General features: G+C 41.8%; 4 protein-coding genes, 1 long non-coding RNA gene and 51 other non-coding genes across 90 annotated transcripts; 54 read left to right on the top strand and 2 right to left on the bottom strand.

Annotated features, from left to right (window-relative positions):
* Positions 1 to 10,268: 10,268 nt before the first annotated feature.
* On the bottom strand, positions 10,269 to 18,703 carry LOC129817589 (mitotic checkpoint serine/threonine-protein kinase BUB1-like). The gene is made up of 24 exons (XM_055872994.1): positions 18,532 to 18,703; positions 18,262 to 18,321; positions 17,484 to 17,822; positions 17,368 to 17,411; positions 17,171 to 17,259; positions 17,011 to 17,057; positions 16,732 to 16,916; positions 16,363 to 16,499; positions 15,734 to 16,263; positions 15,493 to 15,539; positions 15,260 to 15,379; positions 14,922 to 15,038; positions 14,600 to 14,681; positions 14,416 to 14,491; positions 14,100 to 14,268; positions 13,771 to 13,840; positions 13,390 to 13,606; positions 12,628 to 13,300; positions 12,417 to 12,517; positions 12,047 to 12,208; positions 11,572 to 11,729; positions 11,171 to 11,348; positions 10,973 to 11,079; positions 10,269 to 10,802 (listed from the first exon to the last, which is right to left on the bottom strand). Exons 1-24 carry the CDS (start codon positions 18,552 to 18,554, stop codon positions 10,607 to 10,609), a joined length of 3,927 nt encoding a protein of 1,308 aa, XP_055728969.1. The 5' UTR covers positions 18,555 to 18,703; the 3' UTR covers positions 10,269 to 10,606.
* Positions 18,704 to 23,427: 4,724 nt separating this feature from the next.
* On the top strand, positions 23,428 to 23,499 carry LOC129817969 (small nucleolar RNA SNORD50). Its single transcript, XR_008753840.1, has one exon. It is a non-coding gene; the product is annotated as a small nucleolar RNA SNORD50 (small nucleolar RNA).
* Positions 23,500 to 23,679: 180 nt separating this feature from the next.
* LOC129817970 (small nucleolar RNA SNORD50) lies at positions 23,680 to 23,751 on the top strand. Its single transcript, XR_008753841.1, has one exon. It is a non-coding gene; the product is annotated as a small nucleolar RNA SNORD50 (small nucleolar RNA).
* A 171-nt stretch (positions 23,752 to 23,922) lies between these two features.
* Positions 23,923 to 23,994, top strand: LOC129817960 (small nucleolar RNA SNORD50). The gene has a single exon (XR_008753831.1). It is a non-coding gene; the product is annotated as a small nucleolar RNA SNORD50 (small nucleolar RNA).
* A 178-nt stretch (positions 23,995 to 24,172) lies between these two features.
* LOC129817971 (small nucleolar RNA SNORD50) lies at positions 24,173 to 24,244 on the top strand. The gene has a single exon (XR_008753842.1). It is a non-coding gene; the product is annotated as a small nucleolar RNA SNORD50 (small nucleolar RNA).
* Positions 24,245 to 24,423: 179 nt separating this feature from the next.
* On the top strand, positions 24,424 to 24,495 carry LOC129817955 (small nucleolar RNA SNORD50). Its single transcript, XR_008753828.1, has one exon. It is a non-coding gene; the product is annotated as a small nucleolar RNA SNORD50 (small nucleolar RNA).
* Positions 24,496 to 24,673: 178 nt separating this feature from the next.
* On the top strand, positions 24,674 to 24,745 carry LOC129817972 (small nucleolar RNA SNORD50). The gene has a single exon (XR_008753843.1). It is a non-coding gene; the product is annotated as a small nucleolar RNA SNORD50 (small nucleolar RNA).
* A 171-nt stretch (positions 24,746 to 24,916) lies between these two features.
* On the top strand, positions 24,917 to 24,988 carry LOC129817973 (small nucleolar RNA SNORD50). The gene has a single exon (XR_008753844.1). It is a non-coding gene; the product is annotated as a small nucleolar RNA SNORD50 (small nucleolar RNA).
* A 178-nt stretch (positions 24,989 to 25,166) lies between these two features.
* LOC129817975 (small nucleolar RNA SNORD50) lies at positions 25,167 to 25,238 on the top strand. The gene has a single exon (XR_008753846.1). It is a non-coding gene; the product is annotated as a small nucleolar RNA SNORD50 (small nucleolar RNA).
* A 171-nt stretch (positions 25,239 to 25,409) lies between these two features.
* Positions 25,410 to 25,481, top strand: LOC129817976 (small nucleolar RNA SNORD50). The gene has a single exon (XR_008753847.1). It is a non-coding gene; the product is annotated as a small nucleolar RNA SNORD50 (small nucleolar RNA).
* A 179-nt stretch (positions 25,482 to 25,660) lies between these two features.
* LOC129817977 (small nucleolar RNA SNORD50) lies at positions 25,661 to 25,732 on the top strand. Its single transcript, XR_008753848.1, has one exon. It is a non-coding gene; the product is annotated as a small nucleolar RNA SNORD50 (small nucleolar RNA).
* Positions 25,733 to 25,910: 178 nt separating this feature from the next.
* Positions 25,911 to 25,982, top strand: LOC129817978 (small nucleolar RNA SNORD50). The gene has a single exon (XR_008753849.1). It is a non-coding gene; the product is annotated as a small nucleolar RNA SNORD50 (small nucleolar RNA).
* A 171-nt stretch (positions 25,983 to 26,153) lies between these two features.
* Positions 26,154 to 26,225, top strand: LOC129817979 (small nucleolar RNA SNORD50). Its single transcript, XR_008753850.1, has one exon. It is a non-coding gene; the product is annotated as a small nucleolar RNA SNORD50 (small nucleolar RNA).
* A 180-nt stretch (positions 26,226 to 26,405) lies between these two features.
* LOC129817980 (small nucleolar RNA SNORD50) lies at positions 26,406 to 26,477 on the top strand. Its single transcript, XR_008753851.1, has one exon. It is a non-coding gene; the product is annotated as a small nucleolar RNA SNORD50 (small nucleolar RNA).
* Positions 26,478 to 26,655: 178 nt separating this feature from the next.
* LOC129817981 (small nucleolar RNA SNORD50) lies at positions 26,656 to 26,727 on the top strand. The gene has a single exon (XR_008753852.1). It is a non-coding gene; the product is annotated as a small nucleolar RNA SNORD50 (small nucleolar RNA).
* A 171-nt stretch (positions 26,728 to 26,898) lies between these two features.
* LOC129817982 (small nucleolar RNA SNORD50) lies at positions 26,899 to 26,970 on the top strand. Its single transcript, XR_008753853.1, has one exon. It is a non-coding gene; the product is annotated as a small nucleolar RNA SNORD50 (small nucleolar RNA).
* A 178-nt stretch (positions 26,971 to 27,148) lies between these two features.
* Positions 27,149 to 27,220, top strand: LOC129817983 (small nucleolar RNA SNORD50). Its single transcript, XR_008753854.1, has one exon. It is a non-coding gene; the product is annotated as a small nucleolar RNA SNORD50 (small nucleolar RNA).
* Positions 27,221 to 27,391: 171 nt separating this feature from the next.
* On the top strand, positions 27,392 to 27,463 carry LOC129817984 (small nucleolar RNA SNORD50). Its single transcript, XR_008753855.1, has one exon. It is a non-coding gene; the product is annotated as a small nucleolar RNA SNORD50 (small nucleolar RNA).
* A 178-nt stretch (positions 27,464 to 27,641) lies between these two features.
* On the top strand, positions 27,642 to 27,713 carry LOC129817986 (small nucleolar RNA SNORD50). The gene has a single exon (XR_008753857.1). It is a non-coding gene; the product is annotated as a small nucleolar RNA SNORD50 (small nucleolar RNA).
* A 171-nt stretch (positions 27,714 to 27,884) lies between these two features.
* Positions 27,885 to 27,956, top strand: LOC129817987 (small nucleolar RNA SNORD50). Its single transcript, XR_008753858.1, has one exon. It is a non-coding gene; the product is annotated as a small nucleolar RNA SNORD50 (small nucleolar RNA).
* Positions 27,957 to 28,136: 180 nt separating this feature from the next.
* Positions 28,137 to 28,208, top strand: LOC129817988 (small nucleolar RNA SNORD50). The gene has a single exon (XR_008753859.1). It is a non-coding gene; the product is annotated as a small nucleolar RNA SNORD50 (small nucleolar RNA).
* Positions 28,209 to 28,386: 178 nt separating this feature from the next.
* On the top strand, positions 28,387 to 28,458 carry LOC129817958 (small nucleolar RNA SNORD50). Its single transcript, XR_008753829.1, has one exon. It is a non-coding gene; the product is annotated as a small nucleolar RNA SNORD50 (small nucleolar RNA).
* A 171-nt stretch (positions 28,459 to 28,629) lies between these two features.
* LOC129817989 (small nucleolar RNA SNORD50) lies at positions 28,630 to 28,701 on the top strand. Its single transcript, XR_008753860.1, has one exon. It is a non-coding gene; the product is annotated as a small nucleolar RNA SNORD50 (small nucleolar RNA).
* Positions 28,702 to 28,879: 178 nt separating this feature from the next.
* On the top strand, positions 28,880 to 28,951 carry LOC129817990 (small nucleolar RNA SNORD50). Its single transcript, XR_008753861.1, has one exon. It is a non-coding gene; the product is annotated as a small nucleolar RNA SNORD50 (small nucleolar RNA).
* Positions 28,952 to 29,122: 171 nt separating this feature from the next.
* On the top strand, positions 29,123 to 29,194 carry LOC129817991 (small nucleolar RNA SNORD50). The gene has a single exon (XR_008753862.1). It is a non-coding gene; the product is annotated as a small nucleolar RNA SNORD50 (small nucleolar RNA).
* Positions 29,195 to 29,374: 180 nt separating this feature from the next.
* Positions 29,375 to 29,446, top strand: LOC129817992 (small nucleolar RNA SNORD50). The gene has a single exon (XR_008753863.1). It is a non-coding gene; the product is annotated as a small nucleolar RNA SNORD50 (small nucleolar RNA).
* Positions 29,447 to 29,624: 178 nt separating this feature from the next.
* Positions 29,625 to 29,696, top strand: LOC129817993 (small nucleolar RNA SNORD50). Its single transcript, XR_008753864.1, has one exon. It is a non-coding gene; the product is annotated as a small nucleolar RNA SNORD50 (small nucleolar RNA).
* A 171-nt stretch (positions 29,697 to 29,867) lies between these two features.
* Positions 29,868 to 29,939, top strand: LOC129817994 (small nucleolar RNA SNORD50). The gene has a single exon (XR_008753865.1). It is a non-coding gene; the product is annotated as a small nucleolar RNA SNORD50 (small nucleolar RNA).
* Positions 29,940 to 30,119: 180 nt separating this feature from the next.
* Positions 30,120 to 30,191, top strand: LOC129817995 (small nucleolar RNA SNORD50). Its single transcript, XR_008753866.1, has one exon. It is a non-coding gene; the product is annotated as a small nucleolar RNA SNORD50 (small nucleolar RNA).
* Positions 30,192 to 30,369: 178 nt separating this feature from the next.
* LOC129817959 (small nucleolar RNA SNORD50) lies at positions 30,370 to 30,441 on the top strand. The gene has a single exon (XR_008753830.1). It is a non-coding gene; the product is annotated as a small nucleolar RNA SNORD50 (small nucleolar RNA).
* Positions 30,442 to 30,612: 171 nt separating this feature from the next.
* Positions 30,613 to 30,684, top strand: LOC129817997 (small nucleolar RNA SNORD50). The gene has a single exon (XR_008753868.1). It is a non-coding gene; the product is annotated as a small nucleolar RNA SNORD50 (small nucleolar RNA).
* A 178-nt stretch (positions 30,685 to 30,862) lies between these two features.
* Positions 30,863 to 30,934, top strand: LOC129817998 (small nucleolar RNA SNORD50). Its single transcript, XR_008753869.1, has one exon. It is a non-coding gene; the product is annotated as a small nucleolar RNA SNORD50 (small nucleolar RNA).
* A 171-nt stretch (positions 30,935 to 31,105) lies between these two features.
* Positions 31,106 to 31,177, top strand: LOC129817968 (small nucleolar RNA SNORD50). Its single transcript, XR_008753839.1, has one exon. It is a non-coding gene; the product is annotated as a small nucleolar RNA SNORD50 (small nucleolar RNA).
* Positions 31,178 to 31,251: 74 nt separating this feature from the next.
* On the top strand, positions 31,252 to 38,544 carry LOC129817590 (uncharacterized). 22 transcript variants are annotated; one of them, XR_008753719.1, is made up of 21 exons: positions 31,252 to 31,312; positions 31,510 to 31,557; positions 31,758 to 31,809; positions 32,002 to 32,057; positions 32,256 to 32,302; positions 32,495 to 32,550; positions 32,753 to 32,804; positions 32,996 to 33,051; positions 33,249 to 33,296; positions 33,497 to 33,548; positions 33,741 to 33,796; positions 33,994 to 34,041; positions 34,241 to 34,292; positions 34,493 to 34,544; positions 34,740 to 34,787; positions 34,988 to 35,039; positions 35,239 to 35,290; positions 35,483 to 35,538; positions 35,736 to 35,783; positions 35,984 to 36,040; positions 38,042 to 38,544. It is a non-coding gene; the product is annotated as an uncharacterized LOC129817590 (long non-coding RNA). The 22 variants fall into 22 exon arrangements; XR_008753725.1 differs by lacking the exon at positions 33,249 to 33,296 and having other exon boundaries at positions 38,042 to 38,150; positions 38,341 to 38,544; XR_008753731.1 differs by lacking the exon at positions 33,497 to 33,548.
* On the top strand, positions 31,356 to 31,427 carry LOC129817999 (small nucleolar RNA SNORD50). The gene has a single exon (XR_008753870.1). It is a non-coding gene; the product is annotated as a small nucleolar RNA SNORD50 (small nucleolar RNA).
* On the top strand, positions 31,599 to 31,670 carry LOC129818000 (small nucleolar RNA SNORD50). The gene has a single exon (XR_008753871.1). It is a non-coding gene; the product is annotated as a small nucleolar RNA SNORD50 (small nucleolar RNA).
* Positions 31,851 to 31,922, top strand: LOC129817967 (small nucleolar RNA SNORD50). The gene has a single exon (XR_008753838.1). It is a non-coding gene; the product is annotated as a small nucleolar RNA SNORD50 (small nucleolar RNA).
* On the top strand, positions 32,101 to 32,172 carry LOC129818001 (small nucleolar RNA SNORD50). The gene has a single exon (XR_008753872.1). It is a non-coding gene; the product is annotated as a small nucleolar RNA SNORD50 (small nucleolar RNA).
* LOC129818002 (small nucleolar RNA SNORD50) lies at positions 32,344 to 32,415 on the top strand. Its single transcript, XR_008753873.1, has one exon. It is a non-coding gene; the product is annotated as a small nucleolar RNA SNORD50 (small nucleolar RNA).
* LOC129818003 (small nucleolar RNA SNORD50) lies at positions 32,594 to 32,665 on the top strand. Its single transcript, XR_008753874.1, has one exon. It is a non-coding gene; the product is annotated as a small nucleolar RNA SNORD50 (small nucleolar RNA).
* On the top strand, positions 32,845 to 32,916 carry LOC129818004 (small nucleolar RNA SNORD50). The gene has a single exon (XR_008753875.1). It is a non-coding gene; the product is annotated as a small nucleolar RNA SNORD50 (small nucleolar RNA).
* Positions 33,095 to 33,166, top strand: LOC129818005 (small nucleolar RNA SNORD50). The gene has a single exon (XR_008753876.1). It is a non-coding gene; the product is annotated as a small nucleolar RNA SNORD50 (small nucleolar RNA).
* On the top strand, positions 33,338 to 33,409 carry LOC129818006 (small nucleolar RNA SNORD50). Its single transcript, XR_008753877.1, has one exon. It is a non-coding gene; the product is annotated as a small nucleolar RNA SNORD50 (small nucleolar RNA).
* LOC129818008 (small nucleolar RNA SNORD50) lies at positions 33,590 to 33,661 on the top strand. The gene has a single exon (XR_008753879.1). It is a non-coding gene; the product is annotated as a small nucleolar RNA SNORD50 (small nucleolar RNA).
* On the top strand, positions 33,840 to 33,911 carry LOC129818009 (small nucleolar RNA SNORD50). Its single transcript, XR_008753880.1, has one exon. It is a non-coding gene; the product is annotated as a small nucleolar RNA SNORD50 (small nucleolar RNA).
* Positions 34,082 to 34,153, top strand: LOC129818010 (small nucleolar RNA SNORD50). The gene has a single exon (XR_008753881.1). It is a non-coding gene; the product is annotated as a small nucleolar RNA SNORD50 (small nucleolar RNA).
* LOC129818011 (small nucleolar RNA SNORD50) lies at positions 34,334 to 34,405 on the top strand. Its single transcript, XR_008753882.1, has one exon. It is a non-coding gene; the product is annotated as a small nucleolar RNA SNORD50 (small nucleolar RNA).
* Positions 34,586 to 34,657, top strand: LOC129818012 (small nucleolar RNA SNORD50). Its single transcript, XR_008753883.1, has one exon. It is a non-coding gene; the product is annotated as a small nucleolar RNA SNORD50 (small nucleolar RNA).
* LOC129817961 (small nucleolar RNA SNORD50) lies at positions 34,829 to 34,900 on the top strand. The gene has a single exon (XR_008753832.1). It is a non-coding gene; the product is annotated as a small nucleolar RNA SNORD50 (small nucleolar RNA).
* On the top strand, positions 35,080 to 35,151 carry LOC129817951 (small nucleolar RNA SNORD50). The gene has a single exon (XR_008753824.1). It is a non-coding gene; the product is annotated as a small nucleolar RNA SNORD50 (small nucleolar RNA).
* Positions 35,332 to 35,403, top strand: LOC129817952 (small nucleolar RNA SNORD50). Its single transcript, XR_008753825.1, has one exon. It is a non-coding gene; the product is annotated as a small nucleolar RNA SNORD50 (small nucleolar RNA).
* Positions 35,582 to 35,653, top strand: LOC129817953 (small nucleolar RNA SNORD50). Its single transcript, XR_008753826.1, has one exon. It is a non-coding gene; the product is annotated as a small nucleolar RNA SNORD50 (small nucleolar RNA).
* LOC129817954 (small nucleolar RNA SNORD50) lies at positions 35,825 to 35,896 on the top strand. Its single transcript, XR_008753827.1, has one exon. It is a non-coding gene; the product is annotated as a small nucleolar RNA SNORD50 (small nucleolar RNA).
* Positions 38,545 to 43,049: 4,505 nt separating the features above from the next.
* Positions 43,050 to 54,906, top strand: LOC129817594 (heterogeneous nuclear ribonucleoprotein Q). Of its 7 annotated transcripts, none has more exons than XM_055873005.1 (12): positions 43,050 to 43,219; positions 43,950 to 44,127; positions 46,781 to 46,899; positions 46,991 to 47,098; positions 47,392 to 47,505; positions 47,792 to 47,968; positions 49,278 to 49,413; positions 49,582 to 49,787; positions 50,204 to 50,353; positions 50,460 to 50,581; positions 50,758 to 51,296; positions 52,704 to 54,906. In XM_055873005.1, the coding sequence occupies exons 1-12, from the start codon at positions 43,217 to 43,219 to the stop codon at positions 52,730 to 52,732; spliced, it is 1,881 nt and encodes a 626-aa protein (XP_055728980.1). In that variant the 5' UTR covers positions 43,050 to 43,216; the 3' UTR covers positions 52,733 to 54,906. The 7 variants fall into 7 exon arrangements, with proteins under 7 accessions (XP_055728980.1, XP_055728981.1, XP_055728982.1 ...); XM_055873006.1 differs by having other exon boundaries at positions 52,707 to 54,906; XM_055873007.1 differs by having other exon boundaries at positions 50,758 to 51,281.
* A 96-nt stretch (positions 54,907 to 55,002) lies between these two features.
* On the top strand, positions 55,003 to 76,770 carry LOC129817592 (sorting nexin-14-like). 8 transcript variants are annotated; one of them, XM_055872995.1, is made up of 30 exons: positions 55,003 to 55,489; positions 55,666 to 55,816; positions 56,029 to 56,149; positions 56,454 to 56,527; positions 56,761 to 56,839; positions 56,966 to 57,009; positions 57,114 to 57,228; positions 57,394 to 57,478; positions 57,610 to 57,766; positions 58,016 to 58,091; positions 58,378 to 58,422; positions 58,511 to 58,591; positions 58,953 to 59,067; positions 59,344 to 59,499; positions 59,613 to 59,737; positions 61,481 to 61,539; positions 61,920 to 61,946; positions 62,950 to 63,079; positions 63,430 to 63,616; positions 63,864 to 63,947; positions 64,105 to 64,205; positions 64,728 to 64,839; positions 65,131 to 65,171; positions 65,356 to 65,472; positions 70,448 to 70,568; positions 71,624 to 71,788; positions 72,081 to 72,176; positions 72,467 to 72,558; positions 72,671 to 72,727; positions 73,079 to 76,770. In XM_055872995.1, the coding sequence occupies exons 2-30, from the start codon at positions 55,680 to 55,682 to the stop codon at positions 73,208 to 73,210; spliced, it is 2,931 nt and encodes a 976-aa protein (XP_055728970.1). In that variant the 5' UTR covers positions 55,003 to 55,489; positions 55,666 to 55,679; the 3' UTR covers positions 73,211 to 76,770. The 8 variants fall into 8 exon arrangements, with proteins under 8 accessions (XP_055728970.1, XP_055728974.1, XP_055728971.1 ...); XM_055872999.1 differs by having other exon boundaries at positions 76,604 to 76,770; XM_055872996.1 differs by having other exon boundaries at positions 57,114 to 57,201.
* Positions 76,771 to 77,616: 846 nt separating this feature from the next.
* Positions 77,617 to 86,395, bottom strand: LOC129817595 (snake venom 5'-nucleotidase-like). The gene is made up of 9 exons (XM_055873012.1): positions 85,729 to 86,395; positions 84,425 to 84,647; positions 83,990 to 84,178; positions 82,726 to 82,923; positions 81,858 to 82,012; positions 81,657 to 81,765; positions 81,327 to 81,476; positions 79,269 to 79,469; positions 77,617 to 78,935 (listed from the first exon to the last, which is right to left on the bottom strand). Exons 1-9 carry the CDS (start codon positions 86,056 to 86,058, stop codon positions 78,769 to 78,771), a joined length of 1,722 nt encoding a protein of 573 aa, XP_055728987.1. The 5' UTR covers positions 86,059 to 86,395; the 3' UTR covers positions 77,617 to 78,768.
* Between the last annotated feature and the right edge of the window lie 28,597 nt (positions 86,396 to 114,992).

Genomic DNA, 114,992 nt, shown 5'->3' on the forward strand with positions numbered 1-114,992 from the left:
GGGAGGTCATCATGGCGATGTGTGACTGAAGAAGGAAGATGTTAACATGTTTGCCACTGCAGTAAATTACATGGGCCTCTGTATGCCCAGGCTCCTACAAGCATCCGAGGAGGAGTTCGGTTCAGACAAGGTCATCGGGCTCCACCTTTTCCTGATTCTCCTCTCCATTCTCCTGCTCCTGTTCTGGGCCATCCATTTGTGTAAGGACGATGTAAGTGCGCGCCACCAGTAGGGAGACGTTACTTCTTTATATAGTCTAATTGTGTTTGACGCGTGTGTGACAAACTGGCAGGGTGTGACAAACTGCCCACAAACCAGGGCTATATATTTAGAGAATTTTGAATATTCTAGACATTCAGTTACACAGGGTTTTTTAAATATCCCCCATATCATGTTAATGGGGAGCTAACATTGCTGCCATAGAATGTTGAAGTGTTATGTAAATGCACCATAATGCACAAACCGCATTGGCCCAACTCGCTAAATACATGGCCCTGCCACAAACATGAAAACTCTATAGCTGGCTAGACAGTGGCGCTGTCCATTCAGCACTGCAGAGTGACTACCACTATTTATAAAGCGGGTGGTTGGAGCCCTGAATGCTGATTGGCTGAAAGCAGTGGTAGGTATATTAGACCATAAATCACTGGTATGACAAAACGTTTATTTTTACTGCTCTAATTATGTTGGTGACCAGTTTATAATAGTGATGGCACCTTTGGGGTGTGGCGTCATGCCTAAGAGCAGCCCTTAGTCGTGGTATTTTGGCCATATACCACACCCCCTCGGGCCTTATTGCTTAAATACACATTACCAGTCAATAGTTTTGACACACCTACTCATTCAGGTTTTTTTTTTTTTTTTTTCTATTCTACATTGTAGAATAATAGTGAAGACATCAAAACGATGAAATAACACATATGGAATCATGTAGTAACCAAAAACATGTTTAACAAATCAAAATATGTTTTATATTTTAGATTCTTCAAAGTAGCCACCCTTTGCCTTGATGACAGCTTTGCACACTCTAGGCATTCTCTCAACCAGCTTCATGAGGAATAGTTTTCCAACAGTCTTGAAGGAGTTCCTACATATTCTGAGCACTTGTTGGCTGCTTTTCCTTCACTCTGCGGTCCAACTCATCCCAAACCATCTCAATTGGTTTGAGGTCGGGTGATTGTGGAGGCCAGGTCATCTGATGCAACACTCCATCACTCTCCTTGGTCAAATAGCCCTTACACAGCCTGGAGGTGTGTTTTGGGTCATTGTCCGGTGGAAAAACAAATGATAGTCCCACTAAGCTCAACCAGATGGGATGGTGTATCGCTGCTGTGGTGGCCATGCTGGTTAATTGTGCCTTGAATTCTAAATAAATCACAGACAGTGTCACCAGCAAAGCACCCCCACACCATCACACCTCCTCCTCCATGCTTCACGGTGGGAACCACACATGCAGAGATCATCCATTCACCTACTCTGCGTTTCACAAAGACACAGTGGTTGGAACCAAAGATCTGAAATTTGGACTCATCAGACCAAAGGACAGATTTCCACCAGTCTAATGTCCATTGCTCATGTTTCTTGGCCCAAGCAAGTCTCTTCTTATTATTGGTGTCCTTTAGTAGAGGTTTCTTTGCTGCAATTTGACCATGAAGGCCTGATTCACGCTGTCTCCTCTGAACAGTTGATGTTGAGATGTGTCTTACTTGTGAAACATTTATTTGGGCTGCAATCTGAGGTGCAATTAACTCTAATGAAGTTATCCTCTGCAGCAGAGGTAACTCTGGGTCTTCCTTTCCTGTGGCGGTCCACATTCACAGCCAGTTTCATCATAGCGCATGATGGTTTATACGACTGCACTTGAAGAAACTTTCAAAGTTCTTGAAATGTTCCGGATTGACTGACCTTCATGTCTTAAAGTAATGATGGACTGTCATTTTTCTTAGCTTATTTGAGCTGTTCTTGTCATAATATGGACTTGGTATTTTACCAAATAGGGCTATCTTCTGTATACCACCCCTACCTTGTTACAACACAACTGATTAGCTCAAACGCATTAAGAAGGAAAGAAATTCCACAAATTAATGTTTAACAAGGCACACCTGTTAATTGAAATGCATTCCAGGTGACTACCTCATGAAGCTGGTTGAGAGAATTCCAAGAGTGTGCAAAACTGTCATCAAGGCAAAGGGTGGCTACTTAGAAGAATCTGAAATATAAAATAAATGTTGATTTGTTTAACACTTTTTTGGTTACTACATAATTCCATATGTGTTATTTCATCGTTTTGATGTCTTCACTATTATTCTACAATGTAGACTTTAGTAAAAATAAAGGTTAGGTGTGTCCAAACTTTTGACTGGTACTGTATGTACAGTATATACGAGTGCTCTCCATTCAGTGGTGCTGAAGGTCGGCCATCTTAACTTCCTAATTTTGCCATTGTTTGCCATGTGTCACTGTACAGAATTTACAATTTATATATATTTAAAAATCCTTATCGTATACACATTTTTTATATTTTTTAAACAGGATGATGTCTTCGGCGACATTGACCAGTAAGTTTCATCCTTCATAATTCATTGTGATTTCAAAGAGATCTTTCATGTGGTTAAAACATTTGTAAAAATCATGAAAATGAATGGCTCTGAACTTAATTTTAACCCAGTCTTAAATGTTCTCTTGCAGAGTGCTGGTCAATAACTTCACAGAGGGAGTTAATCTCTACTACAGCTACCTCCAACGACTGGAGGAACTAACGTTACATATGGAGGACCTCACCTCTGAGGTGGACCTGGAATCCTGCTCTGACCTCCAATCGTGCTTTGACTCATGCTCATCCAGATCATCTTCTAGATCACATTCTAGATCTTCTAGATCCTCCAGATTTAGTGACTGCAGCACATGCCGAACCTGCAATAAACGGTGGAAACGGCATCTACCTGACAGGTTTAAATTCCTGAAAGGTGGTGGTCCAGATAGTCGCTGTTCTTCAAGTAGTCCCAGCCCACTGGCTAAGCCCTGCCTCAAGCTACCAGGAGGTGGTGGTGTTAAGGACAGTCACCATGGCTCCACACGCGCCTCCTGTAGCCCCTCCTGCAGCTCCTCTAGGTACGTGACTCCTTCTGACTCCCCTCAACCTCTGGAATACCAGCCCTGCCCTCGTAAGCTTACTGCTATTGGTTGGAGGCTAAACTGGACTCTGATGGAGGCCAAACTGGACTCTCCTGTCGCTGTGCCTGTTGCTGCTGCTTCTACTGTCACTGGCTGTAAAGACATAGCTGCCGGCCGCACAGACCGCTCCAGGACTCCGACTGTGAGACATATTCAAACGGTGAGACAGCTGTTTGAGGTCGTGCCGAGGAAAGGAGATCCGGCCGTCCTGTGCCGCTGGCACCGCAGACACTTGGAACTTAACGTGATACAGAAGGTCTGTAAAAAACAAAAACATTTTTACTGATCCTATTTCCTACATAGTGGACTATATAAAATATAGAGTGCCATTTGAGACACCCACTTCTGTTAAATGTCTAGTTGATGAGTTGCTGGTTAGGTGTTTGTCTAACTGTCTAATTTCCTCCTTGGAGTTTAATTAATCTAATTTAATCTATAATCTAAGGTGGCCCGCAAGCGCTGGAGGATTGCCGTGCTGATGATCTCCATTGTTAGGTGGCTGCTCCCCGAGAGACTGAAGAGAGGAGGCACCACCAGCTCAACCTCCACCTCTGCGTCCACCCCGACCACCACCACTACTATCACCACTACCACCCAGTTCAACACCTCAACCACCTCTCAGGCTAAGAAAGGATCAAAGATCACCAGGAAAACTGCCAGTGTTCCAGCTTTCTGCTCTCAGGGTGCCAACCCTCCATCTCCCTCCAAGGCTCCATGCCAGTCTCCAGGGTTAGAGGGTAAACCCAAGTCCATCATGATGTACGCTCAGGGCGCCAGGATCCCCTTCATTTGCCAGGAGGTCCGAGAGAAGCTTGAGTCTCATGTTTGCCGCAAGCAGAGCCAGCGCCTCTGGGGCTTCCCCAAGCTGGTCACCAGGTACGTGGGCGACCTTGCACTCCAGCAGCTCCCTTCCTCCGGCAGCGCAGGCGACGGGAAGATCATGGGCATTGTGACCGACCGTCAGGCGGTGTTCTCTGGACGAGCGCACCGCAACACAGAGTTCAGGTTGAAGAACAAGACTACAAGGCCAGCGGAGGAGCCGCAGGCTGCTGCAGCCGTAGCGAAGGACAGCTCACCAGCCACCAGACCTGTGGAGAAGACTACCACCAGCACCGTGCTCCAACCAGCCGAGACCCACGATACCAAAACCTCCCAGACCAGACACTCTCTGAACCAGACATCCCCTGTGAGGAGCCTGACCCCAGAGAGATACTGGTTAGAGGAGAAGGTGAGGAGTAAGTGTATGGAGGTGAAGCTCAAACACTTTCCCAGCATGGTGGCCCAGTCATACCACTCCGCCCTTGCTTCGGCAACCAGCCAGCCAACTAGGAAACCCACCCAGGTGGCAGAAGCCCCCACTGTTCTGAAACGCACTGCCCCACTCAGACGGCGGGATAAGGTGTTGTTCATGGACCAGGAGGAGCTCAGGCACCTAGAGGACAACCTGATCATGAAACACATGGAGCACCTTCAGAGGCAGGGAGTGACGACTGCCTCGGCCCCCTCGGCCCACACCCAGGGAGTGACCACCGCCTCGGCCCCCTCGGCCCACACCCAGGGAGGGACGACCGCCTCGGCCCCCTCGGCCCACACCCAGGGAGTGACCACCGCCTCGGCCCCCTCGGCCTACACCCAGGGAGTGACCACCGCCTCGGCCAACTCGGCCCACACCCAGGGAGGGACGACCGCCTCGGCCCCCTCGGCCCACACCCAGGGAGTGACCACCGCCTCGGCCCCCTCGGCCCACACCCAGGGAGTGACCACCGCCTCGGCCCCCTCGGCCCACACCCAGGGAGGGACGACCGCCTCGGCCCCCTCGGCCCACACCCAGGGAGTGACCACCGCCTCGGCCCCCTCGGCCCACACCCAGGGAGGGATGACCGCCTCGGCCCCCTCAGTCCACACCCAGGGAGTGACCACCGCCTCGGCCCCCTCGGCCCACACCCAGGGAGTGACCACCGCCTCGGCCCCCTCGGCCCACACCCAGGGAGTGATGACCGCCTCGGCCCCCTCGGCCCACACCCAGGGAGTGAAGACCGCCTCGGCCCACGCGCAAAGCTCACACAGCCTGGCTCTAGAGACCTCGACCCACACAGCCACTGTCTCACATCCCCATCCTGCCCTCATTAAACAGCTGGTGCTGATGAATGGTTTGGAAGGAGGCTTCGGGGAGCTCAAGACCCTGCTGGCTCCACAACAGCACGAGGTGAAACCTAGCTCAGCCACAGCCAAGGTGGTATCCGGACCAGCTGATTCTGCAGTATCATCCAACACTGAGGCCCAAAGGTCCAGCGGGCTCCCTCTGCCTCCTTTGATTAGGCCTCCCTCTCATTTTATTTCTGCATATTTTACTTAAAGATGTATTCTTTCTACCAAATACATTGTTTTGCATTTCACATGATTTGACTCTGTTTGTTCTATGAGTACAGTATGTGTCTGTTCCTAATGAATACATTTGGTATGCCTATTGGTTTGGGCTAATTCATTTTGGTTTGTTTTAAATACAACAAGCATAGTTTAGGCTACAGAAAAAAAGTAAATATCATGGTGCACTGTTTAAAATACACAATGTCAAAACGTGTCTTAGAACAGACACAAGCGAAACACAGCAGAATGGAGGTGAAATGGCAGGGATGTTGATGCTATAATACACTTTACAGTAACAAACTGACATGTTGAGCTATTTTGGTCTGAGGTGGTGCCTCTTGAAGTATTACTGCTGCTTACATTTCCATCGCAGAGCCCTTTTCCCAGTTAGCCTATGGGAATGACACTTGTAGATTCATTTCCCTGTGCTATTTTTCAGTCTATCTATGCTTGCGGATTCCTCCAGATGTCAGAAGAAAGCAAGACTACCTTGGAGACGGTGAGAGCAGAGATACAGAGCTATACTCCCACGCACTGACGCATAGCCCTACATTATACTACATGTCAGGCACATGGAGCAATACAGGAATGAAGAGAGGAGCACGTGCTAAATTATGCCTGAACACTATAATTGGGGTGTTACTATAAATAGTCAGGATGCATCCCAAAATTGCACCCTATTCGTTTTATAGTGCGCTACATTTTAACCAGGGCCCCTGGCTGCATCACCGCTTTTTATGGCAACTGCTTTGCCTCCGACCGCAAGGCGCTACAGGGGGTGGTGCGGGTGGCCCAGTACATCACTGGGGTGGAACACCCTGCCATCTAGGACCTCTATACCAGGCGTGTCAGACTCCAGCCACCCAAGTCATAGACTGTTCTCTGCTACTGCACGGCTAGCGGTACCAAAGTCTGAAATCAACAGGACCCTGAACATCTTTTACCTCCAAGCCATAAGACAGCTAAATAGCTAGTTAAATAGTTAACAAAAAAGCAACCCGGGCTGTATGTATTGACCCTTTTTTGCACTTGACACTGTTAACACTTTGACTTGACACTTGACACTTTTTTGCTGCTACTGTTAACTATCTGGTACCCCGTGTATATAGCCAAGTTATTGTTACTCAATGTAATCTCTCCATTGTTGGGGAGGGTCTGTATGTAAGCATTTTACTGTTAGTCTACACCTGTTGTTTACAAAGTAGGTGACAAATACATTTTTATTTGACCTCCCCAGCCGTGTCACAGTTAGCTTCCTCTCTGGCAGACAACGAGGCTGACACTGTCAGACAGGATGATGCCTGCTGCACTCCACAAGGTGGAGCTCTGAGGGTTAAATGGGTGTTTAGATGGCTGCTGAGAGCCCAACTGGGACTGCTGAAGACCAGTGGTTTCTCTCACCACTGTGCATGGCACCCTATGGATGGGCTGTCACTGCTGCAGTCACAGTAATGGACGTTCAACTAAACTGAATATAAGGGGATAATGGGCTCTAGTCAAAAAGACAGACAACTGACATTGACGCTTGTAGTATGAACAGGTTTGCTGGCTGTTCTCATGGAAGCTTCTTATGGCAAATAATAATCACCTGCAAGCATCAGATTGGATTTGTGAAATAATCAAACTGTTCAGTCTGAATCAGTCACCTCAGAGTTCACCATTTTTTGGATTTATGTGGGAAAGTAATGAAGTGCCCTTAATGTGATGATATACCCCATGGATATCTCACTCAATATACACTGCTCAAAAAAATAAAGGGAACACTTAAACAACACAATGTAACTCCAAGTCAATCACACTTCTGTGAAATCAAACTGTCCACTTAGGAAGCAACACTGATTGACAATAAATTTCACATGCTGTTGTGCAAATGGAATAGACAAAAGGTGGAAATTATAGGCAATTAGCAAGACACCCCCAATAAAGGAGTGGTTCTGCAGGTGGTGACCACAGACCACTTCTCAGTTCCTATGCTTCCTGGCTGATGTTTTGGTCACTTTTGAATGCTGGCGGTGCTTTCACTCTAGTGGTAGCATGAGACGGAGTCTACAACCCATACAAGTGGCTCAGGTAGTGCAGCTCATCCAGGATGGCACATCAATGCGAGCTGTGGCAAGAAGGTTTGCTGTGTCTGTCAGCGTAGTGTCCAGAACATGGAGGCGCTACCAGGAGACAGGCCAGTACATCAGGAGACGTGGAGGAGGCCGTAGGAGGGCAACAACCCAGCAGCAGGACCGCTACCTCCGCCTTTGTGCAAGGAGGAGCAGGTGGAGTACTGCCAGAGCCCTGCAAAATGACCTCCAGCAGGCCACAAATGTGCATGTGTCTGCTCAAACGGTCAGAAACAGACTCCATGAGGGTGGTATGAGGGCCCGACGTCCACAGGTGGGGGTTGTGCTTACAGCCCAACACCGTGCAGGACGTTTGGCATTTGCCAGAGAACACCAAGATTGGCAAATTCGCCACTGGCGCCCTGTGCTCTTCACAGATGAAAGCAGGTTCACACTGAGCACATGAGCACATGTGACAGACGTGACAGAGTCTGGAGACACCGTGGAGAACGTTCTGCTGCCTGTAACATCCTCCAGCATTACCGGTTTGGTGGTGGGTCAGTCATGGTGTGGGGTGGCATTTCTTTTGGGGGCCGCACAGCCCTCCATGTGCTCGCCAGAGGTAGTCTGACTGCCATTAGGTACCAATATGAGATCCTCAGACCCCTTGTGAGACCATATGCTGGTGCGGTTGGCCCTGGGTTCCTCCTAATGCAAGACAATGCTAGACCTCATGTGGCTGGAGTCTGTCAGCAGTTCCTGCAAGAGGAAGGCATTGATGCTATGGACTGGCCCGCCCGTTCCCCAGACCTGAATCCAATTGAGCACATCTGGGACATCATGTCTCGCTCCATCCACCAACGCCACGTTGCACCACAGACTGTCCAGGAGTTGGCGGATGCTTTAGTCCAGGTCTGGGAGGAGATCCCTCAGGAGACCATCCGCCACCTCATCAGGAGCATGCCCAGGCGTTGTAGGGAGGTCATACAGGCACGTGGAGGCCACACACACTACTGAGCCTCATTGTGACTTGTTTTAAGGACATTACATCAAAGTTGGATCAGCCTGTAGTGTGGTTTTCCACTTTAATTTTGAGTGTGACTCCAAATCCAGACCTCCATGATAAATTTGATTTACATTGATAATTTTTGTTTGATTTTGTCGTCAGCACATTCAACTATGTAAAGAAAAAAGTATTTAACAAGAATATTTCATTCATTCAGATCTAGGATGTGTTATTTTAGTGTTCCCTTTATTTTTTTGAGCAGTGTATATATATTTCTTAAAGCAGCTAGCAGATAGTTAGTAAGTTGTGTTATCGTAAACAGTGCATGTTAAGGCCATCACACAACTACAAACTAAATTTTCAGTTTGTGACATTTAATATCTCACACACTGGAATACACCAAATAAAAAAGTAATTGCCTTGATTCGTATTCAATGTTATGAGGTTTGTTCTATGTGTAAATCCTCCTTATTCATTAGGGTGTCTAGGTTCTCATTACAAGGTGTCAGATCAGTGGCCTGAATATAGTGATACATTTTCCTCTCAGAAGCTTTTGGTGGATTTTTAAATGATCAGTCACACATGACCCTTTTCCTTGTCCTAGCATGTATCTATTCAACTATGAAAAACACCCCACTGTGAGCCACAGCATAACAGCCAGATATTTATATTGAGGATTACTTTCAAAGTGTAGTTACTCAGGGGTTGATTGAGGACCACCTGTTTTGTTGTAGTCTGGCTGACACCAGCTCTCGATGTCCTACTGTTGTCACATGGGTCGCGTCAGCCAGGCTAGTATTGATGGTCTCTGATATCACTCTCGCCAGAGGGGATGGTAAAGGAAAAACAGATTGAGGCACACTTCTACCATTAACACCCTTTGAGAGGTTTACTCTAGCGTCCTCCCTAAAAGTCTGGTCTGTTTCTAAATACTGGACAGAAAAACTGTGACCAAACAACAAAGAAGCTCATTAATAATGCTGAGGACATCAGAGGGCAGGGCTGTTAAAGTGGGAGTCAAACAGGCTCCCTAGCAATGGAATAGACAGTGGCAAAACTAGAGGCACCTCTGAGGGAACTGTACTGTAGAGGCACAGATTGTGGTAATTACATATGTAGCCTGGATCCAAACTGAATTGTAAGAAAGCCTTGTCCAAACCAGAACAGATCATAGGACACCTCCTGGGCAGGACACTAGGCTATCACAGGGATTCATCACCCAATCCATGTCCTTAATGCCGAGCGCCAAGCAGAGGCATCGGGTTCCATTTGAAGTCTTTGGTATGACTCGAAACTGAATTGCTCCAACGGGAAAAAATGACATTTGGATCCAGTCAAGTATTTTGTGCTCATTTCGTACATCACTTCCTTAATTTGTTTTGATCCGTTGTTCTGGATAAAAAGTAGTTTTTGATTGCTGTATTCTGCTGGTGCATTAACATAGCTACTATCATCAATCATCTGGCAATAGGTACTGAAACATAAATAATTGCCTTGCCTTCATTTATCTTGCATTGTAGTATCAAGGGAATACACAACTATATACAAATTGCACAATAAATTCAAACTAGAGCGTGTTGCTCAACTTCTTGAACAAGGGTGACACCTAGTGACATATTTCTGCATGAAGTTGGAGCCAAAAGAAATTCAAAGGCCATGATAAACTACACTTGCAAAACAGAAATGTTTTTATTTTTATTCTTTACAAATGAAAATACACCATAACATCTCCAACCTCACAATTTCTGTTATTTAAATAGACAAATTGTTATCACTAAAAAACATAAAAGGTTATCACAATGACCGGACCCGATCTAAGGTCAATCTTTTGTATTTACAAATGGACTAGAAATTCGACATTGCAGTAGTATCCATCCAGGGTCGTGTTCATTAGGGTTGTTCATAAAGTACAGATAGTATCTCCCAAGTTCCACTCAGTTTCAGACCGCTTTCTTTAATTGTATACCTACTGAACAGGACCCAGGAGTAGAAATGTTCTCAGGGAGTTCTATCTCCGTGCCGTCCTGCTCTCTAACAGCTGGATAACCAGGCGGGTCTTCAGCGATGGCAGCTTGTTGCTGTAGTTCTGTTGGAGCACAGTGCTCAGTCTACTGCGCAGGCTCTGCAGGCAGGGCAGGGAGCTGCAGTCAGGTACATTCAGCAGAGTGTGGAAGAACTCTGTCCACAGATCACTGTGGGGATTTCTGGAGGAGAGAGACAGACATGGGGAAAGGTAATATAGTGTGAATTTTAACTATTTACGGTGGAGTGGAGAGATGTTTTCAAAATCAAAACAAATATATTCAACGAGTTTGAGAGCAAAAAATAAGTTGTGGGTTGTGTAAAAAACAACCTCTCCTACTAAAAGGGTTACCTTCTAAATACTGCATTTGTCTTCCACACGCCACCCTCCTGTATCACTTGCATGTATGTTCCAAAAATCATGCAGTACACCGTTCCAGCTATTCCAAAGTAGTCCGTCTAAAACACAAAGAAACTTAATATCCTCAACAGGTATTATCAGACATCCACCATCATTACAGGAGCACGCACACAAACAAGCAATCTTTACCTGGTAGTTCCATGGTCTCCCACTCTGCATCTCTGTACACTGGAAGCCAGAGGTCATACACTTGGTGTTGAAAGCCGTGCCCTCTGGGAACAGAGTCATGTCAATGCTCTGACCCAGGTCAATTAGGGAGAGGCCATGATCCAGATTATCTTGGTCAAAAGACTTGTTCTCCAGGAACCTAAAGAACAACAGGCAAACAATTAAAACAGTTAAGAGGAGACATTGGAAATCCCTGGTAGAGTACTGCATCCACCCACTACTAAATAATTGGAAGGAAAATACTCAAAAATAAAAAAAGATGTTCCTCACTGAAATGACACAGTTGAACATATTGAACATAAGTTTAGCATTTGATACAGGATTCCTATCGGTCTGCTTTACACACTCAGGGACGTCACTACCTCTCTCCCAGCAGGAAGTTGTCTGGTTTGATGTCAGCGTGAACAATGTGGATATTGTGCAGCTGTTCCACCATGTGCAGGATGCAGACAGTGAAGTAGATCACCAGAGGCTGGGGAATCACCTTGCCACCAAGGTTCTTGTACAGGTTTACAGCATTCTAGGGGGGAATAATAAAACATGTTTAACTCCTTTCAGTGCTCTGCTGTGGCCTCTCCTTGGGTGAACCCCAATAATATTTCCTTTCTCCTAGTGTAAACTTGCTCACTACTTCCCACAAATCTAAAAGCATTGGATTGGTACAGGCATGGGCTAGAGGGAGTTTCCACTATATTTTTTATACCAGTCCTTTCAAAATCAGTGAATGGAAGTGAAACATTACACACTTTGGGAAGAAAGGAATATAATTGGGACGTATCCTTGATCTTTAATTGATCGATAAAGTCTGGTGGGTGATGAAGAGGGGTTACTACCCACCAATAGGGTGCCACAGTTGTAGAGCTCGCCCAATAGCACGCTACCATTCTGGAAGAGGTGGGCAGAGTGGATGTTATTAAAGAGGTGGCGCACGCTGGGCTGCAGCCGGGCATTCAGCTGAGAGTTGATGTAAAACTCCCACGGATTGGCTGGTTTCTGCACCTATAGATCAAGAAAGACACATTCAAGCATTGAGAATCAATCATCCAATAGTAGCGCATTAATTGTGAGGGCCAGCTCCATATAAACTCCATATAAGCCATGTTCTCTGGCTTTAGTAATGGCAGAGGCAAAATAATTACTATTAATTTTATTGATGGGTCATGGAGTCAACCGCTTTAAATTAATATAAAGTCAAGATCCATCTTACCTTTAAAATCATCTTCTCTGAGGTGTTGAGGTCAGTTGCCTGGTAGACTGTGGCAAAGGCACCCTGTCCGAGTACACAGTCAACCCGTAAGGAGCCTTCCCCTGTGTGATGACCATCAAAGCCATTTTCAGATGTCATTTTTTGGGGGGGTGATTTTTTTTATTTTTTATGTCACTGCTTGTAAACACACAAAGATAGATGACTTTCTTACCAATCTTGATGGTCATCTTGGGTGCAATGCTGGGGACTTTGCACTGCCAGGTGATGAAGTTAGGCTGTGAGGTGAGTGGCGTGGACAGCTTGGAAAGCAGGGAGGAAATCAGCTCCTCATCCCAGGGGTCGGAGACCAGCTCTACAGCCGCTGCCCCTTGTGCTGCTGGACTCATGGGCACATCCATGTTCACCTTTGAACCTTGGTCTGGGCTCACAAGAATATCCATGCCATACCTCACTTCTGGAGCTGGGCTCATAGGACTATCCATTCTGAACTTTGATGACGACTGGAATGGACTCATGGTCACATCCGAGACAAATTTAGGTGGATCTGGACTCATGCGGATGTCCATGGTCCCCAGAGGGATGCCGACTGTTCTCTGACCCCGACGGGAACTCATGAAGGCATTCAAGTCAGGTTCAACCACAAACTCTGGGCTTTTGACCACTAACCAGTCTGACTTGGGTGCATACTCCGGACTCATGGGGATATCGAAGGCAGGCGTTGTGGCTTTCTCTGGACAAGTTGGAACATCAAAGTTGGATTTGAGGGCATAGATCTGGCTCTTTGAAAGGAATGCTTCTGCCACAGGTGCACGCGGTGGGAGAGGAAAAGCTGGCTTTGAGGACTGCTCTGGGCTCACATTGACATCCCAGTCTGGCTTTGAGGCCTTGGAAGGAGGGCATAGGTTAAGTCCTGAGATTACAGACTAGTACTAAAACACTTGAAGTAGGCATTCTAGAGTTAAATCACTGCCACCTCAGCATGGGTCAGGGGGGCAGTCTGGTCTCTGAAGGACAGTGCGGCCGGGGCATGATGCTGCACTTCAGTCATGGAGCAGGTAGCCAGGCTTCGCTGGGCCAGGGCTAGCCCTTCTCCCACGATGGTGCCCTGCTCAGCAAAGTCCTGAGCTCTCATAGAGCACTCCGTGCCAGTCTCAGGTAACCCATCAGGTGGGCTCTGCTCTATGATAGGGCTGAGGAAAGAGGTCATTATCACCACCATGGAGGCAACTACATTGGTTTGACCCACACACTCTTGACTACACATCCAAAACGTGGACCAACAAACATTCAACGTAAACACATATAGTACACTGCAGTTACCGGTAGTCTACAATAAGGGGTTACTGGTAAGTACCTGAGTTTTGTGGGCTGTCGTAGGAAAGGGACTTCTTCCAGACCCCCAAAGCCTCTGGGTTGATCATGTTCTAGAGGGATGAGAAATAAACAAAAAAAAAGGTAAAGTACTTGCTATAGACAGCATTGTTGTTCTGAACTACAGACACGTTTTGCCAGGCGAGGGCATTTGATTTTTGAACAGCCAAATGGCACCCTATTCCCTATATAGTGCACTACTTTTGACCAGAGTTCTATGGCACACTATTCCCTATATAGTTCACTACTTTTGACCAGAGCCCTATGGTACCAGTTGGGATGCATCCTGTATAAGCTCAGACAGAGGACTACCTTGATCCTGCTCAAAGTCCCAGGAGTAAGGAGCTTTGTTTTGGAAGGGCGTGGAGACCAGGTGAGCCGACAGTGAAAAGTCTCTGGTGCTGTTGGGGCAGGCAGCCAGGGAGTTGTAGCGTGCTTCCCACATAGTGCTCTCATCTGGTATCAATTCCGACGGAGATTTCTGATAAAAATAAATAAAAAACAAGCACACACACACGAAACGATAAAGGTTTGCATTGTGTACTCAACTTAAAATAACCCAACCATCAACAACATTGAGTACTTGTTGAATCAACATGGGTATGTCACCATGTAATTGTGCACTTACATTTTGTTTCTCTGGTTTAGATACAGGGATTTCTGCTAGGGCCCTTGGTGGCTTTGCATTGTCCACCATAGCAGCACTAAATGGAACAGGAGAAGAACAATAATGCATTGTTAATAAATGTCCTTTGAGAATTAAAGAGACGGCAAAGAGAAAGTGATGCAGGGGAATAAATGCAATGCTTCACCTGCATTTCTCCTTTATGTCATTCTCATCTTGAAAGATGGCGAAAGGGACTGCACTGCGGGGCTTGCTGAATGAAGTGGCGCCTCCATTACATAATACAACAAAAACATTTATAGAAAGATCATTTAATGACTATGTAAAATCAAAAAGGGCGACCCGCCATTATGTGTCGCTTTTATTGTCTGTTGGCTTTAACCTCTTATTTTATTTATTTAATTGTTTTACTGTAAAATGTGATGCGATTTTTTACATGCACTTTTGATTTGACCTACAGTCTGAAACAAAGGTTTTGAGACGTTCCAATCAGATGGGAATTGAATTACCCGTTCTCTGGTAGCCAGCATCAAAGCTCTTCTCCGCCTGATGTGGATGCATTGGCATGCTGCGGAACTGGTCCTCCTGCAGGAGGGTTGGAGCCTGGAACATGTCCATGATAGCATCTGGAGGTGAGGGTAAAGAGGAATGAGATACTAAGGACTCCATTGGTTGTACCGTCTTTCCCATACACAGGTATGGTAATAGAATATATCCACCAAAAAAAGGGACTGGGTGTAGTTGATAAACCACTGTGGTTTTTCTGCATTTTAGACATCTAAATCACCAATATGTAAACACAACATGGTTTATGACTGAGTCATCAATAAAAGTATGCATTTATCACCAAGTGCCTCCCGTGTGTTGACTGTGGGGGATGGGAGCACCCTGGACGGAGTGGCTTGCACCAGTCCCAGAGAAGTGTTAGGAGTGATATGGGACACGTTTCCAGTCCCTCCCTGTGACACTGCCAGAGAGAATAGGAGGTGAGTGAGGGACGGTGTGATTAAACAATCTTTTAATTCCCATACGGATTCCAATGAAGGGGATAACGGGCCCAGGTTACGATCCTTTACTCACCATCTAATTTCACCTCCGACTCAGGAGCTTCACTGACAGACACCTCACTGGAAAAAAACAAAGAAGAGATTAGCTTGGAGATGAGCGGCAAATTAATTAAAAACAAATTAATTAGCTTAATCTCTGAGGCGTTTCACTCTGACTAAGCAGTGGCATAAGAGATGTAATTAAGTCTGGTTGGGAACAATTACACATCTGAAAAACCAGACCCAATCTGGAGACATGACTCATTATCACTTACTGATGATCCCTGCCATTGTGCTGCTGGAAAATGCTGCTGAGGTGAGAGTGACCACCCTGATTTGGAACTCCACCAAGCTGCACGTCAGATCTGTAGGCCGCTGGCTTCTGTGGGGCCGACCCAAATGGCTTAGGGTTTTGTTCTGGTTGGGGCTGAACCAGAGAAGCTTGTAGAGAATATGCCTGGGAAGCGACTGCAAATGGTTTTGGAGCTTTTGTACATTCACCCAAGTGACCCATTGTTGTTTCTGGCATGTGGAGGGAGCGTCTAAGGGAGGTGTTTACCTCCTCCAACTGTCCAGATGGGGAAACGGATCTCTGTGAGCGCAGTGTGTCTGTAATGGGAGCCCTGAGATGGTCGCACTGAAGGTGTGTCTCAGATTCCCTAACCATGGCTTGTCTGGGGTCCTGTCCACTGTTCAGTCTAAAGCCTGGAGTGAGTTTGATGCCGAGGTTGCTCGAGAGTATAGGTTGCCTTAAGGAATGTTGGAGGAACTCAGGATTCAGATCTGTTGCAGGTGTGCAGAGTGCCTGAAACAGAAGTGCTCTACCAATGTTAAAAAAAAAAGTGTACTAGGGAAACTATAACAGAAACGACTAAAGATAAAAAGGCAATGTGTTTTCTCTCACCTGCTGCACTGGTAGAGCACTGGCGGTGCTTCCCTGGTCTGTAGAACTCACACGGAGATTACTCTCCAGCTCCTCCAACAGCCGGGTCATCCTCATTACCTCCTCCTCCTGCTCTCTAACCAACCTCTGACGTTCCTCTGGTTACAGAACACAAAGAAAACGTTGGTCAAAACCCACAATTAGCCCTGTGGTAGTGCGTTATGCAACCAGTTGTTAATGCATTTGATTTAGATGAAGGGTGTCTGTAAAGGATATCATGTGGCCTGTTCATATCGATGTCCTTGACTACACTAAAATCCAGCCATGCATTTCTTCTCTTTAGAGGAGTGTGATGGAACAGCGCTGGGTTAAGAAGTCATATGAACCTACCATACTCTCTCCGTTTCTTCTCTTGCTTGCATCTCACAAAGTATTGTCTGGCTCTGACCTCCTCGAAGCATAGTTCAGACCCATCGCAGACGAGGTCTTCCGTACGGTACATCGACACTGTCTGCAGGCTCACAACCGGGCCTTGATTGGGTTTATTTACCACCACATTTTCAGACCGGGAGATTCTGTGGTAGAGTAATTTCATTAGAGGGAATATAATGTAACGTTCCCGAAAATAAGGGACAATAAGAAGTATTGGTATTCTGTCTAGTGACTTACATGAGAACAGTTCTGTCTGTAGAGAGTTGGTACAGAAGTTCAGGGTCCTGTGGCAAAAAAAAAAATCTCATATTGATCACTTTTTATGAACAACACATGAGAAACGGCCATTCACCAATGTATACCAAGTTTGAAGCTACAAAAACTGTTAGTAACTCACCGTGGGCTGGGCACTCTGTGGGTTGGGCACTCTGTGGGTTTGCAGCCGATTTACCAAGTTGGAATTCTGAAGAGGACTCCGTACAGCTTCTGTTTTCATAAACACAGGTTAGATAGTGGATACATTAGTTTCCTTTGTTAATTTCCACAGCCAAAGATCGGGTCCAGAAGGAAGAAATGCACACAAAACAGTCTCACCTGAAGCCCCTGCCCCACTTCCAGAAGTCCTGGTTTGGAACATTCTGTGAATACATTAAAATGTATCAACAATAGAAACTTCAACATGGAAAGGTAAACACAATACTTCAAGTTACCTGTATTGCTGAAGGACAGTGTCAGTTGGCTTAGCTTGGTTTTCCATGGCTCTCTGGTACACGGCATCAGCCTGTTGAAGCAGGCCCTGCTGCTCAAACTGTTGAGCCCACGCCACATAGAGGACTGCATCTCTGGTGCCAATGCCCTTACTGTATATGTGGCTGTATAGTTTGATGGGCTCATTGTAATAACTTGCACATTTAATGCAGTAGTTTACGTATCGGATGTCATTGGTATAACGCTCTTCTTGGAGAAATCTTTGTACTAGACGATCTAGCACAAGAGACATCGCTTTGGAGTCCTCAGCAACCCATCTCTTCTCTAGATATTTTATAAACCTGAAATAATGTAAATGTATGGTAAAGAGTTACACACCAACACATTCAAGCTGGCCAAAAAAACATAGATGACTAATCACAATCACTTGCTTGCTTCATCAGTACTTCGATTTCGTATTTTTTTTACAGAGTTATGTTGCCCTCAAACCAAGTGCGACATGCATGTGAAAATGTCAAATCAATGGCAGATGAATAACCCTTCATTGTCTACTTTTCGTTGGTGGCCCCCTCTGAAGGGCGACGGGTAGCCTAGTGGTTAGAGCGTCGGGACAGTAAAGGTTGCTGGATCGAATCCCCGAGCTGAAAAGTTTAAAATCTGTTGTTCTGCCCCTGAACACTGTTCCCCGGCAGGCCGTCATTGTAAGTAAAAAGTTGTTCTTAACTGACTTGTCTAATTAAATAAAGGTTACACACATTATGCAATGCATCGACAAGTTACCTGTCCCATGGATCGAGTGGGTCGTCTCCAGTATAGTTGATTAAACTTTGCTCAAAACTCCTGTAGAACCAAAACATTTGTTTAAAACCCTGGTATCAAATAAACATCTATAACTATCAAATGTAATATTATTCACACATTTTTGGGAGAAATCATTACTTAGTTAGGTAGTTATCTTATTTGCAATAATTAGCGTTAGTTGGTTGAGGAAAATCAACAGTTAACGCGTAAAGTTAGCTAGCTCGTTAATTAACTAAATTCGGAACTTACTGTAAATGTGAACCAACATCCATGCTGTACTGACCAACCAATTTTATAACAATACAAATACGAGCAATTTACAAGCAAGTTAAATTAATGAATTAACAAAATATCGCTCCGCTAGATTCACAGCTAGCTAGTTAGCTTAGCTGGAACATTTCAAATTGCGCGTTTAGCTGGTACGTCATCAGTAAGCACGGCGACAAATCCGAATGGAGCAAATCAGCGCCCTTGGAGCGAGAAAAACGCGATTTCAATGGCACTTTCGCCAATGTTTGAATCGGCTGTTTTGAATCGTGTGATAATATGAATATAAGTACTTCACGAAACGCTTACAGGATCTCTTTTATCTGCAAAGTCCAACTTGTTAACTCAGTTAGTTTGCTGGCGAAGTTCACTGGAAGTAAGACTATTAGCAATACATCTGCAGTTATAACCTAGCGACAGATAGCTATTGACATTAGTTGTCCGTCCAATCGTCACTTTTAAAAATGATATGTGAAATAATATTAAGCCAAAGTAGAGCACCACGTGTTAGCGAAGTTTGCTTGCTTTCCAAGCACCTTTTGGAACCCAGAAACATTAGCTAGAAGGAAAAACTAACGGCTGTATGAATTAACTGCTGCTATTGACGAATCTGACTTCTGAAATTCGACAACACTCGTATCTGACTACTGAAATACAATTTACATTACATTAGCTAGCTATGTTATATTTGAACATGCACAATAAATGTACATGTTAACAGGCTATTCTTGTCTTAATGTCTTTCAGGGGACTGCAGACATGGGAAAAAATTGCAACAATTGCAACTCCTGTAAGTCAATTTAAATGCTGCTAGTTTTGTGAAATAGTGTGGCATAACATTAAAGTCTGTATGCAAAAACAAGACAACCTGTAAGAATATACTGTATTTTAACAGCTGCTAGTTTTGTTCAAGATTGTATTAAAAAAGAGCGACTGCTCCTAAAAGCAACTTTAAGTTTTGAAAACGGCCTATGTGTGGCATCGATATGAGTCAAACATTTATTTTTGTGCCAAAATGGACTACAAGTGTAAATATAATAATTTGTGGTCAATGGGCATTCCTACCACCCAGTGTCTTTTGGTAAAAATGTATATTTGTTTTATTTTCTTAGTATTCTATCACAAAAAGGACACGTTTGACTTTAAGAAAAACATTGGTCAAGCACATGAATCCTAATATTTATAGGCAGATTGTTCAAACGTGGACCTTGAGGTATTTCCTCCCTATTAGAGACAATACTATCTGCAAATGTCTAAGACCTCAAATTTAGCTAACTCTTATCATATACAGTGTTTTATTTAAGTCAATATAAAACAATGATTATTGAGTGAAATATGTTATTTTCAGAACCAGTGCTTTATTTGCACCCTATTTTTCCAAACAAGAATAACAATAGAATTGACAACATTATTTTTAGTCGAACCCTTCTATCTCTACACGTTAGCCCAAAAATATGCATGACATTTGATGGTGTGATGGTGTTAAATTATGATTTTAAAATACTGACCTAACTGCGTTGAATGAAGCATAAGAGGGTGAAAAGCAATACCACTGTGGAAATAACACTACTAATGAATACAAGATTTAAACAATTAAAGCTATTCCAACTTTGGCATAATTTTGAAATGGTTGAAAAATACTTGTAATAAGAATGAATATTGTACATTAGTTTACTTAACTTTCAATTTATTACATTTTTTATATTTTTTACCTGTCTTTTTAAAAACATTGTCAACCTTCAGTTTGTAAAATATGAAAATAGAGTATTTATATATTGTTGCTAGCAATTATTACTAATTGCATTTATATATGCATTACAATTACGTACAGTGCATTCCCGGAAAGTGTTCAGACCCCTTCCTTTTCCCCCCATTTTGTTACGTTACAGTTATTAAAAAATGGATTTTAAAAAATGAATAAAACTCAATCTACACACAATACCCCATAATGACAAAGCAAGAACAGGTTTTTTGCAAATGTATTAATAATTTTAAAAACTAACTTGTTTACATAAGTATTCAGACCCTTTGCTATGAGACTCGAAATTGAGCTCAGGTGCATCCTGTTTCCATTGATCATCCTTGATGTTTCTACATGATTTGGAAAGGCACACATCTGTATAATGTCCCACAGTTGACAGTGCATGTCAGAGTAAAAACAAGCCATGAGGTTGGAAGAATTGTCTGTGGAGCTCGAAGACAGGATTGTGTCGAGGCACAGATCTGGGGAAGGGTACCAAAACATTTCTGCAGCATTGAAGGTCCCCAAGAACACAGTGGCCTCCATCAATCTTAAATGGAAGCGGTTTGAAACCGCCGAGACTCTTCCTCGAGCTGGCTGCCCGGCCAAACTGAGCAATCGGGGGAGAATGGCCTTGGTCAGGGAGGTGACCAAGAACCTTATGGTCACTCTGACAGAGCTCCAGAGTTCCTCTGGAGATATGGGAGAACCTTCCAGAAGGACAAGCTTAGCTGTAGCACTCCACCAATCAGGCCTTTATGGTAGAGTGGCCAGGCGGAAGCCACTCGTCAATAAAAGGCACATGACAGCCCGCTTGGAGTTTGCCAAAAGGCACCTAAAGGACTATCAGACCATAAGAAACAAGATTCTTTGGTCTGATGAAACCAAGATTGAACTCTTTGGCATGAATGCCAAGCGTCTTGTCTGGAGGAAACCTGGCATCATCCCTGCGGTGAAGCATTGTGGTGGCAGCAACATGCTGTAGGGAAGCTTTTCAGCGGCAGGGACTGGGAGACTAGTCAGGATCAAGGGAAAGATGAACGGAGCAAAGAACAGAGAGATAATAGATGACAACCTGCTTCAGAGCGCTCAGGAGCTAGCTGTGCAACGACGCTCCCCATCCAACCTGACAGAGCTTGAGATGATCTGCAGAGGAGAATGGGAAAACTCTCCAAATACAGGTGCCAAGCTTGTAGCATCATACCCAAGAAGACTCAAGGCTGTAATTTCTGCCAAAGGTACTTCAACAAAGTACAATACTGTGCAGCTGTATTCATCGACCAGGCCAAGGCTTTCGACTCAGTCAATCAACACATTCTTATCGGAAGACTCAACAGCCTTGGTTTCTCAAATGACTGCCTCGTCTGGTTCACCAACTACTTCTCAGACAGAGTTCAGTGTGTCAAATCGGAGGGCCTGTTGTCCGGACCTCTGGCGGTCTCTCTATGGGGGTACCACAGGGTTCAATTCTCGGGCCGACAGTCTTCTCTGTATACATCAATGATGTCGCTCTTGCCGCTGGTGATTCTCTGATCCACCTCTACGCAGACGACACCATTCTGTATACTTCTGGCCCTTCTTTGAACACTGTGTTACCTAACCTCCAGACGAGCTTCAATGCCATACAACTCTCCTTCGGGGCCTCCAACTGTTCTTAATTGCAAGTAAAACTAAATGCATGTTCTTCAACCGATCGCTACCAGCATCTGCCTGCCAGTCCTGCATCACTACTCTGGACAGTTCTGAATTAGAATATGTGGACATCTACAAATACCTAGGTGTCTGGCTAGACTGTAAACTCTCCTTCCAGACTCACATTAAGCATCTTCAATCCAAAATTAAATCTAGAATCGGCTCCCTATTTCGCAACAAAGCATCCTTCACTCATGCTGCCAAACATACCCTCGTAAAACTGACTATCCTACCGATCCTTGACTTTGGCGATGTCATTTACCAATTAGCCCCCAACACTCTACTCAGCAAACTGGATGTAGTCTATCACAATGCCATCTGTTTTGTCACCAAAGCCCCATATACTACCCACCACTGCGACCTGTATGCTCTCGCTGGCTGGCCCTCACTTCATATTCGTCGCCAAACCCACTGGCTCCAGGTCATCTATAAGTCTTTGCTAGCTAAAGCCCCGCCTTATCTCAGCTCACTGGTCACCATAGCAGCACCCACATGTAGTACGTGCTCCAGCAGGTATATTTCACTGGTCATCCCCAAAGCCAATTCCTCCTTTGGCTGCCTTTCCTTCCAGTTCTCTGCTGCCAATGACTGGAATGAAATGCAAAAATCACTGAAGCTGGAGACTCGTATCTCCCTCACTAACTTTAAGCACCAGCTGTCAGAGCAGCTCACAGATCACTCCACCTGTACATAGCCCATCTGTAAATAGCCAATCCAAGCTACCTCATCCCCATAATGTTATTCATTTATTTATTTTGCTCCTTTGCACCCCAGTATCTCTACTTGCACATTCATCTTCTGCACATCTATCCCTCCAGTGTTTAATTGCTATATTGTAATTATTTCGCCACTACGGCCTATTTATTGCCTACCTCCCTTATCCTACCACATTTGCACACACTGTATATAGACTGTTTCTATTGTATTATTGACTGTATGTTTGTTTATTCCATGTGTAATTCTGTGTTGTTGTTTGTGTAGCACTGCTTTGTTTTATCTTGGCCAGGTCGCAGTTGTAAATGAGAACTTGTTCTCAACTAGCCTACCTGGTTGAATAAAGGTGAAATAAAATAAAAATAAAAAACTGAGTAAGGGTTGGATTACTTATGTAAATGTGATATTTCAGGGTGTTTTAATTTTTTACAAAAAAATAAAACCTGTTTTTGCTTTGTCATTATGGGGTATTGTGTGTAGATGAGGATTTGTTTTATTTTATGCATTATAGAATTAGGCTGGAATGTAAACAAATGTAGAAAAGGTCACTGGGTCTGAATACTTAACAATTGCACTATACATTTGAACATGCACGCACAAGAAGGTTAATGTTAATATTTTTACTGTACCGTCTTTCAGGGAACTGCAGACCAGAATGGATGGGGAAAATACAGACTGTAGCTAACAACTGTAATTATCTGCTAGTTTTGTGCAAACTCGTTGCAATATTGTATTAAGGATGAACCTATCCCGAACCTGATTCCTGTAAGATTGACAACCCTGTCGGATCTGACTTCTGAAATACAATTAGCATAATTGATCATGATACATTTGAACATCCAGGCACAATAAAGTTAATGGTAATATTTGTTTACCCTATTGTCTTTCAGGTAACTTCAGATCAGACATGGATGGGAAAAATACAGACTGTAGCTAACAACTGTAAGTATCTGCTAGTTTTGTGCAAACTCGTTGCAAGATTGTATTAAGGATGAACCTATCCCGAACCTGATTCCTGTAAGATTGACAACCCTGTCGGATCTGACTTCTGAAATACAATTAGCATAATTGATCATGATACATTTGAACATGCATGCACAAACTTCACGTCAATATTTTGACTGTACTGTCTTTCAGGGAACTGCAGACCAGAATGCAATGAAAAAGTACATCTTGTAGCTAACTGTAAGTATCTGCTAGTTTTGTGCAAACTCGTTGCAAGATTGTATTAAGGATGAACCTATCCCGAACCTGATTTCTGTAAGATTGACAACCCTGTCGAATCTGACTTCTGAAATACAATTTGCAGATTTCTGATGCCACAGTTGAACATGCACCAGGGTTTAATGTGAAACTGTTCATCTTACCGTTTGTCAGATATGCAGACCAGAAATGGAATCCTCCACACCAGAACATGGCTTCCTGTAACGCCTGTAAGATTCTGTTGTCTACTCCTAGTTTTTTTTGCAAAGATTGTATTAAGGATGAACCTATCCCGAACCTGATTCCTGTAAGATTGACAACCCTGTCGGATCTGACTTCTGAAATACAATTAGCATAATTGATTATGATACATTTGAACATCCAGGCACAATAAAGTTAATGGTAATATTTGTTTACCCTATTGTCTTTCAGGTAACTTCAGACCAGACATGGATGGGAAAAATACAGACTGTAGCTAACAACTGTAAGTATCTGCTAGTTTTGGCAAACTCGTTGCAAGATTGTATTAAGGATGAACCTATCCCGAACCTGATTCATGTAAGATTGACAACCCTGTCGGATCTGACTTCTGAAATACAATTAGCAGATTTCTGATGCCACAGTTGAACATGCACCAGGGTTTAATGTGAAACTGTTCATCTTACCGTTTGTCAGATATGCAGACCAGAAATGGAATCCTCCACACCAGAACATGGCTTCCTGTAACGCCTGTAAGATTCTGTTGTCTACTCCTAGTTTTTTTTGCAAAGATTGTATTAAGGATGAACCTATCCCGAACCTGATTCCTGTAAGATTGACAACCCTGTCGGATCTGACTTCTGAAATACAATTAGCATAATTGATCATGATACATTTGAACATGCATGCACAAACTTCACGTCAATATTTTGACTGTACTGTCTTTCAGGGAACTGCAGACCAGAATGCAATGAAAAAGTACATCTTGTAGCTAACTGTAAGTATCTGCTAGTTTTGTGCAAACTCGTTGCAAGATTGTATTAAGGATGAACCTATCCCGAACCTGATTCCTGTAAGATTGACAACCCTGTCGGATCTGACTTCTGAAATACAATTAGCAGATTTCTGATGCCACAGTTGAACATGCACCAGGGTTTAATGTGAAACTGTTCATCTTACCGTTTGTCAGATATGCAGACCAGAAATGGAATCCTCCACACCAGAACATGGCTTCCTGTAACGCCTGTAAGATTCTGTTGTCTACTCCTAGTTTTTTTTGCAAAGATTGTATTAAGGATGAACCTATCCCGAACCTGATTCCTGTAAGATTGACAACCCTGTCGGATCTGACTTCTGAAATACAATTAGCATAATTGATCATGATACATTTGAACATGCATGCACAAACTTCACGTCAATATTTTGACTGTACTGTCTTTCAGGGAACTGCAGACCAGAATGCAATGAAAAAGTACATCTTGTAGCTAACTGTAAGTATCTGCTAGTTTTGTGCAAACTCGTTGCAAGATTGTATTAAGGATGAACCTATCCCGAACCTGATTCCTGTAAGATTGACAACCCTGTCGGATCTGACTTCTGAAATACAATTAGCATAATTGATCATGATACATTTGAACATCCAGGCACAATAAAGTTAATGGTAATATTTGTTTACCCTATTGTCTTTCAGGTAACTTCAGACCAGACATGGATGGGAAAAATACAGACTGTAGCTAACAACTGTAAGTATCTGCTAGTTTTGGCAAACTCGTTGCAAGATTGTATTAAGGATGAACCTATCCCGAACCTGATTCCTGTAAGATTGACAACCCTGTCGGATCTGACTTCTGAAATACAATAAGCAGATTTCTGATGCCACAGTTGAACATGCACCAGGGTTTAATGTGAAACTGTTCATCTTACCGTTTGTCAGATATGCAGACCAGAAATGGAATCCTCCACACCAGAACATGGCTTCCTGTAACGCCTGTAAGATTCTGTTGTCTACTCCTAGTTTTTTTTGCAAAGATTGTATTAAGGATGAACCTATCCCGAACCTGATTCCTGTAAGATTGACAACCCTGTCGGATCTGACTTCTGAAATACAATTAGCATAATTGATCATGATACATTTGAACATGCATGCACAAACTTCACGTCAATATTTTGACTGTACTGTCTTTCAGGGAACTGCAGACCAGAATGCAATGAAAAAGTACATCTTGTAGCTAACTGTAAGTATCTGCTAGTTTTGTGCAAACTCGTTGCAAGATTGTATTAAGGATGAACCTATCCCGAACCTGATTCCTGTAAGATTGACAACCCTGTCGGATCTGACTTCTGAAATACAATTAGCATAATTGATCATGATACATTTGAACATCCATGCACAATAAAGTTAATGGTAATATTTGTTTACCCTATTGTCTTTCAGGTAACTTCAGACCAGACATGGATGGGAAAAATACAGACTGTAGCTAACAACTGTAAGTATCTGCTAGTTTTGTGCAAACTCGTTGCAAGATTGTATTAAGGATGAACCTATCCCGAACCTGATTCCTGTAAGATTGACAACCCTGTCGGATCTGACTTCTGAAATACAATTAGCAGATTTCTGATGCCACAGTTGAACATGCACCAGGGTTTAATGTGAAACTGTTCATCTTACCGTTTGTCAGATATGCAGACCAGAAATGGAATCCTCCACACCAGAACATGGCTTCCTGTAACGCCTGTAAGAATCTGTTGTCTACTCCTAGTTTTTTTTGCAAAGATTGTATTAAGGATGAACCTATCCCGAACCTGATTCCTGTAAGATTGACAACCCTGTCGGATCTGACTTCTGAAATACAATTAGCATAATTGATCATGATACATTTGAACATGCATGCACAAACTTCACGTCAATATTTTGACTGTACTGTCTTTCAGGGAACTGCAGACCAGAATGCAATGAAAAAGTACATCTTGTAGCTAACTGTAAGTATCTGCTAGTTTTGTGCAAACTCGTTGCAAGATTGTATTAAGGATGAACCTATCCCGAACCTGATTCCTGTAAGATTGACAACCCTGTCGGATCTGACTTCTGAAATACAATTAGCAGATTTCTGATGCCACAGTTGAACATGCACCAGGGTTTAATGTGAAACTGTTCATCTTACCGTTTGTCAGATATGCAGACCAGAAATGGAATCCTCCACACCAGAACATGGCTTCCTGTAACGCCTGTAAGATTCTGTTGTCTACTCCTAGTTTTTTTTGCAAAGATTGTATTAAGGATGAACCTATCCCGAACCTGATTCCTGTAAGATTGACAACCCTGTCGGATCTGACTTCTGAAATACAATTAGCATAATTGATCATGATACATTTGAACATGCATGCACAAACTTCACGTCAATATTTTGACTGTACTGTCTTTCAGGGAACTGCAGACCAGAATGCAATGAAAAAGTACATCTTGTAGCTAACTGTAAGTATCTGCTAGTTTTGTGCAAACTCGTTGCAAGATTGTATTAAGGATGAACCTATCCCGAACCTGATTCCTGTAAGATTGACAACCCTGTCGGATCTGACTTCTGAAATACAATTAGCAGATTTCTGATGCCACAGTTGAACATGCACCAGGGTTTAATGTGAAACTGTTCATCTTACCGTTTGTCAGATATGCAGACCAGAAATGGAATCCTCCACACCAGAACATGGCTTCCTGTAACGCCTGTAAGATTCTGTTGTCTACTCCTAGTTTTTTTTGCAAAGATTGTATTAAGGATGAACCTATCCCGAACCTGATTCCTGTAAGATTGACAACCCTGTCGGATCTGACTTCTGAAATACAATTAGCATAATTGATCATGATACATTTGAACATGCATGCACAAACTTCACGTCAATATTTTGACTGTACTGTCTTTCAGGGAACTGCAGACCAGAATGCAATGAAAAAGTACATCTTGTAGCTAACTGTAAGTATCTGCTAGTTTTGTGCAAACTCGTTGCAAGATTGTATTAAGGATGAACCTATCCCGAACCTGATTCCTGTAAGATTGACAACCCTGTCGGATCTGACTTCTGAAATACAATTAGCATAATTGATCATGATACATTTGAACATCCAGGCACAATAAAGTTAATGGTAATATTTGTTTACCCTATTGTCTTTCAGGTAACTTCAGACCAGACATGGATGGGAAAAATACAGACTGTAGCTAACAACTGTAAGTATCTGCTAGTTTTGTGCAAACTCGTTGCAAGATTGTATTAAGGATGAACCTATCCCGAACCTGATTCCTGTAAGATTGACAACCCTGTCGGATCTGACTTCTGAAATACAATTAGCAGATTTCTGATGCCACAGTTGAACATGCACCAGGGTTTAATGTGAAACTGTTCATCTTACCGTTTGTCAGATATGCAGACCAGAAATGGAATCCTCCACACCAGAACATGGCTTCCTGTAACGCCTGTAAGAATCTGTTGTCTACTCCTAGTTTTTTTTGCAAAGATTGTATTAAGGATGAACCTATCCCGAACCTGATTCGTGTAAGATTGACAACCCTGTCGGATCTGACTTCTGAAATACAATTAGCATAATTGATCATGATACATTTGAACATGCATGCACAAACTTCACGTCAATATTTTGACTGTACTGTCTTTCAGGGAACTGCAGACCAGAATGCAATGAAAAAGTACATCTTGTAGCTAACTGTAAGTATCTGCTAGTTTTGTGCAAACTCGTTGCAAGATTGTATTAAGGATGAACCTATCCCGAACCTGATTCCTGTAAGATTGACAACCCTGTCGGATCTGACTTCTGAAATACAATTAGCAGATTTCTGATGCCACAGTTGAACATGCACCAGGGTTTAATGTGAAACTGTTCATCTTACCGTTTGTCAGATATGCAGACCAGAAATGGAATCCTCCACACCAGAACATGGCTTCCTGTAACGCCTGTAAGATTCTGTTGTCTACTCCTAGTTTTTTTTGCAAAGATTGTATTAAGGATGAACCTATCCCGAACCTGATTCCTGTAAGATTGACAACCCTGTCGGATCTGACTTCTGAAATAGAATTAGCATAATTGATCATGATACATTTGAACATGCATGCACAAACTTCACGTCAATATTTTGACTGTACTGTCTTTCAGGGAACTGCAGACCAGAATGCAATGAAAAAGTACATCTTGTAGCTAACTGTAAGTATCTGCTAGTTTTGTGCAAACTCGTTGCAAGATTGTATTAAGGATGAACCTATCCCGAACCTGATTCCTGTAAGATTGACAACCCTGTCGGATCTGACTTCTGAAATACAATTAGCATAATTGATCATGATACATTTGAACATCCAGGCACAATAAAGTTAATGGTAATATTTGTTTACCCTATTGTCTTTCAGGTAACTTCAGACCAGACATGGATGGGAAAAATACAGACTGTAGCTAACAACTGTAAGTATCTGCTAGTTTTGTGCAAACTCGTTGCAAGATTGTATTAAGGATGAACCTATCCCGAACCTGATTCCTGTAAGATTGACAACCCTGTCGGATCTGACTTCTGAAATACAATTAGCAGATTTCTGATGCCACAGTTGAACATGCACCAGGGTTTAATGTGAAACTGTTCATCTTACCGTTTGTCAGATATGCAGACCAGAAATGGAATCCTCCACACCAGAACATGGCTTCCTGTAACGCCTGTAAGAATCTGTTGTCTACTCCTAGTTTTTTTTGCAAAGATTGTATTAAGGATGAACCTATCCCGAACCTGATTCCTGTAAGATTGACAACCCTGTCGGATCTGACTTCTGAAATACAATTAGCATAATTGATCATGATACATTTGAACATGCATGCACAAACTTCACGTCAATATTTTGACTGTACTGTCTTTCAGGGAACTGCAGACCAGAATGCAATGAAAAAGTACATCTTGTAGCTAACTGTAAGTATCTGCTAGTTTTGTGCAAACTCGTTGCAAGATTGTATTAAGGATGAACCTATCCCGAACCTGATTCCTGTAAGATTGACAACCCTGTCGGATCTGACTTCTGAAATACAATTAGCATAATTGATCATGATACATTTGAACATCCAGGCACAATAAAGTTAATGGTAATATTTGTTTACCCTATTGTCTTTCAGGTAACTTCAGACCAGACATGGATGGGAAAAATACAGACTGTAGCTAACAACTGTAAGTATCTGCTAGTTTTGTGCAAACTCGTTGCAAGATTGTATTAAGGATGAACCTATCCCGAACCTGATTCCTGTAAGATTGACAACCCTGTCGGATCTGACTTCTGAAATACAATTAGCAGATTTCTGATGCCACAGTTGAACATGCACCAGGGTTTAATGTGAAACTGTTCATCTTACCGTTTGTCAGATATGCAGACCAGAAATGGAATCCTCCACACCAGAACATGGCTTCCTGTAACGCCTGTAAGAATCTGTTGTCTACTCCTAGTTTTTTTTGCAAAGATTGTATTAAGGATGAACCTATCCCGAACCTGATTCGTGTAAGATTGACAACCCTGTCGGATCTGACTTCTGAAATACAATTAGCATAATTGATCATGATACATTTGAACATGCATGCACAAACTTCACGTCAATATTTTGACTGTACTGTCTTTCAGGGAACTGCAGACCAGAATGCAATGAAAAAGTACATCTTGTAGCTAACTGTAAGTATCTGCTAGTTTTGTGCAAACTCGTTGCAAGATTGTATTAAGGATGAACCTATCCCGAACCTGATTCCTGTAAGATTGACAACCCTGTCGGATCTGACTTCTGAAATACAATTAGCAGATTTCTGATGCCACAGTTGAACATGCACCAGGGTTTAATGTGAAACTGTTCATCTTACCGTTTGTCAGATATGCAGACCAGAAATGGAATCCTCCACACCAGAACATGGCTTCCTGTAACGCCTGTAAGATTCTGTTGTCTACTCCTAGTTTTTTTTGCAAAGATTGTATTAAGGATGAACCTATCCCGAACCTGATTCCTGTAAGATTGACAACCCTGTCGGATCTGACTTCTGAAATAGAATTAGCATAATTGATCATGATACATTTGAACATGCATGCACAAACTTCACGTCAATATTTTGACTGTACTGTCTTTCAGGGAACTGCAGACCAGAATGCAATGAAAAAGTACATCTTGTAGCTAACTGTAAGTATCTGCTAGTTTTGTGCAAACTCGTTGCAAGATTGTATTAAGGATGAACCTATCCCGAACCTGATTCCTGTAAGATTGACAAACCTGTCGGATCTGACTTCTGAAATACAATTTGCAGATTTCTGATGCCACAGTTGAACATGCACCAGGGTTTAATGTGAAACTGTTCATCTTACCGTTTGTCAGATATGCAGACCAGAAATGGAATCCTCCACACCAGAACATGGCTTCCTGTAACGCCTGTAAGATTCTGTTGTCTACTCCTAGTTTTTTTTGCAAAGATTGTATTAAGGATGAACCTATCCCGAACCTGATTCCTGTAAGATTGACAACCCTGTCGGATCTGACTTCTGAAATACAATTAGCATAATTGATCATGATACATTTGAACATGCATGCACAAACTTCATGTCAATATTTTGACTGTACTGTCTTTCAGGGAACTGCAGACCAGAATGCAATGAAAAAGTACATCTTGTAGCTAACTGTAAGTATCTGCTAGTTTTGTGCAAACTCGTTGCAAGATTGTATTAAGGATGAACCTATCCCGAACCTGATTCCTGTAAGATTGACAACCCTGTCGGATCTGACTTCTGAAATACAATTAGCATAATTGATCATGATACATTTGAACATCCAGGCACAATAAAGTTAATGGTAATATTTGTTTACCCTATTGTCTTTCAGGTAACTTCAGACCAGACATGGATGGGAAAAATACAGACTGTAGCTAACAACTGTAAGTATCTGCTAGTTTTGTGCAAACTCGTTGCAAAATTGTATTAAGGATGAACCTATCCCGAACCTGATTTCTGTAAGATTGACAACCCTGTCGGATCTGACTTCTGAAATACAATTAGCAGATTTCTGATGCCACAGTTGAACATGCACCAGGGTTTAATGTGAAACTGTTCATCTTACCGTTTGTCAGATATGCAGACCAGAAATGGAATCCTCCACACCAGAACATGGCTTCCTGTAACGCCTGTAAGAATCTGTTGTCTACTCCTAGTTTTTTTTGCAAAGATTGTATTAAGGATGAACCTATCCCGAACCTGATTCCTGTAAGATTGACAACCCTGTCGGATCTGACTTCTGAAATACAATTAGCATAATTGATCATGATACATTTGAACATGCATGCACAAACTTCACGTCAATATTTTGACTGTACTGTCTTTCAAGGAACTGCAGACCAGAATGCAATGAAAAAGTACATCTTGTAGCTAACTGTAAGTATCTGCTAGTTTTGTGCAAACTCGTTGCAAGATTGTATTAAGGATGAACCTATCCCGAACCTGATTCCTGTAAGATTGACAACCCTGTCGGATCTGACTTCTGAAATACAATTAGCAGATTTCTGATGCCACAGTTGAACATGCACCAGGGTTTAATGTGAAACTGTTCATCTTACCGTTTGTCAGATATGCAGACCAGAAATGGAATCCTCCACACCAGAACATGGCTTCCTGTAACGCCTGTAAGAATCTGTTGTCTACTCCTAGTTTTTTTTGCAAAGATTGTATTAAGGATGAACCTATCCCGAACCTGATTCCTGTAAGATTGACAACCCTGTCGGATCTGACTTCTGAAATACAATTAGCATAATTGATCATGATACATTTGAACATCCAGGCACAATAAAGTTAATGGTAATATTTTTTTACCCTATTGTCTTTCAGGTAACTTCAGACCAGACATGGATGGGAAAAATACAGACTGTAGCTAACAACTGTAAGTATCTGCTTGTTTTGGCAAACTCGTTGCAAGATTGTATTAAGGATGAACCTATCCCGAACCTGATTCCTGTAAGATTGACAACCCTGTCGGATCTGACTTCTGAAATACAATTAGCAGATTTCTGATGCCACAGTTGAACATGCACCAGGGTTTAATGTGAAACTGTTCATCTTACCGTTTGTCAGATATGCAGACCAGAAATGGAATCCTCCACACCAGAACATGGCTTCCTGTAACGCCTGTAAGAATCTGTTGTCTACTCCTAGTTTTTTTTGCAAAGATTGTATTAAGGATGAACCTATCCCGAACCTGATTCCTGTAAGATTGACAACCCTGTCGGATCTGACTTCTGAAATACAATTAGCATAATTGATCATGATACATTTGAACATGCATGCACAAACTTCACGTCAATATTTTGACTGTACTGTCTTTCAGGGAACTGTAGGCCAGAATGCAATGAAAAAGTACATCTTGTAGCTAACTGTAAGTATCTGCTAGTTTTGTGCAAACTCGTTGCAAGATTGTATTAAGGATGAACCTATCCCGAACCTGATTCCTGTAAGATTGACAACCCTGTCGGATCTGACTTCTGAAATACAATTAGCATAATTGATCATGATACATTTGAACATCCAGGCACAATAAAGTTAATGGTAATATTTTTTTACCCTATTGTCTTTCAGGTAACTTCAGACCAGACATGGATGGGAAAAATACAGACTGTAGCTAACAACTGTAAGTATCTGCTAGTTTTGTGCAAACTCGTTGCAAGATTGTATTAAGGATGAACCTATCCCGAACCTGATTCCTGTAAGATTGACAACCCTGTCGGATCTGACTTCTGAAATACAATTTGCAGATTTCTGATGCCACAGTTGAACATGCACCAGGGTTTAATGTGAAACTGTTCATCTTACCGTTTGTCAGATATGCAGACCAGAAATGGAATCCTCCACACCAGAACATGGCTTCCTGTAACGCCTGTAAGATTCTGTTGTCTACTCCTAGTTTTTTTTGCAAAGATTGTATTAAGGATGAACCTATCCCGAACCTGATTCCTGTAAGATTGACAACCCTGTCGGATCTGACTTCTGAAATACAATTAGCATAATTGATCATGATACATTTGAACATGCATGCACAAACTTCATGTCAATATTTTGACTGTACTGTCTTTCAGGGAACTGCAGACCAGAATGCAATGAAAAAGTACATCTTGTAGCTAACTGTAAGTATCTGCTAGTTTTGGCAAACTCGTTGCAAGATTGTATTAAGGATGAACCTATCCCGAACCTGATTCCTGTAAGATTGACAACCCTGTCGGATCTGACTTCTGAAATACAATTAGCATAATTGATCATGATACATTTGAACATCCATGCACAATAAGGTTAATGGGAATATTTTTTTGCCATATTGTTTTTCAGGTAACTTCAGACCAGACATGGATGGGAAAAATACAGACTGTAGCTAACAACTGTAAGTATCTGCTAGTTTTGTGCAAACTCGTTGCAAGATTGTATTAAGGATGAACCTATCCCGAACCTGATTCCTGTAAGATTGACAACCCTGTCGGATCTGACTTCTGAAATACAATTAGCATAATTGATCATGATACATTTGAACATCCATGCACAATAAGGTTAATGGGAATATTTTTTTGCCATATTGTTTTTCAGGTAACTTCAGACCAGACATGGATGGGAAAAATACAGACTGTAGCTAACAACTGTAAGTATCTGCTAGTTTTTTGCAAACTCGTTGCAAGATTGTATTAAGGATGAACCTATCCCGAACCTGATTCCTGTAAGATTGACAACCCTGTCGGATCTGACTTCTGAAATACAATTAGCATAATTGATCATGATACATTTGAACATGCATGCACAAACTTCATGTCAATATTTTGACTGTACTGTCTTTCAGGGAACTGCAGACCAGAATGCAATGAAAAAGTACATCTTGTAGCTAACTGTAAGTATCTGCTAGTTTTGTGCAAACTCGTTGCAAGATTGTATTAAGGATGAACCTATCCCGAACCTGATTCCTGTAAGATTGACAACCCTGTCTGATCTGACTTCTGAAATACAATTAGCATAATTGATCATGATACATTTGAACATCCATGCACAATAAGGTTAATGGTAATATTTTTTTGCCCTATTGTCTTTCAGGTAACTTCAGACCAGACATGGATGGGAAAAATACAGACTGTAACTAACAACTGTAAGTATCTGCTAGTTTTGGCAAACTCGTTGCAAGATTGTATTAAGGATGAACCTATCCCGAACCTGATTCCTGTAAGATTGACAACCCTGTCGGATCTGACTTCTGAAATACAATTAGCATAATTGATCATGATACATTTGAACATCCAGGCACAATAAAGTTAATGGTAATATTTTTTTACCCTATTGTCTTTCAGGTAACTTCAGATCAGACATGGATTGGAAAAATACAGACTGTAGCTAACAACTGTAAGTATCTGCTAGTTTTGTGCAAACTCGTTGCAAGATTGTATTAAGGATGAACCTATCCCGAACCTGATTCCTGTAAGATTGACAACCCTGTCGGATCTGACTTCTGAAATACAATTTGCAGATTTCTGATGCCACAGTTGAACATGCACCAGGGTTTAATGTGAAACTGTTCATCTTACCGTTTGTCAGATATGCAGACCAGAAATGGAATCCTCCACACCAGAACATGGCTTCCTGTAACGCCTGTAAGATTCTGTTGTCTACTCCTAGTTTTTTTTGCAAAGATTGTATTAAGGATGAACCTATCCCGAACCTGATTCCTGTAAGATTGACAACCCTGTCGGATCTGACTTCTGAAATACAATTAGCATAATTGATCATGATACATTTGAACATGCATGCACAAACTTCATGTCAATATTTTGACTGTACTGTCTTTCAGGGAACTGCAGACCAGAATGCAATGAAAAAGTACATCTTGTAGCTAACTGTAAGTATCTGCTAGTTTTGTGCAAACTCGTTGCAAGATTGTATTAAGGATGAACCTATCCCGAACCTGATTCCTGTAAGATTGACAACCCTGTCGGATCTGACTTCTGAAATACAATTAGCATAATTGATCATGATACATTTGAACATCCATGCACAATAAGGTTAATGGTAATATTTTTTTGCCCTATTGTCTTTCAGGTAACTTCAGACCAGACATGGATGGGAAAAATACAGACTGTAGCTAACAACTGCTAGGTTTGTGTACGAGTGACAACCCTATCGGATCTGACTTACTTTTTTGTCATTTTTATTTATTTTTTACCCCCTTTTCTCCCCAATTTCATGATATACAATTACGCTGCAACTCCCTCGGGAGATTCGAAGGTCGAGTCATGCGTCCTTCCCAAACCGCACTTCTTAACTTCTTGAGAATACAGGGGGTGCTATTTCGCATTAGCATAATTGCCTCTACAGACTAAACTGCCTCTTATTCAATTATTGCTGTTACTATATTCATATAACCATATAGCATTGGATAGAAAACAAGCTATGGTTTCTAAAACCGTTCCAATTGAGTCTCTGAGTCAAACACAGGTCATTTCATAGCACTTTCCCTGAGCCTGAAAAAAATTGCAAGATGTGTATGCTCGCTTCAAAGCTCTGCCTATATATGGTCACGCCACCTATGACCCGAATGACACTTCCTTCTTCTTCCCCTGGGTGTCTGGAAGACGTCAGAGGAGAAATTTTTTGTTTATCTTGTACTGACGTGAAATAAGACTTATTTCTTTAGCGTGACCGACAACTTCCGGTTTCTGAGATGCGCGTTTTCAGAGGTGGCATTGTCTTTTGTTATGCTGACGTTACGGATGAAAACTATCTCCGTGTCGAAGTTTGTTTCATACATGTGACCATATCACCGTAATGTATGTTTTTTCAATATAGTTTAATCAGATTAGATTATTAGAATTTTTTCGGGAGTTTTGCCGTGTTCCGTTCTGTGAGTTTTTTAACTTTGGACAGAGCCGTGCTAGTCGACCAATACCCAGGCTAAATGAAGAGGGAAAGTTGCCATTGTGAATGGATTGAACGACTCATCAGGACTAAGGACACCTTGATCAACATTCTGATGAAAGATCAGCAATAGTAAGACCCAATTTACGATGTTATTTCATATATCTGTCGTGCATGTGAACTGGTCGCGCGCGTCCAGCCGGTTCTGGCTGGCCTGGTTATGCTAATTAGCGATACATTTTGTTTTCGCTATAAAACATTTAAAAAATCTGAAATATTGTTTGGATTCACCAGATGTTGGGCTTTCAATGTCTGTACGCTGTGTATTTTTTCTGAAATGTTTTAAGACAAGTAATTAGTTATATAATGTTGGTCTCTGTAATTGTTCTAGCTGCATCAGCACTATATCAGATTGCAGCTGCAATGTAGAACTGTGATTTATACCTGAAAAATGCACATTTAAAAAAAAAAAACTATGCTATACCATAAATATGTTATCAGACTGTCATCTTAAGAATTTTTTTGTTGGTTAGTGGCTATCAATATCTTAGTTTAGCCGAATTGGTGATAGCACCTGATGGAGTAAGAAACTGTTGGAGTAAGAAAATGGTGTCATTTTGCTAACGTGTTTAGCTAATAGATTTACATATTGTGTCTTCCCTGTAAAACATTTAAAAAATCTGAAATGGTGGTTTTATTCACAAGATCTGTGTCTTTCATTGGGTGTCTTGGACTTGTGATTTAATGATATTTAGATGCTACTATTTAATTGTGACGCTATGCTAGCGATGCTAATCAGTGTGGGGGGTGTGGGGGGTGCTCCCCGATCCGGGTTAGGTACTCTGTAGAGGTTAACACCCGCCTGCTTAACCCGTATGCCAGCCGCACCAATGTGTCAGAGGAAATACCATTCAACTGATGACTCTAGTCAGCCTGCAGGCGCCAGGCCTACCACAAGGAGTCGCTAGAGCGCAACAAGCCAAGTAAAGCTCCCCTGGCCAAACGCTCCCCTAACCCGGACGATGTTGGGCCCTATGTGCACAGCCCTATGGGACTCCCGGTCATGGCCGGTTGTGACACAGCCTGGGATCGAACCCCTGTCTGTAGTGACTCCTCAAGCACTGCGATGCAGTGCCTTAGACTGCTGCGCCACTCAGGAGTCCCCAATTTGCAGATTTCTGATGTCACATTTTAACATGCAAAAGGGTTTATCGTTAAATTATTTTCCTGGTTGTCTTTCAGGGCACTGCTAGTCGTGACTCCATCCTTCTAAATTGTCTCGTTGACTAGCGACGCCTGGGCTTCAGAGGTTGGGGGACAGCAGACCAGAAAAGGACACAGTGTTACACTTGTAAGAATGCATTTTGTGAAGTTGTTGCAAGATTGTATTTAGGATGACACTATCCCGAACATGATTGACAACACTGTCAGACCTGACTTCTGAAATGCAATTTGCAACCAAAGGAGTTAGCAGGATTATGGGAAGAATAGCTTTATAAAGGTTGTAACAACGTGTTTTCTTTCATTTATTTAATTCCTAGTGACTGTCTTCGCAAGGGTCATTGTGATCTTTATCATACAATGGAGCTGGCCATCACTAGCAATGTGGAGACCGCATTATTGCCTTTTCATTTACAAAGCTCTAAATTGGAACTGAGCTACCCTAGGACAAAGTTTGTTATATTGACTGTATTGATTTGTGGAGTAACTGGATGTTTGAATTTAATAAAGATAATTTAAATGCATTCAGTCTTTCGTTTTTGTTTCACTGCATAGGCTCTTGTCCCAACTCATTTGGGTGTGAATGATGGCCTTTGGAATCTAATGCGTCATAATGTCAGATCTCATAATCACAATATCAGTGTGTCATTGTTAAATATTTATTCTTTAAATATCAATTCTCTAAAGATTAGATCTTATTTTCTAAGAAAATCTGCATGTTAATTTTCTTAGTGGTATGAGAGCAGCAATTAAAAATAAATTAAAAATTCACTTGGCTAGTCAGTTAAGAACAAATTCTTGTTTACAATGACGGCCTACCCCGGCCAAACCCTACACGTACGACGCTGGGCCAATTGTGCACCGCCCTAATGAATTTGGCCTAATTTAAGTAAATTTGTCATTGAGAGAACGGAGTAAGACCGTTCTGTCGAGGTAAGGTCTGACTCAACTTTATTTGAGTAACGTTAGGTGTAAAATACTTGGCATATGGCTTTCTCAATATGGACCTTATCAATCAAAGCATGTTAAACGGGTGAAAGATTCCCACAGATGGCTTACTGACCACAACATGGAGATCCACAAGACAGCCTATTATTTGTGATGGGTGCATTTGTCCTATCACCTCCCCAGAGGACCTTACCATTAGTGACTGGAACGAGCTGCAACAAACACTCAAACTGGACAGTTATCTCAATCTCTTCATTCAAAGACTCAATTATGGACATTCTTATTGACAGTTGTGGCTGCTTGGTGTGATGTATATTTGTCTCTACCTTCTTGCCCTTTGTGCTGTTGTCTGTGCTGCTACCATAAAGTGTTGCTGCCATGCTATGTTGTCGTCTTAGGTCTCTCTTTATGTAGTGTTGTGTTGTCTCGTTGTGATGTGTGTTGGCCTATATTTTTATTTAATTTGTTTTTATTTTTAATCCCAGCCCCAGTCCCCGCTGGAGGCCTTTTGCCTTTTGGTTGGCCGTCATTGTAAATAAGAATTTGTTCTTAACTGACTTGCATAGTTAAATAATTAACTTTGGAGGAGATGGTGTTGCACTTGGAGCAAGTGGTCATGAAGTGCAGGAATGACGTGATGGTGGGTTCAAAGAGTTGCCCTGGCCCATGGAGTTAGAGGAGAGATGTAACAAAGGTAATACCTTTGCCCCATTCTCAATTCATCTTTCCTCAATATGTGCAATCCTCAAAAGCCATAGGAAAAGGTCTGAGTGGAGGGACCGTTGAGATGAGACAAATAGAAATGGAGCCTCTGACTCTTTGCAATGTATGTTTTTCCTTGTACTGTAACACAACTGAAGCAATGCAAATGTTGGGCCCTCCCAAATTTCTTGTGGTCGGGCCCAATAACTGAGCAGTGGCATGCAGAAGGTGTGTGACTGAAGTCACCCAGAGGGTGCAAGACCTGCTTCAGGCAGAACCTACTCAGGAACAACCTGTTGATGTTGGTCTGTTTTTCACCACAGCTTCCAATTTAAAATAAATACATCTTTGCTTTATTAGTGTTAGATTAATTCTAATCCCGGACTATAAAACACTCCAACGTGTTTCTCAAATTGTGTACCTTAGGTGCTGGTAAAATGGAATTGATGCCCTGAAGGGGTGAAAGTGGCATAGTGGTAATTTACGAGGTATTTATCTTGAAAGACTGGTGCAAATTGTAGAGCACTTTTATTTGGGTCCATACAAGCATTTCGCTACACTCGCAATAACATCTGCTAAACATATTGTAATGAAACAGCAGGGAGCAGGTCTCAAACCCTCGACTTCCTAGGTCCGGCGCGCTATCGACTGTGCCGCAAAAGCATGCTCGAACCGCAGAGTCGATTTCCGCGCTTATAAACCCAGGGTAGTTACACTACTCCCTCCTTTCAAAGAGCGCGTCCTCGCGCTAGCTTGCGACTCTACGTCGTAGGGGAACGCGCTCACCGGGCAAGCACACGCACTGTCGTGGATGCAAGGTCCGATCACTTCTGACACCAGTGTAATGAAACAGCAGGGAGCAGGTCTCGAACCCTCGACCTTCTAGCCCGAAGTCCGGCGCGCAATCGACAGTGCCGCAAAAGCATGCTCGATTTCCGCGCTTATAAACCCAGAGTCGTTACACTATGTATGTGACCGATAAAATTAGATTTGATAATGCCCTTATAACTTCTCTTGTGAGAACTTATTTATAAGACACGACAAAGGGATGAAGATGGCATATGAAGAAGATAGCTATGATGCCTGAAATATCTAACACCTTTATAAAAATGCCTCCCTGTTTGTTCTGGACAATGTCACTAGGCCACTGCTTCTGTTATGTGCCAAAAGCACTTAGTATCCCTAGCGCTTGATCAGTTCCATTACATTACACATAAATCATTGGACAAGGCGTCTTCTGTATGGGGAGTTGTTAACCTTAAGAGCCCCAACACTTATTTAGAACACACATCACTTGCAGAAAGGTTTTGGAAGGACATATCTTTATCAGCGATAAATAATTGTCAAAAAAACGATGTTAAATGTATACATTTTTTATAGGGTTAGGGTTCCCACGGTGCTTACGGAAAACGTCTCCTAAAACCTGTGTGTAAACGGAAGACGTGTTGTCACTGAAAAATACTGTTGGCTGCAACTGTTAACTGTGTACAGTACGTATATTTGTCATTTGTGAAATTATTTTCATGTGTTATGAAAGTAGAGCGATTGATGGTTCTAGAACCGTACCGCAATTGAGAATCGATTCACGTTTAGGTTGAGTATATGGCTGTTTTGTCCTCCAGAGCCAATTCGCCTTTAAACAGTCAGAACATGTAAGGTCCTTGGACTACAGGAAGTAACGTCAGGCTCATTTGATCCATTATTGGGCTATCAGTAGCCTCAGCCCCATTAATAAACTGTTGGCTATAAAATATTATGGATATACTGACAAGATAGCTCCCGGTCCTAACCGTGTGGGGAGTCGTCCACAAAACAGCACAGCGAGCTATCTAGCTCCCGCCTAACCTTTCTTTGGATTGGTGGATACATCTCATTTAACATAGCCACCTCGCGACAACTCCGATATAACGTGTTTTTTTCTTAAAGTTGCCGGGATGTTACGTATCCTACTGACACTACTTGACCAAAAGTATGTGGACACCTGCTCGTCGAACATTTCATTCCAAAATCATGGGCATTAATAAGCCCTTTTCTGCTATAACAGCATCCACTCGCCTGGGAAGGCTTTCCACTAGATGTTAGAACATTGCTGTGGGGACTTGCTTCCATTCAGCCACAAGAGCATTAGTGAGGTCGGGCACTGATGTTGGGCGATTAGGCCTGGCTCGTAGTCTGTGTTCCAATTCTAAGGTCTATTTGGGGTTGACGTCAGGGCTCTGTGCAGACCAGTCAAGTTCTTCCACACTGACCTCAACTAACCGTTTCTGTATGGACCTCGCTTTGTGCACAGGGGCATTGTCATGCTGAAACAAGAAAGGGCCTTCCCCAAACTGTTGCCATAAAGTTGGAAGCACAGAATTGTCTAGAATGTCATTGTATGCTGTAGCGTTAAAATTTCCCATCACAGGAACAAAGGGGCCTAGCCCAAACCATGAAAAACAGCCACAGACCATTGTTCCTTCTCCAAACTTTACAGTTGGCACTATGTTTGGGGCAGGTAGTGTTCTTCTGGCATCCACCAAACCCAGGTGGTGAAGCATGATTCATCACTCCAGAGAACGTGTTACCAATGCTCCACAGTACAATGGTGGCAAACTATACACCACCCAAGCCTTCGCTTGGCATTGCACATTGTAATCTTAGGCTTGTGCAGCTGTTTGGCCCTGGAAACCCCTTTCATGCATCTCCCTACAAAGAGTTCTTGTGCTGACGTTGCTTCCAGAGGCACTTTGGAACTCTGTAGTGACTGTTGCAAGCGAGGACAGACCATTTTTACACATTACGCCTTCAGCACACGTTCTGTGAGCTTGTGTGGCCTACCACTTTGCGGCTGAGCCGTTGTTGCTCCTAAAGGTGTTCACTTCACAATAACAACACTTACAGTTGTCCAGAGCAGAAATTTGACCAGCTGACTTCTTGAAAAGGTGGCATCCTATGACAGTACCACGTTGAAAGACACTGAGCTCTTTAGTAAGGCCATTCTACTGCCAGTGTTTGTCTATGGAGATTGCATGGCTATGTGCTCGATTTTATATGCCTATCATCAATGGGTGTGATTGAAAAAGCAGAATCCACTAATTTGAAGGGGTGTCCTACTTTTGCATATATAGTGTATATCAGTACACTCGTAAGAACTTAAACATTACAAAACGTATATTCGATCAAGTAAACTTCACGTTACAAATAAGCCATTCATTTGCTTGTTGACCAATTTCGACACTTACTGACCACACAAAAACTCCTCGCTTTGGTTGGCGAAAGAACGACAAATCGCCATCTGCTGGAGGGAGACAGATTTTCCACCGAGTTGGCCCTCTCCCTTTTCGAGTCTACTCTACATCGTCAAAATGCACCAGCCCGTGGTTTGCAGCTGCAGAAACCCCATAGATGTAGAAGCACTCGCGGCGTCAACTAGCCGCCATTTTACATTATCGGGACAGGAGTGAAAACCCGACCTACGCCGGGAATTGTAGATTTTTTTTCTTTTTTTTTGTAACACCCTGAAATCAGACAAAATCAGCACCGTGCACCTTAGTGAACTATCAAATGGTAAATATTTGCATGACGTGCCAACTAGTCAAGCTAGGGATAGGTGAAGATGTTTGTTTTTGCAGTGTTTTCAAACAATGTGTAACGTGGTTAACGTTAGCTAACTAGCTACTCCTACCCGGCATTTTGAAAATGGATTCCAGAGTTAATGTCGTTAGCTAGATAGCTAACTAGCTAGTTATTTGGCGGCTGGACACCAGGCCGGGGCCACGGAGTAGCTAGCTATGGCAGTTTCACTAATGTTACTAGCGAACAGGGGGAAAATATTTCAGACAAATTCCTGAAGAAGGGGTGAACATTAGCTAATGTATTAGCAAATACGTTAATTGTAGAACAATGAGGTTTAGTTATATCTGTGGTATTAGTTTACTAGCTAACGTTACTTCACAATGCATTGCTAAACAAGTCTACAGCAGTGCCGTCAGTGCGCACAAAACACGTGTAACGCTAGTTTTCTGGTTCCTAAATGAGTCCAAAAACGCATCCAAATGTCAGCTACTTACTGTAGCTAACGTTAGTTATATTTAACGGTTATCTTAATTTCCGAAGTTCAGTATAAAGTCTGGTACCTCTGGACTTAATTATTTTTTAAGGCACTGTTTGCTGAAAACAAGACCATCGTAAAATATTTCTCTTCGTTGCAGGAGTTTAATGATTCGCATGATCATAAAAGGGTTGTTGCTATACTACATTTCCCCGTCTAATTTATTTGACTCATTGCATTACACAGATGTCTGGAGACATGGTGACTGATCAAGTAAATGGAAATGGTACAGAAGAACCAATGGACACAACTACAGTGGACACAACTGCAGCAGAAGTTAAACATTCAGACCATTTCCAGACTTTATTAGACGCTGGTTTACCACAGAAAATTGCTGAAAAATTAGATGCAATTTACGTAGCAGGTGAGCGCAACTACCGTAATTGTTTGCCTTTATTTCTATCTATTAACAGTTTGTATTTACCACAGCAACTCTGTCTGATTTCTTTACAAAATGGGTACAAACAAAGCTATCCTCACCATACCAAAAAGCTGTAATTCTGAGTGGGAATTTTAATGAATTGTGTTTGGACAGAGTAGAGAAGCTGTTGCTTAATATGGATGGAAGCCTATTGTGGTTTAGTATACATTTTGAAACTGAGAAACTGGAGTGGATGGGGGAGGGTTGTCTTGATATGGTCTCAGGGGGAATCTGGGGCCATGGCATATGCAGGAACAATGGCACCAGCTGCCTGGACTGGGACAAGTGATGTCCCCCAGAAGCACAATGTGGACATGCTCATTATAATATAAAGAAAAGCTTAACAGGGCTCTTAAGACATCTGTATTTACTTGTACAAGTACAGCTGACTGACCTGGGTTTTACAGTGTGATACTTGCTTGTGGGTGCAGATTAGAGGTCGACCGATTATTGGAGGACCAAAAAAGGCAGATACCGATTAATCTGCAGATTTTTATTTATTTGTAATAATGACAATTACAACAATACTGAATGAATACTTATTTTAACTTAATATAATACATCAATAAAATCATTTTAGCGTCAAATAAATAATTAAACATGTTCTATTTGGTTTAAATAATGCAAAAACAAAGTGTTGGAGAAGAAAGTAAAAGTGCAATATGTGCTATGTAAGAAAGCTAAAGTTTAAGTTCCTTGCTCAGAACATATGAACGCTGGTGGTTCCTTTTAACATGAGTTCAATATTCCCAGGTAATAAGTTTAAGGTTGTAGTTATTATAGGACTATTTCTCTATACGATTTGTATTTCATATACCTTTGACTATTGGATGTTCTTATAGGCTTCGAAGCAGCGTTACCCATGCAGAGCAAGGGGAACAACTACTCCCAAGTCTCAGAGCGAGTGACGTTTGAAACGCTATTAACATGCACCCCACCCCGCTAACTAGCTAGCCATTTCACATCGGTTACACCAGCCTAATCTCAGGAGTTGATAGGCTTGAAGTCATAAACAGCGCAATAGCTGCTGGCAAAATGCACAAAAGTGCTGTTTGAATGAATGCTTACGAGCCTGCTGGTGCCTACCATCGCTCAGTCAGACTGCTCTATCAAATCATAGACTTAATTATAACATAACACACAGAAATACGAGCATTAGGTCATTAATATGGTCGAATCTGGAAACTATCTTCTCGAAAACAAAACGTTTATTCTTTCAGTGAAATACGGAACCGTTCTGTATTTTATCTAACGGGTGGCCTCCATAAGTCTAAATATTCCTGTTACATTGCACAACCTTCAATGTTATGTCATAATTACGTAAAAATCGGGCAAATTAGTTCGCAAAGAGCCAGGCGGCACAAACTGTTGCATATACCCTGACTCTGCTTGCAATGAACGCAAGAGAAGTGACAGAATTTCACCTGGTTAATATTGCCGGCTAACCTGGATTTATTTTAGCTAAACATGCAGGTTTAAAAAAATATATACTTCTGTGTATTGATTTTAAGAAAGGCCTTGATGTTTAAGGTTAGGTACAGTTGTGCAACGATTGTGCTTTTTTCGCGACTGCGCTTTTGTTAAATCATCCCCCGTTTGTCGAAGTTGGCTGTCTTTGTTAGGAAGAAATAGTCTTCGCACGGTTCGCAATGAGCCAGGCGGCCCAAACTGCTGCATATACCCTGACTCTGTTGCAAGAGAAGTGACACAATTTCCCTAGTTAAAATAAATTAATGTTAGCAGGCAATATTAACTAAATATGCAGGTTTAAAAATATTTACTTGTGTATTGATTTTAAAAAGGCATTGATGTTTATGGTTAGGTACACGTTGGAGCAACGACAGCCCTTTTTCGTGAATGCGCACCGCATCGATTATATGCAACGCAGGACACGCTAGAAAAACTAGTAATATCATCAACCATGTGTAGTTAACTAGTGATTATGATTGATAGTTTTTTATAAGGTAAGTTTAATGCTAGCTAGCAACTTACCTTGGCTTCTTACTGCATTTGCGTAACAGGCAGGCTCCTCGTGGAGTGCAATGTAAGGCAGGTGGTTAGAGCGTTGGACTAGTTAACTGTAAGGTTGCAAAATTGAATCCCTGAGCTGACAAGGTAAAAAATCTGTCGTTCTGCCCCTGAACAAGACAGTTAACCCACCGTTCCTAGGCCGTCATTGAAAATAAGAATGTGTTCTTAACTGACTTGCCTAGTTAAATAAAGGTGTTAAAAAATACAGATTTCCGATTGTTATGAAGACTTGAAATCGGCCCTAATTAATCGGCCATTCCGATTAATCGGTCGACCTCTAGTGCAGATAGTGAGATATTCTTCACCTCTTTTGATAAGCTGCATGTTTGTTAATTTCCTTATGTTTCTGTTATCCTTGTTCATGTTTTCACTACTAACCCAACTTTTTCTAGCAATATTGACTACTTTGTGTTGATTGTTCACATGATATCTATTACTCAAATCCTGGAGAAACTCAACATTGCTGTGATGTTTTACCGCTAAGATTTGATTGGACATAATGCCATGTCTTATTGTGATGTCTTTGGTGAACAAAATGGTTATATTTGGAATGTCTCATCTACAGGACTGGTAGCACACAGTGACCTAGATGAAAGGGCTATTGAAGCGTTGAAAGAATTTAATGAAGAAGGTGCTCTGCAAGTCCTGCTTCAGTTTAAGGAAAGTGATCTGTCGCACGTGCAAGTAAGTGGGGCAGCATTACTCTTGGTTGAGGATGATTTTCTGAGTTAGTGAAACGCTGGGAGGACCTAAAAGCAAAAATTTTCCCATGCAGAACAAAAGTGCATTTCTCTGTGGAGTAATGAAGACTTACAGACAGAGGGAGAAGCAAGGGACCAAAGTTTCAGATTCCACAAAGGGACCAGATGAGGCAAAAATAAAGGTATGTCAATACCAGGAAGTTTACTTTCCATGCTCTTTGTAGAAATGAAATATTTCTGTTCCAATCTCTTCCCACTGCCATGGCATATTGTAATAGTTGGGCATTTGTTGGCAGACTTGATCTAGACTCCACTTAGCTTGTCAGAGTATTATACCAAGGTTCATAAAGTCTGTCAATTTAGGCTGTGATCATAGATTTTTTTTTGCATAGCTGAATATTTTGGTTATTTGTGACAATCAAGCATTGTTTTTGTGTAGTTGCAACATTTAATCTATTTATTTTGATTATATCAGGCTCTGCTTGATAGAACCAGCTATACACTTGATGTGACAACGGGTCAGCGCAAGTATGGAGGCCCCCCTCCAGAGTCTGTGTATTCAGGTGCTCAACCCACTATTGGAACAGAGGTATGGTCTTTACCTTTCAGTGAACAAACGCACATGAATGAGACCATCAAACATCTACAAATTGCTGTTTGTCCTAATGATGACATTTGTAGTTCTGGAGAGACTGAGAGCTTACTGCTAAGATCTGACTGGGCTTAAACTTAAAACACTAAAGTGTAATAATAAAAAAAGAACTTATCTCGTGCCTTTTAAGTTCTATAAATATTTTGTTTATTCATTTCCAGAACCGAGCACTTTCGCATCTGCTCGCAGATGTTTCTTCATGACATGTTCCCTCCCTTTCCAGATATTTGTTGGGAAAATTCCTCGAGACTTGTTTGAGGACGAGCTGGTGCCGCTCTTTGAGAAGGCGGGACCTATCTGGGATCTACGTCTAATGATGGATCCCCTTAGTGGCCTGAACAGGGGGTACGCCTTTGTCACTTTCTGCACTAAAGAGGCTGCCTCAGAGGCAGTAAACCTGGTGAGTGTGTCTTCGTGCCTTGACGAGGGTTGCAAAATTCCAGGAACTTTCAATAAATTCCCTGGTTTTCCAGAAATCCTGATTTGTAGGATTCCGCATTTCATAATTATTTGCTCCTGATTCCAGGAATCCTCCAACTGGGATTTCAGGAATACCGGGGAATTTTGCAACCCTAACCTTGACACTCCAGTTATGGCATCCTCTACAGCAGGGATATCCAACAGGTCGATCGCGACCTACCAGTAACTCACAGCCCACATATGAGTAGCTCGCCAAACAATTCTGAAAGTACATGCAATTTCCATATGTTCCACTGCAAACTGATAAACAAATCTCACCAGTATCCACTACGATCTAATCAACCCAACATTGACATTATCTCAACCCCTGGTTAGCCACTATTGGCTTAAAAAGCTAAATCTAACACAATCTGCCAGTTAATTTGCAGCAATATTGCCCCTGTCTGTGTGGTGCACGTATTTCTATCGCTCCGTGTGTAGCTAGTTGATGTGATACGTCTTGTGGGTTGACAGATGCTTTCCCCAAAGCCGTCTCAATTAAATGTTAACTGCAAAGTAGGCTAACCTGGCAGAAGTCTATTATTTGTTACCTGGAAACGTTGCCACGAAATTTGAGCAGCAGCAGTACAGAACCATCGCTAGACCGGCACATCAGATGGCACATTCCTCACCTGCCAGATGCACAATTAAAGGTAGAATTACACAAAAAATCGAAATGGCTTCATTTTCTTCCAGACTTATAAAAATGGTCTTCAGGTGTGATTTAAGCATTGTCATGGACTCAGAACATCCAATTTCGTAGTTTTTCTTTTGAACAATTGCATTTTTTATTTCAAAACAAATCTAAAACCAGGAAAAATTAAATTGAAAACATAATCTAGGGAAATATACAACATAATTTGGAGAGAAAAAAATCCTTTGTTTATTAACCATTATTTTTCCTGGTATATTTACCGAAAACGCAGTGCACTACTTTCTCTTGTACAGTAAGGACCTTGGGTTGCAAGGTCCTTACTTGTACAGTAAGGACCTTGGACCTTGTACAGTAAGGACCTTGGACCTTAAGAGTTGCGGGGGAGGGTGGAAAATGTGCCTATTTAAAAGCCACCATTTTTTTTTTTTAAGTAGCTCATGTTAGAAAAGGTTGGAGAACCTTGCTCTATGGTATTCCTCAAATTTGTTTTCAGGCTTCATCTGTTTAATCAATTTGAAAATATGAACTTTCTGTGCCATGGTGGTTTCATATTTATGTTTGTCACCCTGGTTGACGAGTTCCTCTCTTTCCGTAGTGTAATAATCATGAAATACGCCCCGGCAAGCACATTGGAGTGTGTATATCTGTTGCCAATAACAGGCTGTTCGTCGGCTCCATCCCCAAGAGTAAAACGAAAGAGCAGATGGTTGAGGAGTTTGCTAAAGTCACAGGTAAGAAACATCTTTGCTGATGGGTGAGATTAGGGCTCTTCATTTTATTAAATTAATGACATGTCTTCTGGTTGTAGCTAACTACATCAAGAGCAGATTTGCTTTAGCTATGAGAATGTGATATTTAATGCATTTCAAACCTGAACTGACTTTTTCTTTTTCCAACAGAGGGTCTTAATGATGTCATACTGTACCATCAGCCGGATGACAAAAAGAAGAACAGAGGTTTTTGCTTTTTGGAATACGAGGACCACAAAACTGCTGCTCAGGCCAGACGCAGGCTGATGAGTGGCAAGGTGAAAGTCTGGGGGAACGTGGTTACTGTGGAATGGGCAGACCCCATCGAGGAACCCGATTCGGAGGTCATGGCCAAGGTAGGTGATCTGATTTATTACAAAGTGATGAAACACTGGATAAATGAGGGTGTATCCCCAATGATACCCTATTCCTTATATAGTGCACTACTTTTGACTAGGGGCCATTGGACCTGCGCAGAAGTTGTGCACTATATAGGGTGTCATATGGGACGACGCCAGGGTTTCTGAATGTTGCCTATTTAACTTTATCTCTCGTATAAAAATCCCTCTGTTGAAGGACAGGGGATGTACATTGATTGGTTTCCCACCTGAAGTCTTGCTTCATAGGCTTGCAGTTGAAAATTGATCAACCTCAAGTCTTGCATTTAACAAAATACAACAGCTAGTCTTTAACTGGGTGGAGATCACACTGACGTCTTTGTGGAAACCATGTAATTCATAACACGTTTCCTTTCATGCATTTCAATCCACAGGTCAAAGTTTTGTTTGTTCGAAACCTTGCGAACAGTGTTACGGAAGAAATACTGGAAAAATCCTTTGGCCAGTTTGGTAGACTGGAGCGAGTGAAAAAGCTGAAAGATTACGCGTTCATTCACTTTGATGAGAGAGACAGTGCAGTCAAGGTACTGCCGTTGAGTGATAATATAATGAGAATACACTGCTGTAAGTACATGACGGTGCATAGGTGTGTAATTGTATGATGACTGTAGTTTGCCACCATCTCCACAGGCATTGGCTGAAATGAATGGCAAAGATTTAGAGGGAGAGCACATTGACATAGTCTTTGCAAAGCCCCCTGATCAGAAGAGGAAAGAACGCAAAGCTCAGAGACAAGCAGCCAAAACAAACATGTAAGAAGTCTTCCCAAATGTTACACCTCTTTACAAAAGGCTCCACTTTTCAAAGCCCAAATTGAAATAGTTGCATGACCAATTCTAAGTTCTAATCCCATAAGAACAGTAATGAGTCCATATGTGTATAGTGCCTTGAACATTTTTGCATTGTTCTGCTTGTCTTTCCCACATAGGTATGATGATTATTATTACAACTACGGCCCCCCTCAGTTGCCCCCTCCCACAAGAGGCGGAAGGAGTAGAGGTGGTGGTAGGGGAGGGTATGCTTACCCCCCTGACTATTATGGCTACGAGGATTACTACGATTATTATGGTTATGACTACCACAATTACCGTGACGGATACGAGGACCCCTACTACGGCTATGATGACTATCAGGCTCCCGCTAGAGGAAGAGGGGGCAGAAGTGCCTGGGGGCCATCTCCAGCCAGAGGCCGAGGCGGTGCAGGCGCTTTCAGGGGCAGAGGTGGCTTCTCACCGCGTGGTGGTCCAGGATCAAGCAGAGGAGGTGTACGAGGTGCCAGAGGAGGTGTGCAGCAGAGAGGCCGCGGCGGGGTACGTGGTGCAAGGGGTGGCCGCGGTGGAAATGTAGGAGGAAAGCGCAAAGCTGATGGGTACAACCAGCCAGATTCCAAGCGGCGCCAGACCAATAATCAGAACTGGGGCTCTCAACCCATTGCTCAGCAACCGCTCCAAGGTGGTGATCGTTCTGGTAACTATGGTTACAAATCTGACAACCAGGAGTTTTATCAGGATTCTTTTGGGCAACAGTGGAAGTAGAACTTTAGGGCTATGATTTCAAATCCTTTTTTTTAGAGGCTTGATCTGATTAGTCGTAAATCCATACGGTCACCTCCATTTTTTCCAATTTGGTAACATCTGGCAAGTTTTGTCTTGTATATAATAATCCGCTTGGATTTGAACCGTAGATACAAACCCACCTGCTTCTGGCGAACTGGTACATTTTTTATAAAGTTGATTGTGATTTCCATAATGTTTTGACATTTTAAATTTGCAGTCATGTGCTCCAGCTCTCTATTTGGCTATAGTAGTATTATGTATGTTTTTAGCAATTCTGATCTCCATGTCTTAAGTAGCTAACAGCAACAACGCTTATGTCTCTTAAATATGAAGCCTCGCTTTTTAAAACAAATGAAATTACAATTTGTATGTTACACAAGGTAATTCTAGGAAATAGCTTGTCTTGTGAAAAAAAAAAAAAAAAGGACTAGTCCTATTTTTTGCCTTTACATTTTGGCTTGTATTCTTTGCTGTTTGTCTGCTTTAATAAACATACACACACAAGTGTACAAAACTTCAAATTGTGTTGCAAATTCATGTTTCGGCAAATTCTCTCTTTAAATTGCCTTCAAATTTAAGGCTCCTTGTGGAAGAGAAGGACTAAAGGTTTGCCTATGTTAGCCACATGCTGCAACGTCACTTTTGCATGCCATCAAATTTATCACCTAGTTCAGCAGTCGGCATCTTTCCACAATTTAAGTGTTACTTATGTGTAGAGACATACCCCATTAGAGCATTAAAAAAAATGAAACGCCATATCTCAAACATTGTCAATTTGATTTAACTTTTTTTTGTAGACGAAATTTAAATGGATTTTCATTAAAGACATGCCCTGAAAACAAGTGTGAAATCTTTCTCTGGTGGCCACTTCAAATCTGTACCTTCGGCTATTAAGAAAGCACAATTTGTGAAGCTTTTCGTGTCTTAGGAAGATCTATATAGTCATTGGTAGCCTTAACACTGATCTTGCATGTTTCTCAAATTCCTAATTGAGTAATGGTGGGAAATAATTGTCATGCATGGACTGTCTGTCTGTAGAGCTTGTAGTTTGGCCATAACCCCTAATCTTTCCACATCCCAACTACTTAACTTGTCTCCTTTTAAAGAACACAGCAAAGCCACTGTTCTGCTTGACCTTTTCCTAAAGGCATAGACTTGTTGCATGTGACGTTGAAAGGTGTGGAAGTCGATGAATGCTTACAAGAGTTTTTGTCTTTAATGTGCAGTAGCCCATTTTCTGTAGTTACATGTGTGTAGATGTTATGTGGTCTTCTGTTGTGGTCTATCTTCTAATTGCATCCTTTTGTTACCTGACTAGCAGGGAAAAGAGGTCGAGGCCGATCCTGACCTGTAACTATGAAGACTGACCTGCTACTTACTGTATGTGGGGGTTACACCAGGAAGCTGCCAATGGAGTGATGGTAAGGTCAACTCAATGGTCCAATGATATTCCAGCCTTAAAGCAGCATATCTCCCAGAACTGCTACAGGAGAAGATGATCAAAAGAGAACTCAAATCACTTGCTTGGACTTTTTTTTATTAACCTGTCACCTTCCCCCATATCCCCAAAGAATATGCCATTTTAAATGACTGAAGATGTTGAGATTTCCCAGGGGACTCTTCATCCTGAAATGAAATGTAATTATGTCTTTTGCACTTTGTCTAAGTTTGAAGTGGCTCAGAGGAGCTTGATGCTAATGTACAGTTGTGTGGTTAAAGCAGCTTTATGCTGGAATAGACATGTTTTAATCCTGTTTTGATTTGGATTGGTTTTAAGAGAATGTTTCAGGCGTAACCCCCTGGCATAAATAGTCAGGCATTCCAGGAAGGTGGTTATTTTCAGAATTTATTTTAAAGAGTTGGTTAACTACAGTGGTGAAAAAATGTACTGAATTGTCATACTTGAGTAAAAGTAAAGATATGTTAATTAGAAAATTACTCAAATAAAAGTGAGTCACCCAGTAAAATACTACTTGAGTAAAAGTAAGTATTTGGTTTTAAATATGCTTATTTATCAAAAGTAAATGTAATTTAAGTATCAAAAGTATGCATTTCAAATTCCTTATTAAGCAAGCCACACGGAACCATATTCTTGTATTTTTATTTATTTACGGATAGCCAGGAACACACTCCAACACTGACAATTTACAAATGAAGCATTTGTGTTTAGTGATTCCGCCAAATCAGGGGCAGTAGGGATGACCAGGGATGTTCTCTTGATAAGTGTGAATTGGACCATGTTCCTGTCCTGCTAAGCATTCAAAATGGTTTTGGGTGTCAGGGAAAATGTGTGGAATAAAAATATTTTATTTAGGGAATGTAGTGAAGTAAAAGTTGTCAAAAATAGTAAAGTACAGATAAGCAAAAAATCGACTTAAGTAGTACTTCAAAGTATTTTTACTTAAGTACTTTACACCACTGGTTAACTACCTCCGTACAGAGGATTCAACTGCCCTGTTTGTACTGTAAATAGGAAAACTTCATTGATGAAAGAAGGGCTTGTTCACCCACTAAAAATTAGGACTGTGAAGGTACCAGTATCGCACAATTGTTTTCCATGGCAAAAATGACAACACGAAGCAGACGACTCTTTGTTACTTAAAACATCTACTGTATGTAAAGTATTGTGTGCTATAGCTTGGAAAGTAAATGTACATGTGACTCTGGATGACACCATAATGTTTGTTTCCAACATTAGGGTTTTGTTTTCTTGCCACAATACGAGTATCGTGATACTGGTATCGTCCCGGCCCTACTAAATATGCACAAGGGCAACAGCAGAGCACATGTAGTTTTATTATAGGTGCTGCGTGCTATTTGTCTGACACTGCGAACAGTCAAACTCTGCATGTTAAATAATCTCATGTAATGAGCCTGAATGAACAAGCCTTGCTTTCATCTAGGCTGAACTGAATTTGTGGTGTGCTTCTTCAGATAATGTAGTTACTGGTTGTATTATAGTTTAGGAAAATGTTACTTTTGTAAAAGCTTGAACACCAGAATAGCATCAATGTTTTTCAAGCTTTAAAGTGTCCCTTTGTTCGATGGGATAGGAAGTCTAACTTTTGTATATAATCGCATCCCTTTTGTTAGGTTGCATACACTAATGTTTGAAAGCCATCCATCTACTTTGTGTACAGATATTTGCCTAATCATGTTGTACAACGTGAGCATTGATCAGACATCCAACCAGCTGCCTTTTTGTCACATTTGACAAGTGTCTTCAATCTGCATCATGTTGAACATATGATTAGTAGCGGAGCTTTTTTTTTATTATTATTTTTTTTATTTTATTTTTTTTATTTTTTTGCATAAAGGATACTGAACAACTTGATCAGGTTTTTTACACAGTTGACTCCCTCAGTAAGTCTTATCATTAGACAACCTTTGAAAATACCCGTGTTAAAATATTGTTGGCTGGCTAACAAGTTTTTTTTTTTTTTTGCAGTCTTGCAAATAAATTGTTTTATACTGTAAATTGAGGCGAGTAACTTATTTAAAAAAGAAAGGTCTTGATTTTATTCTAGTGCTCTTGCTACTATATACATGTGTATGACTATATCCATCTAACAAGTGTATAGATGTAATGGAAATTGGTGAAAAGACTGATAATCAGCATGTTTGAGTTGAATTAGTACACTACATTCACTACCCTTTTTCTGGAATTTACAGCAATAGTCACAGATTTTATTTTGTTTACTGATCATGTCACTATCAAAACTACGAGTTTAATTGGAAATGCCAGAATTTCCACTATATCAATAATAAGGGGATTATTAACTAACGTTACAGAAAATATGAACGCTAATACAACTAAAGTCTACTGGTACTAAAGATTTCCCATTCGCATCTCCGATCCCTGCCTGCTGGGAGTTTCTACTAGTGGCGAGGATTAGAGCCGGAAGTGACGACTGTAGGATTAAGGAAACAGTCGATCTGTCAAGGAAATAAAACAACACTTTCTGGCATAGGAAATAACAACGCCAGCTAGCTACAATTAAAATGAAGACATAGTTAGCTATACCTACTTCTATCTGAAACTGACACAAAAGTACAACATGGTTCGCTGTCTGAAGTAGAACTAGCTGCCTGGATTACTCATTTGTAAGTAGCCAGCTAGTTAATGTCGCGTGCCCCTTGATAATTTAAGTAAATTGTAGCTGGGGTGCTGTTACTTTATACTGGTATTACTTCAAATTAGTAGGCTATCCATGTAACTAACTTGCTAGCTACATCTTTCAAGCTAGCGTGAGTAAATAAAATGTTCACATCTTCAACAGACCCCATTTGTAAAATGGAATGTATTCGAGTTTATCTGGAGAGCCTGAAGCAAGGACTGCAAATTGATGTCTTGAGGGAAGTTGGACGTCAATATCCTGTCTTTTGCTTTCTTTTGGTTTTCATGCTGTCATTAACTATACTTCTTAATAGGTAGGTTTTTGTGGACAAACGAGGTGGATGTCTATTTTTGAATAAATGACAAATGTTATACCTTATGCTCATGTAATCTGAAGGTCAATTGAGAACTGTCGCGGGGAAAAGTCAGTATAGCATCCTCTCTATACTCATTCTTTCAGAATATTTCATTTTTTTCAGTTGAGGTATTTAGACCTCTACCTATGTGTCTGACCTGGTTATTCTAGGTATCTTCACATTCTGATGGTGTTTTGGTCCTTCCTGGCTGGAGTGATTACTTTCTATTGCTCCCTCGGTCCAGAATCACTCCTGCCCAACATCCTGTACACCATAAAGCCCAAGAACAAAGTAAGCACATTCCAAAAACTTGAAGTACAAGGGTCATGTTCACTGTGCACCAAATGGAAGAATACGGATGAAACAGGGAGGGACAACCTCCTGAACTAAACACTCGTTTTAGTTTTCTGTTGCAAATGTTTTCCTTCAGTGTGCCCTAATTAATATGACCCAATAGTCAGAGGGCAATGCAGTGTTTTGTAATTGAGTTGCTTATTACGTTTCTGTAAACAGTTGGTAATTTCTCATTAGTCAGTGGGATATCCAAAAGTAAGTTGTTGTAGCTACAAGGTCTCCCTATCTATTCTTCCACCAGCAAGAGCAACAGGAGCTGTTTCCATTGGGACACAGCTGTGCAGTGTGTGGGAAAGTAAAGTGCAAACGTCACAGGTACGTTAGACCACTCAATATAAGCCTAACACAAATGGAGAACCGACCAAATGTCACGCTTACTTGTATGGCGAATGAATGGAAGCTTGTGTTGAGCAGCAATGAACAGCAGTGGCATTGATTGATTAGTAAAAGTCAAAGAAGGATTTGGCATAGTTAATCTGCCACCTAGTGGACACTATGAGTCGGTGCTTCTCATTCACATCACTATTGAAATATGTTGTCCTTCACAGACCAACATTACTCCTAGAAAACTATCAGCCATGGTTGGACTTGAAAGTCTACTCCAAAGTCGATGCTTCCATGTCTGAGGTATTGCAATGGGTCATTTTAAATCGGATTTTAATTAGAAATCACAATTATAACAGATTGTTAATCAGTCAATGTCTTTATTGTCCAAATCAGGAAATCCATTTTGTATTATCGTTTGGCCTGTAGGTGCTCGAGTTGGTTCTGGAGAATTTTGTATATCCCTGGTACCGGTGAGTAGATTCTACCACAGTTTTGAACATTGGACTTCTCTGTTCTGTGGAGAGGAGAGGGAAGTGTGAATGCATATTTCATTATGCTTTTCTTTACATGACAGGAACATCACAGATGATGAGGCATGTGTAGATGAACTGAGATTGACCTTTCGGTTCTTTGCATCTGTGTTAGTTCGGCGCGCTCAGAAGGTGATGCATAGTTCTCAGTCGATTCAAGTTATGTATGCATTTAAAAATATATATATATTTAACCAGGAAAAGCCCATTGAGACCCAGAGTCTATTTTTCAAGGGAGACCTTGGGTCCACATATTGCTGATTATGGTTAATACATTGTTAATGTACTCAGGCTTTACACTAACTGTGAAAATGTTTCATACAGGTTGATGTCCCCTCAGTTATTTCTGGCAAAATGATGAAAGCAGCCATGAAGCATGTTGAAATAATTGCAAAGGCCAAGCAAAAAGGTTTATTTTCTGTAGATTGGTAACACAAATTGCAGTAAGTTTCTGCACTGCAAAATGTTGGTCAGTAGAGAACTAAATGTGCACTGACTGTGCAAGGCTTAATACTGTGTGTGTGTTTGTGTGTGTTTCAGTGAAGAACACTGAGGGTTTGCAGCAGGCTGCTCTGGATGAGTATGGCCCTGACTTACATTTTGCCCTGCATAGTCGCAAAGATGAGCTCTGTTATCTCAGGAAGGTGACAAAGATGCTATTTGCCTATCTCATGCCTCCCAAAGCCACCGACTGCAGGTAGGCCAAACCAACCAGACAGTTGCATCCCAAATGGCACCCTGCACCCTGTATTGTGCACTACTTTTGACCAGGGCCCATAGGGCAATAGTCAAAAGTAGTGTTGTATAAAGGGAAAAGGGTGCCATTTGGGACACAGCCAGGGTCCGTGTACCTGTTGAAGGGAAAGGAAAACTAAAACATTTATTTTTGAAACAAGGCAATTAAAAACCTTTCTTACTCTGAATCCTGTGTCTTACTCTTTGTCAGATCTCTAGCTGTGCTGATGCAAGAGATCCTGGTAGGCTCTGTGTTCCTCCCCATCATGGATTTCATGGCTGATCCTGTAAGTATGATGATGTATGTGTGCTTAGTGATAGAGGGTGTAGAAGCTAAAGGCCATTCACATGACTCTTGCAAGAACAGCTTTGCGCTGAGCAAGCCATTGTTTTTCAACGGAGCAGAATCAAGTGAATGGGCCAATTATACAAACTCAGAACTCTCTGCATTAAGATTGTATCGATGAAATGCATGAACGAGCAGAACATTTTAGAACTGGAATTTTAGCAATGTAACTGAGTGGTGGTTGACATATTCCATCTTACTGATGCATTCCTCCTGTTGCTTTTCAGGATTCTGTGAACCACATGGTGCTAATATTCGTTGATGACACTCCAGTAAGTAAATTGCACATTTTACCAATCTTCTAGTGGAAGCATCATGCAGTCGTGCATTTGTGATTCATTCCTCAAATTGTTTTCCCAGTCTGAGCCGGCCATGGAGCCACCATCTACCCTGGTTCCATTCCTGCAGAAATACGCTGACCCTCGTACCAAGAAGACATCTGTAAGTACTTTGTCCTATGGGCACAGAAAGCCCTTGTTACCGACATATCCAGTCCACTGACCAATTAATTGTCTGTACAGTACCCTATCAGCCATTACAAGCACAGTGAGAAAGGTAGTTAAAGAACTTAAACAGAATACAAAAAAAGAGAAGAGATTGATAGATTAAATATTGGTAGAGAGTTTTGCATGGACAAACACAGGATGTGTTCCAAATGGCCTCCTATTCCCTATATAGTGCATTACTATGGGCTCTATGGGCCCTGTTCAAAAGTAGTTGACTATAAAGGGAACAGGGTGCCATTTAGGGAGCACACACAGCTGCTGAACTCTGTCTTTCCTCCTGCCATCTGGTTTCCCAGGTGCTGAAGCTGGAGCTGAAGGAGATCCGGGAGCAGCAGGACCTTCTGTTCCGCTTCATGAACTTCCTAAAGCAGGAGGGAGCCGTGCACGTGCTCCAGTTCTTACTCACCGTGGGTAAGGACAAATCTCATAGAACCTCATACGAGGCTGTAAGGTCTTTCCTGCATACTGCTCTATTGAGAGGCATTTATATAAATTCATCAAAGATCCATTTAATGTAAGTCCAGGAGGACATGTAAAATAACCATAGTCAAGCCAGTGATATTTAGAGAGGTACTACACAACCCCACTTATTTTCAGTTATGATTTTGAATTTGAATGTTTTATAAAGCATAGATCAATCTGGTAACACTAACAGCATTCATCCACTTCTCCTTCATGGTATTACAGAGGAGTTCAATGATAAGATCCTGTGTCCAGAGCTGAGTGAAGCTGAACTGCAGCGTCTGCATGGTGAGGTGCAGCACGTCTACGAGACCTACTGCTTGGAGGAGAGTATCGACAAGATCAGTTTTGACCGCTTCATCGTTGAGGAAATACGAAACAGTAAGCTGTGGTAGTCACTTGGTGCTCACAATTTTACCACAATCATTTAACACTGTGAGATGTGCTCTTTTCTGGAAGTCCAAAAACCTTTAAAAACATGTCTCTTGTTGTAGTTGCAGAGGGGCCGTACGAGGGAGTTGTGAAGCTGCAGACTATGCGCTGCCTGTTTGAGGCCTACGAGCATGTCCTGTCCCTGCTGGAGAGCGTCTTCACCCCCATGTTCTGCCACAGCGATGGGGTGAGCCCCAGCCATGCACTGACACTACTCTCTGGTTGAATCCCAATAATCTCTCCTACTTCCTGAAGTTTGTGCTCGTTCACTACTGCCCACCCATTTTAAAACATTGTAATGGTCAAGTAGGCTTCGGCTAGAGGGAGTTTCCATCTCGGAAGTTTACATACACTAAGGTTGGAGTCATTAAAACTAGTTTTTTTCAAACAGTACACAAATTTCTTGTTACCAAACTATAGTTTTGGCAAGTCGGTTAGGACATCTATTTCACTTATAATTCACTGTATCACAATTTCAGTGGGTCAGAAGTTTACATACACTAAGTTTACTGTGCCTTTAAACGGCTTGGAAAATTCCAGAAAATTATCTCATGGCTTTAGCTTCTGATAGGCTAATTGACATCATTTGAGTCAATAGGAGGATATATTTCAAGTACCTGTGGATGTATATCAAGGCCTACCTTCAAACTCAGTGCCTCTTTGCTTGACATCATGGGAAAATCAAAAGAAATTAGGCAGACCTCAGAAAAAAAATTGTAGATCTCCACAAGTCTGGTTCATCCTTGGGAGCAATTTCCAAACGCCTGAAGGTTCCACGTTCATCTGTACAAACAATAGTACGCAAGTATAAACACCATGGGACCACGCAGCCATCATACCGCTCAGGAAGGAGACGTGTTCTGTCTCCTAGAGATGAACGTAATTTGATGCGAAAAGTTCAAATCAATCCTAGAACAACAGCAAAGGACCTTGTGAAGATGCTGGAGGAAACAGGTACAAAAGTATCTATATCCACAGTAAAACGAGTCCTATATCGACATAACCTGAAAGGCCGCTCAGCAAGGAAGAAGCCACTGCTCCAAAACCGCCATAAAAAATCCAGACTACGGTTTGCAACTGCACATGGGGACAAAGATTGTATTTTTTGTAGAAATGTCCTCTGGTCTGATGAAACAAAAATAGAGGAGGAAAAAGGTGGAGGCTTGCAAGCCAAAGAACATCATCCCAACCGTGAAGCACGGGGGTGGCAGCATCGTATTGTGGGGGTGCTTTGCTGCAGGAGGGACTGGTGCACTTCACAAAATATATGGCATCATGAGGGAGGAAAATTATGTGGATATATTGAATCAACATCTCAAGACATCAGTCAGTAAGTTAAAGCTTGGTCGCAAATGGGTCTTCCAAATGGACAATGACCCCAACTTTGACCCAAGTTAAACAATTTAATGGCAATGCTACCAAATACTAATTGAGTGCATGTAAACTTCTGACCCACTGGGAACGTGATGAAAGAAATAAAAGCTGAAATAAATCATTCTCTCTACTATTATTCTGACATTTCACATTCTTAAAATAAAGTGGTGATCCTAACTGACCTAAAACAGGGAATTTTTACTTGGATTAAATGTCAGGAATTGTGAAAAACTGAGCTTAAATGTATTTAGCTAAAGTGTATGTAAACTTCCGACTTCAACTGTACCTGTCATTTTCCTTTCTAATCCATGAAGGGAAGTGAACAAGTGCACATTTCTGGAAAAAATAGAGATTATTGGGACGCAACCTGTACTTTCTATGTGGACTATATCTATGTGGACTATCTATATACTGTACACCCTAATCTAATCTCCTTCAATGGAATTGTCCTACAACGAGCCTGAACATGATACAATGACAAAGTGAACGTTTCAATATACAAAAGCAAGTTGACTAACTGATAACATTTTTCCCATTCATAACTCTATCTCTGCAGTATTTCATACACCTGCTGATGGGGGCAGAGTCTCCAAAAAGGGACTCCAGAATGAACAGGTTTGTGCTCCTGATGGCAATGACTGTAACATTAGAAAGAGGTGTAATATTCTTCTAAGCTGAAGTGTTTAGTGTTGTTTATTTTCACTCACTCATATTATATACACACATATTGTCTCTTTGCATCTAAATAGAGACTTGATTGGAGAGCTTTCATCTTCTTCTAAACAGAAGTGTTAAGTGTAGTTTCAATGGCTATTTCTACACCGTGCATCTTTACTTCTCAGCCAAGACTCCACATTAGGGTGGTGTCTTGCTATTTTTGGACCCTGTAAAATAGGCCTGTTTACGCCCACCACAAATGATGGCACTGAAGCTATTTTGTACTATTTGAAGCCTGTAGCTATGGGCTTATGCTGTTTATCTTGCTGTTATTCCAGGAATAGTCTGAGTGTGGATGATATGAGGTGAGTATGTGTTTGGGAATGATGCAGACCAGGTTAATGTCCTGCTGCCGACTGCCGTTGAGTTTGCTGCATGCCAGATATAATTAGCCCAGACTGCAGTGAATGGAACCAAAATGTCCCTTTGAAAAAGCATTGTGGGGCAAAAAGCACTTTTCTTCAGTAGGCTTTTGCAAGCTAGCGTTTGTGTTGTTTTTGTTAAGACTTTCTCTTTACCTTGTATTGCTGTAACTGAACAAGAGTTGGGGTTATATGTAATTGTTTTTATTCAGTTGAATAATTGTTGAACATTCAAGGTAGCAGGTGCTTTGAATAGTATTTTAATTTCTAGTTTTGGCATTGAACTCGAGCCACCGAATGGAGAAAGAGGAGAAATATGGTGTTTCCCATGGCCCCATAACTAATCTCCTCTCATACTGTTTCTCTAATGGTCTATCCATGTCTTGTGTGAGCGCCCATAGTTCTCTTGTGTATAATGGACGCCAGAACTCCTTGTCGGGACAGCGTTGGAGGGCCTCAATTTCACCTCTTTAACCTTCCCTTCTTGTCCTTAATATTTGGTCTGCACTAAGTTGCCCATCCAACATTCAAACCTCCACCTTTACTGACATATGGCTAGATGTGAGCCTCAGTCTGTAAGCAAGGACTCTTGTACACAACTACAAACTACCTCTCATTGCTTGAGTGCATCTGTTCTCATCTGTCTGCTTGGCATTAGTAGAATGTGCAATGTTTCACGTGTGCTCTCTTTGTGTGTTCATGTTTGGATTTGGACCTCAGCATGGCATTTTGACTTTGGACTTATAATTTCAACATCTTTGCAGCATTTTGAATTATTTTGATCTGCATAGCACCATTTGAGGCATCGCTGCATTAACAGCAGATGTTTGGATTAGTGGCATCAACTGTTGATAGCAACAACACATGCAGTTTCACACAGCTGCCTGTATGGCATTCCATTTCCTTGTGTGTGTTCACTTCTGTGTTCATGTGTGTGCCTGTGAAGGAACATCTCAAAACGAGGGGAGATGTTCGGGATCAGCCGGTTCGGCAGCAAAATCAAAGGCGTCTTCAAGAGCACCACCATGGAGGGGGCGATGCTGCCGTACGCCATGGTCGACGCTGAAGATGAAGCGGTGAGAACTACCCCCCCCCCCAACAAACACTGACACCGAAACCATGATCACATCCCCATCTTCCACCGTGCATATGAATGGGGGATTTCTATTTCTGCATATTGTAACCGCAGGCTGGGTTTCCATAGTGATTTTGATTGAATTGTCAGTTACTTTAGTAGTAAGTACAGTTTTAAAAAAAATACACTCCGAGTATAACACTTTAAAGTATCACACAACAATTATTTCCAATTCCAATATAGTTCTTGAAATTTCACACACTAACACATCATTGAACATGCCATACAAATAAAGGATTTTTTATTAATTATATGATGAGTGCCTTTTTGACATCCCATGTTGTGTTGCAGGTTGAGGAAGCGACTATGGTGATGGAGGATGACTCCCCTGTGGAGGCAGCTAGTACTCCAGGAGTCCTGAGGAACTTGTCAGCCTGGAGCATCACCATCCCCTACATTGACTTCTACGATGACGAGGTGAAGAAGGAGAGGATCCCTGTGTTCTGCATCGACGTGGAACGCAATGACATGAAGGAAGGTGAGGGCACGTCCAGAGCTGTTTATGTTCAAGTCCCAAATGTCACCCTATTCCCTACACAGTGCACTACTTATGATCAGAGGGCTCTGGTCAAAAGTAGTGTACTTTGTACGGAATATGGTGCCATTTAGGATGCACTATATATGTGTTCTATGAATTATGTATGTGGGAATTGGGGAAGTATAAAACTGTATTGATGTTGGTTTTCAATTGTGTTGATTCTGGAGTGATTTCTTTTCTGTTTCAGTGGGACATGAAACAGAGGACTGGTCCATCTTCAGACGATACATGGAATTCTACGTTCTAGAAAATAAACTCACTGAGTTCCATGGTAAGACGGCATTGTGTACTTTCTCACACATTTCTTCAGAGGAAGTTTGGCTTTGTCATCTCTGAAGTCCTGTGGTTAGTAGATGTGAGCTTCCATTACCTTTTTTCACATTTGTTATGTGTCACTGGTAGTTTTTAACTTGCTTTTTTTTGCACAGGCTCATTTGCAGATGCACAGCTCCCTTCGAAAAGAATTATAGGACCAAAGAACTATGAGTTCCTATCATCAAAGAGGGAAGAATTTGAGGAGTATTTGCAGGTATTCCTACAAGACATTATGAACGGCTCTTTCCATGATATAGACTGACAAGGTAAAAGCTATGATCCCTTATTGATGTCACCTGTTAAATGTACTTCAATCAGTGTAGATGAAGGGGAGGAGACCGGTTAAAGAAGGTTATGGTAGTAGGCGCCAGGTGCACCTGTTTGTGCCAAGACCTGCAACGTTGCTAGGTTTTTCAGGCGCAACAGTTTCCTGTGTGAATCAAGAATGGTCCACCACCCAAAGGACATCCAGCTGACTTGACACAAATGTGGGAAGCATTGTAGTCAACATGGGCCAGCATCCCTGTGGAACACTTTCAACATTTTGTAGAGTCCATACCCCGACGAATTGAGGCTGTTCTGAGGGCAAAAGGGGGTGCAACTCAATATTAGGAAGGTGATCTTATTGTTATGTACACTGTGTACGTAGGCCTGTTGCTCTGTAGTGTACAGTAACTGTAGTACCTATACAGTTCTATGAAATCGAAACTACTATAATACATGTTTGTGTTAACAGAGACTGCTGCAGCACCCAGAGCTGAGTAACAGTCAGCTGTTGGCAGACTTCCTGTCACCTCACAGCATGGAGACTCAGTTCATGGACAAGAGGATGCCTGATGTAAACCTGGGTATGGAGCATCAAATAACACTTATGTATAACACAAGGAGCACTAAAAAGTAATGGTATGTATCCCAAATGGCACCCTATTTCCCATATAGTGCACTACTTTTGACCAGAGCCTAACAGGTGTGCAATGTGTAGGGAATAGGGTGCCAATTGGGATGCATCCTTAATAACCCACACATTTATACAAGGAGGCCTAAAGATGCCATAGAGAAATATAGGATAAATTAATTGTTGATTAGCTATGTAGCACCATGTGTAGTCGTGTTGACAAATTGATTTTATTCCTTCTCAGGTAAAATATTCAGGTCTGTCCCTGGAAAAATTATAAAAGAGGTAAGAGGCATTTATCCAATGGGATTTTAATAGTAGAATATCTCTTGGGATATACTGTAGTTAGTCACTGAAATTATTTCACTCTTAAATAAAGAGTATATGATCAGACAATGGTGTTGCAGACCTCGCAGCTCAGTGGTCTGATATTAATCATGATGTTCTGTCTGTTTCCTCTGCCTGCCAGAAAGGACAGAACCTAGAGCCTTTCATCCAGTCCTTCTTCAACTCTTGTGAATCACCCAAAGTCAAACCCAGCAGACCTGAGCTGACCATCCTCAGCTCTACTGCTGAGTACAACAAGGTCAGCTACTGTTGCAAATTTCCCAAAACTTTCCCCAAATTCCCTGGTTATACCTAAGTTAAAATCACTGTGCAAAACTCCCCATCTGTCCTGAGTACACTTGGCCTATACATACTTCACAGTGGAAACACTACATACCGTAATTTCCGGACTATAAGCCGCTACTTTTTTCCCACACTATGAACCTTGCGCTTTATACAATGACGCTGCTAATTTATGGATTTTTCCCGCTTTCACAAATTCATGCCGCCAAAAAACTGAGCACCGTCACATATGTGACGTAAATCGAGCGCGCTCAAACTTTCCATCATTCTGATTACGGTAGTCATTTTGTCACCCTCATCATGGCAAAGACACGGAGAAATGCATATGATGCAGCTTTCAATTTGAAGGCGATCGATCTGGCTGTTGGAAAAGGAAATAGTGCTGCTGCACGGGAGCCTTAATGAGTCGATGATAAGACGTTGGAAACAGCAGCGTGAGAAACTGACTTAGTGCAAAAAGACAACAAAAGTTTTCAGAGGAAAGAAAAGCAGATGGCCCGAACTAGAAAATGAGGCTTGGGTGAGTTTGCCTCCGGATGAAAGTGAGGAGAGCGCAATGAAAACGATCCAACATCGGATGAAGCAATTCTGAGGCTATTCAACTCCGACACCAAAGGAGATGACTTCAGTGGTTTCAGTGCACAGGAGGAAGATAGTGACCAAGGACTTTCTTGGTAGGCTATTGTTTACTGCTATTTAAAAAAAAAAAAATGTTACAAGCCTGTTTCGTTAAAGCCTATTTATTTTTGTTAAAAGCCGTGTTTCGTTAAAGCCTATTTATTTTTGTTACAAGCCGTGTTTCGTTTAAAGGCTGTGTAAAGTACATTTGTTTCAATGTACCGGTAGGCACCTGCGGCTTATAGACACGTGCGGCTTATTTATGTACAAAATAAAAAATAAAATAAAAATTCAGTGGGTGCGGCTTATATTCAGGTGCGCTTAATAGTCCAGCAATTACGGTACACCCCTCCCATCCAGCTCAGCTATATGTAAGGATATATCCTGCCTCAGTGGACAGCCTTAATAACTGATTATCTTCTTACCCCTGCTCTCTGCCAGGATGTTCTCACTTACAGTTGAAGTCGGAAGTTTACATACACCTTAGCCAAATACATATAAACTCAGTTTTTCACAATTCCTGACATTTAATCCTTGTAAGAATCCCTGTCTTAGGTCAGTTAGGATCACCTCTTTATTTTAAGAATGTGAAATGTCAGAATAATAGTAGAGAGAATGATTTATTTCAGCTTTAATTTCTTTCATCACATTCCCAGTGGGTCAGAAGTTTACATACACTCAATTAGTATTTGGTAGCATTGCCTTTAAATTGTTTAACTTGGGTCAAACATTTTGGGTAGCCTTCCACAAGCTTCCCACAATAAGTTGGGTGAATTTTGTCCCATTCCTCCTGACAGAGCTGGTGGAACTGAGTCATGTTTGTATGCCTCCTTGCTCGCACACGCTTTTTCAGTTCTGACCACAAATTCTCTATAGGATTCAGGTCAGGGCTTTGTGATGGCCACTCAAATACCTTGACTTTGTTGTCCTTAAGCCATTTTGCCACAACTTTGGAAGTATGCTTGGGGTCATTGTCCATTTGGAAGACCCATTTGCGACCAAGTTTTAACTTTCAAGACATCAGTCAGTGATGTTGATTCAATATATCCACATCATTTTCCTCCCTCATGATGCCATATATTTTGTGAAGTACACCAGTCCCTCCTGTAGCAAAGCACCCCCACAACATGATGCTGCCACCCTCGTGCTTCACGGTTGGGATGGTGTTCTTCAGCTTGCAAGCCCCCCCCCTTTTCCTCCAAACATAACGATGGTCATTATGGCCAAACAGTTCTATTTTTGTTTCATCAGACCAGAGGACATTTCCCCAAAAAGTACGATCTTTGTCCCCAGTTGCAGTTGCAAATCGTAGTCTGGCTTTTCTATGGCGGTTTTAGAGCAGTGGCTTCTTCCTTGCTGAGCGGCCTTTCAGGTTATGTCGATATAGGACTTGTTTTACTGTGGATATCGATACTTTTGTACCTGTTTCCTCCAGCATCTTCACAAGGTCCTTTGCTGTTGTTCTGGGATTGATTTGCACTTTTCACACCAAAATACGTTCATCTCTAGGAGACAGAACGCGTCGCCTTCCTGAGCGGTATGACGGCTGCGTGGTCCCATGGTGTTTATACTTGCGTACTATTGTTTGTACAGATGAACGTGGTACCTTCAGGCGTTTGGAAATTGCTTCCAAGGATGAACCAGACTTGTGGAGGTCTACAGTTTATTTTCTAAGGTCTTGGCTGATTTCTTTTGATTTCCCATGATGTGAAGAAAAGTTTGAAGGTAGGCCTTGAAATACATCCACAGGTACACCTCCAATTGACGCAAATGATGTCAATTAGCCTATCGGAAGCGTCTAAAGCCATGCCATCATTTTCTGCAATTTTCCAAGCTGTTTAAAGGCACAGTCAATTTAGTGTATGTAAACTTCTGACCCACTGGAATTATGATACAGTGAATTATATGTGAAATAATCTCTGTTAAACAATTGTTGTAAAAATGACTTGTCATTCACAAAGTAGATTTCCTAACCGACTTGCCAATACTATACTTTGTTAACAAGACATTTGTGGAGTGGTTGAAAAACAAGTTTTAATGACTCCAACCTAAGTGTATGTAAACATCCGACTTCAACTGTATGTCAAAACGATAAATCTTTACACGCTCCTTCCCAGAAACATAAACCAAGACTGTTCCGGTCATTCCAGGGTTTATCACTTTTGGAAGAAGAACATTTTCCACTGAAACTATGCATATAAAAAACAGACTTTGGATATGTACAGTCGTGGTCAAAAGTTTTGAGAATGACACAAATATTAATTTTCACAAAGTCTGCTGCCTCAGTTTGTATGATGGCAAATTGCATATACTCCAGAATGTTATGAAGAGTGATAAGATGAATTGCAATTAATTGCAAAGTCCCTCTTTGCAATGCTAATGAACTGAATCCCCAAGAAACATTTCCACTGCATTTCAGCCCTGTCACAAAAGGACCAGCTGACATCATGTCAGCGATTCTCTCGTTAACACAGGTGTGAGTGTTGACAAGGCTGGAGATCACTCTGTCATGCTGATTGAGTTTGAATAACAGACTGGAAGCTTCAAAAGGAGGGTGGTGCTTGGACGCATTGTTCTTCCTCTGTCAACCATGGTTACATGCAAGGAAACACGTACCGTCATCATTGCTTTGCACAAAAAGGGCTTCACAGGCAAGGATATTGCTGCCAGTAAGATTGCACTTAATCAACCATTTATCGGATCATCAAGAACTTCAAGGAGAGCGGTTCAATTGTTGTGAAGAAGGCTTCAGGGTGCCCAAGAAAGTCCAGCAAGCGCCAAGCCCGTCTCCTAAAGTTGATTCCGCTGCGGGATCGGGGCACCACCAGTACAGAGCTTGCTCAGGAATGGCAGCAGGCAGGTGTGAGTGCATCTGCATGCAGTGAGGCGAAGAGTTTTAGAGGATGGCCTGGTGTCAAGAAGGGCAGCAAAGAAGCCACTTCTCTCCAGGAAAAACATCAGGGACAGACTGATATTCTGCAAAAGGTACAGAGATTGGACTGCTGAAGACTGGGTTAAAGTCATTTTCTCTGATGAATCCTCTTTACGATTGTTTGGGGCATCTGGAAAAAAGCTTGTCCAGAGAAGACAAGGTGAGCGCTACCATCAGTCCTGTGTCATGCCAACAGTAAAGCATCCTGAGACCATTCATGTGTGGGGTTGCTTTTCAGCCAAGGGAGTGGGCTCACTTACAATTTTGCCTAAGAACACAGCCATGAATAAAGAATGGTACCAACACATCCTCCGAGAGCAACTTCTCCCAACCATCCAGGAACAGTTTGGTGACGAAAAATGCCTTTTCCAGCCTGATGGGGCACCTTGCCATAAGGCAAAAGTGATAACTAAGTGACTCGGGGAACAAAACATCGATATTTTGGGTCCATGGCCAGGAAACTCTCCAGACCTTAATCCCATTGAGAACTTGTGGTCAATCCTCAAGAGGCGGGCAGACAAACAAAAACCCACAAATTCTGACAAACTCTAAGCATTGATTATGCAAGATTGGGCTGCCATCAGTCAGGATGTGACCCAGAAGTTAATTGACAGCATGCCAGGGCAGATTGCAGAGGTCTTGAAAAAGAAGGGTCAATATTGCAAATATTGACTCTTTGCATCAACTTCATGTAATTGTCAATGAAATGCTTGTAATTATACTTCAGTATTCCATAGTAACACTGACAAAAATATCTAAAGACACTGAAGCAGCAAACTTTGTGGAAATTAATATTTGTGTCATTCTCAAAACCTTTGGCCACGACTGTACAGTGCCTTGCAAAAGTATTCATCACCCTTGGCGTTTTTCCTATTTTGTTGCATTACAACCTGTAATTTAAATAGATTTTTATTTGGATTTCATGTAATGGACATACACAAAATAGTCCAAATTGATGAAGTGAAATGAAAAAAATTACTTATTTCAAAAAATAAAATAAAAAGTAAAAGTTTGTATTTGCATATGTATTCACCCCCTTTGCTATGAAGCCCCTAAATAAGATCTGGTGCAACCAATTACCTTCAGAAGTCACATGATTAGTTAAAGTCCACCTGTGTGCAATCTAAGTGTCACATGATCTCAGTATACATACACCTGTTCTGTAAATCAAATTATTACAAACCCCCAACAAATCAATTTTAATACCAGGTTGTAAGGCAACAAAATAGGAAAAATGCCAAGGGAGATGAATACTTTTGCAAGCATGTAAGACAGTGTTAGGATGAAGATGGCTTTACTGACTGCCCTGTAGCTCTGAACTGCCTTGACAGTTGTATTTTTCATTCTGTCAATATAATAGTGTCCCTTCTAATCTCCCTAGCTCTCCAATGACCTCTACAAAAACAATGCTGATCTGTCTGGGACCCTGGAGACACATAACCGTAACTACTTTATGGAGATGATCTCAGTAGACGGGATGTATGACTACATGATGTTTATGGGTAAGTGACCAGGCACAAGTAGTAGTTCCCTTTAACAGAGAGGAACTGAACTATGTGGTACGTTCCCCAGCACTCAACAGAAGGGAGAACAAACAATGAGTCACTGACAACAACCAAAACAAGTGTGGTTTTAGGAGGTGTTCTGAAAGACACTCGGGGGGTGTCCACAGAAAGTTGACTAGCAACAACAACTGGAACCTAAGAGACCCACCATGAGTGCCCACTAAATTTGCAGAAGGAGAAGCAAACAAAAGAAAAACCCACACCAAACTAAAGAGGTGGCGTGAAACAAAATCAGGTAAAGGATTGTTTGTCTAAAAATCAAAATAGATAGCGCCAACTAAAGGTGTTAACCCTCCGCATCTATCAAGACAACTGGGGCAGCCACTCTTAAATAGCACTTGGGCCAGCACAGGTGAAACACCTTCCCACTAACAAGACGGAAACCGGCACAGGTGTAACACATACTGACTAACGAGGTGACACCAATTTGGTGCGCCCTACGTGGTAACGAGCTAAAGACCAACCTCAAAACATAAATGGAAAAACCAAAGCTTGTAACATATGACAAACTGTTGTAGGATTCAGACAAGAGACATTTTTTAAAACATTTTAGGCATTTAGCACAGTGTTTCCCAACTCCAGTCCTTCAGTACCCCCAACAGCACACATTTTTGTTGTAGCCTCGGACATACTCACCTGATTCTACTTGTCAACTAATCCTCAAGCTCTCAATGAGCTGAATCAGGTGTTTGTCCAGGGCTACAACAAAAATGTGTGCTGTTGGGGGCACTGGAGTTGGGAAACACTGATTTAGCAGACTCTCTTATCTAGAGTGACATGCTCAAGGGCACATTGACATATTTTTCAACTAGTCGGCTCGGGGATTCGAACCAGTGACCTTTCGGAGTTTTAGTACTATCAGTGATGGCCACTACAGTGTTTGTCATGATAGAAAGTTTTTAGGATGGTTTGCGTATCCTGACTGTCAGACGCACACCTGTTGCCCAGTCATGATTCTTTTCATTGTCTTTGGTGTTGTGTTTGATGGACAGGTCGAGTCGTGTTCCACGTGCCAGACTGGTTGCATCACATCCTGTCAGGGGGGCGGATCTTGCTCAAGAACACATTGGAGGCCTACATGGATAACTACATTCAAAAGAAACTGGAGATGATCCTGCAGGAGCACCGTGTGGTGTCTCTCGTCACCATGCTCAGAGGTACTGTGTGTGTGTGTTTGTGCGTGCGGTCGCTTGTGTATGTTCCTTCAGTAACGCATCCTGTTTTGTTGACATTCTCCCCCAACCCCCTCCTATTTCCTTCCCAAGGCTCCACCAAAGGTTTTTAGGGCAGCATACAATCACTGTAGATGTACTGTTTCACTTCAGTGCTCATCCAAATCCAATCACCATGATATTGTTTGTTATCCCATGTCCATTGAGGTCTGGGATTGCCCTGCTTTACTTAATCCAGCTCTCCTAAACTCATAATTAATTGTCTGCCCAATTTCAGATGCTGTGTTCTGCGAGAACAGTGAGGAACGCACCACAGGAGACAAGCAGAGAAGAGCCAAGAAGGCATTTGAAGAGATGATTAATTATCTGCCAGGTTAGACCCAGGCTTTGGCTGACTATTAATATTATCTCTACTCAGTAGTTTTCTTTTGCCATATTCACCTGCTCTAAGTGAGAAAAATAGTTTTGAGCGGTCATCCAACCTGGAATTGCAAGTCGGAAACTCTGGGATCATCCTAGACAGTTTCCTCCAATCCCAGATATTTTCCATTGTAGAAACATTACAGTTTCACCAATTAGTCCCATTAATGGCAAAGGCAGATAACATTGGCCTCAGTTCAGCTGTACAGTATTGCTGTGTCTTTCTGTCTTTTCACCCTGTAGACTTTATGGAAAAGTGCATTGGACAGGAGGCCAAGTACGAGGGCATCCGACTTCTCTTTGACGGCTTCCAGCAGCCACTTCTCAACAAGCAGGTAAAGCTGAAAGGCACACATGAAGACGAGTAACAGCTTCTTTGCAGCCAAGGTCTCATGGCGATATTAACTGTTTTCTCTCCTCTTGTTTCTGTCTTTTGGCTCCCCTAAGATGACTTACGTTCTGATGGATATTGCTGTCGAAGAACTGTTTCCAGAACTCTGCAAGGTAAACTTCTGAGAATCAGCTATTCAGTGCCTTGCAAAAGTATTCATCCCCCTTGGCGTTTTTCCTATTTTGTTGCATTACAACCTGTAATTTAAATAGATTTTTATTTGGATTTCATGTAATGGACATACACAAAATAGTCCAAATTGGTGAAGTGAAATGAAAAAAATTACTTATTTCAAATAATGTAAAAGTGGTGCATGTATATGTATTCACCTCCTTTGCTATGAAGCCCCTAAATAAGATCTGGTGCAACCAATTACCTTCAGAAGTCACATGATTAGTTAAAGTCCATCTAAGTGTCACATGATCTGTCACATGATCTCAGTATACATACACCTGTTCTGAAAGGCCCCAGAGTCTGCAACACCACTAAGCAAGAGGCACCACCAAGCAAGCAGCACTATGACGACCAAGGAGATCTCCAAACAGGTCAGGGTTGGGTTATTAAAAAAATCAGGGTTGGGTTATAAAAAAATCTGAAACTTTGAACATCCCACAGAGCACAATTAAATCCATTATAAAAAAAAAAAAATTTGAAATTATATGGCACCACAACAAACCTGCCAAGAGAGGGCCGCCCACCAAAACTCACAGACCAGGCGAGGATGGCATCAATCATAGAGTCAACAAAGAGACCAAAGATAACCCTGAAGGAGCTGCAAAGCTCCACAGCGGAGATTAGAGTATCTGTCCATAGGACCACTTTAAGCCATACACTCCAGAGAGCTGGGCTTTACGGAAGAGTGGCCAGAAAAAGCCATTGCTTAAAGAAATAAATTGGTGTTCGCCAAATGGCATGTGGGAGACTCCCCAAACATTGAAGAAGGTACTCTGGTCAGATGAGACTAAAATATAGCATTTTGGCCATCAAGGAAAACGCTATGTCTGGCGCAAACCCAACACCTCTCATCACCCCGAGAACACCATCCCTACAGAGATTTGAGACTGGGACGGAGGTTCACTTGGGACGGAGGACAATGACCTTAAGCATACTGCTAAAGTAACACTCAAGTGGTTTAAGGGGAAACATTTAAATGTCTTGGAATGGCCTAGTCAAAGCCCAGACCTCAATCCAATTGAGAATATGTAGTATGACTTAAAGATTGCTGTACACCAGCAGAACCCATCCAACTTGAAGGAGCTGGAACTTGAAGAATGGGCAAAAATCCCAGTGGCTTGATGTTCCATGCTTATAGAGACATACCCCAAGAGACTTGCAGCTGTAATTGCTGCATCTTGCTCCTTTGCACCCCAGTATCTCTACTTGCACATTCATCTTCTGCATATCTACCATTCCAGTGTTTAATTGCTATATTGTAATTACTTCGCCACCATGGCCTATTTATTGCCTTAACTCCCTTATCTTACCTAATTTGCACTCACTGTATATAGACTTTTTGTTTTATTTTGTTCTACTGTATTATTGACTATGTTTTGTTTATTCCATGTGTAACTCTCTGTTGTATGTGTCGAACTGCTTTGCTTTATCTTGGCCAGGTCACAGTTGCAAATGAGAACTTGTTTTCAACTAGCCTACCTGGTTAAATAAAGGTGAAATAAATTAAATAAAAATAAGGTGGCTCTACAAAGTATTGACTTTGGGGGGGTGAAAAGTTATGCAAGTTCAGTTTTTTGTCTTATTTCTTGTTTGTTTCACAATAAAAACATATTTTACATCTTCAAAGTGGTAGGCATGTTGTGTAAATCAATACAACCCCCCCCAAAATCCATTTTAATTCCAGGTTGTAAGGCAACAAAATATGAAAAATTCCAAGGGGGGTGAATACTTTCGCAAGCCACTGTATGCAGGGCAACCATTCGTAATACGTTTGTTATATGTATGCCTACTTACTACAATGCAATTACTATGCTGTATACGGTAACCTTAGCTGTATTCTTAAAAGGAAACTGGACAGATTCTGTTTCTTATTCTGGGGGCTAATGAAGTTACTGTGTATTTGCTTGTATTACACCAATAAATGTAAAGTTACCAAACACAGCTTTAGATAGTGTCTTGCAAAAGTATTCAGACCCCTTGGATTTCTTCACATTTTATTGCGTTACAAAGTGTGATTTAAAACAGATTTAATTATATTTTTTCAACAATATACACAATACTCTGTCAGTGTCTGAACTTTTTTGATGAATAAAAATGTAATAAATAAAATACAGTAATTGCATAAGTATTCAGCTCCCTTGGTCCATACATGTTAGAAACTCTTAAAGAGCGATAACAGCTGTGAGTCTTCTTGGGTAAGTGTCTAAGAGTTTTGCACTCCACGATTGTGCAATATTTGCCTATTTTATTTTTCCTTGTAAATATTCTTCATACTCTGTCAAGATGTTGAGGATCATGGCTAGACAGCAATTCAAGTGTTGCAATAGTATTTCAAGCAGATTGAAGTAAAACTGTAACTTGGCCACTCGGGAACATTCACTGTCTTCTTGGTAATCAACTCCAGTGTAGATTTGGCTTTGTGTTGTATGTTATTGTCCTGCTGAAAGGTGAATTAATCTCCCAGTGTCTGGTGTAAAGCAGACTGAAGCAGGTTTTCCTTTAGGATTTTGCCTGTGCTTCTTTTTATCCTGATACCTATGCCATGCCGCAGCCACCACGCTGGACAATAAGAAGGTAATTACTCGGTGATGTGTTGTGTAGGGTTTTGCATTTATGCCAAAAAGTGTATTCTTTGCCATGTTTTTTTTTGCAGTATTACTGTAGTGCCTTGTTGCATACAAGATGCATGTTTTTTTTGTGTATATTTGTCTTCTTTTCACTCTGTCATTTAGGTCATTATTGTGGAGTCACTACAATGATCCATCCTCAGTCTTCTCCCATCACAGCCATTGAACTCCATTTAGGTTTTAAAATCACTAATGGTAACATCCCTGAGCAGTTTCCTTCCTGTCCTGCAGCTCAGTTCTTTTATGTGTCTTGCTCGTTTAATACAGCATAACTAGAGCTGGGACGGGCAACCCTGGTACTGGAGGGCCACAGGCACTTTATGCGTTTGATTTAACCAACCTGGAAGACCAGGTGTTTCGAATTTAGGTAATCACTGAACTGATCAATTAGCTCAGTTGGTCAAGTGTGGTGCCTAGTTGGAACAAAATTCTGCAGTACGTGCGGCACTCCAGGAACAGGGTTGCCGACCCCTGATCTAGACCATGCTGTGTCTGGGTGGTTTATTAATATACTGTATAATTCACAGCATAATTATTAACTACTAGACCATGCTTAAAGAGATATTCAATGTCAGATGTTTTATTGTCATCTACCAATCACGGCCCTTTTTATGAGGCTTTCAAAAAAACTTTCTGGTCTTTGTAGTTGAATCTGTGCTTGAAATTCAATACTTGACTGAGGGCCCTTACAGATGTATGTATGTATGTATGTGGGACAAAGGAAGGGTTATTCATTTAAAAATCATTTCAACCCCTATAATTTCAGTCCATGTAACTTTGTATTTGATTTGTTAAGCCACATTTTACTCCTGAACTAATTTAGGCTTGCCTTAACAAAGGGTCTGAATAGTTATGCAATAACTGTTAGTTATATATATTTTTTGTATTTTGTGTATATTGTTGACAAAAATAATATAATTATATCTGTTTTAATCCCACTTTGTAACACAATAAAATGTGAAGGAAATCCAAGGGGTCTGAATACTTTAGCAAGGCACCGTATATTGTATTTAACTTAAGCATCTCTCTGCCATCGGGCCCCTGAAAGTAAACACTCACTTTGTGTTTCAACTAGGTGGTAATCAACCGGATGTCTTTTCCAAACTATTTATAAATGAAGTGAAAGTAGAACGGTAACAGGATGTAGGTTGTGTACCTCCCTGCTGATACTGTATGTTGTCTCTTCAGCAGGGACAAGGGGAGCCCTTCGGCAGACAGTAACCAGTGAATTTTGATAACTGCTTGCTTCCCTTTTCTGGAGCCAAAGTGCAATACAGCAAATTCCAATGTATCTGGGAGCATATATCTACATTCCAATGTATAATGCATTAATAAAAATATATTTATAGATTTTACTGGGTGGTCAAATATTTTACTTATTGGATATAATGCCTTGCTGATCTTTAGTTAGATGTCTTCCCTTCTCCAAGTGCGATGACTGTTTTAAAGACCAATTTGAATCTGTTTCTGTATTTTGTATGGTAACTGTAGGTTCATTTGTGTCATTTTACAGCTGAGAAGCAGGTTGGAGCAATAAGCTGAGCACTAAGACCTGTTTTGTTTTTCACATTCAATTTGTTTGTCAGGTTCTGTTTTCTAAAATGAGGTTGTGTCCTGCATATGACCTAATGTGATTTCCATCTCCCTTCCCTCTCCCTCCTTGGAGTCTCATTTCTGCCCTGATAATGTTTTAGTCCACTGTGAAAAGGAGATACTTTCCATGCAGTGTTCCATGGATGTAGTAATTGGCAACACCATGTACATTCCCACTGGTCAGAGCCAGCTGGGTCGGAGCCATCAGTGGAGACTAATAGCTGGCCCCTGTGAATAATGAAGCTTGTGTTTGTGGGCAATCCAGAGACAGAATGGTACTTGTCCTCAGAATACTACTCTACCCCGTGGCCCTGACAGTTCTGATGAATAGTGAGAGCAGCAAAGCTCAAGGTTACATCACTCACAAGTTAAAGATTAATTGTGAGGGGTGTTATGTAATTCTTTCCTTTGAGAAATACTACATTCGATGGAATTACGCCTGGGCGGCATTTCATAATTCATGTGTTTTTCTTTGTTTTTAAGAAGTTTAAGATGAGCTCTTTTTTTTGGGGTCATGACAATTTATTGCTATTTTTAAGTAACAGCGTTACTGTTGAATTGTTACAGTTGGTGAAATAGCTGCTAGACGTTCAAAAAACAGTAAGGAGAACAGTTTGTTCATTTACCTGTATAACCTTCAGGCTTTAGGTACATCATATCAGTATATTGTACTATTACCAACCTTGTTGCAATATCACACCAAATATAAAATGTTAGAGGTCAAAATTTATCATAGGCTATTTAGAAATTACAACTCAGAAAAACATTCCCTCTTTGGTGTACAAAACATGAAGAACACCTGTTCTTTCCATGACCAGGTGAAAGCTAGGATCCCTTATTGATGTCACTTGTTAAATCCACTTGAATCAGTGAATGATCAAGACAAAATATTTCAGTGCCTTTGAACGGGGTATGGTATTAGGGTGCTGGGCACACCGGTTTGTGTCAAGAACTGCAATGCTGCTGGGTTTTTCACGCTCAGCAGTTTCCTGTGTGAATTAAGAATACCAAGTGTATCAGTTTCCTGCTACCTCATTACTTTGAGTGGGTATGTCCTGTAAATAGAGTTTCTCTAAATGTTTACAAAAGGTTGATCGCCAACTTGTTTATCCCACCTTGAGAGATTTATATTTCATGTCTAAAAGAGCTTCAAAAGATTGACAAAACTATTCTGGAGCTCTGTGTTTGGACACCCTATCCCATAAACAAAGTCTATTCTATCCGTATCATGGACATTCATTGTTACAGCGTGATTGACATTTAAAGGTAATGTCCTCCGTTAGCGGAGACGGCATATGTCGGCTCAATCAGAAATTACCTTTACATTTCTATCCCAAAATCTGTAACGCTTTAGTCCTAATGCTGGTTAAGCAGGCTCTGCCAAGGGCACACACTTAAACAAGCACCGGTCATCTGTTTGAGCATAAAAATACATTTGCTTATGTACTCTAACTGGATTGCAGACCAAGAGCTTGACAGCAGCTACTGTACACGAGACTTACCAGTGCATAATTTCTAGTTTTAGCCATAGGATAATACATTTACAGTATTTTCCCTGAAGTTTCAATAGCGAATTTCATATCAAACTGCAGTATTTATAAAGAAATATCTGAGAGCATTGGTGAAATATCCATTCACCATATCCCTGTTCAATTTGTACTCAATAGACTAACTAGAGTTGAGCTCTTCCCTTGAATGCTGTTGGTGAGAGGAATATATCCAATGGTGAGCTTTGCATCATGATTGCAGCCAGGGATCTCTCATAGTCTCCCAAACAGAGCCATCACTAGCCCCGGCATGATTAACAGAGCCATGTGACCAGGCCCTCCTGAAGCTGAGTTGGAAATCTTGATACGTCCCTCTATAGCCGGATGCACCTTCTTCCTCTCAGCAATGTAGCTGGCCACCACCGATATGTCCATGTCACCTGAAAGAGAAACAGACACAGTTTGTGACGTCAAGAACATTTTAATTTTCAACCCTCGTGCAACAGTTCACAAACATTGCTTGGTCTGTGATGGTTGTACAACAGAAAATGACCAAAGGGTTCCTGTTCATAAGGAAGTTGAGTCTGCAGAGAGGAGCTCACCCATAGAGATAGATTGTCTACGTCGCAAATGGCACTCTTTCCTTCCTGTGCCCTATGTAGTGCACCACCTTTGACCGGGACCCTGGTCAAAAGTAGTGCACTATACAGGGAATAGGGTACCATTTAGGACATAACCATAGTGTTTTAATCTGTTCAGTTCTGTGAGCTCACCGCTGTCATGTTTCAGGTTCTCCTCTTTAATCATGGAGAATCCGTCTCCTCCTTCCACCATGTATGAGGGCAGGACCACCTTGTATAGCCTTCTGTCATCCAGAGGCTCATAGACAGGCACTCGGCAGTCCGTACAGAGCGCACTAATACTCCTAGCGCGCTCCCCAGGGGGCCTCGACATATCATACTCTACATGAAATCCTATTGAAATTGTACAAGAGGGAAATAAAATTAGTCCAAAACACAGCTGGAGACCAAACACCTGTCCTCATTCCTCTCCCTCATGTAGGTTCCTCAATCTGTTGCTGGACCTACTTATGTAACCAATATGTAACAAAAACTAAATTCAATAAAGGTGCACAGGCTCTTGGGGATAGACAGCTACTAGAGACACACTGAGTGTTCCACTTCAATCAGTGTAGATGAAGGGGAGGAGACAAGTTAAAGAAGGATTTTTAGGCCTTGAGACATGGATTGTGTATATGTGCCATTCAGAGGGTGAATGATCAAGACAGACTTAAGTGCCTTTGAATGGGGTATGGTAGTAAGTTCCAGGCGCACCAGTTTGTGTCAAGAACTGCAACACTGCTGGGTTTTCATGCTCAACAGTTTCCTGTGTGTATAAAGAATGATCTGTGGGGGAGTCTTGGATGGTTGAGGTCTCCGATTCGACAAAGTGGGGGATCTGTCGATTTGCCTTTGAGCGGGGCACTTGACCCTGGTTGCTCCTGTGGATTGCTCTGGAGCGTCTGCTAGATGACTGAAATGTTGAGCGGCTTCACTGCGGGTACGGTAGATTGTATGTTTTAAAAAATCATTAAGATAAAAAATAAAAAAAGATTGGTCCAGCACTCAAAGGACATCCAGCCAGCTTGACACAAATGTGGGAAGCATTGAGTTGAGTTTATTTTTTACAGGGACAGTATACATTAATCAACGTTTCAGTAAAAGTGCCGGTTTTAGCCAGACGGCTAATTTTCAACCACAGTCCATGGGCAGGTTATTAAAAACAATTACAATAACAATACAGACAATCATTGAGCACACGCAGAGCAACATAGAACAAATAAGATGTAGACAGCGCAAAATAGCACAAAAAGCAACAAGACAAAATCCATAAAAGCAACAAAGTGTTTCCACACCTCATAAGCTACAGACAACATGGAAAGCGGCAATACACAACTAGGGATTATGTTCACAAATCTGATTGACCTTTAGCCATGTTTTTTGTGAAAGTGTGATGGGTAGCAGTTATGTGGCAGTGTATTCCAGACATGGGAAGCTCTCACAGAAAGCAGATTGACTAAAGGTGCTTTTCCTTAAGGGAACTACACAGTCACATCTCATGGCAGACCTTGTGGATCTGCTGCCATATGTTTGGGTTTTCTGTTTAACAAAAGTACTGAGTGGAGGGGGAGTCAGGCCATTTCCGATCTTGAATACAAGACATGCATCGGTGTATTGCACAATATTTTTCCAACTCAGGACCTCATGATTTCTGAGGATGTAACAGTGATGATGGCTATTGGGCTTCCTATCAAGCACTTTGAGAGCCTGTTTGTAGACAGACTGAATGGGTTTTAATGTTGTACAGCAAGCTTGGGCCCAACTAGTCAAGCAGTATGTTAAGTGGGGGAGTATCATAGATTTGAAGTACAGTTTTGCTACCTCTGTAAAATTTTGTATAAATCATAAATTAGCTCGGTTGAATTTGGTTATTTGAATTACCTTTTTCACCTGCTTTATAAAAGAGAGGTCGGAATCAAGTATGATGCCAAGGTACTTAAAATCAGATACCACCTGGAGCTTCTGCCCTGACACAGACATCTGGCTCAGTAGCATTAGTTGTTGGAGTCAACATTGGCCAGCATCCCTGTGGAATGCTTTCGACCCTTTGTAGTCTATTCCCAGACGAATGAGGCTGTTCTGAGGGCAAAGGGTGGTGCAACTCAATATTAGGAAGATTCTCCTAATGTTTTGTACACTCAGCGTAACTGCCCCTGGATGATGTCATATTGTGACCCTCTGTACCAATTAAAATAAAACAGTGTCTGATACCTGATACTTGAAGGAATTCCCCTGTGTTCCCTCCATATCTCCTGACGGAGTGCTCAAAAGCCTTCCTCAGAGTAGATCCCTTCAGCTGAACCAGATCATAGGTGCCTCCAAACGGCAACACAGCAATGAGGTCCTCCATCGTAATGGAACCTAATAAAAGACATTTCACTCAGTTTCCTCAGCCATTGCTGGAGTTTATTCTCTCTTAAACACACAGGGCCAGTTTCCTGAACACATTAAGACTAGTCCTGGAGAAATTGAAAATATTTTTTTTGTCCAAGATTATGCTTAATCTGTGTCCAGGAAACGGACCCATAAAGGCACACACACCGTTTCGACTCCGCTCATCTATGGATGACCGTATCGATCCCCCTTGGAGGATGCAGGAGCTAACATGGTTCCATTGAAGCTCATCTGCATATTTAATGTTGTGGTGTACCTACAGCGAAAAAACAGAGAGGATTTCAGTAGGTTACAGACAGGCCCAAAGGTACCTGCTTTGGTTAGCTTTTCTGAATACTACTACCGCACCATAGCGTCACAGATTAGGTTTCCCAGGTTGCATTCTCGGAACCTGCACTCTTCAAACGTTCCATTGAGATACACCAAGGTCTCCCCCACATACTGGGAGGAGTAATTGGCCAGGGCCTTTTTCCACTCGTTGACTTCAGCCAGAATACTGGGGTCTGACAAAACGGAATCATATACACTTACTATATACTCCATACAATATAATAATTCTAATGCGTGTGTACATTATAATGATCCTGATAGTGATAATAACAGTGTTGACGTTTTCATGGTGAACTCATGCTTATCATTGTATTAAGATAGTGACAGTGGACAGAGACATACTACTGATATATTACAGTATAAATAAAATATCACCATGCACTACCAGTATACAACTACTGTATATCCCCATGCACTACAAGTATACAACTACTGTATATCCCCATGCACTACAAGTATACAACTACTGTATATCACCATGCACTCACTCACTGCTGATGCAATCGAAGTCCATTTCACTGTGTACGTCCCAAATGGCATCCTATTCCCTATATAGTGCACTACTTTGACCAGAACTACTTCCTTGACAGGAGTAGAGGTAGAATTTATGTGCTTTGATTGGACATCAAACAGGCTATGTTGTTATGGAGTGTCTATGGTGCTGAGGTTAGAGGGAAACATCTGGTGCTTTCAATTACATTTCCAGTCTGTTGTTGTTGCTTTCATGTTCAGTTCTGACAGACAATTTTACCAGATGCAGGTGTTCTGAAGAAAGGGTGCCTATGGGTCCTGGTCAAAAGTAGTGCACTATATAGGGAATATGGTGCCATTTGGGATGCACTTACTGTCAACTTCCCCTCATTTTACTCAGCAGTACTGTACTCACCCTCTGGTACAGAGCTGTCCAGAAGAATGGGGTTGCCTGTGGACTGGAGCACGTTGCCAGCTTCGTCAAACGTAACCTTGAGGTAACCCAGATATTTCCCAAAGGCAAAGGCCTGCACCACAGGGACGTCACGCCCACCCTCTGACCTTACTATGACCGGGTAGGGACCTGCCGGGACCTCAGAGGAAGGCTGTTTTCCTAGAAACGGTGAATGTAAACCATTGAATTGATTAACATTGTTAATATCAGTCATCAGTTGCATTGTACTCATGCGTAAGAAAACAGCGTTGCAATTTATACAACGCCTAAATGACTGTGGGGTGAATAAAGATTCAATGCAGCCTTCTTGCATTGCTAATTTCTGTGCTTTCCCACCACATAAGTGAACTGTATAGGCCTCCGTTCAAAGGGAAACCTTATAGCAATCATTGAATCACTCTCTTAGTCCCTCCCTTAGTCCTCTCTGGCTCAACTTAACCCACTCTCCCCTACAGTTTATTGAATGTGCAGGTGTGGGAACCAGACAGTTTAATGGCCCTAACAAAACATTCCAACATTAATTATGGCTGCTGCTGTGGAAAAAGCGGTTAGCAGCACAGCTCAAGTTAACAAAGAGTAAGGCTATGATTGGCATCACCGGAGAGCAGGTAAGGCAGGTGGCAGATACTCATCATTTCAGCTTTTTGAAATTGCACTTAGGATGAGATGGTCACAATCATGGGCCAAGAGCTGCTGAGGCATAATGTACATACATCTACTGCATGTGTAGCAGAAACAGCATGGTTAGTGTGTTGGCTGAGCTATTAGTAGACCTACTTCCTTGACAGGACTGGAAGCAGAATTTATTTCCTTTTGATTGGACATAAAACATGCTACGTTGTTTTGGACTTTCTATGGTGCTGAGGTTAGAAGGAAAACTCTGGTGCGTTCATTTACATTTCCAATCTGTTGTTGTTATTTGATTTCACTGTTGGATCACTTGGATCACTTCTCTTCTTGAACTGCACTGTTGTTTAAGGGCTTGTAAGTAAGCATTTCATGTTAAAGTCTACACTTGTTGTATTCGGCGCATGTGACAAGTAAAGTTGGATTTGATTTGAAAACTGAAGACAGCCAGGGACACATGTTCAGTTCTGGAATAAATCAACTGTAGGCTCCTTACAAAAACGATGACAGTTTACCAGATGGTGTTCTGAAGAATTACAGCGGCTAGCTACTATGATTGTAAATAAGAAAAGTAGCCTATAGCAAACATTATGCATACCTGTGTACAGAAAGGTGTTACTATGTCCTCCGATGACCACATCCACACCCTTTACCCTTCTGGCTATTTCTTTGTCTGTAACGAAGCCAGAGTGACCAAGGGCGATAATCTTGTTTACCCCCAAAGTGATTAGTTTGTCAACCTGGAGCTGGAGGGCATCAATCTCATCCTCAAACACTAAATTAGGTCCTGCAACAGAATGGGGAACAAAAAATGGTTTTACACCAGTTTTGCTTCAAAACAAAAATAGGAAGCAAATATGAAGCAACCTGGACAAAGTGATCAATATGGATTATTGTGAGGAGAGAATGCCTGAATATGAATAACAATGTATTAAGTGAAGCTCAATAGAGGACAGAGGGATTGAGGAAAAGAGAAAGAGATTTTAAGAGAGGAAGATGGATGAAGAGGAGCTAGAACTTCAATCAATTATACCTGTTTGTGACAGAGCAGGCGTCTCCTTTGATGTGTATCCCACCACGCCCACTTTCTTAGAGTCCACATCAAATACCTTATAAGGGAAATAAAGGCCACTGATGCGTGGTGCTAGTGTGTCGTCTGCTTTGATGTTAGCACTGAGGACTGTGCACTTCACTTCCTGGAGAAACGGCTTGATAAGTCCCTCCACTTTATTGTCAAACTCATGATTCCCCAGAGCCTATAAAGACAGTTCAAAACCACAGGAGGCTGCTTAGGGGAGGAAGGCTCATAATATTGTCTGAAACGGAGTAAATGGAATGGCATCAAACACATGAAAACCATGTGTTTGATACCATTCCATCTATTCCGCTCCAGTCATTACCACAAGCTCATCCACCCCAATTAAGGTGCCACCAACCTCCTGTGTAATCAAAACAAAGGTAAACGTCATCCCCAATATTTCACCTGTTAACAAAGTGTGCAACAAATCAGCCATAATGTTCAGTAGTTATTGTGCTGCCAAGTTCATCTTAGAAAACAAACAAACATATTTTTAGATCATATCTAATCGAATCAAAAGTAATATTTGTCCTCATCTAATGTCTACTAGCCTCTGCCACAGGCTTCCACCTCCCCTGGTTAGCGGAGCATAGGAGTAGAGGCTACATGTCTACTAACAAGTGATGGAATTAAAAACATTTGTGATTGGACATATCCTGGGGTTGGCTTCCTAAACATAATATGAAGATGCCTGGAATTATTCCCGGGCCAGTGTCACACTGGGAATTGTAGTCCTTTGTCAGGACTAGTTTTACCCACTACCTCATTGACACCTTACTCCAGGTTACCTGTCCCTTGTACATCACAGATGTCCCCATTGTACCTGTATCTTTTTGTTGGGGGGGCTTTCAATTTAGGCTACTGCTGTTGAGAGTTGTATCGTAGAATGCAAAAGGTACAATGACAAAATGTTTTGCTATCTCATTCACTGACAGACCTTAGAGAGCTTTTCATAAACTGTCAGAAATGTTCAGTGGATCAACTACCAGCCCATGTTAACTAGTTAGGCTAACCAGCTATCTAAATCTTGTAGTTATCATTGCCAGATTATGTGTCCAGAGGCCTCGACTGCCAGGGGGCCCCCATTGATTCTGTCACTGGGGTATCATATGTTACTACACCGATAAATTACAATATCTATCAGGACCTTTGCCACCTAGGAAATGTGTGTGACCGGACCTTCTCAAATAGTAGTTGAGTACCCCAACACTAGCCCATATTAATATTAATTCTTACCTAACTAAGACTAAACGGCTTACCATTGCATCGTAGCCAAGTTTGTTCATAAAATGTGCAGCCTCTGCTCCCTTATAGACATTAAACCAAACGGTTCCTTGAAATTGATCGCCTGCATCCAGCAGCATCACATTTCTCTCTCGGTTCCGGATCTCCTTTATTTTCGTAAATCTCCGTGCCACCCCGGCAAAACACGGAGGCTTGGTGCATTTGCCGGAGTCCTTGCTTGTCTCCTCAACCCGTGCGTGGACATCGTTGGTATGAAGCAGCGTGAGTTCCCACTCTTCAGTACAAACATGACTACAGATGCAAAGGTAGAATAAAATGCTCTTCACCGGCTCACGCACTCCCATTTTATCTGCTCGTTGCCAGCGCAGTGTATTAGGACACTGAAATTATCCCCCCTACTTTCAGTGACTACACCAGAAGGCGTGGACACTGTTCTTCTCCGATCGTAGCATTTAAGAGAGAGAGAGTAATCTGGGCAAAAGATTGTGCCTTCCCATGTACACATTCTATAGTTATAATATTGTAGTGTCTTCTTAGCTTTTACCACAGAGGTGTATACAGCATATGAAGAACATTTCCTGCTATCTGAATTGTTCAATTCAATCACCACCCACACACTGAATTATGGCAGCCACAGGATGTAGGGGTGCTTCACAATTTAAAATAAAAAAATGTTCTCACCAAATTACTGCACTCGGCCTTTATTACGCCTGTATGAGCAGAGAAAAATATTAATTGACAAAAATTCCCCCCACCCCAACCAATCGACAGCACCCCACCCCAAAGCATCTTCCCGCTGCCATGCATTACAGCATAAAGATTAAGCACACTAAGCAGACATTTAGACATGCACCACTCCTCTTTGCAGTCACTCCACTCTCTCCCTCCTCTAACCAGTATCTGTTTACAGTTGAAGTCAGAAGTTTACACACACTTAGGTTGGAGTCATTAAAGCTCGTTTTTCAACCACTCCGCAAATTTCTTGTTAACAAACTATAGTTTTGGCAAGTCGGTTAGGACATCTACTTTGTGCATGATACAAGTAATTTTTCCAACAATTGTTTACAGACAGATTATTTCACTTATGATTCACTGTATCACAATTCCTGTGGGTCAGAAGTTTACATACACTAAGTTGACTGTGCCTTTAAACAGCTTGGAAAATTCCAGAAAATGATATCATGGCTTTAGAAGCTTCTGATAGGCTAATTGACATCATTTGAGTCAATTGGAGGTGTACCTGTGGGCTTACCTTCAAACTCAGTGCCTCTTTGCTTGACATCATGGGAAAATCAAAAGAAACCAGCCAAAACCTCAGTAAAAATAATTGTAGACCTCCACAAGTCTGATTCATCCTTGGGAGCAATTTCCAAACGCCGGAAGGTTCCACGTTCATCTGTACAAACAATAGTATGCAAGTATAAACACCATGGGACCACGCAGCCGTCATACCGCTCAGGAAGGAGACGCGTTCTGTCTCCTAGAGATGAAAATACTTTGGTGCGAAAAGTGCAAATCAATCCCAGAACAACAGCAAAGGATGATGTGAAGATGCTGGAGAAAACAAGTACAAAAGTATCTATATCCACAGTAAAAAGAGTCCTATATCGACATAACCTGAAAGGCCGCTCAGCAAGGAAGAAGCCACTGCTTCAAAACCGCCATAAAAAAGCCAGACTACGGTTTGCAACTGCACATGGGGACAAAGATCGTACCTTTTGGAGAAATGTCCTCTGGTCTGATGAAACAAAAATAGAACTGTTTGGCCATAATGACCATCGATATGTTTGGAGGAAAAGGGGGAGGCTTGCAAGCCGAAGAACACCATCCCAGCCGTGAAGCACGGGGATGGCAGCATCATGTTGTGCCGGTGCTTTACTACAGGAAGGACTGGTGCACTTCACAAAATAGATGGCATCATGAGGAAGGAAAATTATGTGGATATATTGAAGCAACATCTCAAGACATCAGTCAGGAAGTTAAAGCTTGGTCGCAAATAGGTCTTCCAAATAGCCAATGACCCCAAGCATACTTCCAAAGTTGTGGCAAAATGGCTTAAGGACAACAAAGTCAAGGTTTCGGAGTGGCCATCACAAAGCCCTGACCTCAATCCTATAGAAAATATGTGGGCAGAACTGAAAAAGCGTGTGCGAGCAAGGAGGCCTACAAACCTGATTCAGTTACACCGCCTCTGTCAGGAGGAATGGGCCAAAATTCACCCAACTTATTGTGGGAAGCTTGTGGAAGTCTACCTGAAATGTTTGACCCAAGTTAAACAATTTAAAGGCAATGCTACCAAATACTAATTGAGTGCATGTAAACTTCTGACCCACTGAGAATGTGATTAAAGAAATAAAAGCAATCTCTCTACTATTATTCTGACATTTCACATTCTTAAAATAAAGTGGTGATCCTAACTGACCTAAGACAGGGATTTTTTACCAGGATTAAATGTCAGGAATTGTGAAAACTGAGTTTAAAGGTATTTGGCTAAGGTGTATGTAAACTTTCGACTTCAACTGTATGTGTGGGCTGCTACTGGTATACTCATGTAGAATAATAGATTACACATTATATACTGGGTGGTCGAGCTCTGAATGTTGATTGGCTGAAAGACGTGGTATATCAGACCAAATACCACGTGTATTACAAAACATATTTCTTTACTGTTCTCATGTTGGTAACCAGTTTATAATAGCAATAAGGCGCTTTGGGGGTTTGTGGTAAATGGTCCAACTGAATGTATTCAACTGAAATGTGTCTTCCGCATTTAACAACTTCGCGTTGCGTCGTGCATAAGAACAGCCCTTAGCGGTGGTATATTGTTCATATACCACACCCCCTCAGGCCTTATTGCTTAATTTCTTAAATACAGCAGTGGTATTTGAAAGTCGGGGTCGTAACCCCCTAGAGGAACTGCAGTGGGGTTATTGAGTAACATTGTTTTATGGTTTTATTTAATTTTGATAAGAGATTAACATTTGATGAATTGAAGGTTATTTATTGATATAAAAATATATATTCTGGTGGAAAAAATGTGGTCCCCACTGAAAAAGTTTGAATACCACTGCTGTACAGGGAGAGTCACTTTTTTAAAATGTACAACTCCCAATAAATATTTATGTTTAAATACCAGATACTCTGTGCCACGTCTGTAAAAATGACAAAGTCTGCAGACTCATCACCACAAACGGTGGAGGCTATAATCATACTCCTTGCATACTGCTGTATTGCTACAATTATTGCGCACAAACACATTTTCTCTTATGTCTGCTGACAGAGGCATATAATGTACATGGACCAGAACTACCAGTAATAGTTTGTCTTGGGCTTGAGGTGATATCATAACAGGAGAGTTGGCTACAGTATGCTGGTACAGTATGTGCTGATGAGTAGGGTAACACAAAAGTTTTTTTCTATCAGTAAATAAGTAGCAGTGTGGATGCGTCCCAAATGGCACTCTATTCCCTATGTAGCACACTACATTTGACCAGGGCCCATTTGGGACCAATATTCTCTCTAAGCTATGCTAGAGTTTTCCGCCTTAGTTAACACTATGAACGTTTCCCTTTAAGGTGGGAATTATGATTGAATCAACGCAGTATTAGCCACTTTCAATGAACATACCAAAAACAAAATGAATTATGCAAGAATTAGTTTGCAAAACGAATAACTATGCAAGATATTTTGTTGTTGGCAGAACACATCGAAGTAGAATTCTATTGCATTGACACACATACACAGACCGGTGCGGCATAACCAATCAGACCTGCAGTAGACCTATATGCAAGTAGATTGCCATATATGGGTCTGTGCCATTCACTTTGAACTGGACTGTTTACAGAATGAGCGGTCGTGAGTAGATGCGCCTGTGCATATTTGTTCATATCCTTCGCTAGTTAGTGAGTTATTAGCCCAGTTATAGATCATTTGTAGTCAGCAATAGGGGAGTAATTGCTTCCTACAAGAGCACAAAATGTGTACATTTCTAGACATCTTTGAAAAGCGAGTTGGGTAGAGTTTTTTTTGTCTAAAGGGGCACTGTTGTATTTTGAGACAGGCTTGAATAAGCTAAGTAGCCAATAGGCAGAGGGTAACATAACTTGTCGGATTCTCTGTAATTTATGGTATAGTAATAATAATGAATTTTATTTTGTAAAGTGGTTTCTTGCATCAAACACAGCAACATTTTCAGTCACCTTGTCTGAAGAACAAGTGGATAAACAGGTTCATGTCAAGCCCTGCATATTTTTTTTTAACAGTCTCATGGAATGTAGACATACATTGAACACCACACATTGGCTGCTACTGTAGGCTGAATGATAGAACTGACGTCTGTGCCCAGTGGAAACAGCCAACCCAGTAGGGGCTGGAAGCTATAGTGACCTTCGATTGGTCAACCATACACGATGTTGCAGAATATTTGAATAAAGTTAAACTTTCTCCAACTTTAGTCCTACGCCCATGCTCGCATGGCCCAACGATCCCCCCACCCACTTGGCTTCCTTCATTTAAAATGAATGGGCTTCTGTTGTTTCATCGCCCCCAATGTGCTATATGGATCTCTGCTGTTAGTGGTTCCAGTGTACTGGCTCTTTTTTCATGTTGTAGACCTTTAGGGTCAATTACCCTGACACTTTCAATAGAGATTCTCCATTGGACATTCTTATTAGTTCAGGACTAGGCTTAATCTGTGTCTTGGAAACCAGAAATACATACCGGTAATTGTTTCCATAATAATCCTGTGTTTTTAAGATAATTTGTCCCATTATCCGTCACCACTACCTCTTCTGTGGCTATTTATTACACATTTACTAAACCTTTATTTGGTATGTTCCAATACTTTGAAAATCGTAGAGAAATGATAGTGTTATTAGTTAGACATACTGCAGGGGCACCTTTGACGCACAAGGTGGCAGTAAACATTAATTCATGGAGATATGTAGCTTTACCCAGAGATGAGGTACGCTGCATGTGGGACTGTTTTGATGTGTTACAGGGCTAACAGCCGTGTCGTACCAGCACCTACCACCACCAGGTACAAACAGATATGGTGACCGTTCAAATAATACAGACTACTACTTCACTGGATATTTGAAATGAAAGCCAAGCCTGATGTTAGATGAACAATGTAATGGCTGAAACAATTCACAGAACATTTGACAGCTTCTCAAGAGTCCCTGTTTTTCTATAACAGCTGTTCACCAAATGAATGATGATCTGTGTGTGTGAGCTTGCACACTGACAGTCTCTCTCACCTTCCCACTTCACATTCAACACAAATGACAAATGAAAAACACAAAGACCTGCACGAGTACGTTTCACTATAGGCTGAGACTGAGAGAGAAAGAGAGAGTGGAGGCACCATGTGGAGAGGGAGTCCTTCCATTAGAAATAACTCTATTTCGTACCGATGGCCATTGGCCAACCCTCTCATACACCAGCCTTAATATGACTACCTATAATGATAGTGTTGGTGATAAGGGTCAGTGGTCCAATCTTACAAACAATGAATGAATGACCATGGCATTTCATACAAGGCCCTGTAGCCAATCATGAATGGGTTTACCAGTCAAGAGCAGGCCTGTTATCCTCACGTACCTGTCCATGTCCTCAGTCGAAGATTAACCCCATGTTGTTGACATGGTGTGCATCCCAAATGGCACCATATACCTTTTTAGTGCACTACTTTTGACCAGGGCCCATAAGCCTTGTTCTGAATAGGTGAGGAAGAGGACCCGCTCGATATGAATGATGATTGATGAGGCCAAAGGACGAAGAGCACTTGGTGAGGAATTCAATTGTTGCTGGGCTCCTAGGGAGCTATGGGTTGAAATAGAGTGATGAAATGACCTGCTGTGCATTACTGCATGTTCTTGTTCTTGCCCCCCATCCAGACTTGGGTGGGCAGAAAGGGAGGATGAAACAGAACTCTCCAAAAAGTAAAGGGGTTGGAGGAATGATAGAGTGATGAGGTACTGAGACTTTCAGAAATGATAGCTGGAGGGGCTAAGGGTGTGAGATTGAGACAGGAGGAGTTGAAAAGGAACATGTCGTCAAAGGGAAACCAAAGCTGTTATTTTACAATTTGTTCTAAGACACTCTAAATTCAAAGAGAGAAGTCATTTTTTGCATTGCTGTAATTTTCTCCATAAAGACTTTGAACATTTTTGATGCACAGTTTTGACACAATAGCTTTCTCAAAAGACTATAGCTCCCTCTCAATGAAGTCTTAAAATGCCAGATGGCGTCCTTTTCTAAAGACCTGCTGTGATTTTATTTCCGAGGTGAATTGAAATGGAGTGAATTTAGTGCCTATTCTTCATGAAAGGCATTTGAAAATATGTTTTCAACCTGCCAGCTGTGACTTCCCGACACCTCATCACAGCTTTCCAGCTGAAGAACTTGAGTTTTGTTTGATTCCGTGATCATTCCTTGATTTGATGAACACATGTTGGTGATAAATAACTTTTGGCCATGTGGAGAAGTTCAGTGATATCAGTTACTAGCCTAATTTGAAATGGTCACAAAATTATGGATGATATAATTGTATACAGTATTAGCAAATCTATAAGCTTTTTATGATTTTGGACCTCTCAAATCAGTTACTGAATTGAGATGTCACGATCGCTGTCGTCGTGGAAATGACCGGACCAAGGTGCAGCATGGTACATTTCTTTTATCGATAAATGTCGCCAACAAAACAAAGAAACGACCGTGAAGCTTACTTCGGCTATAATGCCACTAACAAAGACAACTACCCACAAATCCAAAACAAAAAAAGGCTGCCTAAGTATGATTCCCAATCAGAGACAACGATATACAGCTGTCCCTGATTGAGAACCATACCCGGCCAAAACATAGAAACAAAGAACATAGAGTTTCCCACCCGAGTCACACCCTGACCAACCAAACATAGAGAATAAAAAGAACTCTACGGTCAGGGCGTGACATGAGACTTTTACTGTTTGACTAAACCAATACCTCACGGTACAATGCCTCTCTCCCATGTGACCTACTTGTTGTGTGTATGTACTGACATGTATGTGTAATTGATAGATGCACACACACACACACACCACATGCTAATGTTTTAAATGTATGTACATTTTGTCTGTAATGTCTTTTTCATCATGTGTCGGGCCCCAGTAAGACTAACTGTCACCATGGGGATACTAATATTTTTTATATACATCAAAAAAGGGGAGAAAGTAAGCAGTGACTTTGGCATCATCACAACTACAGAACATGGGGGTGGTGGTGTGGGAAACTAGCCCTCTTGCCTTGCCCGATCTTCTTGCCAAGTATTAAGCCACGAACACCCTTGTGGGTAGCAGCATGAATCAGTGACTGGTACACAGATGCTACTCTGAAAAATATAAAAGTTATTAGCAGAAATTAATTAGTAGAACAAAAATGGTCTGAAAAATAATGTTCCCAGTGGGCTGCAAACTAACTGAGATCTCATATGCGTATTTTGTAATCAATGGAGATTTTATTTAATTACATTTTAATTTAATGGTTGAATAGGAGATAAAAGCTGAGACTCATGAGTTCTGTGATGGAAAAGGATTCCGAACTCCAGTGGAACAGCACTATCCTATCCGCCCGGCACAATTTACATATCATTATCTGAATTAAATGTGAGACAATGTCATCAAAATTTAAAACAATTCTAAGCAGAAAGCAGTACACATGAGGATTGATACAAAGTCCTATTACAATGTTGATTCATATTCATTTCTATGCGAGCATAAAACCGAACCCCCCAGAACCAAATCACAAAAGTTCATATGAAGTCGGCGGGGATCATTTCATTTCATGTTGAATGAAATGTTATCAGATATAGCCTTACCTCATTTCCTGAAAGAGAAGAGAAATGGAATTTCTCTCTCACTCTATGCATCTCATTATCAGGCTTGGGAGTTCCATATCCCCTGTCTGATTCACTTCTAAGTTCTATTCATTCTAATTATATGGTTCTATCCACCTATTCAGCATGGTAGAGATGGTGTCACTTTTAAAAGTGTTTCTCCTAACCCCTATGTCACTCTTCTTGAGAGCTTAAGTATACTGAACAAAAATATAAAAACATGCAACAATTTCAAAGATTTTACTGAAACATGAGGTTATGGCCATCGGTAAAATTAAATTGTGTTCGTTGTCCGTAGCTTATGCCTGCATGGGGCACTCTCTTCACAACATTGACATCAGCAAACCGCTGCCCGGTACAGTTGAAACCGGGATTCATCCGTGAAGAGCACACTTCTCCAGTGTGCCAGTTGCTATCAAAGGTGAGAATTTTCCCACTGAAGTCAGTTACGACGCCACTCTGCAGTCAGGTCAAGACCCTAGTGAGGACAATGAGCTTCTGACAGGCTGTACAGAAATTCTTTGGTTGTGCAAACCCACAGTTTCTTCACCTGTCCGGGTGGCTGGTCTCAGACGATTCCGCGGGTTAAGAAGCCAGATGTGGTGGTCTGCGGTTGTGAGGCCAGTTGCAAAATTCTCTAAAATGAAGTTGGAGGCGGCTTATGGTAGAGAAATTAACATTCAATTATCTGGCAACAGCTCTGGTGGACATTCCTGTAGTCAGCATGCCAATTGCCCGCTCCCTTAAAACATTTTAGAGTGGCTTTTATTGTCCCCAGCACAAGGTGTACCTGTGTAATAATCATGCTGTTTAATCAGCTTTTTAATATGCCACACCTGTCAGGTGGATGGATTATCTTGGCAAAGGAGAAATGCTCACTAACAGGAATGTAAACAAATTTGTGCACAACATTTGAGAGAAATAATCTTTTTGTGAGTATGGGACATTTCTGGGATCTCTGATTTCAACTCATGAAACATTGGACCAACCCTTTACATGTTGCGTTAATATTTTTGTTCAGTATATCAGTAAAGAAAGAAAACCATGTTTTCATTATAGCTAGTTCTAGACTCTAGGAGCTACACTACGCATTTTAAAAGGAGCAGGAAAAAACATACACTTTTGACTGGGACCATCTGTACTTGTCTCTGCATATGTGTGGAGAACATTGATATATTTTAATTGTGAGAAGTAAGTGCTGCGGTGTCAGAGAGTCAAGATAGAAACAATTATAGAAGTCCATTAACTTGCCTTTTATAGGGGCTGACTGTATGACAGGAGATAAGATTAGCACATAGTGCCCAAATGATTCTGCATCGTTCAACATTTCAGCACTCAGCCTGATGACTACTGATACTTAAAGAGTCTGTTGCATTAGAAACCCTCCCACATCTGACTCTTTCCTCAGACTAAATTATCAAATCAAATCAAAGCAAATGTTATGTCATATGCGCCGAATACAACAGTGAAATGCTTACTTACAAGCCCTTAAGCAACAATTCAGTTTTAAGAAAACACCTAAAAAGTAAGAAATAAAAGTAACAAATAATTAAAGAGCAGCAGTAAAATAATAATAGCGAGGCTATATACAGGGGGTACCGGGACAGAGTCAATGTGCGGGGGCATCAGTTAGTCGAGGTAATTGGGGTAATATATACATGTACTGTAGGTAGAGTTATTAAAGTGACTATGCATAGATAATAAACAGAGAGTAGCAGCACCGTAAAATAGGGGGGGGGGGGGGGGGGGGGGCAATGCAAATAGTCTGGGTAGCCATTTGATTAGATGTTCAGGAGTCTTATGGCTCCGGGATAGAAGCTGTTTAGAAGCCTCTTGGACCTAGACTTGGCGCTCCAGTACTGCTTGCCTTGCGGTAGCAGAGAGAACAGTCTATGACAGGGGTGGCTGGAGTCTTTGACAATTTTCCGGGCCTTCCTCTGACACTGCCTGGTAAAGAGGTCCTGGATGGCAGGAAGCTTGGCCCCAGTGATGTACTGGGCCGTACGCACTACCCTTTGTCGTGCCTTGGGGTTTGAGGCCGGGAAGTTGCCATACCAGGCAATGATGCAACCAGTCAGGATGCTCTCGATGGTGCAGCTGTAGAACCTTTTGAGGATCTGAGGACCCATGCCAAATCTTTTCAGTCTCATGAGGGGGAATAGGTTTTGTCATGCCCTCTTCACGACTGTCTTGGTGTGCTTGGACCATGTTAGTTTGTTGGTGATGTGGACACCAAGGAACTTGAAACTCTCAACCTGCTCCATTACAGCCCCATCGATGAGAATGGGGGTGTGCTCGGTCCTCCTTTTCCTGCAGTCCACAATCATCTCCTTTGTCTTGATCACGTTAAGGGAGATGTTGTAGTCCTGGCACCACACGGCCAGATCTCTGAACCCTTCCCTATAGGCTGTCTCGTCGTTGTCGGTGATCAGGCCTACCACTGTTGTGTCATCGGCAAACTTAATGATGGTGTTGGAGTCGTGCCTGGCCATGCAGTCATGAGTGAACAGGGAGTACAGGAGGGGACTGAGCACGCACCCCTGAGGGGCCCCCGTGTTGAGGATCGGTATGGCTGATGTGTTGTTACCTACCCTTACCACCTGGGGGCGGCCCGTTAGGAAGTCCAGGATCCAGTTGCAGAGGGAGGTGTTTAGTCCCAGGGTCCTTAGCTTAGTGATGAGCTTTGAGGGCACTATGGTGTTGAGCTGTTGTCAATTAATAGCATTCTCACATAGGTGTTCCTTTTGTCCAGGTGGGAAAGGGCAGTGTGGAGTGCAATAGAGATTGCATAATCTGTGGATCTGTTGGGGCGGTATGCAAATTGGAGTGGGTCTAGGGTTTCTGGGATAATGGTGTTGATGTGAGCCATGACCAGCCTTTCAAAGCACTTCATGGCTACAGACGTGAGTGCTACGGGTCGGTAGTCATTTAGACAGGTTACCTTAGTGTTCTTGGGCACAGGGACTATGGTGGTCTGCTTGAAACATGTTGGTATTACAGACTCAGACAGGGAGAGGTTGAAAATGTCAGTGAAGACACTTGCCAGTTGGTCATTGCATGCTCGGAGTACACATCCTGGTAATCTGTCTGGCCCTGCTGCCTTGTGAATGTTTACCTGTTTAAAGGTCTTAATCACATCGGCTATGAAGAGCATGATCACACAGTTGTCCGGAACAGCTGATGCTCTCATGCATGTTTCAGTGTTACAGTGGCTTGAAAGTACTCACCACCCTTGGCATTTTCTCTATTTTGTTGCCTTACAACCTGGAATTAAAACTGACTTTTTGGGGGATTTGTATCATTTGATTTACACAACATGCCTACCAATATGAAGATGAAAAATATTTTTTCTTGTGAAACAAACAAGAAATTAAACAAAAAAAACAGAAAACCTGAGCATGCATAACTATTCACCCCGCCCCCAAAGTCAATACTTTGTAGAGCCACCTATTGCAGCAATTACAGCTGCAAGTCTCTTGGGGTATGTCTCTATAAGCGTGGCACATCTAGCCACTGGGATTTTTGCAGCAAAACTGCTCCAGCTCCTTCAAGTTGGAAGGGTTCTGCTGGTCTATAGCAATATTTAAGTCATACCACAGTTTCTCAATTGGATTGATGTCTGAGCTTTGACTAGGCCATTCCAAGACATTTAAATGTTCCCCTTAAACCACTCGAGTGTTGCTTTAGCAGTATGCTTAAGGTCATTGTCCTGCTGGAGGGTGAACCTCAGTCTCAAATCTCTGTAAGTCTGAAACTGGTTTCCTTCAAGAATTTCCCTGTATTTAGCGCCATCCATTATTCCTTCAATTCTGACCAGTTTCCCAGTCCCTGCCGATGAAAAACATCCCCACAGCATGATACTGCCACCACCAAGTTCTCGGGTGATGAGAGGTGTTGGGTTTGCGCCAGACATAGCATTTTCCTTGATGGCCAAAAAGCTACATTTTAGTCTCATCTGACCAGAGTACCTTCTTCCATATGTTTGGGGAGTCTCCCACATGTCTTTTGGCTAACACCAAACATGTTTGCTTTTTTTTCTTTAAGCAATGGCTTTTTTTCTGGCCACTCTTCCGTAAAGCCCAGCTCTGTGGAGTGTACAGCTTAACGTGGTCCTTTGGACAGATACTCCAATCTCCGCGGTGGAACTTTGCAGCTCCTTCAGGGTTATCTTTGGTCTCTTTGTTGCCTCTCTGATTAATGCCCTTCTTGCCTGGTCCGTGAGTTTTGGTGGGCGGCCCTCTCTTGGCAGGTTTGTTGTGGTGCCATACTCTTTCCATTTTTAATAACGGATTTAATGGTGTTCCGTGGGATGACCCAACCCTGATCTGTACTTCTCCACAACTTTGTCCCTGACCTGTTTGGAGAGCTCCCTGGACTTCATGGTGCCGCTTCCTTGATGCTGCTGCTTGTTTAGCAGAACACCAGTCTCAACGTCAACAGTGAAGAGGATGCTGGCCTTCTAGGCAGAGTTCCTCTGTCCAGTGTCTGTGTTCTTTTGCCGATCTTAATCTTTTATTTTTATTGACCAGTCTGAGATATGCCTTTTTCTTTGCAACTCTGCCTAGAAGGCCAGCATCCCGGAGCCGACTCTTCACTGTTGACATTAAGACTGGTGTTTTGCGGGTACTATTTAATGAAGCTGCCAGTTGAGGACTTGTGAGGCGTCTGTTTCTCAAACTAGACACTCTAATGCACTTGTCCTCTTGCTCAGTTCTGCACCGGGGCCTCCCATTCCTCTTTCTATTCTGGTTAGAGCCAGTTTCTGTGAAGAGAGTCGTACACAGCGTTGTACAGGATCTTCAGTTTCTTGGCAATTCTCGCATGGAATAACCTTCATTTCTCAGAACAAGAATAGACTGACGAGTTTCAGAAAATAATTTTAGTTTTTGTCCATTTTGAGCCTGTAATCGAAACCACAAATGCTGATGCTCCAGATACTCAACTAGTCTAAAGAGGGATGGTTTTATTGCTTCTTTAATCAGAACAACAGTTTTCAGCTGCGCTAACATAATTGCAAAGGGGTTTTCTAATGATCAATTAGCCTTTTAAAATTATAAACTTGGATTAGCTAACACAACGTGCCATTGGAACACAGGAGTGATGGTTGCTGATAATGGGCCTCTGTACGCCTATGTAGATATTCCATTCAAAATATGCTGCTTCCAGCTACAATAGTCATTTACAACATTAACAATGTCTACACTGTATTTCTGATCAATTTGATGTTATTTTAATGGACAAAAATGTGTTTTCCTTTAAAAAACAAGGACATTTCTAAGTGACCCCAGACTTTTGAATGGTAGTGTATATGTTATTCATGTCGTCATTCAGCCACGATTCAGTGAAACACAAGATATTACAGTTTTGAATGTCCCGTTGGTAGGATATACGTGCTTGTAGTTCGTTCACTTTATTATCCAGAGATAGTACGTTGGCCAATAGCACCGATGGCAAAGACAGATTAGCCACTCACCTCCTTCCTCGATATCTCCTTCTTTTTATTCTGCGAATGGCAGGGGATGATGGCCTTGTCGGGTGTCTGGAGTAAATCCCTCTCGTCCGACTCATTTAAGAAAAATTATTTGTCAAATTCAAGGTGTGTAATCACTGTTCTGATGTCCAGAAGCTATTTTCGGTCATAAAGAGACAGTAGCAGCAACATCATGTACAAAATCTGTTACAAACAATGCGAAAAAACTAACAAAATAGCACGGTTGGTTAAGAGCCCATAAAACGGCAGGCATCCACTCTGGTGCCATTACTCACTGATTAAACTATGAACCGGTGACTAGAATCTCTTAGTATGAGGAAAAACATCAAACACTCGATTGTAATTCCTTGGGTGCCTGGTGTGTATTCAGACCCCGTACAAGCCACACAGACAAGATGTCCTTACCCCCCCCCCCCCCCCCCTCTGAGCCATCCACATCTCCTCGGCCCCAGAGACCTCCAGTCCTGTGTGATGGAAGAGCCTCTCCTCTGACTGCCTCTCTGTTTCTCTATTTATCAAGACGACTGAGTCCATCTGGAGAGTGATGGACAGAGCCATCAAAAGAGTACGGCAATCAAATACTCCCTGTTTGTGCCAGCCAGGCCTGAGCTGTCCAGATAGCCGCTCCACTCAGCCCACCACTGCGTCATTCACCACAGCACTGTTTATTGAATTTCCCTCTGTTTGATGTTAGCTCGGGGTCGCCCATTCAATTATAAACAGGGATGGATACACGAAAGAAGGATTGTATGTTGTTTCTCACTGAAGAAGTGGCTGTACATCAACACTGAATCAAACAGAGTGTTATGAAACTGTTTCTCAATGTTTCTCAAACACTGCTACTTCAATCAACCTTTGAGGTACTAGAAGCTATTCATTTGGCAGTAAGCAATAGGGAGCACATACATACGAATCGGTAAACCCAGAACTAAAGTCTTGTGTAATTGGTCAGCTGCTCGATTATGTTCTGGGTTCCTACTTGTTTTTTTTTGGTTTGTTTAAAAAAAATGTTATTCCCTTTTCTCCCCAATTTTTCGTGGTATCCAATCGCTAGTAATTACTATCTTGTCTCATCGCTACAACTCCCGTACGGGCTCGGGAGAGACGAAGGTCGAAAGCCACGCGTCCTCCGAAGCACAACCCAACCAAGCCGCACTGCTTCTTAACACAGCGCGCCTCCAACCCGGAAGCCAGCCGCACCAATGTGTCGGAGGAAACACGTGCACCTGGCCCCCTTGGTTAGCAGGCACTGCGCCCGGCCCGCCACAGGAGTCGCTGGAGCGCGATGAGACAAGGATATCCCTACCGGCCAAACCCTCCCTAACCCGGACGACGCTAGCCCAATTGTGCGTCGCCCCACGGACCTCCCGGTCGCGGCCGGCTGCGACAGAGCCTGGGCGCGAACCCAGAGGCTCTGGTGGCGCAGCTAGCACTGCGATGCAGTGCCCTAGACCCCTGCGCCACCCGGGAGGCCCGGGTTCCTACTTGTTAAGAGAAGGGATTAAGAGATGCGACCGTCTCGCTTCGAAAGATGCTAACACCTGCTAACACGTGATTTGTCCAAATGACCAGTTACGACAAACCCAAACCTCGGAACTACTGCTGCTCGTTACCCCACGCATCCCGAATTCTTTCCAGACAGATATGGTACCAGTTGTGTTAACATAGATCTTCCCACAAGAGATTACATAATTACAAACTGAAAAACACAAAATAAATACAAAAACTGACAGTACGTGGGATTCTTAGGAACATGTATTTATTGCAGAATTGGCCTATTACCACAGTTGGAATTACATGACCAGATCCCTTTAAAGATTTCCAGAAAAACACTGGTTAATAAAAGAACAATGCTAAGAATAAAAGTGGAACATTTCAGGACTCCTAAAAGTCAACGTCAGGAAAAGTAGGGGAGAGATGGTCCTGGAGAAGGCCAAAACCATTCATGTCTCAATCTGTCTCGTTTTACCTATCAGCCACTGAAAGCAGCATCCTAATAGCATCCTTCTCCAACCTGGTCACAGATCATTACATATTATTCTGTATGTAAATCCGAGACATTCCATTTAGTATGATATGTAATCATACCAAAGGTAACATAAGACAGATTGTTACTTAGGGTGTTTGGTTGGGGTTGATGGGTGGGCGTATAACGTGTACGTCTAGCAACCTAAAGTTTGCGAGTTTGAATCTCATCACGAACAACTTTAGCATTTTAGCTAATTAGCAAGTTTTCAACTACTTACTACTTTTTAGCTACTTTGCAACTACTTAGCATGTTAGCTAACCCTCCCCTAACCCTAACCTTAACTATTTTAGCTGACCCTTCATATAACCCTAACCTTAACCCTTTCCCTAACCTTACCCTTTAACCTAACTCCTAAACTTAACCCTAACCTTAACCCAAACCTCTAGCTTTGCTAATGTTAGCGAGCTAGCTAACGTTAGCACCTAGCCACTTAGCTAGAATTCGTAACATATCATACGTTTGCAAATTCATAACATATTGTACATTTAGCTAATTCATAACATATTGTACATTTTGCACATTCGTAACATATAATAAGAATTGTAATTTGTAACATATCATACAAAATGGGTGCTGAACATCCACAAATTAATACATATCATACAACATATCATAGTAAATGGAGTGTCTCGGATTTACATAATGAATAATACTAAATGTTCTGAGACCAAGTTGCTTTTTCAGGTGGGCTTCAAAAATACTTGTTGTCACCAAGGCCATCCCATCCCCTGGCGAGCGACTGACCTGTGTGGAGGCCAGGAGATTTAGCCCATATTTAAGAGTTCAGGCGCTCGGCTGAGCTCATCAGAGGAGCTTGCTGTCCTCATATGGGTGGGTGCTGGCACTGCCTCCTCTCCTCTGGCTGGATGTGGCTGGAATACTAAGAGTCTGCTTCAATAGAGACAGTCCCCAGCCCTTTCCCCCCTCATGAATCTTTGAAGCGCTCCTACAGCCAAATTACATTCTACACAAGACCCATCAATCTACCCATGCCAGTAATTGCACCGATTAATCAAGGATGTAATTCTTCTTCTGTTTGATGTTGGTTAGAGTGGATGAGTGACAACCCCTCACACACTCCGCGTTCCTATTCTGTATATAGGATAGTCTGGTAATAGTAAACGTATGTTGACTTAACTTTGAGACTGATGTCAAAATAACAGTCAAAAGATAGATGCTTGAACAAAAAAATTGTTTAACCTTAGTTATATAGAACACTGTTGATATAAGAGTAGGTCAGATCTTACATTCTGTGATGAAATTGAAACATGTGCACTTCCATGACTCTCGGATCAACAGAGATGGAAATCTATAGATTTGTTGTTGAAGCATCTCTCTTTTTACTGTTATTTTGACATCAGCTCATCTATAGTCATAAATGTATGCTACTTCTTTAGTCCTACGAGGCATGCTTTTATGAGAGCATGGTGGATAAAAATACCTTGTCTACAGTATGTGGAGAAGACAGCAGAGTTTGGAACGCTCTAAATTCTGTCCACTCTGTCATACACACTTTGACAAACCCTCTCCATGTACCAAATGCTTGCATTGCTATTTCCAAAGGACAAAAACCAGCAAAACAATAAACCAAATGGTAAAACCAGTGAAACAATATCATCTCTGTTTCATGCCCCATTAGATGTTTTGAAGGTTTTTTACAATCATTTTGCCTTGGTATGTGTGGAGTCCAAGGTGACACGACTTTACTTATTTTCTACTGGCCCACATACAGTGATTCAATAAGGAGAGAGAATGGAGTGAAATAGAGCCCCTTAACCTTAATTATGTGCACTTCAGAATGAAATCAGTCATTTCAAACATACCACTTTGAGCCCTACTCACACCCAGAGGTACTGTATACACTGCTAGTCTGCTACTCAAAGCCTTAATGGGGAGGCACCAAACAAATAGAGTGTGTCACAGACAGTCCTCAATGTACATTGGTGATACCAGTTATGATTGATGTGATACAACTATCCTCCAACCTGATTGAAAAGGTGATTTGTGGAGAGCCAATATCAGAGAGGAGGGTATACAGGTCCACTACTTAATGAGTGAGCGTCCTAAAACAGGGCTGTCCCTCAGTCTTAAACAGCTTGTCTCACTGCTCAGCAGACCCTGACAGCAATGGAGACCCAGTAAACACAGAGAGGGAAGGTGTCTAGTTGTGATGCCTCTATACAGTGACAGACTCAGTGTGTGTCCCAAATGGCATCCTATTCCCAATAAAGTGCATTACTTTTGACCAGGACCCTAGTGTGCAATATAGAGGGAATGCAAAGGTGCTATTTAGGACACAGCCCAGAGAACACAGAGAGGTAAGGCCTCTAGTTGTAGTGATGCCGCTTGAACATGACAGACCGAGCCTCGTTAAGTCTGACACCTGGGCTATGCTCTGATTGACTGTAATTTCCCGGTCCCTGCTCCTAGCTACACTAGGCAGCTCCTTCCTTCAGTCTGCTACGCCTCAGTGGCCATCTGTGTCCAACTACCCCAGTCCATATCTCCAATGGGAAATGAGAGGCTAATTAGCAGTCAGCTACTGATTCAATCCCCAATATGATGCCCGTCCACCCGCCTTACATTCCACTCAATAGAGAGCCACACCTCGGCGCTTTATTCATCACTTTGAGGAAGTTACGTTTTTTTTCATGTCATCAATATATTTGTGGCCCGCTTGGAAAACCGGAGAAAGATCAGTTCAATTTGGTCACTGCTTGAGGAGGAGGAGGGGAAATAAGGTCACGTCCTCTCAGGCTATCCGTGTTTCATGTTTACTTTTCCTTAAACACACACACCAGTAGAAATCCACTTTTTTGAGCGATGGCCAGAGCGTACCCATGATGTTGCACACAATTTAAGTCAATAAGTCATCATTTTAGTCAAAGTATGACATATTTGGGCTTGAAGTGACAAATTCGAAATTCGTGCAAATCTGAGTGAATCTTTTCCTACATGATATGTTCAGCCTACATTTCATTTCAGGGCTAATCAGAAACAGCTGCAAAGTTATTCCTTTCTGCAAAATAGATTAGACAAACAGCCTTGTGTCCACTTTGTAGCCTGAGTGATGGAGTAAATTAAAACAAGGACTGGTAACTTTTTGCAACTCCACTTTTTTTAACCTGAAAAGTATCATAATTCATTGGATAAGTTTGCAATTTCCACTTATTTTTGAGCTAGTCTGTATATATATATATATATATATACAGTGGGGAGAACAAGTATTTGATACACTGACGATTTTGCAGGTTTTCCTACTTACAATGCATGTAAGCACAAAAATCCAGAAAATCATATTGTATGATTTTTAAGTAATTAATTTGCATTTTATTGCATGACATAAGTATTTGATCACCTACCAACCAGTAAGAATTACGTCTCTCACAGACCTGTTGTAGATTCCGTCTCTCACAGTTGAAGTGTACCTATGATAAAAATTACAGACCTCTACATGCTTTGTAAGTAAGAAAACCTGCAAAATCGACAGTGTATCAAATACTTGTTCTCCCCACTGTATATATATATATAAAAAATATATATATATACATTTTATAAATGTAATAATTGCGTGATATGATAGCACTTTGCAAACCCGCTCCCCCCGTCATCCCAAGATGAATGGTTTTGACAACTAAAGTTTTGCTTCACTACACACTCCGCTGCTTTGACTGGTGTAACGTCAGCTACAAACCAGATCATGAAAAGGTGAAAGAAAATTCAAGGAAATTATAGTTACATGTCATTTGCGGGATGCATGATCATGAGCAAAGTTATTGTAGCCTATAATTTCACTTCCCCTGTGAGAACCATGAGCATGGGCTGACTTGGCTTTGCTGTACCGCAGCTGAAGCCTGCCAGCAGCCTACCTACCAAAGGTTGCATTGTGTCCATTACAATGTAGAAAAACACATATCAGCTATCTTTCAATAGTTATCCATATTACTGGAGCTTCATATTTTTTCTAACTACATTGAAGAAAAATATAGATGCAAAATGCAGCAATTTCAAAGATTTTACTGAGTTATAATTCGTATCAGGAAATCAGTCAATTGAAATGAATAAATTAAGCCCTAATCTATGGATTTCACATGACTGGAAATACAGATACCTTAAAAAAAAGGTAGGGTGTGGATCAGAAAACCAGTCAGTATCTGGTGTGACCATCATTTGCATCATGCAGCGCAACACATCTCCTCCGCATAGAGTTGATCAGGCTGTGGAATGTGGTCCCACTCCTCTTGTTTATAGACCCCTCTGACATGGTGCCGTGTATTGTCATGCTGAAATATGAGGTGATGGCAGCGGATTAATGGCAAAAAAGAATGGGCCTCAGGATCTCATCACAGTATCTCTATGCAGTATCTCTCGAAGACGAAGATTTGCCCACTGAAGTCAGTTACGACTCCAAACTGCAGTTAGGTCAAGACCCTGGTGAGGACGACGAGCACCCAGATGAGCTTCCCTGAGATGGTTTCTGTTGTGCAGAAATTCTTCGGTTGTGCAAATCCACAGTTTCATCAGCTGTCCGGCTGGCTGGTCTCAGACGATCCCTCAGGTGAAGAAGCTTTTTAATCAGCTTCTGGATATGCCACACCTGTCAGGTGGATGGATTATCTTGGCAAAGGAGAAATGCTCATGGATGTAAAAAAAATTGTGCTGAAAGAATTGAGAGAAATATTATTTTGTGCGTATGGAACATTTCTGGGGTCTTTTATTTCAGCTCATGAAACATGGGACCAAGACTTTCCATGTTGCGTTTATATTTTTGTTCAGTATTTTTATATGGCGGATTTGCGGCTGCAATATATGGAAATGCCATAACTTTGGAGATAGCAATAGATGGCATAGTCAAAGATATGCCAGTGGGTTCCATCTGTGGCAAAGTTTTCCCTAAATCAATGTTGATGACAAATCCAGCTCCAGAATCAGCTATAGAGCCAACTGACTAATCTTTTCAATACGGGGTAGTTAAAAAAAACCCCAGCAACAACAAATAACATTAGCTATCTAGATAAGGTCAGAAAGATAACTAGCTAGATAAGGTCAGAAAGATAGCTAGCTAGATAAGGTTTGCATGCTAGCTAGCTACACTGACAGCTGTCAGTGCCCTATTTGTTGATGTTTATCAACTCCACGTGGAAATTCTCCACACCCAATTTGTGAATATGTATAAGTAGCCTTCGTCATTCTTCGTGGGTGGAACATAAACATGAATTTCCCTTCTCGGACTAGAAAATACGTTGAAATAGTTGCGTCAACTTCCTTTTGGGGGTCCTTTAAACATTTAGTGCCACCACAGCATGGCCAATCACATGTAGCAAATGAGCACAATTTCAAATGGACTTAAAACCGTGTGATAAAGCTGCAGAGAGCTCTTACTTAAATGTGACTTTTACTATTTTAATCATGATGGCCTCCACAGGGAAATACGCAGCTCTTTTATTTGGACAAAAGTCAACTTCTAAAGTTCACAAGGCGATTGATTAATTTGTGAAAATCAGAAGACGAGAGATGAATACATGAGAAACACACACAAGCACACACACAAATATACCTTAGGATTTAAATGTGTGGTAGGAATAAGTCGAGCCAAAGAAGAATGTTGCTTGTCAGTGAGAGTAGGCCGAGGGGAGAGACTCTGGGGAGCTGCATGACAGCATGTGATAAAGACCCTGAAGTCTGACTGTGGGAAGGACACCTGCAGTGGCAACAGCATGTGCTCTTTCAAAGTGTGTTTACGTGTGTATGCGCCTCTTTTGAGTGGTGGGCTCTCCCTAACAGCCTGGGTTACAAGCTGCCATCATGGCATTATGTCGTGCCATGGAAGGAACTGTATCCACAGGCAGAGGGAGAAAGACCGATTTTTTTCATGTCCTCATCAGTCACGTCACAGACACATGGTGTGAGTCCCAAATGGTATGCTGTATGCATGAAGAAGTCCTCTAAACAGCCAGCACACATTAGAATTTAAATTCAGGAGTTTATGAAACACCTAAAAGTAACAATTGGGATGATATATAATCTGTCCTCCATAATTCTGCTTCACAATTACTAGTTTGCAGTTTGCGGATACTTTCGTTTGAGGAAAATGGACAGACACTGTACATCACTCCAACCACACACAGAGAAAATTGGATGGAAACTTTGGAAAAGAAAAACTGATGATTCATTATGTTGCATTCCAATAATTTGGTTATTTTCCACAGCTAGTCATTACGAAGGGGCAGTGCCAACAGCAGAGTAGGTGTAAATTATGTTTCATATTTTATCTCTCACCAGAGAATCAATTAGTAGTGTTGTGAAAGCCCAGTTAATATTTCTGATCTGCATCCCAGATAGTACCTTATTTCCAATATATGGGCCATGGTTGGAAGAAGTGCACTATAAAGGGAATAGGGCACCATTTAGGGCATAGTTTTGATGTAGTTAGCTGTGCTGTGTTTGTTTCCTGTGGGTTTCTGCCTTGAAGAGATTGATCCCTTGTGTGGTTCACTCCTTCATGTGACATCCCAATGCAATAACAAAGCACTTTGTTAAAAAAATATCCCCACATTACCATGGTGTTAAGAGGACAGCCAGCCAGGATGAAAGGAAAACACAGAAGTTAAAGTGGCTCTTGTCCCTGTTCTCAAAATGGCTCATCATAAAAGATTGTGATCATCTAACAGTAGCCTTTGCTCATTTGTGGTGCTGGAGGATTCAGGCGGAACAAAGAGGAAAGACACTTGTAAATAAAAACGGGGTAATGAGACAAAGAACTAATGAGGTGCCGGAGATGGGCCTCGTAGCATAGAACAAATATTCTAATGAGACAATGTGGATCTGATGCTGCTGAGCTGAGGGTCTTAAATGGAGTTCAGTGTGAGAGAGAGAGCTCACCCATCCTGTGCCTGCTTGTTCACCCCTCAAGCACAGAGAGACAGAGAGACAGAAAGAGAGAGAGAGAGAGAGAGAGAGAGAGAGACATCCTGTGCCTGCTTGCTCTCATCTTAAGCACAGAAAGAGAGAGGTCTTTATTATTTTGGAACTTTTGTGAGTGAAATATTTACTGTTCATTTTTCTATTGTTTATTTCACTTTTGTTTATTATCTATTTCACTTGATTTGACAATGTAAACGTATGCTTCCCATGCCAATAGAGCCCTTAAATTGTAATTGAAACTTATGTGAGTGTAATGTTTACTGTTCATTTTTATTGTTTATTTCACTTTTGTTTATTATCTACTTCATTTGCTTTGGCAATGTTGACATATGTTTCCCATGCCAATAAAGCCCTTGAATTGAATTGAGAGAGAGAGGGGGAAGGAATTTGATTGGGGGAAGATGTGGTTGGGGGGGGCCCACCCGGGGGGGCCCACCCACCCCGCAAATCTACACATTTTGCCATGACTTATGCCATGTTAATGATATCTGAGTGAGAGTGACTAACAAAATCAATGTGGGCCTCCTGGAGGTCAGGTCCCCTGGGCACGTCTTTTGCGTGCCTGATCGGTATTCGGCCATGATTAGTTTAGATAGCTGGCTAGACTTACTTAACAATCAAATAATTGTTAGCTGAAATGGCTACTTGAGTGACAGTCAATGACTGACATAAGAGAACAATTGCTGGTGCACAACCAAATTTCGAACATAAACCTTGTGTATTATACTATTCTAACTCTCAACAGTAAGTTGAGACCCCGACTGAGTCCCCCCCCCAAAAAGTATAATACACTGCTCAAAAAAATAAAGGGAACACTTAAACAACACAATGTAACTCCAAGTCAATCACACTTCTGTGAAATCAAACTGTCCACTTAGGAAGCAACACTAATTGACAATAAATTTCACATGCTGTTGTGCAAATGGAATAGACAAAAGGTGGAAATTATAGGCAATTAGCAAGACACCCCCAATAAAGGAGTGGTTCTGCAGGTGGTGACCACAGACCACTTCTCAGTTCCTATGCTTCCTGGCTGATGTTGTGGTCACTTTTGAATGCTGGCGGTGCTTTCACTCTAGTGGTAGCATGAGACGGAGTCTACAACCCACACAAGTGGCTCAGGTAGTGCAGCTCATCCAGGATGGCACATCAATGCGAGCTGTGGCAAGAAGGTTTGCTGTGTCTGTCAGCGTAGTGTCCAGAGCATGGAGGCACTACCAGGAGACAGGCCAGTACATCAGGAGACGTGGAGGAGGCCGTAGGAGGGCAACAACCCAGCAGTAGGACCGCTACCTCCGCCTTTGTGGAAGGAGGAGCACTGCCAGAGCCCTGCAAAATGACCTCCAGCAGGCCACAACTGCTGTTGCCACTACAGGTGTCCGTCACAAAATTCACTTTAAGAACATCAAGAAATCGAGCAATGTGTTGTTGCTGCAGTAAAGATTCATGTTAGATACTGGTCGTTGGTAGGAACCCTTTCAAATTGTGGGCAGCGGCAATTCATTTGCATGTAATTACTGAGTCTTTCAATTAATTATTCTCTAAATTCACAAGACACTTTTATTGTCTATTTCCACATTGACTTTGAAATGTATTCCATTAAAAAGATTGTTCCGCTGTCATCCTATCTTTCATCCATTTTAATGTATTTCTATCCAAAATACATTTTGATGATTTTCATTACATTTTGGGTGTTTTATTTAACTTTTGTACACCTGTGGTGTTCCCAGTCAAAAATGACCGGTCATTAGAAAGTAAAAGGTGAGATTACAATTAGTGTATAAAATTGAGTTCAGGCACATGCCCATTCATCAGATGGACACACTTCCCCTCCCAGTCCCCCACATGCATGTGTGTTTGAGCACACACACCTCACTCTCCTTCTTGGATTCCATGGCAACCCCCTCGGGAACCTTTCCCCAATAGAATCTTTCCCCAACGGGAACGAACACCTGATGGTATTCTCACAAACAATCGCAACATTGTTTCAATAATATATAGAACTTTTCTCTCAGCTCTGGTATATAAAGCTTTTTTGAGGCCTTGCACACAATTCCTTCTGTGGCAGCACAATGACCAAATGATATACTGTATGTGAGGCTCTTGATCATATCTTTGATCATGACACTGGTAAGGAGGAGAGGCCAGCAAACTGACAGTGAAGATGCATTAGAGGAGGAAGTGTCAGAATTTGAAGACAACACAGAATATGATCCAGACCAAGAGACAACCGATGTGGAACAGTCCAGTGATGAGGAAGAGCACCCTGCTGAGGTTGTTCCGGTCAAAGATGGGAATTTGTCCTGGTCTTCATCCCCAACTGAGAGGAGAGGGCAACTGTGGGCTGAAAATGTTATCAGGATGACCCCAGGGCCAACGAGATACGCCATATCCCGGGTTGATGACATAAAATCCTGCCGCTATTTAAAAATGTGAAATGGTTTCAAAACAAATGTCCTTGTTAAACTTTGACACAAAGTAGTCTGTGATAAAAAGCACAATATGTTTCATCTGAGTATTTGTTACAGTCAAAATAATCCATAAATTTTTTTTACTCAAAATTACTTGTATGAGCTCAGGTCAATGAGCTCAGGATATGAGGCCTACAGGCCATAAATAGCAAATAGAAGTTCAAAACTTGTAATATTCACAAGAACTTAAGTTGATAAAAATATCTAACGCAACATTAGGTGATAATATATGTATTATTATGGATTTATAATCAGCTATTATGGAGTGGTCATTTTGGAGCAAGAACACAGAATTAATTAACATGAAACAAACACAACAGGAGGTTAAATAGCAACCTGTCGGCCTTCTTGTTGTAATGAAGACAGGTAGAGTATTTCGTAACAAGCTGTAGACCACACTACCTACCTAGAGAGTTTTCATCTGTATTTTTCGTAGCTGGCTACATACCACCACAGACTAATGCTGGCACTAAGACCACACTCAATGTGCTGTATTCCGCCATAAGCAAACAGGAAAATGCTCACCCAGAGGCGGCGCTACTAGTAGCCGGGGATTTTAATGCAGCGAAACTTAAATCCGTTTTACCAAATTTCTATCAGCATGTTAAATGTGCAACCAGAGGGAAAAAACTCTGGACCAGCTTTACTCCACACATGGACTCATACAAAGCTCTCCCTCACCCTCCATTTGGCAAATCTGAGCATAATTCTATCCTCCTGATTCCTGCTTACAAGCAAAGATTAAAGCAGGAAGCACCAGTGACTCAATCAATAAAAAAGTGGTCAGATTAAGTAGATGCTAAACTACAGGACTGTTTTGCTAGCACAGACTGGAGTATGTTCCGCGATTCCTCCGATGGCATTGAGGAGTACATCACATCAGTCATTGGCTTCATCAATAAGTGACTGTACATACATACTGCAACCAGAAGCCATGAATTACAGGGAACATCCGCACTGAGCTAAAGGCTAGAGCTGCCACTTTCAAGGAACAGGACTCTAACCCAAAAGCTTATAAGAAATCCCGCTATGCCCTCCAACGAACAGGCAAAGCGTCAATACAGGACTAAGATTGAATCGTACTACACCGGCTCCGACGCTCGTCGGATGTGGCAGGGCTTGTAAACCATTACAGACTACAAAGGGAAGCACAGCCGAGAGCTGCCCAGTGACACGAGTTTACCAGATGAGCTAAACTACTTCTATGCTCGCTTCGAGGCAAATAACACTGAAACATGCATGAGAGCATCAGCTGTTCCCGGAAGACTGTGTGATCACGCTCTCCGCAGCCGATCTGAGTAAGACCTTTAAACAGGTCAACATTCACAAGGCCACAGGGCCAGACGGATTACCAGGACGTGTTTACCTCCGAGCATGTGCTGACCAACTGGCAAGTGTCTTCACTGACATTTTCAACCTCTCCCTGTCTGAGTCTGCAATACCAACATGTTTCAAGCAGACCACCATAGTCCCTGTGCCCAAGAACCCTAAGGTAACCTGCCTAAATGACTACCGACCCATAGCACTCACATCTGTAGCCATGAAGTGCTTTGAAAGGCTGGTCATGACTCACATCAACACTATTATCCCAGAAACCCTAGACCCACTCCAATTTGCATACCACCCTAACAGATCCACAGATGATGCAATCTCTATTGCACTCCACACTGCCTATTCCCACCTGGACAAAAGGAACACCAATGTGAGAATGCTATTCATTGACTTCAGCTCAGCGTTCAACGCCATAGTGCCCTTGAAGCTCATCACTAAGCTAAGGACCCTGGGACTAAACACCTCCCTCTGAACTGGATCCTGGACTTCCTGACGGGCCACCCCCATGTGGTAAGGGTATGTAACAACACATCTGCCAAGCTGATCCTAAACACAGGGGCCCCTCAGGGGTCCGTGCTCAGTCCCCTCCTGTACTCCCTGTTCACTCATGACTGCATGGCCAGGCATGACTCCAACACCATCATTAAGTTTGCCGATGACACAACAGTGGTAGGCCTGATCACCGACAACGATGAGACAGCCTATAGGGAAGGGGTCAGAGACCTGGCCGTGTGGTGCCAGGACAACAACCTCTCTCTTAACGTGATCAAGACAAAGGAGATGATTGTGGACTGTAGGAGAAAGCGGACCGAGCACACCCCCATTCTCATCGATGGGATTGTAGTGGGGCAGGTTGAGAGCTTCAAGTTCCTTGGTGTCCACATCACCAACAAACTAACATGGTCCAAGCACACCAAAACAGTCGTGAAGAGGGCATGACAAAACCTATTACCCCTCATGAGACTGAAAAGATTTGGCATGGGTCCTCAGATCCTTAAAAAGTTCTACAGCTGCACCATCGAGAACATCCTGACTGGTTGCATCACTGCCCGGTATGGCAACTGCTTGGCCACCGATCACAAGGCACTACAGAGGGTAGTGCGTACGGCCCAGTACATTGGGGACAAGCTTCCTGCCATCCAGGACTTCTATACCAGGCGATGTCAGAGGAAGGCCCTAAAAATGTTCAAAGACTCCAGCCACCCTACTCATAGATTGTTCTCTCTGCTACCGCAAGGCAAGCGGTACCGGAGTGCCAAGTTTAGGTCGAAGAGGGTTCTAAACAGCTTCTACCCCCAAGCCATAAGACTCCCGAATATCTAATTAAATGGCCACCCAGACTATTTGCATTGACCCTCACCCCCATTTACACCGCTGCTACTCTCTGTTTATTATCTATGCATAGTCACTTTATTAACTCTACCTACATGTACATTTTACCTCAACTAACTGGTGCTCCCGCACATTGACTCTGTACCGGTACCCCCCTGTATATAGTCTTGCTATTGTTATTTTACTGCTGCTCTTTAATTACTTGTTACTTTTATTTCTTATTCTTATTCATATTTTTTTTTTAACTGCATTGTTGGTTAAGGGCTCGTAGGTAAGCATTTCACTGTAACCTGTTGTATTCGGCGCATGTGACAAATATAATTTCCTTTTATTTGATTTGCATATGTTATTGCCTTCATAGAGCCATTACTGTCAACATTAGATTAATCTAAAGTTAGTGACTGATCGATCAGCCTGAGTGAACTTCTGTCAACTTCAAATAGATTGTGTTCATCCAGGTGGATGACATGTAACCTTATGCTAACTTCTTTTTTGCATATCTCATATAATGTATATTTTTTATTACCATAGCATGTTTTCTTCAGTGTGGTTAGTTGGGGGACATTATAATGTAGTGTATCTGCCTCACAGCAACACATTGATGTAAATACCGGTTCCCGAAACACATCCATGAGGCGACATGGAGCTCCCCACCAATCATAAACTTCAATTAGTACACTCCTGACCCCTGACCCTTAAGGCCACATCCCCATTCAGTTCCAGTGATCTGTATGTGTCCCAAAAACTTTTGAAGCAGTGCACTAAATAGGGAATACAGAACAATTTAGGACAAAGCCTCAGTCTTGACTCTCAGCACCGTTTCCCTGCCTCACCGCTGTTTTGTTCTCCAGTCCAATTTATGTATCTGTAAACATTGTTAGTGCGCTCACATCCTCTGAGGTCATGGCTTACATTGTCAGAGAATACTAATGGTATGCAAATCCTCTTAATCATACCATGTTTATTCCTCTTCTCCTCAAGCTATAGTTTGATTGCATCATCTATGTAGTTGAGTGAGGACTGAGGAGCCACCACAGGCATGTGGGTGGCATTCTGTAGCCAGAGTGGACCATAGGATAAGAACCCAAGGCCACTTATTTCAGAACATCTTCTTGCTAAGTGCTCTACGTGCTTGTTATAAATACAACAAGTAAGACCAACTTTAATGAGTATCTGATGGAATTTCATAATAAACTCATCATGCTGTTGTGTTCAAGATTTTAATTTTTTACAAAAAATGACCCTTGTAGGTCACCTAACTTTTAGAGGAGAAAGACAGAACATTGTTTATGTGCACTTTTGTACTCAGTTCGATACACTCTGCTGATGTTTTCAAATCGTAAATCGTAGATGGTGCCCCATGTGAGGAGGACAATCCTTTATGTAAGGATTCAGTAGAGGCAAAGTCCAAGAACTTGATCAATAGATGACACAACCTTGCTCCTGTGACATTGACTTATTTGACCACCAGGGGCAGTATGGGGTAGGACCAGCCTCTAGGTTTCATCCTGGGATTAACATGTAAAACCTCAATAGTCAATACAGTAAGTCAATAGTTTGTTTTAGTAGAACCACATACTTCCAGGGTCTGAATTTACAGCGATTTGTGTGGAATGATGTGGAATTAACAATTCCTTTCCAATCCATTTAAGCATAACCTTTTTTTTGCTTGGGTGGTTACCCAAGGTTATTATTGGTTGGAGTCAATGATCACTACATTTAATTGAAATTGGATGTACAATAAACCTGTCCTATTACAAGATCATTGTTACTCTGACTACTGTACACACAGGCCTACTGTAGCACTAGATTTCATCAGATCTCTG

This window comes from Salvelinus fontinalis, chromosome 20, assembly GCF_029448725.1.
Source record: "Salvelinus fontinalis isolate EN_2023a chromosome 20, ASM2944872v1, whole genome shotgun sequence".
Taxonomy (NCBI): Eukaryota; Metazoa; Chordata; class Actinopteri; order Salmoniformes; family Salmonidae; genus Salvelinus; species Salvelinus fontinalis.

What these genes read in the sequence shown, in the direction of transcription:
- LOC129817589 (XM_055872994.1), bottom strand. Translation starts at nt 18,554, where the DNA reads ATGGATGTTGGTTCACATTTACA. An exon ending in ACTGTCCTTCAGCAATACAG is followed by an intron (nt 17,412 to 17,483) that starts GTAACTTGAAGT and finishes ATGTATTCACAG; the next exon opens with AATGTTCCAAACCAGGACTT. An exon ending in CACAGAGTGCCCAGCCCACG is followed by an intron (nt 17,058 to 17,170) that starts GTGAGTTACTAA and finishes TTTTTGCCACAG; the next exon opens with GACCCTGAACTTCTGTACCA.
- LOC129817595 (XM_055873012.1), bottom strand. Translation starts at nt 86,058, where the DNA reads ATGGGAGTGCGTGAGCCGGTGAAGAGCATTTTATTCTACCTTTGCATC. An exon ending in ACCTAATCTGTGACGCTATG is followed by an intron (nt 81,766 to 81,857) that starts GTGCGGTAGTAG and finishes TTTTCGCTGTAG; the next exon opens with GTACACCACAACATTAAATA. An exon ending in GGAATTCCTTCAAGTATCAG is followed by an intron (nt 79,470 to 81,326) that starts GTATCAGACACT and finishes CAATTTCAATAG; the next exon opens with GATTTCATGTAGAGTATGAT.
- LOC129817594 (XM_055873004.1), top strand. An exon ending in CCTCAGAGGCAGTAAACCTG is followed by an intron (nt 47,969 to 49,277) that starts GTGAGTGTGTCT and finishes CTCTTTCCGTAG; the next exon opens with TGTAATAATCATGAAATACG. An exon ending in GGAGTTTGCTAAAGTCACAG is followed by an intron (nt 49,414 to 49,581) that starts GTAAGAAACATC and finishes TTTTTCCAACAG; the next exon opens with AGGGTCTTAATGATGTCATA.
- LOC129817592 (XM_055872995.1), top strand. Translation starts at nt 55,680, where the DNA reads ATGGAATGTATTCGAGTTTATCTGGAGAGCCTGAAGCAAGGACTGCAA. An exon ending in CCATAAAGCCCAAGAACAAA is followed by an intron (nt 56,150 to 56,453) that starts GTAAGCACATTC and finishes TTCTTCCACCAG; the next exon opens with CAAGAGCAACAGGAGCTGTT. An exon ending in CTCGTACCAAGAAGACATCT is followed by an intron (nt 58,592 to 58,952) that starts GTAAGTACTTTG and finishes CTGGTTTCCCAG; the next exon opens with GTGCTGAAGCTGGAGCTGAA.